Below are 144179 nucleotides of genomic sequence, written 5' to 3'. Positions count from 1 at the left end.
GCTACAACGACCTATTTGGAGCAGCGAAACCCTAGAATCCAAAGCTCTAAAACCAAATGTTATGAAACCAGCTCACAAACAAATAGAAAAGATAGATCAACGCCTTAGAAATAAGCCTCTTCGAGGGGCAACCTCCTTTACATTACACAAATGAACAATTCTTAGATGATTCAAATGACAAAATCTCCTTTCTATATATAGGAGTCTAGGGGGTCACAATATAACCAAAGCCAACCTAACAATAATAATATAAAGACACAAAAATAACAATAGTGGGATTCTGTGGGGCACAATAATAACAATATGGGGACAATAGGGGCACAACAATAACAATAAGGGATACAATGACAATAGTAATGGGGGAATCACTAGTATTATATGGATCTAACAATATATAACACTGGTTAATTTATGTTGTGTTAATATCTCATTTCGTTGGGACAAGAGATGAGGATTTCCTCTTCAAGTTTTTGCATTAGAATACTTGCATTTTTTAAACTTTACAATGTTGAGAAGATCTTCAACATATTCTCCCTCTTTCCTAAGGATATTTTTGGCTTGTGCTATGATTAACAATGTAAACTTTGAAACGGGAACTGATATTGTTACCCGTTTTGTAGAGGTGGCAAAAAATGACCCGATTTTCAAAAGTGTTGATGCAGAATACACATGTTTTTTTAAGAACATGTTTTTTGGAACTTTAATTTTTTTTCATGTGCACTAAGTGGGTGAGGCTCGGTGAATGGTAGTGATTTTCATCCTGATTTTAAAAAGTGTGTATTCTGCATCACACCCTTTTTTTAAAAGACCTATTTTTTGACTTTAAATTTTCTAGTGTGTGAAATGTAAAAAATTATTTTCTAAATTTGATAGTTTTTGAAGTCGTCATTGTATTCATATTTTCTTGTTCTCTATCTTAATTTTTTTTTTTTTTAGTGGGATTTTTATTGTTTTGTTTTTTTAAATTATAAAGTCGATAGTTTGAATTTTAGATAATCTACATATTTAGACATCTTTTCAACCCCCTTAATTAATTTTTCAATCCACATGAAATAATTGTTTCTAAAAAACAACATTTTTTAACAATGGACATAAAAAATAACCATTTTTAACATAAATATAACAAAAAAACTAAACGTTTTGATAATTTTTTGCTAGAATTAACATGTCAAAATCACAATTTTTATACAAAAATATTAACTAAAAATGGTCAAATAATATTTTTTTTTATGAATTTCATGTCAAAAGATAATAATAACTACTTTTTTTTCAAAAAAAAATGATTAACTTAAAAATCAATGCAAAAATCACATATTACCAATATTGAACGTATAACAACCCTAATTGAGTGTTTATTCTTCTCATAAAATGTCAAAGTCAAAACATTGCAAAGCTTTGAGTTACAAGCATAACTTAAATTTAATCAAGAATGTCACGTAATCCAAACTCTTCGTCCTCTAGAGTTTCATCATTGTCCTCTTCCACAATATTTTCTGTTTCATTTTGCTCATTTTCCTCTTCTAATGGGTCTTTCATGTCTGCAAATCCCCCAATATGTGTCTTTCCATACATTCCATGTAATGGTGGTTGGGGTTCCTTTGCCTTTTTTGCCACACGTGATTCACTAAAGTCCCTTTCTTCAACCCAATTTCTTGCATTGCATCTGGAAGAAATTGAAGAGCATTAATTCTTTGCTGAATGAAATTGCATTGTAATGGATCTTTCTCAATTGCAATGCAATTTCTTCCTTTGAAGGCAGCATGCTAGTGTTGTACCTAATTATCAAGCACAAAAAAATAATGAAGTAAATTAGTACAATGACATATTAATTAAAAAAAAGAACATATTGAAATTCAATTCCATGTGCAAAACGTACCTGAGCCAGAAAATAAATCCAGAACCCAATCTCCTTCATTTGAACATATGTCTATAAGATAGTTAATCAATAATTGTGGTTTCTGATAAATGTTAACTATCTCTCCTTTCATTTCTTTGTCTTCATATGTTAGTTTTCTCACAACAGCATCATAAGTCAGTATTTGGCTATGACTCTTTTTGTCCACCCGATTAAAAATCATAGACATATGGCTATCATCTTTTGCCCAACTATCAATATGAATGAACTCACAGTCATTTATAATTTGTTGATCTTCATTGTCAAGAGATTTGACTTTTGCCTGTAACATAAAATAGTAAAAGTTCAATTAACTTGTACATAAATTAATTTTTCAACATTAATCAAATATACCTTTAAACATCTTACCATGTAAGCTGCATCCTTGAATTTGTTTTCCCCTTGAAGCTTGACAATAACATTGCCAACTGTGTGTCTGAATGAAATGTCACAAATCTCCATAATGGTGATGACGTCACTTCCTTAGATCCCGCCACCACTTTATTAAAAGCTTGATAAGTATAAGGTTCATTATCATAGCAAATGTTTGGAATATTGAAACCATGGGGAATATCTGCAATAACGAGGGCATAATCCCTTTTTGGTATGAGTTTCGCAATGTCTTCACAGTCGTCTTGTATTACTTGATATTGAATAGTGTCTAGCCCATTCCAAATGAAATGATTAAGAGTTGGATCAAGTTCAACATTCTTAATACGTTGCTTTCTCAGTCTTTCAATCTTTATTTTTTCAATAAAAGTCTTGAAACTGTCTGGTGCTCCATTATCTTCTTTCTTCATCTTTTACCAAACAAACAAATGTATGTGTAAGTTTTAATTTAAATTAAAAATAGTACACAAATGATTAAAACTGAATGTAAATCAAGTTACCTTTTTAAATGCAAGATAAAAAGCTTTCAATGTTGATGTAGAACTTGAATCTGGATAGTTGCGTACAACATCATCCCAACTATCTTCATTCAACAATTTAACCATTTGTTCCTGAATTTTCATGTAAACTTTGTGACTGCATAGATAAAGTAAGAAAAAGTTAATATACTGATATGTATAAACAAATACTACCAATAACAACATGTTTTAGTTAAAAGATAACTATAATCCTGGAAATAAGTAAAAATAATTCAGCAAACTTACTTTTGAAATTCTTCAGACATTTCTTCCAATGATTTTCCCCCGACTTCACACGAGATAATATTGTTTTGACAATTTTTTCATCTTTCACTCCTTGCATCGCCCTCCAAGGCGTGATGGTCATATCGTCTGGAAGTTGCTTCAGTTCAGGCGCTGATTTATTGTTGCTACATATCAATGGCTTAGACTTTCTGACCTTCTGGTTTTTAATGCCAATGTCTCCCCACATGCTAAAAATGTCATCAATCAAATTCCAAATATCTCCAGTTCTAAATGCCAATTGGAAAATGTTATCAACACCTCTGAATAAATCGCTAGATCTGTTGTCTTTTCCATTTTTTGAATTGCCTTTATCTTCAATTTGATAGCATATTTCCATACAACATTCCTTTCGGAAATCTGTAGTAATATTGATCTTATCCCCACCACATTTTTCTAGGAATTCACTATGAATAAATCTAACCTTTTGGACCAAAGTCATAGACATCCTATATTCATTATCTGAATTATGATCCCATGCCACTAGCTTTGCTTCTGTTTCATTTAAACCAGCATAAATGATACATTCATCGTTTCAAAACGTGGGTTATTAGGATATTCCTCCATCAATTGTCTTTGAGCTTCAACAGAATGGTTCCCCCAAGCACATAATAATTGTATTCAAACATTTTGACTTATCAAATGCTTCTTTGTTGGGAACTTGAAGTGGATCAACAAGAAGCACATAACTAACCACATGAGCATATGGATTGTACCTCATCAATGTCTTCAAGTTGTGAACATGCAGATGATGCGGCTTTTGACTTGATATTGGCATTGTCCTTCACTTGCCTTATAGGTTTGTGTCACATTTAACTGAAATGTACGACCACCATCAACTAAGTTTCTCTTTGTCAAATTCTGTCGAATGGCATTTTGTTTTGTTTTGATAATGCCATCACCTAAATCAGCTCCTGGTGTAATGATTTCTCTGCTTTCTTTTGAAGTTTCACTAGGTTCTTGACTGCTGGTAATGACTACTTCAAGATCTTCAACTCTACTTTTTTTCGTCTTAACATTCTGAAGAGATCTATTCTTGGCCATTGTTACTTTTGGTCTTTTACGACCTTCCACAATTTCAATGTCATCTTCAGTAATGGCAACATATGCTTCATTGTCAACTTCATCGTCCTCAAAAGTAACTTGTTTACCCTTGCTAGATTTATCCACCAGAGGCCTTTTTTTCTGATTCTTTGGATGTAGTTTTGTAGCATCATCAATTACTACATTTTCCATGTTTTGCATATCTTCCTCTGACACTGAGTAAAAATGGCTGACAACGTTCATGATATCATTCTCTATGTAATGAATGCCTCCCACCATAATTGAACAGCTTTCAACAAAATTTTGCCAAACAAAATATCATATGTTATATAATCAAAGTTAAAAAATATAGCGAGACATTTTCAAAACGCAAAATAAAAATACAAATAACAATACTTACCGTGTTTTGTGTCATATCATTTACGATTTGTTTACACAACTTTGTAGATACCTCTCTCCTATCATATAATGAATATGATAGTCGGTATTTAATCCTTTCATGTGACTTGGCAGTTTTTGTAAGTACGTAAACAACTTCAGTGTTTGGTACCGAACACATATCTATGACTTTTCCCATCACCTCCAAATTTTCATTATTATTGCGTGTATCAATGTATAGATATATATTCACAGTTGTGCTCTCTCTTTCTTTCACATACCAGGCTCTTGATGGAAATTTCACCTCTTTTGAACTTTTCCAATCTGAGATTAGCTTCTTATCACTTAAAGCAGTTGACATATTTGTAGGTATGAGCTCAGGTGGAGTTCGTTCACCAACGTTTTTGAAGATACACCTTTAAGACTCCTTGCTCCAGAAAGATTCACAGAAATTTTTCTTGATGCCATTTTCCTAAAAAAAAAACACATAAATTAGTAAATAAAAAAATTGTTGGGCGGGGCTGGGCGGGGCGGGCGGGGTGGGCTGGGCTGGGCTGGGCGGGGCGGGCGGGGTGGGCTGGGCGGGTGGGCTGGGCGGGGCGGGCGGGTGGGCTTGGCGGGGTGGGCGGGTGGGCTGGGCGGGCTGGGCTGGGCGGGGCGGGCCGGTGGGCTGGGTGGGGTGGGCGAGTGGGCTGGGCTGGGCGGGCTGGGCGGCTGGGCTGGGCGGGGCGGGCGGGTGGGCCGGGTGGGCTGGGCGGGGCGGGGTGGGCTGGGCGGGGTGGGCTGGGCGGGCTGGGCAGGCTGGGCGGGTGGGCTTGGCGGGACGGGCGGGTGGGCGGGGCGGGCGGGGGGGGGGCGGGTGGGCTGGGCGGGGTGGGCGGGGGGGGTGGGCTGGGCGGGGCGGGCCGGGTGGGCTGGGCGGGGTGGGCTGGGCGGGGCGGGGCGGGCGGGCTGGGCGGGGGGGCGGGGGGGGCGGGGCGGGTTGGGCGGGTGGGCTGGGCGGGGCGGGTGGGCGGGGGTGGGCTGGACGGGGCGGGCCGGGTGGGCTGGGCGGGGTGGGCGGGTGGGTTGGGCGGGGCAGGCGGGGTGGGCGGGTGGGCTGGGCGGGGTGGGGCGGGCGGGGTGGGCCAGCCCAGCCTACCCCGCCCGCCCCGCCCAGCCCACCCGCCCACCCCCCAGCCCACCCGCCCGCCCCGCCCAGCCTTCCCGCCCGCCCCGCCCGCCCAGCCCACCCGCCCACCCCGCCCAGCCCACCCGCCCACCCCGCCCCGCCCAGCCCACCCCGCCCAGCCCACCCCGCCCGCACAGGGCCACCCCCGGGCCGCCCCGCTATATAATACTCTCAGGAGACTCCATTTGTGTCATTCAACATTTTCTATTTGAAAGTGATGGATTGCTCTGATGGTGAAGTTTCGGTTTATACACCATCAACATCTTCATCGCGTAACAACTCTATTCATATTGATGAATATAGTGGGAATCCTTCCACTATGAATAGAAAGTCAATTCTTCCACTTAGTCCCGATTCTAAGGACTACGAGAGCAACATTGATGAAAGAGGGGATGGAGAATTTAAAGAGTCACAGATTCCACTTAGTCCAAATTCTAAGGACTATGAACATGAGGAAGTAAACATTGTTGAACAACAACAATCTCAGGGTATTATTAATTCTTCACAGGCAGAGGAAAGAGAGATGTATATAGGTTCCAGAAGATCTCGTGCACAACGTGAAGCCATGGAAGACCTTTATAGGGGTTCAGTACAGGATATTAAGGAGGGTTGCATGATTGCAGTGCTAGCAGATGGAGATCCCAATGGCTATCCATTTTGGGTTGCTAAAGTTTTAAAGGTCTTTACAGAAAATGAGGATGTTACAGGTGTTGAAGTACATTGGTATGCCACAAATACACACCCATTCAATGGTGTGTATAAGCCAAAGATGGTAGTTGACAAAAAAATGGTGGAAAAGAAAAAGAAAGGGTACAAATATAAATCGCCGCCGCACAGACATATTACAATTGAAGGATGTTGACATACTTGTTTATGACTTCAATTTAACAAAGAGAGGAACTCTTCGCTTCAAGACGACAGAGATTCTGAAAAGGTTGTTACCAGAAGGAACAGTGTTGACATGGGACTCTGCTGAAACCAGTCGTAGATCTAGAAGACTTTTGAAACCTGGAATCTTGGGCATGCATGTGGACTCAGATGGGGCACTAGTTGATGACAGAGAAGAATATGGAACATCTTCGTCAGCATCCAGTCACTCATCTGAAGATGTGAATTCTGATGGTGTGCAAGAAAATATGAGTGATTTTGAATAATTGTTTAAGACAGTTTATATAACTGATGTATGCATCGTATCTTCAAATAAAATGGATGTTTTCCATATTTGTTAAATGAGAAGTTATGAAGCATTTTTATGTTGTTGGATTATGTCTTAAGTATGATAAATCTTATTGTTTAAATATCTACAATGCAATATCAAATTAGAGATATAATGTCTCTTTTATTCAGTGTACAAATAAAGACTTTTGAATTCATTCAGTGAAATAATTTGTTCATAATGTCATGTTTTTTTAGTTTTGTGGTTGAAAACATGTTAAATTTATACTTAAGAAAGAAAAATGATATTCTACCAGAAACATTAATGTGTTTTTTCCTTAAAAGTTAACTTTGTTTGAGACATAAAAAATTGGTTTTATTAGCATTGTTTAAAAAGTATGAAAATTGACCCTAAAAAAAAAAATCATTATTCCAGTATCAACACTTTTTTTCTGAAGCTATATTTTGCAGGAAAATTTCGTAGAAAATTTCGTAGTCGCTGCCATTTTAAAACAACCGCAAATTGACACCTAAAAAAAAAAAACATCGTTCCAGTATACACACTTTTCGTTTTGAGCACTGTTTTTGTGGTTTTTTTGGGGTTTTTGGGCCAGAGTTCTCGTTTTGAGTTTATAGTTCCCGTTTCAAAGTTTACATTGTTGATTGTACAAATAAATAAATAACAAGTTTTTTTACCAACGACATTGAAACATCTTTGATATGTGTTCATGTTTGTTAAAAGCATTCACAATCATCTAATGTTACTGTAATTTCATTTCATTTATATTGCTATTTTCAAACAAAAGCTTAATTTATTTATATTGTTATTACCAACCATCCATGTTTTAAAAAAATTCAAACTTCCTTTCTTCCTAATTTTATATTTCCTCGAAAATATTTGCATTGACATGTGATTATCTAAGTATTTTGTTTAGGAATTATTGTTTTTGTTGTTCATCTACTTTTAACCTTGCACTAATTTCATAGAGAAAAATATAAATTGAATGACTTAAAAATAAACCAATCCATTTCTACTCAATAATCTTATATATTTTATAAATAAACACATCAGGTCAAAGAAAAATATTCTAAATCAATTTTTGTGTTTTCATATTTTCAATTCAACACTCAAGTATTGTTAAACGAATGAACTTTTCTTTACCCTCCCCATCATATATTTTAGATGTTGCAACTTTTGATGTGTAGAATTGAAAGCTTTTATTCACAAGCAAGGGTGATAAATATTAATTAAAAAAAAAAAAAATACTTACTAGTGCATTTAAAAATAAAAATAATGTATATAAAATAAAAATCTATCATTTTTCTCTTTGTATGTAAATTACAACATAATTTAAATTTCATAATAAATTTAAATTTAACATTATAATCTTCACATCTTTTAACCATACAAAAACCCACTAACATTAAATTCTATGGTTGTTTTACATAAAAAATGTGGATATAACCACCATCTGATTAACTATGATTTAAAAAAGAAAACAAACAAACAAACAAACAAAAAACTAAACTAGATTAATTTTCAATCTATAATATTTTCATATTTTGAACTAAATATTCAAATATCGTTGAAACAGTTAACCTCTCCTTAAAATCATTATATATTTTGATGCCTTGAAGTTACACATTACATTGTAGACTTTTCTTTCACAAACAATGTCCCTAAAGCTTATATTTTTCATATAATTACTAATTCGTTTGAGAAATATTAAATGATAATTTTCACCTTCTATTTTAAAAAGAAAAAAATATTTAAAAGACAACTAGATCTTAAGCCCATAAAATTTTATAATAATAAGATTTAATTATGAAATGTTACACTTTTTTTTTCCAATGTAACAACTTACTAGTATTAAATATTATGATTGTTTTAAAATCCATCTGGTAATGTTTTCCAATGATTTTTTGGAACACTCTAACAAACCTACTCCAAGACTTCTACGCATTTTTGAATAGCAATTTGATGTTGGCCATGGATTCGACTTCTAGAAGGGGTCAACCTATACCCTTTAAAGCCTAAGGTGATTGATTTCTATGCCCTAGTCTTTATGATGGGGTAGAATGTGAAACCCCAACCCTCCTGGCTTGTTAAGAATTTGGATAATATTCCAAAATTTCCCCTCCTTGCCTCCTCTTTGAACATATGGTATTAGCTCCAATAGAAGAAGGTTTGATCGGACAATTCACAAGCTTAAGGTCACCATCCAAATCTATGGTGAATAGGGCCCAAATATTTTGGCATGTGTTAATAGAAGGTAAGCCCACCATTATTTGTGTGCAAGAGGTTTATATGCCTTCTTATTTTAAGCCAAAGATGAAAAGATCTCATTTTTAGGAATAGGCCTTACTTTTTCAACACCAAAGGAATGTATCTATACATATGGACACTAGATTTTAACCCTAAACATGATATCCCTTCAACCATCCCAAGTTGGTCTTGTTTACAAAACCTTCCCCAACATTGCAAGAATTAAAATTATGAATAGCATCGACGATACTCTATGTGGGTATTGTGTGGAGGTAGATCTTGAAAAGGTTCTTCCCAAAGTAATATTATCGACTCTAGCTAGATAAAAACATATTCAGCATTTGGATTATGAGCTACTACCTTTCAAATGCAAATTTTCCAACGAATACAAGCATCATGCTAAATATGGACAAAACAACCAAGTTTCATAACCAATTCAAATAGGTACAAAATTCTATCCCAAAAACTAATTCCCTGTCCTAAAATTATAGTTGTTTCTTCTCTTGTTTTAAAGGTTTCACCAACATACCATTTGTGTTGGAAAATTATGAAATTTTGCCTTCCTATGCAAATGAAGGTAATATTTCATACAACAAGAAGATATTGATCATTTTTCATAATCCATGGAACTTTTATGAACCCTAACTCAAAAGAAAAACCAATAGCAACATGATGAAGGTGACAAGGAAGGAGATAATACAAAAAAGGATGGTCAACAAGGCAAATTGATTAACAAAACCCTACTATGTAAAAGAGGGAAGAGATAGCAAATAAGGAGAAACTATTGAGTACCCACCCAACCATAAATGGACCTTTAGGAACAAGGACAAGAAACGTCGAAAATACCGAAGTTATAGCCCCATCCCAAGGTGGGAATCAAAATCATTAGGGAAATAATTATTGATCTTCTATAATTGTAGAGCCATTGGTTTTCAACTTAAAGAAAAAACAATAAGGGACTTAATAAAGTCATAAACACCTTTATATCCCTCTAGGAGAATAAATTAGACACTTTGAATGTAGTAAAATCATGCAAGCTTCAATGGAAAAATTAAGGACTAACGGTCAACTTGAGAGGCGTGTTTGGAGGCATTTGCATGGTCTAGAATAGCCTTCCTTTGCACTCAAAATTTTCATATCAAACAAAACACTCAATTTTGGTGAGCCATGATATCATTGATTGGGGAAAAGGTTGAATATAATCAATGTACACATACCAACAGTGTACAAGGAAGAGAAAGACTATTGAGCATTGCTTAACATTGTAAGACACCAAATATTCTCAAAACAATAGTATTGCAAGTGATTTCAATGTAAGTCAGCCATAGACAAAAAAGGAGGGAACATAGGAAGAGATACTTTTCGAGAAAGGATGGTAGATCTAATATCTAAGAGGGATCTAGTGGATATCAAACAATCAAAGTGAATTTCACTTGGTGCAACAAGAGAATAATTCCTAGTAATATTGCAATGTGCCTTAATCATTTTCTAATGCAAAGTAAATTTATCTTCAATAATTTCTCCATATCCTCTCCATAAATTATTACCTAGTTGACCTATGCTCATAAATTCATCGCCCTTCTATTGTTGCAATCCCTAGATTATGGCCCCATTATGTTATAATTAATCAAGCAATTGTTGGGATAATTTCTCGAGAATGGGGTAAGTGGGTTATTGGCTCCCCATGTTTAAATATGGGAACCAAAAATAAAAGTAGTTAAAATCACCCATAAAGAATAGGATAAAAAATATTATACTTTTCCAAACTGTCAAAAAGAAAAAGAAAAAAAAAATCAAATCTCAATTGGTCTCATTGCATGACAAAATGTAATCTGCAACTATAACAAGTAAGCTTTTAAAAGAAAAAAATTGGTCATTCAAAAGTTTTAGAAAAGCGCTTAAATAAATGGAAGAAATGTGAAAACTAGAATATTGCAACCGATAGCTAAATTCAAGGGATCGAAACACCTCTTTCTTCGACAAGCCAGCAAAAACTGTGATGTTCAAAAGCAATATGAAAGAAACCACCTTGTAAGATGGAATGACCATCATAAACTTAAGGAGATAATAGAGGTTATGAGATCACATTTTGAGGACTTGTATACAAAAAATGGAAGCGTTGATCCAACAATGACAACAAACATGCTATAAAGCATTCTTTCACTCCTCTCATAAGAATGTAGATTTGGTGAAGACAATCTTTGGCCCCTGAAAATTGCATATCACGAGTCAATTTACCCATCAAATACAGCTAAAAACTTCTCAAACCGTCAACTTCATTGAGCTATCAAAATGCGTACCAAAGTTGTAAAAATCAACAAATTTGGCAAACAATTTGGTTTTGAAATTCCTACCCCACGAGCCCCTCATAAAGCTCCCAGACATGATGGATTTATGATCCATTTTTATTGAAAGTGTTAAAATATCATCAATTTAGACCTCAAAAGAATGTTGTAGTATATCCAAAAAACTTGCAAGATAGGAAGCAGTACCAACTTTTCCTTTTTAGCACTTATTCCAAAAGAATCCAATCCCCCCTCCTCTAAGTTCCACCCCATTTCCCTATGTAATGCTTCCTTCAAATTTTTAACAAAGATTCTGACTAAAAGATTTAAAAAATTTATTTCCACAATAATATTCTACAATCAAGGAATGTTCATGATAAAAGGTGGATAATATTATAATGGTCCAAAAATCTATGCATTCTAGCCAAGAAAATAAGGACAAAGGTATGATCATCAAAAATGACAGGGAAACACTTTCAACAGGTACCAACAAATTTTGGTTTATGTCAAGTGGTCATTCAATGGATCTATACCTACATATACAACTCGTGCATTGTTCCATTAGCAAATGGGAGACGCATAACATTTCTTAAAAGTAGCTACTCCATTAGTAAATTTGAACACAATGTTTTTTAAAAGATAGTAGGGGGCTATGTCAACTTTGTCCCAGCCCCATCTTTCTATATATTATCCTAGTTGAATCATTGAGCAAGAGATTAGAGGCAGGGAGATGCTTTGGAAACCTATCAAGTATTAAACTTGTAAGGGAACTAAAAAGAATGAATCATTCTCAATTTGTTTATCGATGCATCTACTATTATGGTTAGGATATTCAAAAAGATTTTGGATCTATTTACAAAGGGCTTTGGTGGTAAAATTAACCTTTATAAAATCCAAACATGGGCAGAATATACATCAATCCATCTCCAAAATCCTTATGTTACCACATCAAGGAGCATGGACCTCTAACAAGTATCTTGGACTCATATAATGGTCGTCTTGACAAAAGTGTTTAGGAAAAATTAAAAACAAGCTTCAACAATGTGGTCCAAAATGGTTGAATCTAATAGAAAGGGTGGTGCTTATAAAATCATGTATCATTCTTATCCATCTTCCAGTGTTTGACCATGCAAGCCTCGATCAATGTAACACAACAAGTGACCTGAGCTAAATGAAAATTTATATGGTAAGGAGGTAAAAATAAATACAAAAAAAAAAAAATCAATTAATTAAAAGTCAATCAAAGCTCCAAAGAAATGTAGTGGCCTTAGAATAAGGGATCCAACCTTAATAAATTTAGCCCTAGCGACCAAGCTAATTTAGAGGATGATCTCAAGATATCTAGACATTGGAGTAAAGTCATTTATAAAAAAAATGCATCAATAGGGATTGTTTGTGTTGTGTTCATAACCCCTTGAAACCAAGAAAGGCTCATCCATTTGGAAACTCATTAAAGCAATAACTGCTGTAATACAATCCAAAAACACTAGATCCAAGGAAACGAAAAATATATCAATCTATAACATGATAGTATCATCTTAGAGTTTGATAGACTATGTCATTGGTGTTGAAGGAAATGTAACTAGGTTTGGTCTTCATAAATGTACTTTTGATATTTGTATTTATTCAAGAAAAGAAATATTATTTTTATAATATATGTCAATGAGTCTCTTGTTCATTGAAGTAGGTCTAGCACATGTTAAAGTGTTATAGGTGAGTCAAAGAGTCAAAAGAATTATATTGAAGACCTTAAGGGAATGTTTCACCATGTATATTTATGTATGAGAGTCAAAGAATACACCTCCAAGAAAAGTCAAGCCTCCTCCTAGTAATGGAACCATTAAATGAAGCAAAGAAGATAAATCGGCCTAAAGGAGGGACAATCCTCTATATATAGAGGTTTTCCATTCCTCCAACGTACCATTCATCTACCTTTGAAATCAGTGAAGTAAAGGAGCCGAGAAAAGGTGATCGAAGGACGAAGAAGGAGCCTCCAAGTGTAGCGAAGAAGATAGAGAGGACAGCGAAGCTTTTTGGGACTATTCTAGGGCCAATACCAGTCACACGTGCAAAGGAAAAAGAGGACTGCCTGCGGTTATGGCAGCAGCAACTTACATTCAAGCATATCTCATTGGTTGGGATTGAATCTAAGCCTACAAGGCCTCCTATCCAAGCGAAGAAGGAGTGTCATCAAGCGAAGGAGAGAGGAATCATATTACATCAAGCAAACCTCCCACACGTGCAAGAATTAGGGTTGTAGAACAATCCTACCAAGTCAACATCTACACCTCAAGGAAGAGCTCATTTGGTCAAGGAGGAGGTGGGGATCATCACAAGGGAAGGGACACATCACAAGTATCTCTTCTAGAGCAAGTGCAACAAGGTATATCAACAATTGAAAGAAGAACAAAGCGTCGTAAGGAGGAGAATGAAGTGTCGAAAAGAGGAAGACGAAGTGCCGGGGAAACCAAGTGCAAAGAGGAGGAAGAACTCGACTTGTGCTTGGAGGATATTATATTCAAGGGTTTAGGGTTTGGCATTCATCAATAAGAAGCTTCAATAAGAGAAAATTTCCTAAGGGTTTTCCTCTAAAGAGAAGAGAGGTTTTGGCCCTGGCAAAGAGCCAACATCTTGTGTTCTTTTTCTTATGTTTTGGTAGTAGTTTGATGAAACACACACACATGCATTAATAAGAAGAAAAATAAGATTAAGCTAACAAGACAAATTATAAAAATACTTCACAAGTTGTTATCAAGTCAAGAAGAATCATACTAAACGTAATTGCCCTAGATTCTTCAACATGGTATCAGAGCTAAGGTGACACATCAAAGGGCATCTCAAGAACACTCATAAGGTGACTCATCAAGGAAGGACATCTACAAAGTTGAAGCATCAAGCCAAGAAGTCTCAATCACTTCAAGGACAAGAAGGCCTACCGTATATCATTCATCAAGTAACACTACAAAGCAAGAAGAAGAGCCTTACATAAAGGCACCTACAAAGAAGAGCAAATCAAATAGGGGCCTACATCATCTACAAGTCATCAAGCAAATCTCACCATCGAGCAAGTCCACTTGGAGAAGGCAACTTAAAAAACATCAAGATCCTAGGAAGGCAAGCCATCAAGTCTTCAAGGAGAAAGCAAATTCACTACATCTAAAAATCTATCAAGTAAGTATATGTTCCCTTCAGAATATACATCAATGTATTTTTGCAAGGAAAGCAACAAATTGGTAGGTACCAATAACTTTCTTGCGTGGAAGATGAGAACTAATTTACTTCTCAAGGAGAATAAACTTATAGAACATATCAAAGGGAATAACGCTATCCCTGCTAAGGAACAAACCCAAGCCTTAGCCAAGTACAATAAGGATGAGACAAGAGCTCAACGGATTCTAATAGAATCTATCAAGGACTCTTGCATTCCTTATGTCTCCAAATTTGAAACATCAAAAGAAAATTATGATAAACTAGTAGAGTTATTCTCGATAACCACGGCTAGAGAAGTGATATCTCTAAGAAATGAATTGTACAAGATGAAGATATCAAAGGAAGGAATATCCCCCTGCTTCATGAAGATCTCTAAGATGAGGGATCAACTTCAAGAGCTAGGGGAAGTCATGTCCGACAAATAAATGGCAATTGTAGTACTTAATGTTCTACCTAAGAATTGGGGAAACTTCACATCAAGCATATATGCCAAGAATGAAGCTACCACACTAAGTGAAATGTGGTCTTTATGCAAGACAGCAGAAACCAGACTCAACGCCAAGGAAGACGTGGGATCAAAGGAGCAAGCATTTGCTACCATGGCCAAGAGAAAGGAAAAAATTAGCAAATTTGGTCCACGAAGAGAAAATAACAAAGATATGTCCAAATTTCAATGCTTTGGATGCCAAGAATATGGACACTACAAAAGGAATTTTCCTAAACTTAAGAAGGACAACAACAACAAAACAAAAATGGAAGAATCTCATGTGACTCAAGAAATTAAAGAAGAAGACAAGAAGTAAAAGAAGGAAGATCCTTCAGATCTCTACTATGACAAAGTCAAACTCTTTACTTAGGTCTTCTTTCAAAGGTTTGAGTAGTATAGGAGCATGAAGAAATAGAATAGGATGCATGGTTAAAAATATATCTTCTAGAATATAGGAGCACAGTAGATATAGCTCAAGATATTCATGTAGAAGAAGCATACCCAGTATAGGACCTCATCCACTATGAAAGAAAAAATGACCATGAGCAAGAATCTTAGAAGGCCTCCATCATCAAAAGGAAGAAACATTTGCAGGGTAATGATGTCCAAGATCCTCTGATGGAATCTTCAAAAGAAGATTTTGTTAGGTCCTTATAATACTAGTGATTCCCCCATTACTATTGTCATTGCAGCCCTTATTGTTATTGTTGTGGCCCTATTATCCCCATACTTATTATTATGCCCCATAAAAACCCATTATTGTTATTGTTGTGCCCTTATATTATTATTGTTATGTCAGCATTAATTATATTGTGACCCCTTAAACTCCTACATATAGAAAAGAGGTTTTTTCATTTGTATCATCCAAGAATTGTTAATTTGTGTAATGTAAAGGAGGTTTCCCCCTCGAAGAGTCTAATTTTGAAGTCGTTGATCTATCTTTTCTTCTATTTTGTGAGTTGGTTGCATAACATTTGGTATCAGAGCTTTGGTTTCTAGGGTTTCGTTGCTCCAAACAAGTCACCGTGGAATTTTCGCTATAATTTTTTTCTATCATGTTTCAAAAGCGGAAAATAAAACCCATTTGAGTTGAAATATCAATGAACCTTGGGTCCGAATTTCAGATGTTTTCTCTCTATATTTTTAAAGATATGATCCAAGGAAGTTGGTTTTTGCAGGCTCTTGAATTACATCCCAAACAAGTGACCTTGGGAAACTTGTCATAACTTTCTATCTGAGCATCGGATTGAAATTTCGTAAGAAGTTACAAAAAGATGACAGACTGTAGTTTTTTGTGTATTGTTTTCATATTCAAAGGTCGAAACACTGACACATGGCAGGTCGTACAAGTTCACTTTACTGAACTAGTCTATAATCAGGTGATCGTAGGAGATTTGGCATAACGCTTTCTTGAAGAATCAAATATTGATCAGACTAGTGGGGTTAGAAAGAAGACTCAGAGGGTTACCACAGAAGACAATTTCATACCTTGGAGATCCTAAATTGCAAAGATACAACAGATTCAATATAGAGCTCCTACAAAGCGAAAAAAATGTGTGTAATTTAAAAAAAAAAAAAAAATTACATAAGTTTGGTTTGAAAAATTAGTTTGAAGTGATTCAAAGGGCATAGTGAGGCATAATTATCATTAATTGATGCCCCGAAAAATGAAAATGGAAACACCTAGTAAGCAACAAGAAAGTCCTACCATGAATCATGAAGAAGAGGAAGAAATGCAACATGATATATCAAAATTACGAGATCAAGTGCAACAATTTTCACTCTCACAAAAACTAACAGAAGCTAAGATGGATGGTTTAAAGAAAGGAAACTTATGATGAGAACAAAACAAATGTTAATCGTGATTTCATAGATTCTAAGGCTGGATTGAAGACCCACCATGTTTCAAAGATCGACATGAAGAACTTTGATGGCAAGGATCCCGTAACATGGATACTACAGATGGAGCAATATTTCGATCTCCATAATGTGCAAAACACACAAAAGGTACGCATTGCAACTTTATATTTGGAACCAAATCAGTTTGTATGGTATCGATGGCTTTGCTCTCGTAAACAAATTGTCACTTAGACAATTTTTACAGAATAAATGATAGCACATTATGAGGATACAAAAAGCAACACATTTTTTAGCCAATTGATAAATCTCAAACAAAAGGGTTCAATGATGGAGCACATTGAGGACTTCCAAAAATTGAATATAAGGGTAAAAGATATTCCAGAGGAGCATAGAATTGATGTGTTCATAGGGACTTTAAAGGATAACATCCAACATGAGGTTCGTCTTTGGGAACCTAATTCATTGTAGAAGGCATTCAGGTTGGCAATAAAAATGGAAAGCGAAATTATGGCAATAAGGAAGTCTACCACTCACAACTATAAAGATCGAAGTGTTATTTCCCCTAGCCTTCCACAACATACAAAGTGTCAACAACAATAGGAAAAAAAAAAGAGCAAAAGGGCTTTGTTAAAGTTGTGATCGCAAATACACTAAAGGTCATAAGTGTGCTGAGAAGAAATTATTTTACATAGATTATGAAGAGAAGGGAGAAAAGGAACAAGAAATGTCAAAAGAAGGTGATATACACCAAGAACAAACCTAAAGAAAGAAGAAATGAATCTTACCATATCTTGTAATGCATTGGTCAGAATTACCACTTCTCAAACTATTAAGATAGAAGGACATATCAAGAAGAAAAAGCTAATAGTTTTGATTGATTCGGGCAGTACCCATAATTTTATTCATTATAAGATAGCCAAGGAATTGAATTGCTTCATATATTCACCACCCGAGTGTGAAGTGATGGTTGCAAGTGGAGGAACCATAAATTTCTCTGGAAAGTGCCATAATATCAAGCTATCCATGGGAGAATATGTATTGAATAGCCCAATGCTTTCCATTCCAATGGGTGGTGATGATGTTGTACTAGGAGTCCAATGGCTACAATCTTTGGGTACGAAAGATTTTAATTTTCAAGAACCTTTTCTTGAAAAAAATTTCGAAATGAAAGGAAGGGAAACCGGGAAAGATAATCAACTCTAACGGAATGACAAAGCTTCTAAAGAAAGAACAACGATGTGTAATTGCACAATTATGTTCGCTAGAGGTTCCCACATCGAAATCATCTGTTTCTCCAGATCTCCAAAAAGTCTTGGACAATCATTCCAAGGTATTTGAGACTCCCAAAGGCGTCCCACCTATTCGTGATCATGATCATGCTATTCATTTGATTCTAGGAAGTGTTCCGCCAAACATCAAGCCTTACAAATATCCCTATGCCCAAAATAGTGAAATTGAACGTTTGGTTGCAAAAATGGTAGAGCCTGGTATAATTCAACATAGGCAAAGTTCTTTCTCTGCTCCAGTAGTATTGGTGCACAAGAAGGATGGATCAGGGCACATGTATCCAAATTATAGGGAACTCAAGAATCTCACTATTAAAGATAAATTTCCCATTCATGTCATTAATGAATTATTAGATGAATTGCATAGATCAATTTACTTCACCAAGTTGGATCTTCGTTCGGGATATCATCAAATCATAATGAAGACTGGAGACATTCTGAAAACAGCATTTAGAACTCATGAGGGTCATTATGAATTTTTGGTCATGCATTTTGGCCTTATCAATGCACCTTCTACATTTCAAAGTTTGATGAATTCCATTTTCAAACCCTTCCTTAGAAAATTTGTGTTAGTGTTTTTTGATGATATACTAATCTACAGCAAGTCTTAGAAGGATCATGTTTGTTGAAATTTGATACCGGAGGACAGGTGGTTCCCTAAGGCTTTGATCGTTGGCCTAGGGAAAAGTGTCCAAAAGAATTTAATTTTTCTCTTAAAGTGACTTTATAATTTTTATAAAGTCAAATTAATTTAAAAGTGACTTTAAGTGATAGAGTTACTAAAGTCTAATTTTAAAGTGACTTTAATAAAATCAATGTAAAATTAGAAAGGAAAAGTGAATTTGGAAATAAATGACTAAATGGGTATTTATTAAAGTGGGCTGAAATAAAAAATAGAAAGTGAGATTTAAATGAGCATTTAATCTCAGCCCTAAATCTCAATCTATTTCAGCCATTGGATTTAGGGATTACCCAAAAGTCACTTAGGGTTGGATTAAGGGAGGAAAATGAGGAAAATGTCATTCATTCTTTCATGAGAATATTGAGAGAGAGAGAGAGCAAGAGAGCAAGGGAGATTTCTAGACAGGGAGGAAAAGGAGGCAACAGCTTGGCACACATTCCAAGGTAGCAGTTTAGCAAATCCGTACCGCTGAGTGAGCACACAGTGAAAGGCAGATATTTGGCACGATTTTCTAGAAATCCATACAACAATTTATTTGTGGAGTCCGTACAGCAGTTGAGCATGATTTTCTAGGAAAACCGTACAGCAAGTTGGGCACGGTTTTCTAGGAAAATCGTACAGCAGTTGGGCACAAAAATCGAGGAGGTCGTACAACAAATTTGGCACGAAAATCGAGGAGGTCGTACAACATTTATTGTTGTTCTGTTTTGCCGTTGTTAGTTTTTCCAGTTGGCTGTAAGGCACAGAAAACGAGATAAGTTGTAAAATTTGCTTGCTGTTTTTTTTGCTGAATATTTCTCACTGTAAAAAGCATTTTCCAGAAATAAGAAAGAGTTCTCGAACTGGTTTTCCCCAAGAGTTGTAGGGGGTTTTTCCAGGGTCACCTTGACCAAAAATCACTGTGTTTAAATGTGTTAAATGGCTGTTTGTACCTGCTGATTTTTTATTTCTGCATTTTCTAACATTCTGTAAAATTTCCAGAATTTGTGTTTTCAGCAAAAATTTATTTTTTCAGTTGTTGAATGTATGGATATGGGAAAGGGCATTTAACTATATGGGAGAAATAAGGTGAAACTGAAAACCGGGGTGGGAAATGAGAAATTTTTACATGGTATCAGAGCTTGAGTGCTAATGGCAGTTTGGGACAGCAAGGAGGAAAATTACAGCGTGCTGATTTTTCACTCAAAAAATTCTAGCAAGCTGATTTTTCACAAACAACAATTTTTTTTTCAATACAGCGATGCTATTTTTCAGTTTTAGGATAGCATGATGTCATTGGGATTGAGGGTGGAGGATAGGTTGGATGGGCATAGCAATTACAGCGTTTGGAAGGAGAGAATGCAGAGTATCTTTGAGGAGGCAGAAGTCTGGGACATCATGGTGCATACCACACAGAACCCTGTTGTTGTGCCTACTGATGCTACTCAGTGGCTGAGTATAATAAAAAGAACAACAAAGGTAAGAAACTAATTCTAGACGGAGTCAAAGACCATTGCATTCCTCATGTGAGAGGAAAGAGAAATGCCCATAAGATGTGGACAGCATTGTCCAATCTCTACCAGAGTAAAAAATAAGAACCGGAAAATGGTCATGAAGGAGAAGCTGAAGACTATTAAGATGAGCAATGATAGTGCAGCTGGATATCTCACAAAGATTACTAATGTGAGAGATGAGTTGGCAGCAGTTGGAAAGGACATTCCATCCACTTAGTTGGTGCGGATTGCAGTGAATGGCCTCCCCCATTCATGGATGAACTTTGCTGATGGGGTTTGTGCATGTGAGACCCTTCCCACATGGGAGAGGTTTTGGGATGATTGCATTCAGACAGAGATCAGAAAAGGTCAGCTTGGGGCAGCCAAGCTAGTTGAGCAGGATGAGGATGTAGCACTGTCGGCAGGAGGCAAGAAAGGCAAAGGGAAAAAGCAGGCTTCCACAAGCAATGGTGGGGGCAAAGGAAAAGGTAAAGGTAAACAGGGTAACACACAGAAGGACTATTCCAAGGTGAAGTGTTGGAATTGTCAAAAGATGGGACATTATGCAGTTGTGTGTCCGGAGAAGAAGAAGAAGAAGGGGAAGAACCAGAGCATGGCAGCTTCAGCAGAGGTTGAGGACTTTGCAGTTCGTTTTGACCGGGAGTTTGGGTTCACTGTGTATGATTCCTCTAGTGCAGGATCACCTGCCACACAGGTTCAGAGGGAGCATGCTTTTCCCTCGATTAGCGGAGCATCTTCGGGTATCTGATATGTGGACAGTGGAGCTTCACGTCACATGACAGGAGTCCGTGAGTACTTCTCAGAGCTTTCAGAGAGTGGCACTGATATAGAGGTAGTACTCGATGATGACAGAGTTGTTAGAGCAGTCGGTGTGGGGACACTGACATTTCAGAGGGAGTCCAAACCTCCCTTGGAGGTGTCAGATGTTCTTTATGTGCCAGGGATGAGGAAGAACCTCATATCTGTCTCAGCTTTGGAGGACAGAGGATATGAGGAACTGTTCAGGGGAGGACAGGTGTTGATGTATCCCAAGGGAACTCCAACTGATTCAACTAGGGTGATAGGTGTACGCCATGCAAAGGTGTACAAGTTTGCATTCCAGTCCCTTTTGGCATTGAGCAGTAGTACCGACAGCAGAGCTAGCAGTTTTGAGCTGTGTGAGATTTGGCACCGCAGGATGGGACATATGTATCATGGAGCCTTGAGGACCTTGCGGGAGATCACTACAGGTGTGCCAGATTTCAGTATTGATCACTTTGATACTTGTGGAGGATGTGCGATGGGCAAGTTTGCCAAATCCCCTTTTCCCAGCAGTGACAGCAGAGCGACTGGGATACTTGATTTGATTCATTCCGATGTAAGCGGTCGGATGTCTCATATTTCCTTGAGTGGATATGAGTACTATGTTTTATTCATTGATGATCACTCCAGGAGGACCTGTATTTATTTCTTGAAGACCAAGAGTGAGGTCTTCAAGCGGTTTCAGGAGTTTAGAGCTCTTATGGAGACACAGACGGGTCGGAAGATCAAGTCCCTGAGGTCGGACAATGGGGGACAGTACACCCTTGGAGAGTTTGTTGACTATTGTGCGGAGGCAGGCATTAGGAGGGAGTTCGCTGTTCCTTACAACCACCAGCAGAACGGGGTTGCGGAGAGGAAGAACATATCCATCGTAGGCGCTGCCAAAGCCATGTTACATGATCAGGGGTTGCCATTGTTCTTGTGGGCAGAAGCCTGCAACACAGTTTTTTATTTGCAGAACAGGAGTCTGCATCGTGCCTTGGGGCACATGACTCCGGAGGAGGCTTTTTCTGGGAATAAGCTTGATATTGGTCATCTTCGTATCTTTGGATGCATTACATACTCCTACATACCCAAGGAGAAGAGGACCAAACTAGAGCCCACCGCAGAGAAAGATATCTTTGTGGGCTACAGTGAGACCTCAAAGGCCTTTCGGATTTACATTCCTGCATAGAGGAAAGTTGTTGTTAGGCGGGATGTGAAGTTCGAGGAAGGCAGGGCCTTTAGGAGGTCACGGAGTATCTGGATCAGCCAGACCCTCAGTAGCAGTTGAGTCAGTCACAGGGATCAGGAAGATCAGGTGGTACATCTATGAGGATGTCAGGTCCGTCAGTGAGCAGTGGCTCTCCGAGCCAGAGGGGTGGTGCTTCGGGCAGCATGCAGAGCAGTTCACTAGGGAGTCCACTGATGGACAGTTCACACGGTACCTCAGCTTCTACAGGTTCAGGTGCAGGCAGGAGGACAGCAGACAGACAGTCAGGAATTCAGGCTCCTGATGATGATGAGGAGGAGGAGTTTCATTCTCCAATGGGAGAAGTGCGCTCAGGTAAGAGGAAGCCCAAGTGGCTTCAAGACACCTTGAGAGATGCCACATCTGTTGTTGATCCTAAGAGGCCGGTCAGAGAGAGTAGACCACCTGAGAGGTTTTGTAGCTATATGGCAATGGCTACCAGCATCCTTGACTCTGAGCCTTATAGGTATGAGGAGGCAGCTAGCCAGCAGGTCTGGAGAGAGGCCATGCAGGAGGAGTATTCTTCTATCATGAAGAATGATGTTTGGGAGGTGGTGCCGAGGCCTGAGGGAAAATTCGTGGTTACTTCCAGATGGCTTTACAAGGTAAAGCATGCTGCAGATGGCAGCATTGAGAAATTCGAAGCGAGGTTTGTGGCTAGAGGGTTCTTCCAGGTAGAGGGAGTTGATTATGAAGAGACCTTCGTTCCCGTGGCTCGATATACTTCGATCCGCTCCATTATATCTATAGCAGCAGAGATGGGTTGGAAGATCCACCAGATGGATGTGAAGACTGCATTTCTCATTGGCTTCATACAGGAGGAGGTGTACATTGAGCAGCCACAGGGCTTTGAGGTGCATGGGAAGGAGTCCCATGTGTGCAGACTGAAGAAGTCTCTTTATGGCCTGAAGCAAGCTCCGAGAGCTTAGTACTCCAGGATAGATACATACTTGCAGGGGATGGGTTTCACAAAGAGTGAGGCAGATCTGAACCTTTACTTTATTGTGATTGGTGAGGAGCCTCTCATTCTGGTGTTGTATGTGGATGACTTGGTCATTACAAGTGCAGAGAGACTCATAGAGCACTGCAAGAGAGATCTTGCGGCGGAGTTTGAGATGAAGGACATCGGCTTGATGCATTAATTTTTGAGTTTGGAGGTGTGGCAGGAGGAGGGGCATTTCTTCCTGGGGCAGGGAAAGTATATTGTGGACATCCTTAGCAGATTCCACATGGAGCACTGTAGACCCATGTCGACACTGATGATCACCAACTAGAAGAAGCTTCATGCTTCGGATTCCGAGTTGGTGGATCCCACATTGTACAGGAAACTGATTGGTTCCTTGATGTATTTGGTCAACACTAGACTAGATATTTGTTTTGCAGTCAACACGATGAGTCAGTTTATGTGTGAGCCTAGGAAGGTTCACTGGGTGGCTGCAAAACACATTTTGTGGTACTTGCAGGGGACAGTGGATTATGGTCTGGACTACAGGCAGGGGGATGGAGTGAGACTGGCAGGTTATACTGATTCTGATTGGGCAAGTTGTGCTTTTGATAGGAAGAGCACTTCAGGGTGTTGTTTTGGGTTGGGTTCAGTAATAGTGTCATGGTTCAGCCGGAAGCAGCAGTCAGTAGCATTGAGTTCAGCGGAAGCAGAGTATATGGCAGCCAGTCTAGCTAGTTGTGAGGCCATCTGGCTTCGCAAGATGTTGTTTGGCTTATCTGGTCAGTCATTGAGACCTTCAGTGATTTACTGTGATAATCAGAGTTGCATTAAACTCACGGAGAATCCAGTATTTCATGACAAGTCAAAGCATATCAGGATCAAATATCATTTCATCAGAGACTGTGTTCAGAGGGGCACTGTGAAGCTTGAGTATATTCCCACTGATGAGCAGGTTGCATATATTCTTACCAAAGCCTTACCACGGGTCAAGCATGACTACTTCAGAGACAAGATGGGTGTGGTGAGGAACACCTTCATCGGTAAGAGGGAGTGTTGAAATTTGGTACCGGAGGACAGGTGGTTCCTAAGGCTTTGATCTTTGGCCTAGGGAAAAGTGTCCAAAAGAATTTAATTTTTCTCCTAAAGTGACTTTAAAATTTTTATAAAGTCAAATCTAATTTAAAAGTGACTTTAAGTGATAAAGTTACTAAAGTCTAATTTTAAAGTGACTTTAATAAAGTCAATGTAAAATTAGAAAGGAAAAGTGACTTTGGAAATAAATGACTAAGTGGGTCTTTATTAAAGTGGGGTGAATTAAAAAATAGAAAGTGAGATTTAAATGAGCATTTAATCTCAGCCCTGGATCTCAATCTATTTCAGCCATTGGACTTAGGGATTACCCAAAAGTCACTTAGGGTTGGATTAAGGGAGGAAAATGAGGAAAAGGTCATTCATTCTTTCACGAGCAGATTAAGAGAGAGAGAGCAAGGGAGATTTCTGGACAGGGAGGAGAAGGAGGCAGCAGTTTGGCACATATTCCAAGGTAGCAGTTTAACAAATCCGTACCGCTGAGTGAGCACACAGTGAAAGGCAGATATTTGGCACGATTTTCTAGAAATTCGTACAACAGTTTATTTGTGGAGTCCGTCCAGCAGTTGGGCATGATTTTCTAGGAAAACCGTACAGCAAGTTGGGCACGATTTTCTAGGAAACCGTATAGCAGTTGGGCACAAAAATCGAGGAGGTCATACAACAAATTTGGCACGAAAATCGAGGAGGTCGTACAGCATTTATTGTTGTTCTGTTTTGCCGTTGCTAGTTTTTCCAGTTGGCTGTGAGGCACAGAAAATGAGATAAGTTGTAAAATTTGCTTGTTGTTTTTTTGCTGAATATTTCTCGCTGTAAAAAGCATTTTCCAGAAATAAGAAAGAGCTCTCGAACTGGTTTTCCCCAAGAGTTGTAGGGGGTTTTTCCAGGGTCACCTTGACCAAAAATCACTGTGTTTAAATGTGTTAAATGGTTGTTGGTACCTACTGATTTTTTATTTCTGCATTTTCCAGCATTCTGTAAAATTTCCAGAATTTGTGTTTTCAGCAAAAATTTATTTTTTCAGTTGTTGAATGTATGGATATGGGAAAGGGCATTTAATTATATGGGAGAAATAAGTTGAAACTGAAAACCAGGGTGGGAAATGAAAAATTTTTACAATGTTCAACATGTTGACAGGGTACTCAAACTATTTGAGGAGAAACAATTATATGCAAAAATCTCCAAATGTTTCTTTGGAGTACAAGAGGTGGAATATTTGGGTCATATTGTATCTCATGAAGGTGTTAAGGTAGACCCCAGCAAAATTAAAGCCATTAAGGAATGGAAAATCATTACATCCATAAAACATCTACGAGAATTTCTTGGGTTGACAGGGTATTATCGCAAGTTTGTTAAGAATTATGGGAGAATATTCAGTAGCACATCTAACAACATTATTGAAGAAAGATGCATTTTCATGGACTCCAGAAGCAACGAAGGCCTTTGAACATCTTAAAGAGGCAATGTGCCAAGAACCGGTCTTAGCAATGCCGAACTTCACAAAAACCTTTATTTTGGAATGTGATGCTTCAGGAAATGGAATTGGTGTTGTTTTAATGCAAGAAGAACGACCCATTGCTTTCGAAAGTCATCGAATCAAAGGAAAGTATTTACAAAAAGGTATTTATGAGAAGGAAATGTTGGCAATACTACATGCACTTAAGAAATGGCAACCCTACCTAATGGGAAGACACTTCAAGGTAAAAACGGATCATGATAGTCTTAAATACTTTTTAAAACAAAGATTATCTTCAGAAGAGTAGCAAAAATGGGTCACAAAGATGTTGGGTTATGACTTTGAAATCATCTACAAAAAAGGGAAGCAAAATGTTGTGGCAAATGCACTATCAAGAAATGATGAGGATGTAAAAGCATTATTTTACGTCATTTCTATTATCCAACTAGATTGGATAAACGAAGCAAGGGATGAATCGAAAAATGACGAAAAAGTGCGGGCACTCATTCAAAAGTTACAACAAGATTTCAGTACATCTGATACATTCAGCTTGAAAAATGATTTGTTATGGTACAAAGATCGCTTATACCTATGTAAGAATTCTCAACTCAAACAAAATATTCTTATTGAATTGCACACCTCTCCCTTAGGAGGGTACTCAGAAATTTTAAAAACTTACCACAGGTTTAAGAAGGAATTTTTTTGGGATGGCCTTAAATCTGATATTCAAAAGTTTGTGGCGGAATTTTTTGTTTGCCAACAAAATAAAGTTGAAACAATTAAGACCCCGGGTCTATTACAACCTTTATCCATTCCAAGTCAAGGTTGGGAGGAGGTTTCAATGGATTTTATCACGAGTTTACCCAAGTCCGAAGGAAAGAGTGTCATCATGGTGGTAGTTGACAGCCTTACCAAGTATGCACACTTTTGTGCATTATCTCATCCATTTAAAGCCAGTAAATTTTCTATTGCATTTATGGAAACAATTCAAAAGCTACATGGAAACTGTTATGAAACCAGCTCAAGAAAAGATAAAAAAAGATAGATCAACGCCTTAGAATTCAGCCTCTTCGAGGGGGCAACCTCCTTTACATTACATAAATGAACAATTCTTTGATTATTCAAATGACAAAACCTCCTTTCTATATATAGGAGTCTAAGGAGTCACAATATAATCCAACCGACCTAACAATAATAATATAAAGCCACAAAAATAACAATAGAAGAATTCTATGGGGCACATTAATAACAAAAAAGTGTTGTCCTCAACGCTTGAGTAGTTCTGGATACTTCTGCATAAAATTCTCATCCTCCCATGTGGAATCTTCAACGGATAAGTTCTTCCATTTGATAAGATACTCTGCAATTGAACGATTTCGTAGCTGTCGAGTTCTTGTTTCTGTGACTGCTTCCGGTTCCAATATAATTTTTCCTTCCTCGTCAAGTTCTGGCAATATTGTTTGAACTGGGAGGTTGTCACCTATAACCTTCTTTAAACATGAAACATGGAAAACTGGGTGCAATCGAGAAGCTGCAGGAAGCTCCAATTTGTATGACATAGTACCAATCTTTTGCAACACCTTGTACGAACCATAATACTTTGGTGATAATTTATTATCCTTCTTAGCTTGCTTGAGGGACATTTGCTTATATGGTTGTAGCCGTAGGAATACCCAATCACCTACATCAAAACTTCTTTCACTGCAATGTTGATCTGCCTGTTATTTCATTCTATTATGTGCCAACACGAGGTTATCTTTTAAGAGTTGGAGGACTTGTTGTTGATGTTCGATGTGATGTTCCACTGCCTGAACCTTAGAATTTTCTCTTAAATATGATGTGATGTATGGTGGTTGATACCCATAAAGTGCCATAAATGGGGTCATTTTTGTTGCTGTATGGAAGGAAGTGTTATACCACCATTCAGCCAGAGGCAACCATTTGACCCATTGTGTCTGTTTATCAGATACAAAGCAACGAAGATATCCTTCCAAACATTTGTTTACTATCTCAGTTTGCCCATCAGATTGAGGATGATAAGATGAGCTATGAGCTAACTGAGTACCAAGAAAAGAAAATAATTCTGTCCAAAAAATTCCAATGAAAATGGGATCTCTGTCACTTACAATAATCTTTGGGTTTCCATGTAGCTTTTGAATTGTTTCCATAAATGCAGTAGAAACTGTACTGGCTTTAAATGGATGTGATAATGCACAAAAGTGTGCATACTTGGTAAGTCTGTCAACTACCACCATGATGACACTCTTTCCCTCAGACTTGGGTAAACCTGTGATAAAATCCATTGAAACCTCCTCCCAACGTTGGCTTGGAATGGATAAAGGAGGTAATTGACCCAGTGTCTTAATTGTTTCAACTTTATTTTGTTGGCAAACCAAACATTCAGCCACAAACTTTTGAATATCTGATTTAAGGTCATCCCAAAAAATTCCTTCTTAACCCTGTGGTAAGTTTTTAAAAATTCTGAGTGTCCTCCTAAGGGAGAAGTGTGCAATTCCATAAGAATATTTTGTTTTAGCTGGGAATTCTTACAGAGGTATAAGCGATCTTTGTATCATAACGAATCATTTTGCCAGCTAAATGTACCAGACGTATTGGAATCTTGTTGTAACTTTCGAATAAGTGCCCACACTTCTTCGTCATTCTTCCATTCCTCCCTTGCTTCGTTTATCCAATCTGATTGGATAATAGAAATGGCGCACAACAATGCTTCCACATCCTCATCCTTTCTTGAGAGTGCATCTGCCACCACATTTTGCTTCCCTTTTTTGTAGATGATTTCAAAGTCATAACCCAACATCTTTGTGACCCACTTTTGTTGCTCTTCTGAGGATAATCTTTGTTGTAAAAAGTATTTAATGTTATCATGATCCGTTTTTACCTTGAAGTGTCTACCCATTAGGTAGGGTCGCCATTTCTTAAGTGCATGGAGTATTGCCAACATTTCCTTCTCATAAATAGCTTTGCTTAAAAACTTTCCCTTGATTGGACGACTTTCAAAAGCAATGGGTCTTTCATCTTGCATTAGAACAGCACCAATTCCATTTCCTGAAGCATCACATTCCACAATAAAGGTTTTTGTGAAGTCCGGTGTAGCTAAGACCGGTGCTTGGCACATTGCCTCTTTAAAATGTTCAAAGGCCTTTGTTGCTTCCGGAGCCCAAGAAAATGCATCTTTCTTCAATAATGTTGTTAGAGGTGTTGTTATTCTCCCATAATTCTTAACAAACTTGCGATAATACCTTGTCAACCCGAGAAATCCTCGCAGATGCTTTATGGATGTGGGGATTTTCCATTCCTTAATGGCTTTAATTTTGCTAGGGTCTACCTTAACTCCTTCATGAGATACAATATGACCCAAATATTCCACCTCCTGGACTCCAAAGAAACATTTGGATCTTTTTACATATAATTGTTTCTCCTTCAATAGTTGTAGCACCTTGTCAACATGTTCAACATGATCCTTCCAAGACTTGTTGTAGATTAGTATATCATCAAAAAATACTAACACAAATTTTCTAAGGAATGGTTTGAAAATTGAATTCATCAAACCTTGAAATGTTGAAGGTGCATTGGTAAGGCCAAAAAGCATGACCAAAAATTCATAATGACCCTCATGAGTTCTAAATGCTGTTTTCGGAATGTCTTCAGTCTTCATTCTGATTTGATGATATCCTAAACGAAGATCCAACTTGGTGAAGTAAATTGATCCATGCAATTCATCCAGTAATTCATCAATGACAGGAATGGGGAACTTATCTTTAATAGTGAGCTCGTTGAGCTCCCTATAGTCCGGACACATGCGCCATGATCCATCCTTCTTGTGCACCAATACTACTGGAGCAGAGAAAGAACTTTGACTCGATTGAATTATACCAGCCTTTATCATTTTTGCAACCATACGTTCAATTTCACTCTTTTGGACATAGCGATATCTGTACGCCCTGATGTTTGGAGGAACACTTCCTGGAATCAGATGAATAGCATGATCATGATCACGCATAGGTGGGAGACCTTTGGGAGTCTCAAATACCTTGGAATGATTGTTCAGGACTTTTTGGAGATCTGGAGAAATAGATGATTCCGATGTGGAAACATCTAGCAAGCATAATTGTGCAATTACACCTCTTTGCTCCTTTTTTAGAAACTTTGTCATACTATTAGAGCTGATTATCTTTCCTGGTTTCCCTGCAATACCCCTTAATTCAACTTCATTTCCTTCCGTAAAAAATTTGATGAAAAGTTCTTGAAAATTAAAAGCTATTGTACCCAGGGATTGTAGCCATTGGACTCCTAGTACAACATCAGCACCTCCCATTGGAATGGAAAGCATTGGGTTAGTCAATACATATTCTCCCATGGATAGCTTGATATTATGGCACTTTCCAGAGCAATTTATTGTTCCTCCATTTGCAATCATCACTTGACACTCTGGTGCTGGATATAGGAATCAATTCAATTCTTTTGCTACCTTACAATGAATAAAATTGTGGGTGCTTCCTGAATCAATCAACACTATTACCTTTTTCTTCTTGATTTGTCCTTCTATCTTGATGGTTTGAGGAGTGGTAATTCCCGCCAATGCATTACAAGATATGGTCGGATTTATTTGTTCTTCATCTAGGCTTAGTTCCTGGAGTATATCCTGTTCTTTTGACCTTTCTTGCTCATTTTCTTCTTCCTCTTCACAATCTATGTAGAATAATTTATTCTCAGCACACTTATGACCTTTAGTGTATTTGCTATCACAACTGTAACAAAGCCCTTTTGCTCTTTTTTCTTCCAATTGTTGTGGTGTCAACCTTATAGGTTGTGGAAGACTAGGGGCAACAACACTTCCGTCTTTATAGTTGTGAATGGTATGCTTCCTGGTTGCCATAATTTTGCTTTCCATTTTTCTTGCTAACCTGAATGTCTTCTCTAATGAATCAGGTTCCCAAAGGCGAACATCATGTTGGATATTATCTTTTAAACACCCTATGAACACATCAATCCTATGCTCCTCTGGAATATCTTTTACCCTTATGTTCAATTTTTGGAACTCCTCAATGTGCTCCATTATTGAACCCTTTTGTTTGAGACTTATCAATTGGCTAAAAAAAGTGTTGCTTTTTGTATCCTCATAATGTGCTATCAATTCTTCCGTAAAAATTGCCCAAGTGATAAATGGTTTACGAGAGCAAAGCCATTGATACCATACAAACTGATTTGGTTCCAAATATAAAGTTGTCATACGTACCTTTTGTGTGTTTTGCACATTATTGAGATCGAAGAATTGCTCCATCTGTAATATCCATGTGGCAGGATCCTTACCATCAAACTTCCTCATATCGATTTTTGGAATATGCCATGAGTCACTGTTTCGACCTTTGGATCTGAAATATGCATACAAGAAGCTATAGTCTGTTCTCTTTCTGTACCTTCTTACGAAATTTCAATCCGATCCCCAGAGATAAAGTTATGACGATTTTCCCCAGGTCACCTGTTTTGAATGTAATTCAGGAGTCTACAAAAAGACCAACTTCCTCGGATCATATCTCCGCAAATATCACGCGAAAAGATCTGAAATTCGAACCCAAGGTTCAGCGCGATTTCTTCTCAAATGGGTTTTTTTTGTGACTTCTGAAACGTCAGAAAAAAAGTTATAGCGAAAATACCACGATGACTTGTTTGGAGCAGCGAAACCCTAGAATCCAAAGCTCTGATACCAAATGTTATGAAACCAGCTCAAGAAAAGATAGATCAACGCCTTAGAATTCAGCCTCTTCGAGGGGGCAACCTCCTTTACATTACATAAATGAACAATTCTTTGATGATTCAAATGACAAAACCTCCTTTCTATATATAGGAGTCTAAGGAGTCACAATATAATCCAGCCGACCTAACAATAATAATATAAAGCCACAAAAATAACAATAGAGGGATTCTATGGGACACAGTAATAACAATATGGGGGCAATAGGGGCACAACAATATTAAAAAGGGGTATAACTACAATAGTAATGGGGTAATCACTAGTATTATAGGGACCCAACAGAAACCCAAAGATTATTGTAAGCGACAAACATCCCATTTTCACTGGAAATTTTTTGACAAAATTATTTTCTTATCTTGTTACTCAGTTAACTCATAGCTCATCTTATCATCCTCAATCTAATGGGCAAACTAAAATAGTAAACAAATGTTTGGAAGGATATCTTCGTTGCTTTGTATCTGATAAACAGACACAATGGGTCAAATGGTTGCCTCTGGTTGAATGGCGGTATAACACTTCCTTATCATACTACAGCAAAAATAACCTCATTTATGGCACTTTATGGATATCATCCACCATCCATCACATCATATTTAAGAGAAAATTCCAAGGTTCAAGCAGTGGAAGATCACATTGAGCATCAACAACAAGTTCTCCAACTCTTAAAGGATGACCTCACTTTGGCACAGAATAAAATGAAACAATAGGCAATTCAACATCGCAGCGAAAGAAGTTATGATGTAGGTGTATTGGCGAGTAAGGTATTGAGAATGAAGTTTGTAACCGATTGTATGTTTGGTAATAAAGAATGGTATCAGAGCCAAGTTGCATTTTGTTTGAGCATATCTCTTTGAGTTTGTTGATATCCTGAATAGGTCTGTAGTCTGTTATGCCGCATGGATGGCGCTTGAAGACGTTGAAAGACTTGGATGTAGAACTTGAACTTTTGTTCTAAGAGGAAGCCGCAAAACCAGCTCTGTTTGCGATCATATTTCCAGCGATAATCGGTATTTACTTTCGAGATTCACAGTACTCTGTTTCACGCAAGTTATTTTTAATCTGCTGCATATATCTATCACTCTATATAAGTTTCATATTATGGATTCTCGTCCTTCTACTAGTTCTCGTCATGAATTTGGTGATAAATCATTTGAAGAAATTTTAAAGGAACACGAAGATGCAGATATTGAAAGACAAAATTCTGTTACACATGCATCTGTTATACAAGAAAAGTCTGTTAATTTATTTTCTGAACCTGTTCCTTCTGGATCTTGGTCTCTTCCAAAGATAGATCTGAAAAATGTTTATAAGAATTTAGGATTACTGGACACTATCCAGTTTTGGAGATATAAGGTGAAAGAGGAAGTCCTGCAAACTACCTCTAACAATAATATCCTTCATTCTTTAAACATTATCAACCAAGCTGAATTTGACGTTGCCCGGAAAGCAGGTTATAATTTCGCCCACTTTGGACATGTCCAAGTGGGAATTCAACCTCTACACAGGAAAGGACAAGATGTGGCCTTCTTTTCCTGTATATTTGATCGACGATGCTCTCATCGGTGGTTGCCAAGGTACTCTTGCCTATGGCCCTGCATCATGGTCATGTGTCCCTGACTTTTCCATATCCCTGTCAGATCCAAATGCAATCAATTCTCTTATGCTCGGATTGCAGACACATGGATATGATGACTTTGATGATGATAGCAAAAATATTGCCATCTAGTGGTCCTCTGTGGTAAAATTTTACAAAAAAACTACTCCTTCAGTAGTTAAATCTGTTTCCTCACAGTCAGAATTCACGACATTAATCACTCATGATTATGGAATGAATCTCATAGCACCACAGATGATTCCCAGAGCCGCCTTAAAACCCCCTGCAGAATGGGTTACAAAATGGGAATCTATTAGAAAACCTACCAGACCATCACCTGTAAATTCCTCCACAATTTTTACTTCTAAAGATGGAAATGTTCATACCATCTTCCCAGAGTCACGAGCTGAGCGTGGTGGACCATCTATATCCATTTCCAACTCTATACATACTCCGCCTCCCATTTACTCAGTAGACCCCGCATTTTTAGAATCAATCAAAAATCTGGTTATGAATCATGTTGCCTCATCTAGCAACCCTTTAGCTGTTGTTTGTGACCATCCTCACTGTTCCAAAACATACTGTCAGTTTTCTTCACAGCCACCTACCCCGCATGGAGATAATCAAGAAGACAGAAATAGGATAAACATGATTACTTTTATACAAGATAAAAGTAAATCTGAAGAGGACTATACCAAAACTCGTCTCTTCAATATTCATGAAGAGATAATCATACAGTCAGTACAACAGAATACTCATAAAGGCCTAGGATTTAATGATGGATCTGAAATCCCATCATACAGGAAAAATCCTATGAATAAAATTCCAAACAGTGTGGAAATTCCTTCAGATAATGAGATCATTGCATTCTTGAAGATCTTTAAAGGAATTAGTCCGTACGATCCAGATGATATGTGGAAGAAGAAAATGTTCAATTGGGACATTTTCACACACAAGTCAGAAAACAGATATGTTGAAGAACTGAAGCTTATTCCCAAAACCGAAAAGAAAAGTTTCAATAAACAAAAGAATGAGGAATGGAGAAATTGGATGAAATCTAATAACCAGTGGATTTCTTTTTATGAATGGTATTACCCTTCCTCGAATCAGATAGAAGAATCCTTAAGAAAACAGTTCAAAAATCAGGCAAAACAAAAAAGGATTCTTGATGTTGATAATTTCATTAAAGGAAAGATGGAATCTAATGCTGTCATAATTCCATCTCCTTTAGTAAGTCCTGACTTTTCTCCAAAAATACAGAAAATGTTGTCTAAACCAAACCTGCCCAAAAATCTGCAGGTCATAAGGATAAAAGGAGAAAAATTGGTGAAAGAAATTTGCAGCAGTCTGCAAATAAACATGATTAGATCTGGTTCCCCTCCAAAACACAAATGGGAACTTTTTGATGGACAGATCTATCAAACAGAAAATGATTTTCCACCATGGAAAAACTTTGTTATCAGACAACAGGATGGAAAAATTTATAAACTGTCTCCAGTTCAAACAGAAGATTCAACCAAAGAATCTGTCTTAGCTACAAACTGGACGAACCTTGCTCTTTCCAGTTTGGAAAAATTTCTAAGAACACAGCATAAGTCTATTGAGGACATGAATAATATTCTAAAAGAAATGATGATTAGAATGCTTCAGAAACAAGACTATGCTACTGTATGTTTAAATGAGAATGTCAAGACTCTTGCAGAAAATGATAAACATATAGCTGAAAGCCTGGATAACCTCAAGTTATTTCAACATCAACACTTCTCATTTTCAGGATGTTTTTTGCACAATTTTTGCACAAAAAATTAGTTTTCTTTGTCATTTTTAAAACATGTTGAAAATTTACTTTAAAAAAAAAATGTTATTCCAGCATCAACACTTTTCTATTTCGAATTGATTTTTCATGTTTTTGGGGGATTTTTTTTACTAGCATTCCCATTTTGAATTTATATTTCTCATTTCAAAGTTTACATTGTTCACTCCATGTTAGTATGCTACAGGATGTTAGTATGTTCCACGTTATTTCAACATCAACACTTCTCATTTTCAGGATGTTTTTTGCACAAAAAAAATAGTTTTCATTGTCATTTTTAATAAATGTTGAAAATTTACCTAAAGAAGCGAACAAAAAAAAAGGTGTTATTCCAGCATCAACACTTTTCTATTTCGAATTGATTTTTCATGTTTTTGGGGGATTTTTTTTACTAGCATTCCCATTTTGAGTTTATATTTCTCGTTTCAAAGTTTACATTGTTCACTACATGTTAGTATGCTACAGGACCTATCTGGCTGATGATATTGGACCCATAAATTCTACAAGAAGAATCATTGGCGGGTTTGAAGGATCTTTAGATTCTTGGCTAAAAGCAGAAACGATCAAAGATCCTCTATTGCTGACTAATTGGGAAAATTCACAGGTAAAGAATGCCGACGGAAGTACTTACATGGATCCGTTTACCTCACTTCCAGTAAACAATATGATTGGTTGTTTACTTTATGGCATTACTGTTAACTTTATTGGCTTCCCACAGATAAATAATGATCTGACTGCTATTACTCTTGTTGCTATGAAACTTCATAATATGAAGCATTTTGATGAATACTTTAATGAGTTCTTGCATAGATTGCATACTTTGTCACCAGAACTCATTCTTGAACCCAAATGGAAGGAAATATTTGTTTCATCATTACCATTATGGGTGTCAACAGCAATAGTCAGCAAATTGCCAGGAAGCATTGGTGACTACAAATTTGGAGTAATTAGGCAGGCAGTCAAAGCCATAATTGTTGAACTTTGCTCCCAAATGAAGATAGCCAGAGCAGCCACGAATCCAAAGAAGCCGCATGGTTACCAGCAACTGTGCAAGCAATGGCACCTTTCTGCTCCAAAAAATTCAGAGGGGAGAGATGTGCGTGCTTACAAGAAAAAGAAGCATGCAACAAAGAATTTTTCAGGCAAAAAGATCATCCACCAAAAGAAGCCGAAAGATTACAAACAGACACAGCTATTTACAAGAAAAAAGGAAGTTCAATGTTACCACTGCAACAAAAAAGGACACATTTCTCCAAACTATCCAGAGTTGGGGAAAGAAAAAAAGAAACCAGAGAAAGGTAAGAAGAAAGTATTTTACAGAAATAAATCTGGTAAAGTAAATTGTTTAAATCTTCCTGATAGCTGTGAGGAAATAACAAGTGAAGAAGAATCAGATTACATCAATAAATTTAATTCTGATTCTAATACTTCTGACTCGGAAGAAGAATATTGCAATGATCCACATTGTGCAGAATGTTTCAAAGATAATTGTGAATGCAGTGACCCAGATGTCTGCCAGTGTCATTCCTTGAATATGATGAAGAATGGCGAATCTGATGAACAGGCTAGAAATCTTTTCACGCAAATGACGGCAGCAACAGACCCACAATTAAAAGATATGTATAAAGAGTTGTTAATCAATCACTTAAATTCTAAGACAGCCAAGCAAAGCAATCCTAACAGAGGATATGTTCCTCCAGCTTCTCTTTTCTCAGTAGAAGCCTTGACCAGGCAATTCAGGCAGGAAGATTTTGGAGAAGATCTTCCCCAGACTTTGCCCAGTATCCACCAGGCAATAAAAGATCTAAGGAAGACAGTAAAAGAAAATAGAAGGCTTTGTATTGAAAGTCACCAAGATTGCCAACTCAGGAAAATGAAAGCAGAACAGCCTTCAACTTCTGCACAGACACAGAATTGGACATTCCATCAGAAACCCTTTCCAGGTATACAGATTCAAGAACCCAACATTGATGATGAGAATGATGATGAAAGGGTAGGATTAGGTTGCAATCAGATTAATGGAGATGTAATGTATTGCATCAAATTAAAAGTCAGAATTGGTTCCAAAGTGGAATACTGGAAAGTCCTTATGGATACTGGTTCAAGATTAAATATTGTAAATAATACAGTAGTTGATACTCATCTCAGAAGGCCAACTACTTGTCCAAAGGTTACAACAGCCAGTGGAGATATCATCACTACTTCAGAGGTTCCAGTTGATATTTTCCTAACTGATTCTATTGGAATAAATGTGGTTTGCCCAATTGTTACAGGGATGGATTGCGCAATGTACTTAGGAACACCTTTCTTCCAGAATTTCCAAAAGCATGGAGCGAAATTTGATCAGCAAACAAGGAGATATGGTTATTTTCTTGAACTGGAAGGTAAAGAGCTATTTTTTCCTTTTATAAATTCCAGCTCACCCAATAGAATCAGAAGGATTGAACGGCTAGAAACCTTACTGTCAAAAATGGAAAAGAAGGAGATTTTAAAAATTGATGAAAACATTGAACAAGGAAAGTTTGACAGGGAGATAGCCAATCTGAAAAATAAATTTCTGGAATGTTGCTCTGAAGACCCAAATGCCTTTTGGCATGTGCATAAGCATGAAGTTGAGTTACCATTGAAAAATGACTTCAGTGGTAAATTAAGAAGATCGAAAGTTGTTCCGATGAACCAAGAATAGATGGTTCACTGTAAAGAAGAGATCAAGAGTCTTTTACAGAAAGGCCTGATCAGAAAAAGCAAAAGTCCAATAGCCTGCTTTGCTTTTTATGTAAACAAACATGCAGAGATTGCCAGAGGAAAACCAAGGTTGGTGGTAAACTACAAACCACTGAATAATCTATTGGATTATGATGCTTATCCCCTTCCAAAGCCCTCCACAATCCTAACACAAATCTCAAAATCAAAGATTTTCTCAAAATTTGATTTGAAATCAGGATTTTGGCAGGTAGGCATCAAGGAATCTGATAAATGGAAAACAACTTTTTCTGTTCCTGAAGGTCATTTTGAGTGGAACATAATGCCATTCGGACTCATCAATGCTCCATCAGCCTTCCAGTGCATAATGGATGAGACATTTGAAGGTATGGAGGAATTTATAAAAAAATACATTGATGATATTCTTGTACATTCTGATGATATACCATCTCATATTAAGCATCTGAAACTATTTCTCCAGAGGATAAAAGAAAAAGGGATAGTCCTCTCTGAAACTAAGATGAAATTGTTCAAAACTATGATAGATTTTCTTGGATATAATATCCAGTATGGTTCATATCAAGTAATCCAAAGAAGTCTAGATTTCATAGATAATTTTCCTGATGAAATTTTGGACAAAACACAGTTGCAAAGATTCTTAGGGAGCTTAAATTATGTCTCCAAATTTCTTCATCATTGTGCACAAGAAAGGAAATTACTGAATAAGAGATTACAGAAAGATCCCATTCCCTGGAATGAAGATTGCACAAATGCAGTCAAGAAAATCAAGGATAGGATTCGCAGAATTCAGCCTCTGTGTCCGATCCAAGAACAATGGAAGAAAGTAATTATGACAGATGCCAGTAATATTGGATGGGGAGTTGTTCTTTGTCAAGAAGATCCAGAAAAGAAAAACTCACTGGAAATTTGTCAATATGCTTCTGGACTATGGTCGACATCTCAAGCAAATTGGGCCAGCCTCAAGAAAGAACTCAGAGCAGTTTGTTTGGGAATAGAAAAGTTTAAAGACTTTGTTATTTACACTAAGTTCCTGGTTAAGACAGATTGCCAAGCTTTAAAGTTTGTTATTCACAAGTGTGAATTTGAAGATGTTGCTATGGTAAGATGGGTAATGACTCTCAGTCAGTATGATTTTGAAATTGAATTCATTCCTGGACATAAAAATTCTTTTGCTGACATGTTGTCAAGGGAATTTTTAGAGAAAAATTCTATTCACTCTTTATCATGCAATTTTATCAGAAGATCTGAAGAACATGTTGAAATAGAAGGCAGACAGGGATGGGTAAGATATGATATGAGAGAAAGCATTTTAGACCATGATGAAACATGGTATCCAGTATCTGAAATTCGTTGGAGAGAAGGAGTTCCCAATCTTTGGACCTGGCATGACCAAGAAATTGAAAATGATCTGGCAATCAGTGAGCTAGATTATCTGGTCCATATAGGCAACATTTCCTATGAACTCTTTTATGAAGAAGATGACAGAATTGGAAATTGCAGGATTACTATCAGGCAGTTCAATAATCCTCTGCAGAGGACTGATTTTGATCTAGAAAGGCAGGAGACTGCTTTTTTCCAATGCATGAATTTAGAAAATATTTCCTCTAACTTCTTTTATCATCTACAATTTGATTTCAGGTATGAAGATTGGCCAACTTCCCGAATGAATCATGAAGATCCTTTTCCGGCCTGGTTTATCAGGTGGTGGAAAATCTATGGACTCAATGCTCTCTTGATAAAGCCATATACCTTATGTCGACTAAAGATTGATGGGTTCTCAGAACCACATGCACACCTGACAGGAATCTTGTACAAGCATGTCGAAGACATTGTCAGAATTGAAGATGTTGATTTTATCAATGCACTAAGAAGGTGTGGACATACTCATTGGTTCGTCACTCATGAATTCACTGCACGAATGCTGACACCCAATAGAGATGGGACTCAAATGGAATACAATGAATTCCACCTACAATCAGATCCAGAACAAAATCCTTTCATATCTATTAACTTTTTACAACCACCCGGAAATCACGAAAATGAGATTTGGGAATCCAAAAAAGAAGTGCATGTGCAGTACTTCACAAATTATCTTCTGGAAAGATTCCGACATCAGCACTATACTCATCCTCAGATTACTCATTTCGTACTCTAAATGTATCATGTCTTTTCTTACCGACAGTGGTGTAAGGACGTTTGTTTGTATATTTCTTCGTAAAATGAAATATGTGTCTGTATATTTCTCTTTTCTCGTAGGCTTTTGAGTAAAAGTATCTACTTTGTAAGATCGAGTCGTCCTTGATTCGATCCCAATATCTACTTTGTAAGATTGAGTCGTCCTTGATTCGATCCCAATATCTACTTTGTAAGATCGATAAGATTGAGTCGTCCTGGATTCGGTCCCCATATGCCAGATGGCTTTCCGAAAGGAAAAGGGACGAGATAATGTGAATTTGTCCATTCACATCCGAATCTGGACAATCTTTTTAGGACAGTTGTTTTACTTTTGAGTCATCAAGCCCTCTGGTCTATAAAAGAAAGAGGAGCTCATTTTGGAGGGGGGCTGGTATTGGCGAGTAAGGTATTGAGAGTAAAGAAGTTTGTAACCGATTGTATGTTCGGTAATAAAGCACTGGGTATTTCTACGGCTACAACCATATAAACAAATGTCCCTCAAACAAACTAAGAAGGATAATAAATTATCACCAAAGTATTATGGTCCGTACAGGGTGTTGCAAAAGATTGGTACTATGGCATACAAATTGGAGCTTCCTGCAGCTTCCTAAGTGCACCTAGTTCCCCATGTTTCATGTTTAAAGAAAGTTATAGGTGATAAGCTCTCAGTTCAAACAATATTGCTAGAACTTTACGAGGAAGGAAAAATCATATTGGACTCTGAAACAGTCACAAAAACAAGAACTCGACAGCTACGAAATCGATCAATTTCGGAGTATCTCATTAAGTGGAAGAACTTACCCGCTAAAGATTCCACATGGGAAGATGAGAATTTTATACAGAAGCGTCCAGAACTACTCAAGTGTTGAGGACAACACTTTTTTTTAGGAGAGGGGCATGTTAGGTCCCTATAATACTAGTGATTCCCCCACTACTATTGTCATTGTAGCCCTTATTGTTATTGTTGTGCCCCTATTGTCTCTATATTGTTATTATTGTGCCCCATAGAAGCCCACTATTGTTATTGTTGTGCCCTTATATTATTATTGTTATGTTGGTTTTGATTATATTGTGACCTCTTATACTCCTATATATAGAAAAGAAGTTTTGTCATTTATATCATCCAAGAATTGTTCATTTGTGTAATGTAAAGGAGGTTGCCCCCTCGAAGAGACTAATTTTGAAGTCGTTGATCTATCTTTTCTTCTATTTTGCGAGTTGGTTGCATAACAAATTCATGAATAAGAAGCAGATGTCTCATTAGGAGTCTCATTCATGGGATTAAAGAAAAGAATGATATGCAGGAAAGCTAAGATGAAGCAAGAAGGGCCACACCATAGACAATCAAATGAAGCCAAGATGATCGAAGGAGAATCGTGATGAGGTATGTATGCATCAAAGTTTAGTCATGTTATCATATGTGCATTATTGAGTCATGGGAATAGTTCTATGACATGATCAAGTATGAAAGAATCTCTTTCACCAATAACATGCTCGAAGGCATGTACTACAATGCAATGAAGATCAAAAAAGGAAATACTCACATAAGGAGTATAAGATTGCTTACTAGGAAGCAAGAAGGAATGCTAACTAGTCTTAGAAACTAGCAAAGAAGAAGTGCTCCCTCTAGAAGTAGAAGGTAGTTGACCAATATATCCAAGAAGAAGCAAATGAAAAAAGAGATCAAGCATGTGAAGAACACCATGGTCACAAGAATCACTATCTGACAAAGATCCATTGAAAATATCTCCCGAAAAAAAGCAGGACAACTCTGACAAAGGAAGGAAAGACCCTTGACACCTATGAGGACCTTGAAGATACAAAAGGTGCAAATAATTGGTTCTACTCTACAAAGATGTCATGATGAAGAATTCATCTAGCAAAACTTAATGTTGAAGCAATAACAGGATGAAGTCATGAAGGGCTACTCGACTAAAGCATGGGAACAAGCAAGTTCAATGAAACATCCATGAGAAGAGTATTCTGAAGCACGGACAAAATGACAAAGGAGTAGCCAGATGACGAGATCCTGATATATGACAAGAAGACCACTTTCCACAATGGAAGCAATGACATGACAAACCAGGAAGGAAAGTGATCAATGGATGGTGCCCCACCAAAAGGGGGTTTGAACCAAGACTTCATGACATCGAAGGAAACAAGAAGATCAAGCCGCCGAAGGACCCATGAAGAAGATGTTGTTGATGAATGGACAAGTCACTAGCTAAAAGGGAGTTCTGACAAGTTCCCAAAGGAACTTGGGCAAGTTACCTGTCAAAGGAAACTTGGCAAATCTTCCTCATTCTAGAGGAAGGGATAGACACAACATTCTTGTCTTCACTTGTGAAAAAAGAATGGGAGGATTGGGAAATCCTCTGGCATCCGATACTCTTTGAGGATGTGTAGGGCATCCAAGATAAGAACAAACCTAGAAAGTCATACTCAATGAACACCCGAGTGGGTATGTACCTTGAAAGACAATGGTTGTGGGGTGTATAAGTCATTAATCTCACCAACATTATGCTTTGATATATTGAGAGATAGAGTTGTCAGCCAAGGCCTTGTCGTGGATACAATATTGGTTACTATGATGCTATAACAGATGGATTGTCCATCTAGTTTCTCTTATGTGAATTCTTCAAGATTGATAATAGTCAAACATCTTGTAATGTTGTATGAATACCACCCTAGTTAAGAGGGAGTGTTGAAGGAAATGTAACTAGGTTTGGTCTTCATAAATGGACTTTTGATATTTGTATTTATTCAAGAAAAGAAATATTATTTTTATAATATATGTCAATGAGTTTCTTGCTCATTGAAGTAGGTCTAACACAAGTTAAAGTGTTATAGGTGAGTCAAAGAGTCAAAAGAATTATGTTGAAGACCTTAAGGGAATGTTACACCATGTATATTTATGCATGAGAGTCCATGAATACACCTCCAATAAAAGTCAAGCCTCCTCCTAGTAATGGCACAATTAAATGAAGCAAAGAAGACAAGTCGGCCTAAAGGAGGGACGATCCTCTATATATAGAGGTTGTCCACTCCTCCAACGTCCCATTCATCTACCTTTGAAATCAGCGAAGTAAAGGAGCCGAGAAAACCTGAGCGAAGGACGAAGGAGCCTCCAAATGCAACGAAGAAGATAGAAGGGACAACGAAGGTTTTTGGGACTATTCTAGGGCCAATACTAGTCACACGTGCGAAGGAAAAAGAGGATTGTCTACAGTTATGACAACAGCAACTTACAGTGAAGCATATCTCATTGTTTGCGCTTGAATCTAGGCCTACAAGGCCTCCTATCCAAGTGAAGGAGGGTCCTCAAGCGAAGGAGAGAGGAACCATATTACATCAAGCAAGCCTCCCACATGTGCAAGAATTAGGGTTGCAGAACAATCCTACCAAGTCTACATCTACACCTCAAGGAAGAGCTCATTTGGTTAAGGAGGAGGTAAGGATCATCACAAGAGAAGGGAGTCATGACAAGTATCTCTTCTAGAGCAAGTGCAACAAGGTACGTCAACCATTGAAGGAAGAACGAAGTGTCGGAAAGAGGAGGTCAAAGTGTCAGAAGGAGGACAAAGTGCAAAGAGGAGGAAGAACTTGACTTGTGCTTAGAGGATATTCTAGTCAAGGGTCTAGGGTTTGGCATTGATTAATAAGAAACTTCAATAAGAGAAAACTTATCGAAAGGTTTTCCTCTCAAGAGAAGAGAGGTTTTGGCCCTAACAAAGAGCCAACATCTTGTGTTCTTGTTCTTATGTTTTGGTAGCAGTTTGATGAAGCACACACAAACATGCATTAATAAGAAGAATAAGAAGATTAAGCTAACAAGACAAATTGTAAAAAGACTTCACAAATTATTATCAAGTCAAGAAGAATCATACTAAACCTAATTGCCCTAAATTCCTCAACAATTGGTTAGGGAGAAGCATCAATTATACACCACCTTCGAACACTTCAATCCTTGATCAAAAAAGGATGGATATCATTGGATTACAAAGTTAAAAGTGGACATTTACATCACCTCCAATCATTATCTCTTCTTCAATAGCCGACAATTTAGAGTAATGTAGCATTCCCATGTAATTCCTAATGTTCATGGGAAGATAGACAGTGGAAAATTTTGCAAAAAAGTGGGTTCCAAGGATTCTTTGATTGGTCTAGTTCTCTCGAACATTACAGCACACATAAAGGTTAATATGGGGGCAAGACAACTTCTCTTTTGGATTTTGGATTTTAGATTGTATTCAACTTCACTTTCATATCCTTGTCATTGCATCATCTTAATGGATTATAGAGTTGCAAAACCAAAGATATATTCTTTGGAACCATTAAGAGTCAATCCAATGCAATAAGGCATCCATCTTTTTAGTCTATATAAAGGTTCATGATAATGCATCAAGTCAATTCTCAAATTGCATCACTTATAAGTGCTTTGTTCCAACATAGACAACAAATAGGAATGCAACCTGCTAAGAAATATGATTTTAAATTTGAGGAAGATAGCTTGGTCATGGGCCTCCAATCAAAGAAAGGCAACAAATTTTACCTGATGGGAGTTAAAGGAAGGGGGCAACATGTATTTGTTGGCTAAAGTTATTGAAATGGTGAAGCAAGACTCTGACCCATCAAGTGTGGGCTAAAAACTCGTTATCAATCACCGTATTTTCCACTATACTTCATGTTTATTGACATTTTTAGAATCCTAGAGGTTTATTTTAGACTTTAACTACAAGAAATGTTTTTTACCCGATGATATATGTAAGAATTGTATTAAGCATGTAGTTGGCATCTTATTTTGCTTAAATTTTTTGGATTGAAGTTTGATGTAATCTCATTTTTACTTCATCTACAAAATCATATCAAAATAAATTTTGCCCTTTCAATTAAAAAAAACATGATTGTTTTGCTCAACTAGCTATGAATATAACTCCAATGAAGAAATATATAACCTAACAAATCATTGGAAAGAAAAAGAAAAAACATTTTTAATAAGACTACAAGAAATAACTTTAATATCCCCACCCTAATATCTCCTATTAACCAGTGCTCCACTACTCAAATATAGTGATGATAGTCAATCCCTTCTCGATCAGCGAAAAGTTCCCCTATTTTCATGGTCTTGCTCTGGTCAACCCTTCAAGGAACATTCAATAGAACAATGAATTAAAAGTTGGCTCTATGGAGGTAGCACTAGCAGCTAACCCTTTAAGCACGCACTTGATCAGATAATGGAACTTAATTCGAACAAAAAAAAGATTATTCATCTTAAGGCTCGATATCCCCTCAAAAGTATTCCTTCTATTGTTATGTTATACATGTTTTACAAAGAAAGAGCTAATGGGCAACCTATTAATTGCTATAAATGTTCAAAAAAGAAAGAGCTATGAATACAACCAATTGAACCACCTGTTGCTATTAGTTTCCAGTATAGCAATCCTTACCCTACGAGCTACTATAATATATGTTCTCAACTTGATATCTATAAAGATAGATGGATCATCCATATCCAATTTGTTGTCCGCCCACCGAGATAGAGGTAAACGCAAGAGAGATCTTCGTCGTTTGTGGATTACTCGGATCAATGCAGCAGCTCGTGCCAATGGGGTTTCTTATAATAGATTCATCCAATATTTGTACAAGAGGCAGTTGCTTCCAAATCGTAAAACACTTGCACAAATAGCTGTATTAAAGATGTTATGGTCATTTTAGAAACAGGAAGATAGGGATATAGCACTGCTAGAAACGAGCTAGTGATATAACCTATTGCTCTATGGATGGTTTTTCACAGGTAGCATTACATCTAAAATACAATGTATCTTATTTTTCATATTTATAGAACTTAACAGTTATGTCAATTCACTATCTGCAAAAGCCTTGCATTGAACTAAATGTTTCTCTATCTTCCATGGAAGGAAATTGGGTTTCTTCCAAGTCATGTAACATTCTAGATTTTTTATGATTTTTATCTAATTTGATTGTTGATCTTTAATAAGTCAATTAGATGGATACTACTGAAAATGGCATATATTAATTAGAGCTCATGTAAAACGCATTGAAAACTAGTTATACATTACATGTGCATCAATACCTAAGTATTGTAGTTTCCAATGCTTCTTCAATAAAAAGTATTCAATTTTTCTGATTATATATATATCCAACTCATTAATGGCTAAACCACACGAACGATGTGAAGTAATAGCTTACACAGACAAAAATCATTTACTCATATTACCATAGATCATTTAGGTTTAGGTAATTCATAGATCATTTACTCATATTACCTATTATAGTCTCTTACTCCCAAATGTTAAGACTTCCTAATGAAATGTGAAGATAAAAACCATAAAGTTGCTTCTGCTAATAAAATGAGAAAACATTTATAAATACTCGTTTAAAAATAGTTGATTTATTTTTTAAATATTTATTTAAAAATTGAAAAGTTAAAATTATTTGATTTGTTTTTAAATATTTATTTAAAATTATTTGATTTGTTTTTAAATTATTTATTTATTTTAAATTATGATTTATTTTTAATTATTTATTTATTTAAAATTAGATCTCTTACTCCCAAATGTTAAGACTTAGACTTACTTCCTAATGAAATGTGAAGATAAAAACCATAAATTTGCTTCTGCTAATAAAATGTGAAAACATTTATAAATACTTATTTAAAAATATTTGATTTAAATCAAATATTTATTTAATAAGTGAAAGGTTAAAATTATTTGATTTGTTTTTAAATATTTATTTAAAATTATGATTTACTTTTAAATATTCATTTTAAATTATTTATTTATTTAAAACTATGATTTATTTTTAAATATTTATTTTAAATTATTTATTTATTTAAAATTAGGGTAGCGTGCCGCCCACGAGGTGTAGAATAGACGGTGATGAGGTGCACTATTAAGGCACTCTGTGATATGAAAGTCACTCGTTTAAAACTCCGTGGGCAAAATTTCAGCCATAGCTATTGTGACCCAAGCCGAGTGCGATCCCCGGCTGATTTTGATGGCTTAGATAGTTGTGGTTTCTCAATCCAAAAGTTACGCATATAGTCACATATTAGAACTCTCACAAACTTAGCAACAACACAAAAATTATGGTAGCATGTCTCTATTTCTCTCTTCACAATTATTTGCTTTAGCTTAACATTTATTTTAAATCATTATTTAAGATTATGGCTAATGACTTGAAGAGTCCCAAACTCAGTAAAGATATCTAAACCGTGATTTAGAGAACAATAAATACCAACAAACCTATGGAACCACAGAATGATTCAAACTCCATTAAAGATCTCCCAAACGCGGGTAACAGCACTGGGAACTTATAGTGCTAACCCTTATGAGAAGCAACCTTAACCAACTACATCAAACAACCAGATGACATCATCAGATAGGACTCCATAATCTACAATCACAGCACTGGGAACTTATAGTGTTAACCCTTATGAGAAGCAACCTTAACCAACTACATCAAACAACCAGATGACATCATCAGACAGGACTCCATAATCTACAATCTTTGAAGGATAATGCAAAATAATCATCGAAGTTAATATTTTCTTCCAAACAATTGCAACAAATGGGACTCAAAAATTCTCATAGATGTTACTAGATATATTAAATGGTTGCCTAATTCCCATTTACAATTAGACTAACGAGGAAGATTTCGACAAAACAAGCTTTCTGTAGACCTAGAATGTAATTTACATCATCAACAAACTTTAACCAAGAGATATTTTCTTCCAAGCTCTACCGAATTTATTGAAATATTCACCTAAATTAAATAAGTTTCAGCGAAAAATAAAGTGCTCAAGTGATACATCGCCGCCTAATTTGAATCCATCCTTCCTATAAAAGATCCAGATTTCCTCCTTACAAATAAAATATAGCAACGAGGAAATTTACAGAAGAGGCTTTCAAGAGAATTGAAAGTGTTATTTTGACTTGAGAGATCCACCTATTCTTTAGATTCCACCAGGATACCCCCATTGTAATTATTCAGACGTTGAGTCCCAATAAAATTGATAAATTTCTTACCGTGCCAAAGCAGAACAGCATTGATTTTTGCCAGGGGGTTTAAATTCGAGCAAAGGTTCCACTTCATCTTAGAACAACTTGATCTATATAACCATGAGCATGGAGAACAAACCACCACTTAAATTAAAATCCGTCGTTAAACCAGTGAGAGAGACTAAGCAGATGTCCCGACTCCCAATAGAGAAAAGGTTACAAAACTAGGCAGTGTAAAAGAGAGATCAAAATCAGAGAAACTGGACACCCAAAACTACTTGGAGAACAACTTGATCTATAACCAAAACTGCAAGGCAAAGAAACCAAAACTACAATTAAAACATGCTGATTAACCACTGCATCCTGCAACATTAACAGAAACTGCACAGATATACCGCAGACAAACACTTACAGAAATGGGCAAACAAAATGGGAGGCTGTACCTCTATTTTTAAACCTTCGAAATTAAAATCAACTAGCCACCGACAACCTTCTAAAAGGTGGCTAAGGGAACTGAAAAGTTAAAAACCCAATACTGACCCTTATAAGTACCTATGTGCGCAACTACAAACCCCAACAGGAGAGGACAGTAAAACCACCACTATGGCAGGCGTAAACCAAATGAAATTACCCATGTGTTAGGTATTAAGAAACCTAATCCAAACCCTTAACAGACCAAAATGTAGTCTACACTTCTATTAAATATTAGGTATGTCTACTGTTATGTAATTTGCTTTGAAGTTATAGTGAAGATGTTGTTCTAAAGAAGGATTTAGAATTCAATCGCATCATATCGATTTTGCTACATTCGATAGTCTAACTTTTGCTCTTGGCGTGGAAAATAGGAAATTTTATGCACACAAGAATTCTATTGTATGGTGGCGAATGTATGGGCACAAAGCACCAGAGATGCCAGCTTTCTATACATTTACTGTCTCAGGTTGTGAGTTCTAAAGTTGTTGAAAGGAACTGGCCCATTTACAATGCCATCCATTCAGTAAGAGGAATAGGCTTACCTAGGAAAACACAGAAATTTATTTATCTGCCTAGCGATATTCGCCTTCATTTCAGAAAGGCACCTGAGTATTTAGAGGTGCCTGCAGCACCCATAAACATAGGTATTGAGAATATTTCACGGATTGCTGACAATTGGGTACTTCATTATTGCATACGGTTCGGTTGGATTTGCCATTAGAAGACATTGAACCTTGCTACCTAGATTGAAATAAACATCAAAGTACCAACAGAATCCTAGGAACCTGGTCAAGGGGTGAGGATGGGTTCCCATGCAACATAGCTTTAATTAATGGAAGAAGAAAACTTAACCATCAAGAAGGAAAAGGTTGTTAAGAATGCAAATATTGATACATACGTCCTAACAATTGATGCTGGAATCAACAATGCCTTTTGAATTCCTCGTACAAAACATATATCTAATGCTCCTTGTATTATTCAGTAAGGAAGACAATTTATAAAGCAGTTGGGAAGATGAATTTAATCTTAATTAGACAACGGCTGTAGTCACACTGACAAACCCATCCAACAAGAGATGCTGATCCTGTTGTGCCACCTTATATAGATATTTCTTCCAATATAAAAGATAAATAGATAAATAAATATAGATGCAACACACATATAATGAGACTCTTAAAAAAGAGTCACAGATTCCTTCCATAATTGACTTTAAATACCAAATGAGAATTTCAGTTTTCGAAGCCTTTTATTCAGAAAATAATGTGTAATGCGTAGATATCTTACTCTCGATAAGCAAATTACAGAACAAAATGTACAACATTGACAACCATATACCAAATGTTGTGGACTTCAATCCCTAGGTTCTGTTCTCCAAAGGATCTTACGAGCACACAAGTGCACAGAACGGCATAAATTTAAATTCTAATACCAAGAAATTTCTGGAAGTGAAAAACTGAGAGTTGCAAGGGAAGAATTCAAATATCAAGAAGCCAAACTTCGAAGTAGTGGACACTAATAATACATATGTCCTAAAAGTTTACACCGAATCAATACCTTCTTCCACCTGCTGTAGAGAGAAGAACCTTGGTAGCTTTCTTGCCCTTTTTCCCAGAATTTTGAGACTTGGATATCTGCCTACTACATTCTTGCCCGCTGGGTTTTGGGGCTGCTATAATATCTGCAAATGACATAGAGGACGAACTGCTTGTACCTACAGATTCATGAAGGCCAAGAGTAATTAGACTTCTGCCCAAGTAACATATGTGTCGAAAACACTTCAGCCCTGGTAAAATATTATAGCTAAAATGTCAATCCTGGTATTTTCACTACTACAAGGAACCAAGGGAATACCCCCTAAAATGATTTCTCAAGACATAGAAGGCAAGAAGTCATAATGAATATACATTTTGCCAAAGAAATAGTTCATACTATGCAGTGTACCATAAAAATAAATATGTAACCGTATGGCAAGTTGTATATCTGAGTTTGTCATGCCTACAAAATCTGTTTGTTCCTATCTAATTCAATTGACATGGGGACACGACTGTCCAACACAAGGCATTTAGACCCAGAAAAGGGAGAGACACACACATACACATTAAAATTACAAGATGGCAGAACCACAACGAATCAAAAACGCACAAAATACACCACAAATCATACATATAGAACTATGAACTGTACTTTCCTCATTTGAGGTCATAGAAATGTATTTTAAATAGATAAGATGATAGATAGGAATTCCCAGTGTGGGGAGTGCAGTCTCAAAAAGGGGGCATCTGGGAAAATTTGGCAAAATAATCAACCCCTACTCGCGACATATTAGCCAAAGGCTTGCTTTCAGAAGCCCACATGCATATGTTGACCTAAAACATCCACCAAAAAAAATGCATCGTATCACTAACAAATAAAGAATTGACATGAGAACCTAATTCTCTCCTATAATGTCCTAACTACAAATATGTTATGGTGGCTTCTACGAATTGAAGTATAAAATTACTCATAACACTGATAGTAACATAACAAAGAAAACATAATATATACATATATATATATAAAGCATAATAGCCCCAAGGGTTAGCTCAATCGGTCAAGCCAGGGCCTCGCCAGTGGAAGGTCATAGGGTCGAAACCCGAAAGCTCTTGGGGTCAGGTCAGTCAATAGGCCGAGGGGTGTGACCCCCTTCGGGAGGGGTCCACCCTAGCGTTGTTCGATCCTGGACGTAGCGGACCCACTGACCATGGGTATCCGTGAACCAGTAGTGAAAAAAAAAAGCATAATCATAATAGTTGTGTAAAAAAATATAGACGCCAACTCTAGGACATATCTACTCCACCTAACCCCATTTGTAATGTTCCAAGAAAATTAATTGCCTAAGGGGACGAATCAGCCTACCAATCCCCGTAGGCTATAGTCCTCCACAAAGGGGAAAAAACCCCAAAATTCCCACCCTTGGGCGAGCCTGTCACGAGATAGGAAGATCTCTGTAGAAATGTGAAGGGCCTGAACAGTGAGTAGGACAGAACTGAAGCATTAGGCAAGGTAGGGTATTGGAATTCTGGAATAATTAGGTCAAATTATTGTTGCGCCAGTGATTTCAGTAGATGCCGAGTGGGTTACATTGACTGCACTCTCTGTTGAAGGATTTATATTGAACTAGTTTGATCTATCTGAACAATGCACTCAGTGAATACTACATGTATTGATTGAACCATAATATTGTGTTACATTGTTGACTGCATATTTGAATTAGAATTGTTATCTTATGAGTTAAGGAAATTGGAACATTGATGTTCGCACTTGTTTCTTGTGTGTATGGACTTGTCCATGAACACAAGAAACAAGTGCGAACATCAATGTTCCACCAAGACTCCAGGATGGGGAGACGCGGGTTAGGGGAGACGCACAAGGGGGACGTGTGGGAGTATGCTGGCAAACGAGCAAATTGCAACAAATGCATGTCATCATAGTCACACAAGTTAATCAAATTTAGATTTCTTTACTTCACCCAGCCTAAAAACAGCAAGTGAACAAGATTCTTAGACTAGATTAAAATAAGAAATCAAAGATAGAAGGATCTTAGAAGTTCCTGTAGCCCAACATTCTTCTATACTGTGATCCAGTGTTACATTTATAGGCTATTTATCGTTGTTATCGCAATATACCAGCATAGATCCATCTTAACTACGGATCTAACATGAGCCGAGAGGGATCAAATTTCTTCACGTGCAAACTTTTTTAGAGTGCAAAATACAATGTGTAATTTTTCATTGTTTAAATTGTATTTTTGAATGCTATATAGAGTATATATAGGACCAAATAAATATTTTAACCATAAAAACCTATTTTTTCATGATATATACATAAAAAAATTAAACTACATAATATTAATATATACATAATTGACATTAAAATATTTTACATAACATGTACAAAGAGACATTTAATCAAGACACATTAGTTAACATAAATCTTAAATAATTTATTTAAATGTCCTATTGAAATATTTTTGAAAAATATAAGGTTTAAACATCTTGCTCACATTTTTTTACTGCTAATTACTTAACAACATATTCATTTTTTTTATTACAGACGACATTATTTTTCTATTTAGAGCACGTGTCAACTCCATAGACGGACGGACAAACTTACACATCCCCTCATACTGGGCTGTAGATTGAGCCTCTCGGTTCAATCACAGAAAAATCCTAGTGATAATCTCACCATAAATTATCAAAATATTTTTTGTTTTCTAAATTATCACAATAATTTCAGTAATTATCACGATAATATGGAAATTATCACCCGGTCTACGTCAATATCACCTTATAACCAGATTCTTGGTCTTTTAACTCTCATTTTGCAAAAGTGAGTTAGGGGATTGAGCTCTGAGGGCACTATGACCATTTTCCATCTGCTGTTTTTATTGACATAATTTATCTCATGAGATACATTTATTTTTCTTTTGATGTGATTTTGTATCATCCCATCAAGAATTGACTCAAGAGAGACATTTATTTTTGGTTTGAGGTGACTTTGTATCATCCTTTCAGGACTTATGAGTCACGACTCAGGAGAGATATCATATTTCAGTGTCAATGTGTGATGTACCACTGGACATCATATATATCAGTTTTATTTTCATATTTATGTAGCAATATGCTTATTTGGTGTTGTTGTTGGTTTAGATGTTTGAAAGATTCATTTATTTTTGTTTTGATGTGACTTGTATCAACGTAGCCATACTTGACTCGGGAGAGACATTTATTTTTGGTTTGATGTGACTTCGTTCATATCATCCTGTCAGGACTTATGACTCAGGACACTATCATATTTCAGGGTCAACGTGTGATGCACCATTTGAACTTATATATCAGTTTTATTTCACATTTATGTAGCAATGTGCCTGTTTGGTGTTTTTGCTCTAGATGTTTACAAATAGGAAAAAAAAAATACTATTTTTGTAATTTTTAGTTTCCGAATAATTTCTGATTTTTCCCCGATAGTGCCAATAAGTTATATTCTGGACGCTCAGTGATAAATTCACCGAGACGATAAATAAAATAATGCTCCGACCATTTCCATCAACAACTACTTTCCATGTAAAAATCTGTTATGCAGTGTTGAGATGAAAGGTTAATATATGAAGGATGCTAACAACATCAAAAATTAAATGGACAGCTACTTGGTGACAAATTGCATTATTTTTTGACCTATTTTAATAAGCGCCTATATAAAATACTTTAAATGGTTTCGCTCACATACCACCATCTGCAGAAACACCTGCTCTTCCCATATTAATGCCATTTGAAGCAGCATCCATTGAATCCGGGGTCAACTCTTCAGATGGGCCTTCCTTAAGAGCTGGAGAATCATACCCAGCAGCAAATCCAAGTCGTGTGACATGTGAAAACAGCTTCCGCTCATTCAATACTGGAGAACTCACAGATGCATTTTTTGGTTCCCCTAAAGCTTCATTTTACATGCAAGATACATTAATCAAATAAAATACAAATTTGTGGTCAATAAGCAATCTCTCAGAAGAAAGCATTTTTACCAAAAGTATCCATATACTATCCTCTTTATTCAAATCAGTTTCTTCTTATCCTACTTAACATCAAGCATACTTCAAAATTGTTCTCTTTAGGAATGGAAATCCGAAATACAAATACCTTCAAAATCAGCGCTTGATGGCGGCTTGTCATCATTACTGACATAAGTGGACTCTGGTAGAACAGGTCTTGCTTGGACTGCCACTGCTGAATCCAGCCTCTTAGCTCTAGCTTCCTATTTCCAATTAAAATAAGTGTGTATTAAGGACACTAGAAATTAGAGAAGTTGAACACAGGTAACCTTTTCACTTGCAAATCACATATCCAAATAAAAATTGCTCTTTTGATGAGAAGTGGATCCTCATCATTCAAAAAAATCAAAGAAGATTCAAATATTTAAAGCTTCTAAACTTTTACAACTACAAAGCAGTTTCTTTTCCCATAACCTGCAATTAAAATTTTCAGCAGTGATGCGAAACTTGCGATAAAATCGTGATTTTATTTTTTTATCGCAATTTTTTCAAAACAACAATAAAATCGTCCGATTTTTACGCGTATTTTTTTTGCCAATTTTTTTCCGAAAAATAGAGATAATTTCGTTTTTATCGTGATTTGATGTGTTTTTATCATCAGGCTGGCGGACAGAGGGTTATAAACACCAAAAAAACAAAAAACAAAAAAAATTATTCATTTCATCAGACAGCAGCAGCGGTGGATTGGGAGTGATATTGGAGAAAAATCTTGGTCGATTGGGTGCTGATTGGAGGAGAAAACGACTCAAAACCCCCGGTGGATTGAAAGCTGAGGAGGAGAGGATCAATTTTCTCTGGCAAACAGGTATGAGCACCAAATTTATGTGTTTTGTTTTGGGTTTTTTTTGTTTTTGATTGGGTTTGGATAACAGATTGGTTTATCAAATATTTTTGAGTTGATTTGATGGTGTTTTTTATTGTTAAATTGTCAAAAATTCAATGTGTATTGTCATGTTACTCATGTATGTAATTTTTTTTAATTTTTGTAACTTGAAATCCTTATTTTGCCACAGGTTCGCCATTCAACTTCAAAGTTCAAACTTCATCTTACAAATTTAAAACTCAAGAGTCAAGAGTTCAACCAAGTTACAAACATGCCAAGGAAATTGAACCCTCTATGGGAATTTGGTGAACTTTATGAAGGGTTTGATAGAATAAACTTGTCTTGCAAGTTGTGTGGGCAGCATATGTCAGGAGAGGTTTATAGATTGAAGTATCACCTTGCACATTTCCCTGAATTTGATGTAGGGCCTTGCTCAAATACAAATCCAGAAATCATCTGAAGAGCCATGAGATCATTGGAAAATTTAGAGCAGAATAGAGAAGCCAAAGCAGAAATGAAGAAGCAACTAGCAAAGACGGTATTAGGCTCAGGTGAACAAGGAAGTGGCACTGGTTCTACTTCAGCATCAATATCTACAACCAACCCGGTAGCTGCCTCATCATTTTTTGTTCCTAGAACCACATCTAGTTCACAACCATCTATCACTTCAATGCTTAAAAAAACTGAGAAATAACAAGCTGACAAGTTGTTGGCCAAACTTTTCCTTTGGAGTGATATTCCTTTCAGCGTTGCAATGAATAATCCATTTTTCCAGCCTACTATTGATGCTATTGCAACTGTTGGCCTAAGGTACAAAATCCCTTCTTATGATGACTTTAGAAACCGGAATCTTCAAAATGAAAAGGTTGACTGCACCAAAAGATTGGAGGAGTTCAGGGCATCATGGGCACAAATAGGATGCACTGTGATGTCAGATGGATGGACCGACCAAAAGGGGAGAACCCTTATAAACTTCTTGGTTAGTTGTCTCAAGGGGGCAATGTTTATGAAATCTATTGATGCATCTTCACATATCAAAGATGCAAAAACTTTATGTGATTTGTTGGATGTGTTTATTTTGGAGGTGGGTGCAGAACATGTTGTCCAAGTCATAATGGACAATGCTGCAAATTATGTTGTTGTTGGCAGGATGCTTATGGAGAGGCATCCTACTTTATTTTGGACACCTTGTGCTGCACATTGTATTGATTTGATGTTGGAGGGCATAGGGAAAATTTTATTTGTCAAAGATATTCTAAGTCATCAAAAAGCATTACAAAATTTATATATAATCATACATCTGTGCTTAGATTGATGAGAAAATTCACCAACAACAAAGAGTTGGTATGCCCCGCCATTACATGGTTTGCCACCAGTTTCATATCTCTTCAATCCCTCTTGAATTCTATGTAGGATGTGAAAAGAATGTTTCTTTCAAAGGAGTGGTGTGCTTTGACAATGAGCCGCAAACCAAAGACAGATGCCATATGCAAATTAGTTTCATACCAGGAAGACTTCTGGGTGGGAGTGCAGGAGGTGTGCACTGTTACCGAACCTTTAGTAAAGGTTCTTCAATTAGTTGATGGTGAGAAGCCCTACCCGGGCTACTCCTGCCACCAGTAGAGGACGTGGTCTACCTCCTATAGCTCCTAGTTCTTCAGCTTCTAGAGCACAACAGAATCCACTGCCAACTCCACCGGCATCTACATCTAGAGGAAAAGGGAAAGCCATTGCATTTTGTCGCAAGAGGGGCAGAGTAAATCAATGGTATTAGACTTTAGTTATTTGGTTCATTTCATTGTATATGACATTATGACTCATGATATGAGATACACTATTATATTTTTTGTTGATATTTTGAGGCTGAGTTGGGACTCAAGAGTTAGGGCTTACTATTCAGGACATGATTCACTGTTATGTGTGATGTAGCACTAGAAATGATATTACACATCTTATATATTAGTTATTTTATCATATTTATGTGTCAATGTATTTATTTTATGTTGTAGATGCTTTAGATATTAAAAAAATTGAAAAGAAATAGAATATTTTTGTATTTTACGATTTTTTCCCTTGCCGATAATATCCCAATAAGGATAACTGCAACATTGATTTTCATACATGTCATAAAGAAATAGAAAACAGACTTCTGTATTTCCATGGCACCAGAAGCAAATTAAACACCCCGTGATAAGATAGACAAAGGTTCCAACAATCAGAAGACCAGAAAATAATGCTAGAACAGCTCCAGCCTTCAATGCATAACTGACCTTTGGGAAAGTTACCATCTAATGTCTGACTGTGGAGGATGGCACTGTATATCAGAATTAAATGTGCAGATTTGACAAATAAACAACCCTAGTTGCCGCCTCATAGTCTTTAATGATATCTGAAAGGCAAGTTATCAAATTTCCAATTCGTTGGGGTGCTAGCAAAAACCTTCGTGGATGACACCCTGTTTTTCTAGTTGGAGTACAAAGTTCAAACACCCCTGTATAGCATTTGCTACAGAAAAACAGAGAGCAACTGCAGCCCTAATTTTAGTATTGTTTCATCAGCTAAGATTGGAAAAAGTGTTCTGTCAGGCTAAAGATTTGGTGGTTATGGAGTTGCCACAGAATGGATATGCCAAACATGGCAGAAAATGCACCCTAAGCCACTAGGCCAATAGGGAATACCTGTCCAACTCACTAAGCAGATTTTCTAGATAGAGTTTGACAGCAAGTTATGTTAAATATAATGGTCAGAAATTAGAGTTGGACCTAGGCAAAATTTATACATGTAATAAAGTGATAATAAATAGCATAATTATGGTTTAATAAAGTCCTGTAATCATGACTTAACAAATATTGAGTTATTAGATGCTTTGGTACTTAGGATTTGCATAGTGTTTTAAAACCCAAACCAAGTTGACTTGGACTCTATCATCTCAGCCGAGTAGACCCTGGAACACATCAACTGAGCCAATAGTTCGGTTCAAGAAGATGGTTAACTACCGAACTGGTCAAGTCAAAGCATGACTGTTGATTTGGCACCAAAATGCCCTACTCGATCCATACTGTACCTACTCAGCAGAGTCGGTCCTAGACCCAACTGCTGCAGACTGTGCACAACAAATTCAATTTTTTTTAATTACCTAAAACCTAATTTCTAGCAACCTAAACCCTAGCCAAAAATATTATACCCACTCTATCTCCTCTCATCGAACATTTTTGAGCATTTGTAGTTTTGGAGTAGCAATAAAAAGCAGTGATTTAGAGTAGGCTTGAAGCTGGTTTGGCAATTATCTTGGCCTTTTTGCGGTAAATTTGGCATCTAAGTGAGGCAGCTACAGCCCATCTTCAAGCTTGGACAAAATGTGAACCAGATTCCTGTGCCCAATACCCATTCTTCTCATTCCCAGGTATGTTAACAGTTAAATGATAAATCTGTCCCTGCGTTTATTTCATTAAATTGCAGATATGAAATATGTCTTTACAGTTTTGTGCTTTCAGCCTTCTACTACTTTGAAGTTTGAAACAAGTACTTTGCATATTCAGATAGGGTTTACAATGTTGCATACTTGCATTTGCAGAGTTATTTCCTTTTGAATATCATGTCCCCAAGAGTCAAAAGACCCTGCATGGATCCATTTTGATCCTATTGATCAGCAAATGTATTGCAAGGCACATAACAAGGGGGGGATTGGACAGGTTAGACTCTAGAGGGGAACTGCAATATCAGTTTTGAGAAATTTAAAGAAGATAAGGCTAGGAAAAGGGAGATAAATGATGAAATAGGGAGGAAGAGGCAACTTGCTGCAATGAGAGCAAATGCTAGTGTTGAATCTGACCCTCCCTTCAACCAATGTTATGGACTCCTTCCACCTTCCCCCAACTCTGCTAGTACCTCTCAACCAAATCAAACTCAGCCCACCTTAGATAACCACTGAAAGGTGCAATATAGATATGCTGCTTTTGAATACATGGCTAGATGGTAATATGATGCAGATATCCCATTCAATGCTGCCTGCTCACCATACTACCAACCCAATTGGGAATCTGTTATTGCTGTGGAAAAGGGCTTCAAAGGCCCTAATATGCATGACTTGAGAGGGTTTTAAAGATTCATGGAACAACAGGTTGTACCCTCATGTCAGATGGATGAACTAAAGAAATAACCATAAAATCATAAATTCTTTGTCTCTTTCCCTCACGGAACCATGTTTTTGAAATCAGTTGATGCATCTGATAAAATGAAAGATGCAAACCTCTTATTTCACCTTTTGAATGATATTAGTATGTCAACAAGGGAGCCAAATATTGTTCAAAACTTCAAATCATTGTAGATAATGCCAATATGTTCTTGTTGGTAAGATGTCAGATTCCAAATACAAGACCATATTTTGGACCCCATGTGTTGCACATTGCTTAGATATCATGCATGAAAACATAGGGAGCCAGGATTGAATCAAGAACATCATAAAGCATGCCAAGTGTCACAAAATACATCTACAACTACTCATGGGTATTGAATTTAATGAGAAAATACATCAAGGGCAAGGACCTTGTTAGGCTGACATCACAAGTTTTGCAACTCACGCAATATCTCCTTCCTCAAGCAAAAAACTTGAAGATAAATGTTTTCCTGTGATGAATGGAATGGATCTCAATGGACTCACAAACAAGTTGGAAAAGACACCAAAAAGAAAGTTTTTTAGAACATTTTTTGGAAAAATGCAATAAAGGTTGTGAAAATTGGTAATCCCCTTGCAGTTGGTGGATTGGGAAAACTGGCCATGGGTTACACCTATGAAGAGATCACTAGTAACAAATGAAACAATCAACTCCATCACCAAGTACATGCAACTAAGTATTTATTGGAACCAAACATAACATTATGGAGCTCAATTAGGAAAAGATCAAACTAGGAGGTCAACGATGGATTTTATGAATGCTTGGAGTGCATGGTCCCTAATAAGATAGAGCAACTAGAAGTAAAACAAATAATCATTTCATTCACTAGAGCCAAAAGTACCATAATTGAGATTGTCCTATTCATACTTTCGGCTACTCCGTTATGTTGGGGATTATAAGACACGATTGTTTGATGTTTGATCCCATGTTGGCGAAGATAGTTTTCAAATTCATTTTAAGTATATTATTTTCCATTATCAGTACAAATAGAGCCAATATGAGATTGTGTATCATTTTCAATCCATGCATGAAAGTTCTTGAATGTTTCAAAAGCTTCAAATTTGTTCTTCAATAGATATACCCAACACATTCTGGTGTAGTCATCAATAAATGTCATCATGTATTTATTACCATTTGCAGAAGGAACAAGCATTGGGCCACATAAATCAAAATGAATAAGTTCAATCTTTCTATGTGCTCTGGAATGAGAATCATGAAAACATTGTTTGTTGTGCTTTCCTAAGATACAAGCATCACATTGCTTAAGTTTCCTAGGAATTGTAGGCAAACCAGTAACACCATTTTTCTTCAACTGATGAAGGTTGTCACAGTACATATGTCCAAAACTAGCATGCCATAAAAGACTTGATGGAAGTGTACCTTCATCATAATGAGAACTGTATGAAAAAAATTGTACACGGGTAGAGGTTCATTGCAGCTTCAATAGTCTTTCGTCTTCTATCACAGTCATGACAAGTGAGTTGTCTGATGCTTTTCTGACCTCAACCTTGCCATCGAATATGTGAATGGAGTGAATGGAGTTTCTCCTCAACTCTGGGAGATCGAGAACATCATGTAGAAGAAAGTCTGGAAGACCAGGCAGGTTAAGCCTAGTGGTGCCAAGCCCTGATGGCTTGAGTTTTGACTTATCTACAAAGTAGACTACTCCATCAACATTGTCAGTGAATTCTTCAAAGAAATCTCTTCTAAAAGTCATGTGGCAAGTTGCTCCTGAATCAAGCAACCGAGCATCTTTCCATGAAGCAAGTGAAGCATTAAATAAGTCTTCAATTACTCCAATGTTGCAATGTGCCACAACATAATGAGCGGACTCCAGTGCTTTTCCTTTCCCTTTATCTGATAATTTCCCTTTTTCTTCATTTCTTTCTTGTCTAGTCTTGTCCCATGAGAGCTTACATGTAGAAGCATCATGCCCATTTTTATTACACCTTATGTAATGAAGATCAGACATTTCTCCTTGGAAATCTCTGCCCCCACCCTCCCGCCCCGCCTCTAAAATTATTCCTTCCTCATCCTATTTGGCCACCTCTTCCTCTAAATGAATCTTGTTTCTTTCTTGTCTAGTCTTGTCCCATGAGAGCTTACATGTAGAAGCATCATGCCCATTTTTATTACACCTTATGTAATGAAGATCAGACATTTCTCCTTGGAAATCTCTGCCCCCACCCTCCCGCCCCGCCTCTAAAATTATTCCTTCCTCATCCTATTTGGCCACCTCTTCCTCTAAATGAATCTTGTCCCTAATTCTTCTCTTTTTGTGCAAGGCATGCAGCTCTAGGAGATCGAGAACATCATGTAGAAGAAAGTTTGGAAGACGAGGCAGGTTGAGCCTGGTGGTGCCAAGCCCTGATGGCTTGAGTTTTGACTTATCTACAAAGTAGACTACTCCATCAACATTGTCAGTGAATTCTTCAAAGAAATCTCTTCTAACAGTCATGTGGCAAGTTGCCCCCGAATCAAGCAACCGTGCATCTTTCCATGAAGCAAGTGAAGCATTAAATAAGTCTTCAATTACTCCAATGTTGCAATGTGCCACAACATAATGAGCGGACTCCAATGCTTTTCCTTTCCCTTTAGCTGATAATTTCCCTTTTTATTCATTTCTTTCTTGTCTAGTCTTGTCCCATGAGAGCTTACATGTAAAAGCATCATGCCCATTTTTATTACACCGTATGTAATGAAGATCAGAGATTCCTCCTTGGAAATGTCTGCCCCCACCTTCCCGCCCCGCCTCTAAAATTATTCCTTCCTCATCCTATTTTCTTTTTGTGCAAGGCATGCAGCTTCTTCAAGAGACTGAACAGTTGTCTTCTTCTTCCCAAAAGCTCTAGATGAATCTTGTACCTGATTCTTCTCTTTTTGTGCAAGGCATACAACTTCTTCAAGAGACTGAGCAGTTGTCTTCTTTTTCCCAAAAGCTTTTCTCTTTCAGCAAACTTGTCCACAAGAGAGTCAAAAGAAATCTCTGAAAGTTTGCCACTTGCTTGTAATGACTCAAGATAATGGGAATAAGTAGGATATAATGCCTTGACAAAAGAAATGAGAGGAACATCCATTTTAACACCAGTGGATTCTATATCATGCATAATGGCTCTTATTTCAGAGGCTAAGGCAAGGGGATCATCATCCTTCAATTCTAAATTAAACAGTTTGATCATCAATTGAACAACTTCTAGCTCAGAGTGTGAGTCATATAATTCTTTCAGCTTCTTTAAAGCACCAAAAGCATCTGTAAAAGGAGTAATATGACGACTCACCTCTTCATTGATTGATGCTGCAATCAAGGCATAGGCCTTGTTGTTCTTGTTCTCCCATATGGAAAGCTCCTTGTCAGAAGTGGGCTTCTGAGGAGGATTGCCTCCTTCTCCTTCACAAACTCCTTTCCACAACTCATTGAAAATCAAGGTGTGCTTTATCTTCCTGGACCACTCATGGTAGTTCTCTTTGCCAGTAATAACTACTCCCACTATGGAGATGAGTGAATGCATCATATAATTCTAAATTGGCCTCAAAATAATTACAATATTTGCAACAAAATTTGATTTCCTTGCAATAAAAATAATTGGCTATGTCTTCAAAAAAATCTTCAACTCCTAATGTAAACTCTCCATTAAAATCATATACCTCCATACACCATGCAATTTCATAAAGGACAACGCATAAACAAATATATAATCGATGCTCCAAATAATATATATGATAAATTTCATACCATACATGCACTTTTGTAATGTTCCCTAGAGATTAATTGTCTTATAGACGAAGTAACCTATAGTTAGTGATAAAGAGGGAAAAGCCCAAAATACCCAATGTCTGGGCAAATTTTGGGGCAACCGGGCAAAAAAACCCAAAGTTGAGGTTTGGAGTGAATTTTACTCAATTAATTAAGAAGAGAATCCCCTCAAAGAAATCTATAAATACAAAAGGGTTGAGTTCATTTGATCATCATGGAGTTGGATCATTGAGCTTTGTCTTTTGAGCCTGAGGCTCTAAGGGTTTTAAGACCCCTTTTTCCTTGTCAATTTCAATGGTGAAAAATTCCACCCTAGTTGACATTCTTTAATTTCTCTCTCTGTGTTTTTGGCACAGGAACACATCTGGACAAAGGCAATGAATTCTATTGGTCCTTTGATCTTGTTTGGTATGGGAGATATCACCTGGAATATAACATAGTTCCTTTGTTAGATTGGTTTATCGAATTTGCACATAAACACAGCTAACATGTGTAGGTTTTAACCCTATACCAACATTACCTGCAAAAGAATTCTTCAAACAGAAAAATAAACAATGGCGAGAACAGAAAACAAAATATACACAAAGATTTTCCCCTGGATCCCAAAACTGTGGACTACTAGATTGACTTTTCATTATATTCCTTTTAATGTTACAATACATATATATACATGTTGGATCATTCAGAAACCCCAATCCATTAACTATGGATTAGAAGATAATCATAGTTCCCTTGACCGAATCTACAAAATACCATGAGCAGAAAACCATCATGCCCAAAACCATATGGAAAACCCATGCACAAAACCATGGGTAGGTCCGCCCACCATCTTTGGGTCTACCCCCATCCTTGGGTCCGCCCAACTATTATTGGGTCTGCATAAAAAAAATGGGGACCACTTGTTTTTCTTTCCACACAAGGGGTCACAAGAGAGTTTTGTCATTGGTCTAGGCTTGCAACCCCCATTGTTTCTCCACACCAAGAAAACTTCTCAATGCTCACAAACTTCATCAATGCATTTGCAACATTCTTCAAAGTGCCCACCTTTACCAGCAACATCTTTTTGTCCTCAACCATATCCCTCACAAAGTGATACTAAACATCAATGTGCTTTGTCTTTGAATGATAAGCAGGGTTCTTAGCCAAGAAAATTGCACTTTGGTTGTGATAGTCTATTCTTATAGCTCATTGTACCAACCCCATACTTGAACACAATCTTTGCAACCAAACTGCTTTCTTGCCTGCATAAGTGGTTGCCATGTATTCAGCCTTTATAGTTGAAAGTGCCACTACAGACTGTCTCTTACTCATCCAACTGACTGCTCCTCCAAATAGGTTAAGCACATACCCACTTGTAGATCTTCTTTGATCCAGATCTCCAGCCCAGTCTGCATCAACAAACCCAAGGATGTCCAAAACTTTGTCCAATCCTGGTCTTCCTTGGTAGCACAAACCATAATCACTAGTGCCACACAAATACTTGAAAATCTAAGTCACCTGACATGGGGATTCCAGATTCGTAGGACACAGGGATTCGAGAGTCGGATTCAAACACGATGAGATCCATGTTGGCCAATGCCAACTCAACACTGTTGTCTAGACCCATATCATCAGGAAAGACATCCCACATCTTTGTCTTTCCCCTCAACCACTCTTCCCTCTGCCTGTAAATAAGACGAAAGTCGGTGTGCACATACACCATTGTCTCTGCCCTGGACTACTCAAGCCTACTCTTCTTCACACTATACAAATTCCCATATGTGCTCCAATTCCTCTCGCAACAAGAGGATGAAGTCACCTGAGAGAGGAGCCTCATGGCTAACTACTGAAGAGGAGGGCTTGTTGCCCCATGATTTGCCTACCAAGAATAGGGCTTCTTAGCTCCCCTGTCTCTAATCACATCATATCCTGCAAATCGACCAATGCCAGTGGAAAACTCTGCAAAGGCATCCTCCACCTTATCAAGGGATGCTCTATCCTAGAAAACCCGCCTGAATGCATCTTTCCTCCCCTGTAATATTTCACCATCCATGTGAGGAGGGAATCTACGAGAAGGTCCACCATTCAGCCACTCATGGTTGTAGTATTTTGGGTTCAATGAGTGAGAAAAACAATGTAAAGGTGTGCAATTCTTGTCCCATCTGCTGACAAGAATATCCTGTATAGTACCACAGAAGGCCTATGGTGATGTCTTATACTCGGGGCACTCACTCTGTAGAATAATGCTCCTCACAGACTCAATCATGGAATCCCATCCCTCATAAACCTCTCTTAGGATGGGTTTGTCTGTATCTGCAAATCAAAGCAAAGAAACAATAGGGTCCATGCTCTGAATAATTAGATCTACCCTCTCCCACCAAGCATCATCTAGCACTGTGTTCTTCACTCTTTTAGAGGCTACTTGATTTGTCTTTCTCCAAAAAGACCAAAACTCAGAAATAACCATGGCCCCAAGAGCGGTCTTGACCTCCCTCAACCTCTTCAACATCATGAATGAAGAGGCAAACCGTGTATCAGCAATCTTCAACAATGATAGATTGTTGTACTCCTTGTAGATAGTGATGGCATTTGTATGATTTTGCACAAAGTCACAGATAGGTCGTGCATCCTCAATAATGTTACCAATACAAAACACATCAGAAGCAATGGATTTCAGTGCTAAGTTTAATGAATGGACAATGCAAGGTGTCCAAAACACTTGTGGATATTTAACTTCCACAATCATGCCAGCAATCTTGCAAACAGGTGCATTATCTGTAATGATTTTCACACAAGAATCAACACCTACATCTTCAATAACTTTAATAAATAAATCACTCATAAATTGTGCATCCTTGTAATCTCCAAGTGTATCCACTGCTTTCAAGAAAACTGGACAATTCAAGGAAGACACCATGAAGTTGATGATTGGGTGTCGTGCTTGATCCGTCCATCCATCAGAAACAATGCTAACCCCAGATGTTGGCCATGATGCTTTAATAGGCTCAAGCATTTTTTGCACCTCTTTTTTGCCTTCGTCAACAATGTGGTTCTAAGCTTCTCTGAACCAAGAGGCACATACCATGATGGAGACCCATGAGTTAGAGCTCGACACATTTCAATAAATAGAGGTGAGTGTGCAACATTAAATGATATAAAGTTTTGATAAAAAAAAAAGGCAATGGTGAGATCAAACTCTTCTCGTTTCTATTTTTGAAAGATCTTGTCCACTGGACCAAGTGAAATTGCTCTTCTTTTTGCTACTTGTCCCCCAACAGAACTCTCAAATGAAAATTTGGTGGTGCCTTTCCTCAAAAATGTAAGGGGGTCTTCATTCTTGGTTTTTCTTGATTTTGCAGCCACATTTGCCATACCAACAGTGAACTCCTTTTCCATTTCTTTCCTCTTTTGTAAAGGAACGGCTTTACAGGCTTCAATTCCACAACCTGATAAAGCCAACAAATGGCCTTTCACACGATAATATGTGCTTTTGAAATAAAAGTGGCAAAAGTTGCATCTCCATTGCACATTGCCTCCTCCCTTCCCCTTGGTGTTTGTCCCATCCTCTCTTATGACATATTTCCACAAGGGATATTTCTCAATGTTGTCTTTAGGTCTTCCTCTTCCCTCAACATTACTTGCAACAGACTCTGATGATATTGGGGGAGGAGAGGCATCTCCAATGGAGACATTCTTCCCCTTCCTTTGCCCCCTAACTGCTGCCCTTGATTGAGCCATGAATACTGTAAAAAAAATAAACAAAACATGCACAAATTTGTAAAAAAAAATCATATACAAACTGTTGTAATAGAAATGCAAAAAAATAGAGATGAAATGCACTTACCTGGTGCTTGAATCTCCTTGTCGAACGCTCCACACCCTTAGCTCCTTGCCCACAACTCAATGTATGCAAAACTGAAAGAGATAAATGGTAAATGAATGAAGGAACAACGCCTTTTTATGCCCGTGGGTTTCCCTTTTTTGGGATTCGAATCCCAAAATCGAGACACATACGGGATCCGAGCATGTCCTGTTAGGACACGACGTGTCCCATTCTGATATTCGAATCTCCAACGAATCGTGTCCAATTCGTGGGATTCGGGCACGTAGCCTTCTTTGAGTGAATCCGATTTCTTAGCTGAAAACCCACTTCACTGTTGTCAAATGCTCCTTCCCTGGTTTCGACATAAACCTGCTCAATACTCCCACTGCATGTGCAATCTCTGGTGTCATGTCCCTTCCTAAATTATTAAGATTAATTTTTGTATTATGGGGCCAATTTTGGAGCTAGTGGACCCCATTCGATTTTATTAGGAGATTAGACTTAGGAAAAGTCATGTGTTGTAGTTAAGTTACACATGGAGGCCACCCTCACTAGGGAAAAACACACCCCTAGATTGATCGGCATGGAGGTGGTTAAGTTTTGCATGATGTTGGTTAAATGAGGGCCCACGATGGAGGACGAATTGTAGGGAAAAGTGCTCCATGAAATCTATATAAGAAAAGCAGTTCTCCTCATCTCATTCATCTTTTTGGGTATATCGATTTCTCATGGTTGCTCGAGTTGTTTAGCCGAGTCACTCGTTGTTTAGCACGAGTTCTTCAAGCGAAGGGCTCACTCTTTCTTCGGGGGACTTCAACTACCACCCTAGGAAGGTTTTATGCATTTCTTCAGGAGGAGGATCTCATTGTGATTTTTAGCAGTGGCATTCACTTCCAAGTGGTGTGTATTACTAGTGGGGATGCAATCGAGAGGAGGTCGAGTTTGTAGGAGGTCGAGTTTGTTGTTGGTGTCTTGCAGCGAAGTTCAGGCGTGAGATTTTCCAAAGAAGAGGCTAGGGAGGATTATCGACATTTGGGAGAGTTTGGGAACTGGTTGAACTTGTTGCTTGGCAGTGTGACTTTTGCACTACCTGGGCCAGCGCAAAGGCAGTACTAGGAGTTCACTTGGTGGGTAGAGTAGCATCCCTTGAGGCTGAGCTTTCTCGTGAAAGTTAGAGGGGATACTTGGAGTGGTGTTTGCTTCCCTTTCAAAGCTTGGAGGAGGATTGCGTGGTCATTTGTTGCAGGCCGTATTCTTGGAGCAATTTGGAGGGCGTAGGCCATACAGGAGGCTGAATTTTGGAGGTTGGGTTTAGGCCAAACCCTTTCTGGGTTTTTGTGGGTTTAGTACAGGAGACGAGATTTCTTGCAGTTCCTTTCCAACCAGCAGTGCAGTTACTGGGAGACAATGCAGAGCATTAGAGGAGCAGTTATCTTTCCAACATTGTGATTATTGTTGAAACTTGAAACATGGGTTCTGTCAAGCTTGCCCTTGAGGCAAGCCCGGGTTCATTTCCATACTATTGTACATGCTCCATTCCATTAATAAAAAGGCTCAGCTAATTCTCATTTCTGATGTGTATTGAGTATTTGTTGATCGTTTTTATCTTTTTGTGTATGAATCGTATTTTCTTTTGCATATCATTGTTTGTTTAAGTTTGGAACATTACATCTGGTCTGGTGCAAATGATTGCGTACATCATGCTACCAACTGCACTGGCATATGGAATATGAGACATGTCCTCTTCCTCTTCTTGTCTCTTAGGACATTGTTTAGTAGATAACTTTACACCTCTACAGGAATACGAACCTTCATTAGTTTACTATCCTGCATATTAAACCTCTACAATATTGTCTTAACTTTCGACATATTTCCTCTAGTTTAACCAGAGCTTCCTATTTGCCCGATCTCATTTAATTTCCATGCCCAAAATATAGTTTGCAGCACTGAGATTCTTCATGTCAAATTTGGAGGACAATTGAGTCTTCAAATCTTGGATAATTTCTTTGTCATTTCCAATCAACAACATACCATCTACATACAAGACCAAATAAATAACATGGTCACCAATTAATTTAAAATACACACAGTGACCCGCTTTGCTTCTGGTGAAGCCAAGTCCCCGTATATATGTATCAAATTTCTAATACCACATGTTTGGTGATTGTTTTAATCCATACAAAGACTTTTTTAACTTGCATACCAGTTTTTTCTTACCCTTCACAGCAAAGCCTTCAAGTTGCTTCATGTAGATCCCTTCTTCCGAATCCCCGTGAATAAATGTAGTCTTCACATCCATCTGTTCTACCTCAAAATCAAAAGCAACAGCAACAGATAAAAGTAATCTAATAGAAGCTAACTTGGCAACAAGAGAAAAAATATCACCAAAATCAATTCTTGGCACCTGGGAATAACCTTTTGCAACCAACCGAGCTTTGTATTTCTCCACCTTGCCTTTTGCGTTCATCTTCTTCTTAAACACCCATTTGCTTCCAATGGGTTTCCTTCTAGCTAGCAACTCCACCAGATCCCAAGCCTCATTTTTGTCCAAAGATGCCATTTCATCAACCATGGCCTCTTTCCCGAGTTTGTCATCCTCTGAACCTCCTACCTCTCTGACAGTTCTCGAATCATCATTAGTAATTGATAAAGAAAATTTGAACAGAAAGCTGATGGACTATACCTTTATGGTTGCCTTGAACTGATATTCTCAAAACTGGATTTTGTGGCTCTTCCTCTTTTGATTCTTGTTCTCCCGTAGATTATGATTCTTCCTCCTTTAAGCTCAAACTGTATCTTCTCAAGTTCCATTGGTAGGACTTCATGTTTAATAACATTTTTCACCTCTCTAAACAACACATCTTGGTTGTACACAACCTTCCTTGTTTCTGGGTTCCAAAGCTTATAACCTTTTAAACCATCCTTATACCCAGTAAAGATGCACGTTTCAAATTTACTATCCAACTTGGTTCTTTTCTCCTTTGGAACATGAACATATGCATCACAGCGAAATACCCTCAAATGTGAAAGGGAGGGTTTCTTACCTATCCATACCTCATGTGAAGTATTATCCTCTAACACTGATAAAAGTGATATGTTAAATAGGTAACATGCAGTCTCCACTACCTCTGCCCAGAATTTATGCCCTAATCCAGCGCCACTGAGCATGCTTCTTGCCTTTTCCATCAACAACATGTTCATTCTTTCTGCAACACCATTTTGTTGAGGTGTGTATGGAATAGTCTTCTACCATGCTATACCACACTTCTTACAGAACTCTTCAACTTCCTTCTTGCAAAACTCTCCACTGTTATCTGTTCTCAACACCTTAATCTTCTCTATCTAATTTTCCACTAGAGCTTTAAATTCTTTAAACCTGTACACAGAGACTTACCCAGTGATGGAACCGACACAAGTCCAAACACATCATTGTGCACAAGCTCTAATATCCCTTTCGCCCTCTTAGCACCCGAGGGAAAACTCACCCGATTCCGTTTCCCCTATACACAATGTTCACAGAAATGGAAATCTAAAGAGCAATTAGACATACCTGTGAAAATTTCTAGATAGAAATCCAACTACAGTGGCTGATATTATTTCTTCTACTTGTTAATTTAGAAATAAGTTATTCACAGTGTTTCTACAGCAAACATCGAAATAAATTCTACTACAGCCTTCACAATTAAAATACGTTGGAAAGTAAATGCAAGGAAAAATAATAGCACAAGTATAAGCACAATGACACAGTTATTTTTGAAAAATTGTCGCTAGAAAAACCCAATGCGGAAAAACCAGTGCAATAGATGAGGGTTTCCTTATTAATCTTCAGCAAAAAATCTCATGTACAAGATACAACCAGCAGAATAGAAGAGGAATCTCTGTGAGAAATTTACTAACAGTTCTCTCACACTTCCCGGCGAGATTCTGATCCAGGAGAGGACCTGATGCCCCCTCAGTGTCTCACAAGGTCAGCGTCTGCATGAAGACTACGCAATCCTAGCATCAGCCTCTGTGTTGTCCCTTTCTGTTGTCCCTTCTCTACTCTGTGTTTTCTGCTCTTGCACTCAGCATTAATGCTACTACCCTCTCTCTCCTCCTCACCTGCAACTCTCCCTCTGAATCAATTTCCTCTTGCCGAACTTCGATTAGTGAGAAAATTGATTTTACTAGGGTAATTGAGTATTTGCCTAGTGTGTTTTCCAAAAGCCCATCGAAGTCCTTATAATCCTCTAGTTAAGAACCAACAGCCCAAATTAGATTCTAATCAATGGCTCAGATCATTTGGACTCGATCTTCGTCTTCTTCTAGACGTTTCACCCACAATTAGATTAATACCCTTTAATTATTTTGATTTCTTAAGTTTAGACTTATGGTCTCATTAAAAATAATTAATTATATTAATAAACTGTCTCTAGGTGGAATTTCCCAAAATGATTTCTGTGTATTGTGGAGTACATGTGTCCAAGCCTCCCTGCAAATTTTGAGACTTGGAGCACATACGATGCTACCAGAAATCAACAATACCTTCTATCATACCATTACCATGCAATATTTGAAGGCCCTTCTCTCCAATATGCCCAAGCCTTTGATGCCATAGCATGGTCTCTTCTCCAGAGACCACTAGATTTTTTGCTCCACTTTCAGGAACCACAAAACTGTTGCACCCATCAATAATAATGCTACCCAAAAGCTTGTACAAAGTTCCAATCTGAACTCCCCACATCAATACCAGTGCTCCCCGAACCATCATGCAGGTATCTTTCTCGAACACTGTTTTCACACCTGCATCACCCATCTTGCTTACAAAAATCAAATTTTTGGCCAATATAAGAGTATGCAGAACACCAAGAAGTGTTCTAATCCTTCCACCTTGAAACTTCAACTTGACTTTTCCATGTCCGATGATTTTGGCCTTCCTGTCATCCTCTAATAAAACATCACCACCGTCATATTTTTCATACTTGTAGAATCACTCCCTATGGGGAGTGAAGTGAAAGCATGCACCTGAGTCAATCAACCATGCCTCATGATCTACATGTGTACTTGAAGAAACTAAGTACACATCCCCACCTTTATCTGAGGTGGTTTTCGCCTCTGCAAAAGAAGCATCATCAGATCCCTTTCCTTTCTCAAGAGTTTTAAATTTACAACCTTTTTGTAGTGCCCTTCTTTTTCACGTTTCCAACACACCTTTACATGTTTTCTTGGAGATTTAAATCTCCCTCTAGATTTAGATCTCCCACTCGAGAACTTATTTTTGTTTATGTTCTAGGCCCATCCTTGTACAGAGAAAGCATCTCCATTCTGGCTCTCCATATTTTTCCGTCTCATCTCCTCTAACAGCATGGATGAGACTATTTCATCAAATTTCAAGGTAGTTGTATTGCTACCTATATTGCAACAACCAAACTATCCCATGAATCTGATAGAAAACATAACAAACTGATGAAATTATTTTTGTTTATGTTCTAGGCCCATCATTGTACAGAGAAAGCATCTCCATTTTGGCTCTCCATATTTTTCCGTCTCATCTCCTCTGACAGCATGGATGAGACTATTTCATCACATTTCAAGGTAGTTGTATTGCTAGCTATATTGCAACAACCAAACTATCCCATGAATCTGATAGAGAACATAACAAACTGATGCACTTATCTTCGTTTGAAACTTTTATATTGACAGCTAACAACTGGCTTACCACAATATTATGGACGTTCAAATGCTCTCCATCCTTCATCCTCAGGTTATACAGTTTTTTCCATAGGAATAGTTTATTCACCAAAGACTTGGATTGGTACAAAGTCCCTAACTTGACCCACAAATCCTTCATCGTAGCTTCCCTTGATACATTCAACAATACTGAATCTGAGAGACACAAACGTATTGTTCTCTTCGCTTTCCGATCTAACTTCTCCCAGTGTTCTGCAAACATTTCTATCAGTGTCATGCCTAGATCTAAAGCAATCCACTAACCTCGGACTACCAACAGATCCTCCATCTTGAGCTTCCACAACTCAAAACTCTAACCATTAAATTTCTCGATCTCTATCCTTCCACTATTCACCATCTTCTTTCACCGCAAGAATCGATCCCGCAAATCTCCCACTGAACAGGGTCTACCATAGGCCCAAGCAAAACCCCCCAACAACAAAGGCGTCCCCTTGAAGTTGAATCAAATCTAATACCAAATGTACATTTTACCCTGTACAGAAATTACCTGCAAACGAATTCTTCAAACAGAAAAAATAAACAATGGCGAGAATAGAAAACAAATATACACAGAGATTTCCCATGGATCCCAAAACTGGGACTACCAAATTGATTCCCTTGATCGGATCCCTTGACACTATTATTTCGTTGATCTTGTAATATCACACATTCAAGTTTAGGTACGTTCTATGCTTAGAGCAATTTATTTCAATTTTCACAGTTAACTCAATATCTTTTCCAGAGTAGCAATCACATCAGCATAACAGTAAACTACAGATAGAACATAAACATAAATCGAAGAAGACAAGCCAAGACAAGAGGACACAAGATGTGGCACTAGCCAGGGACAAACCCCAATGTGGGGAAACCCTTGATCAATTCTTCTCAGCAAAGAGAGAGAGAGAGAGAGATAGTACATATACAACAAAAGTCAACATTTTGACTTATCTAAATAAGAGCATAGATCATCTCTAAGTAAATGATACATGAGGTAGTTGAACCAGTTGAAGACATGCTAATTCAACTGATTCTCCCAGGTGACTCCATCACATGCTGCACCTATCATTGTGCTACTACTCATCATCATGTTGGAACTCATCGTGTTGCACCCATCATCACTGTCTTGCATCTCATCATGCTTCACTGATCATGACTGTACCCATCATTTTACTATTGTACTATGCATTGTTGCTCCATGTACTCGCTGCACCAAGTACCATTGTTGCACTATGGTTGATGCACCATGTACTTGTTGTACCATGTATCCACCATGAACCATTGTTGCACCATGTACTTGTTGTCCCATGCCTCCACCATGAACCATTGCTGCTATGTACATCTACCAATTTGGCTCCCATAGACTGCCCAACAATCTGATCCAAACTGACCCAAAGAATGGATCCAACACATATCACAATTGTTGCTCCAAGACTGTTGTACACCATTGTTTGCACTGTTGTGCCTGCACTTCTGGTTAGGGCTTGTACCACTGCCCTTAACCCAACACACAGTCAGCAAGACTAGCCCTCAAGGGCTGCAGCCTGCCTGGGAGAGGCTCCTCCCATGCCACGTTGGCCTAGCTTGCTGTAGCTTTTCGGCCTCCTCCAAAACATGCCCAAACAATCACCCAAATACCAGTGTTTGCTCCTCTCCTCGGCCTAGCAGCTTGCGCTGAACAACCCTTGAACAACCTTAATAAATTGTGGCCTGGGTTAGGAGGGACTCATACTAATCCCAAATCAATTCCAAGAGAGAGTGAGCTATATCACTCTCACTGACCCGAAGTGAGTTCCAATTAATCCCAAACCAATGTAGGTCATCCTAGCATAGGGAGTACGGTAGATACACACTGCATCCATCAGTACTACTATGGTCCCTAACCCCATTTCCCTGCTAATTGGCTAATGAGAGGTACTTCCCATGAGTGCCAGACTACATGGGTAGGATGCCTTGACAGGAGAACCACTCATCCTGTCCATAAGTCGCCATGGGGTATCATAGGGGAAGGCTGAACCATTCATCCTGTACACAACGCACCACTAGGGTAGGGTGAGTTGCCCTATCGTCACTTGTTGCTCCAAGAAGTACCCCAAGCCCCCCGGAGCTCAAAGCATGCATCATACAGGACCCTCATAAGAGGGTCTCTCAAAGACTCCAAGTCATTCTGGAAAATCACAAATTTGACCTTTCCCCGGGGCTTCAACAAAATGTCTGCGACCTGCACATTAGTTCCAATGCGATGGAGCCTTCTTGCTCATCGATGTAGCATATCCCAGATAAAGTGGTACCTGATGTCTATATATTGGAGCAAGCATAGAATACGAGATTCCTCAATAATCGAATCCCCCTTTGGTTGACAAATAAAGATCACAGTGGTATCCATCATGTGTACAAACAATTCACTGAAGAGCTTCCACAACCAGGCAGCTTCACACGAGATCATACTCGTAGGAATGTATTCAGTCTCAATGGTGCTCAAAGCAACTGTCTTTTGCTTCCTGCTCATCCAGTTTAACGAGCAGAACCCAAAGAGAACCAGCATCCAAAAGTGCTTTTGCAATCCTCCACACTGCCTGCCTAATCAGCATCAGAATAATCATGCAACGTCACATTTCCGACAATGTATCTCAATCCATGAGAGACTGTGCCTTGAAGATATCTCAAATGATTCTTGGCATCAATCCAATGGAGCTCAACCAAATATGAGCTCAACATGCTAACTGCAAAACATATATCCAAACGAGAGTTCACTAAGAACATCAATGCTAGAAAGAGTTTATGAAACTCAGAGGCATTTCCCAAATCAGGTCCAACATCCCTACCACATAACTTCTGAAAGTTAAGCTCCATCGAGGTAGTCACGGGCTTGTAGTTCACCATTCAAAATCTGAAATCCAACTCCCTCTTACTTTTGCAAATGAGAGGGTCAGCACCTGTCAGAAGAGGTCGTCCTCAAAAGGTGCCAGTATGATAGGTCTATCATCCACAACCTTCAAGCAATGGTTTGGATCGGCTTCACTAATAGTGAATCTCAACTTCATCAGACAGCTATCATTCCTCTCATATTAAGCCCGGGGTGTTTTGCTTCAAGCCATAAAGGGCTTTCTTCCATTCTTGGCATCAATCCAATGGGGCTCAACCAAATATGAGCTCAACATGCTAACTGCAAAACATATATCCAAACGAGAGTTCACTAAGAACATCAATGCTAGAAAGAGTTTATGAAACTCAGAGGCATTTCCCAAATCAGGTCCAGCATCCCTACCACATAACTTCTGAAAGTTAAGCTCCATCGAGGTAGTCACAGGTTGCAGTTCACCATTCAAAATCTGAAATCCAACTCCCTCTTACTTTTGCAAATGAGAGGGTCAGCACTTGTCAGAAGAGGTCGTCCTCAGAAGGTGCCAGTATGATAGGTCTATCATCCACAACCTTCAAGCAATGGTTTGGATCGGCTTCACTAATAGTGAATCTCAATTTCATCAGACAGCTATCATTCCTCTCATAGTAAGCCCGGGGTGTTTTGCTTCAAGCCATAGAGGGCTTTCTTCCAACTACATACATGAGATTCCCGATCATGAATCTCAAACTCCTCGGGTTGTTCCAAACCTGTGGACCTGCTACATGAAGGGAATGGTCACCTTGTAAGATTTTCCTTCGACACATCTCAGACATGTACCTTCATGCTCTTCATGAATTCAGGCATACCTGTCACCATCTGACTCACAACGGGTAGGGCCCCATAAGAAGCAGACCTCTAGTACTATAGATGAGATGTGTCAACTGACATGGTCCCTAATGGACTTCCAGCAACTTGATACAAATTGCCAACTGTGAACCTATGAGTAAAAGCATCTTTGAAAATTCTATTTTCAAACACATACCTTTCCATCGATGAATGCCACCCTGAAACCTTTGATTTCCATTGCCGAAATGGACACCAGGTCCTTCTTGTGATCAATACATAAAAGGAGATTCTTGTAAATGAATAGAGTTACCCTCATTCAATTGAGGGGTAACATTCCCTACACCCTTTCCATGATAGGTGGCATTGACTCCAAGTATAATCCCATGATTGTTTCCCTCTCTACCAAATTAGAGAGAGCAGCGTTCTATCCGAGGAAGTGCCTTGAAGCACTACGATCAATAAGCTAGATTCCCAAAGAGTCTGGAGGAGAAGGCCAATATAAGATAATGCTTATTTATCTTATCAGAAACATCAGTTGATTCTTCATACCTGGGGTTCCTTGCTTTTTTTGAAGAGTCAGTTATTTCCTTGATGACCTGCATTACCTATCATTCCTCCAATCATTGAAGATGTCCCTGGAATGATTGTTATCATCACCAAGTGATGTATCCCTTCCATTTGGGCACTCCTTCGCATTATGGCCAAACTTATTACAAACAAGGCATCTGCCTTTCCTTCCACCCTTAGATCCAAACTTCCCATTGAAGTGATCTTTAGGTAGGCCATCAAAAGCTTCTGCTGCGCCATTCTAATAATATTCTCTACTTCGACTTCACCCTTAGTGAATTTGAAGAGGGATGAGGAATCCATTGATCCTTTTGTCCTTTCCAACCTGTCTTCGATGATTGCTCTTTCACTCTTGCTTGGGCTTTGTCTTCACCTCAGCTCTGATACCATGTTAAGTTTAGGTATGTTCTATGCTTAGAGAAATTTATTTCAATTTTCACAGTTAGCTCAACATCTTTTCCAGTTTAGCAATCACATCAGCGTAATAGTAAATTGCAGATAGAACATAAACATAAATTGCAGAAGACAAGCCAAGACAAGAGGACACAAGATGTGGCGTTAGCCAAGGACAAACCCCAATATGGGGAAACCCTTGATCAATTCTTCTTATATGTTCTTCAATAGTTCAGCAAAGAGAGAGAGAGAGAGATATTACATATACAACCAATGTTTTTAAAACCGGAACCGGTGACTGGACCGGTCCACCTAATGAACCGGTTTACCGACCGGAACCGGTCTAACCGGGACTTGTTTGGTCTAAACGAACCGATTTTAAAAAAATACATTAAATAATTAATTTTTAATGAAACAAAACTATTTTTAAGATGTAAAACCATGATTCCAAGCCAATAGAGACAAAATATGCAAGTTTGCTCATTTATATACCATGCAAAGGTGAATATATCAAAATGGCACCGAGTGCAATACATATCATCGAAAAAACAGCAAAATACATAAGAAATGAGGCTCTAAATGGCCTATAAAGTCCAAAAACAATGTTGCAAGCTATGAGGCCATTGGCCTACTACAAGTCTACAGTGTACACATGATCAATCATCAAGTCCATCACCACTACTAGACACAGGATCATCATCAGGAGCTACATAGACATCATCTGGTTCAGAGTCTGAGGATGCCTCAGCCTGATCTGCAACATCAGTATCAATGCCACCAATGACAATAGAAGTGGACCTAATGGAAGCACGAGTTTGTCGACCTGCACGACTAGTGCCTTCCATTGGTTCCTTGCCTTTCCTTGATGCCGCTACTGATCCTGGTTCTGATGCCGCCACATAATCTGCCTCATCCCCCGCTAAAGCCATGTCGATATCAAAATCAGCCTCAAACACAGGATCTTCAGTCTCCTCCACCCATTCTGATGTTGGATCAATATCGTCCAACATAATGGGATCTAGATCAGGTGATTTGCTCATCATTTGGTTCCTGCTCAGTCGAAGGTTGTATTGCAGATCATTTAACCGTTTTTGTTCCAAACGGTTTCTCTTCTTCGTGTGTATGCGCTCAAAAACAGACCAATTGCGCTCACAACCTGAAGCACTGCAAGTTTGACTGAGGACTCTAATTGCAAACCTTTGCAATTGAGGACACTGGCCACCAAATGACTCCCACCAATGTGCTGCAAAGAAAAAGACAATAATTAGTAACTTAGTTTATAATTTGAATTGTAAAGAACGTAAACAATTTTAACTTGAAATGAAAAACAAAATGGAAATTGGAATTGCTTACCTGGTTGGTCCACATCTCTTGCCATCTTTGCCAAGTTTTTGCCAAAAGTACCACTTGCCATATTGAAAATAGTAAGCTGTCTATGTATTTCCAACTGGTCTACATTGTTAGGGACCATGCGCTCCAAGCAATCAATCAATCCAGCTCTGACCTCCCCATCATGCTGATCTCCTAGCCGATTTTTATAGTGATACCTTGGTTTCAAAAAATACCCGGCTACATGTATAGGACGATGGAGTTGATTGTTCCATCTGTTATCAATGATCTCCCATATACGGCCATATTTAGCTAACTTGTCCTTGTAAGTTGCCCGTATCTGCTCCTTTGCCTGATCCATAGCTTCATAAATGTAGCCCATGGCCAATCTTTCCCCATCCACCAACCTTAGCACCTTAACAAGGGGCTCGGTAATTTTCACAAGCTCTACAGACCTTTTCCAAAAATAAGTGTCTAACACTTTCTTTTTGGTGTCTTTTCCATCTGGTCTACGAGCCCACCGAGATTCAGACCATTCTTCAGAGGAAAACATTTTCTACAAGTTTTTATGTTGACCATTGAGATATTGCAACGTGAGGAAGTGAGTTGCAAATCTCGTAATTGCAGGCCTAACAAGCTCTTTGCCTCCAGTGTGTTTCCTCATTAGGTTCAATACCCATGAGTGGTTGTAAATGTATTTTGTAATGCACTTGGCATGCTCTACAGTGTTTTATACCCACTCCACTTTGCCTATATCCTCAAGCATGAGGTCTATGCAATGTGCAGCACATGGAGTCCAAAATATGGTCTTATATTTGGCCTCAAGCATCTTTCCAGCAAGAACATAGTTTGAGGCATTATCAGTGATGACCTGCACAACATGTTGCTCCCCAACTTCCTGAATAACGTTATCCAAAAGCTCAAATAGAAGGATTGCATCCTTTACCTTATCAGATGCATCAACTGATTTCAAAAACATGGTTCCTTGAGGGCAAGAAACAAGGAAATTAATGATAGTGCGGTTCTTTCCATCGGTCCATCCATCTGACATAATGGAACAACCTGTTTTGAGCCATGACTCTTTAAACTCAACCAAATACTCATCAATGGAAGATATCTCTTTTTGCAAAAGAGCTCCCCTCAAGTCATGCATACTAGGGCCTTTGAAGCCCTTTCCTGCAGCTATAACAGAGTCCCACATAGCTTGGTAATAAGGTGAGCGAGCAGCATTAAATGGGATATCTGAATCATACCACCATCTAGCAATGTATTGGTGAGAAGTTTCTTTGCATTGTTTTTTCCAATGTTGATCCAAAGTGGGTTGAGAACTTGGCTGGGAGGAAGTGGGATTAGATTTAGAAGAGGCAATGTTGGCAGAAGATGAGAAATAACTTTGGATGTTTGCTCTTTTTGTTCCTTTTGATGGTTGGCCAACTCCAACAGAAGGATGAACATAGTGAAAGGGGTCATTGGTGGAAGGGATAGAAGTGGAGTCTTGAATCTCATAATCATCATACCCACTCTCTTTCATGGCTTCTATTAATTCCCTCTTCCTTGCAATTTCATCTTGGATGGCCTTCTCCCTAGCCTTATTCTCATAAAAATTTTCAAGCTTGGCAATGTATTCTGCCCTAATAGGACCTAACAGTTCTTTTGGTGCATCACATGGCTTTACTTGGCCTCTTACCCCAGCCAAGTGTTGTTTCAACCTAAGAATACCCCCACCTCCAATAGATTTATGGCATAATTTGCATATCATTTTTCCATTAATTACATCACAATGAACCCATGCACTGTCCTTTCCTTTTGGAGCCATGTTTGCTTGAAATAATAACAATTTGCAAAGAAATCTGCCATTTTAAAAAAAATTGCAGCTAAGAAAAATGGAAAACCAAAGATAAATGTAGAAAAACAAATGCACATGCAAGGCTCAAGCTACAAAATTTGATAGCATAGAGCTAGAGAGTTTATAGCATACATGATAGTTCATAGAAGTGAGAAGTTTATAAGTATAACACATTAAAAAAAAATTCATGGACAGCAGACTCAAATGAGGAATTATCAAGTGCAAATCCTTACCTGGAAATGCAAACTAACTCCCTTAGCCTCCTCTTGAAGATGGCAACTCCACTAATAGCTACACACTATCTCCAAAATAGCTCCAACTCCAACTCCAAGATGACTACTTCAGCAAAAACTCCACACTCTCCAAGCTCATAAACAAACTCACAAACACTCGCAAACACTCCAAATCAATTGTGTGAGACAAATGAGAGTGAGAGGGGTCTCTTATAGCTTGGAGAGGGTGTTTTTGGAGGGAAAATACCTTTACCTCCCCCCCAAAACCCCTAAACCACAAAACAACTGCGCTTTTTTTTCATTAAACGGTGGGCTTGCCATAAACCGGCCACCGGCCGGTTTGATACAAACCAGTCGGTTCCGTCCTAAACCGGCCGGTTTTTACCGGTTAGGGCCAAAATTCGGGCAAACAAGGGAGCTGACCGGGTTTTTAGGCCGGTTCGGACCGGCCAAGTATCTAACCGGCCGGTTTGACCAGTTACCGGTTTTTCTGAGCGGTTTTTAAAACTATGTATACAACAGAAGTCAACATTTTGACTTATCTAAATAAGAGCATAGATCATCTCTACGTAGATGATACATGAGGTAGCTGAACTCAATTGAAGACATACTACTTCAACTCATTCTCCCCGGTGCTTCATCACCATGTTGCACCTATCATTGTGTTTCTCCTCATCATCATGATGCACCTCACCGTTCTGCACCCATCATCATTGTCTTGCATCTCATCATGCTTCACTAATCATGACGGTACCCATCATTGTACTACGCTGAGCTATGCTATGCATTGTTGCTCCATGTACTCGCTGCACCAAGTAGCATTGTTGTCCCAAGTACCATTGCTGCACTACGACTGCTGCACCACGTACTTGTTATCCCATGTATCCACCATGAATCATTGTTGCACCATGTACTTGTTGTCCCATGTCTCCACCATAAACCATCGCTGCTATGTACAGCTACTAATTTGGCCCCCATAGACTGCCCAACAATCTGATCCAATTGACCCAAAGAATGGATCCAACACATATCACAATTGTTGCTCCAAGACTGTTGTACACCACTATTTGCACTATTGTGCCTACACTTCTAGTAAGGGCTTGTACGATTGCCCTTAACCCAACACATAGACAGCAAGACTAGCCCTCAAGGGTTGCGGCCTACCTTGGAGAGGCTCCTCCCATGCCACGTTGTCCTCTAAAGGGGTTGTCCACCTCAACGCAACCCTAGAACTCCAACAGCTTGCTATGGCTTGCCGCCTAGCTTGTTATAGCTTTTCGGCCTCCTCCAAAAGGTGCCCAAACAGTGAACCAAATACTACCATTTGCTCCTCCTCTACTTCGCCTAGCAGCGTGCCCTAAACAACCCTTAAACAACCTCAATAAACTGTGGCCTGGGCTAGGAGGGACACTCTTCCTCCACACTGAGGGTAAGGGCTAAAACCAGCCCTCAAAACAACCCACGCAATCCTTTGTTGTTGTGGTATGGCCTACGGCCTACCACACAACACTCTTGTTGCAATACGACATCCCTCAAACACTACTCCAGCCTATCTGCAAGCCTCCAAACAAACTTATGAAGAGGCTCTTCAACTCGTCCTAGCCCAACGTATATCACAGCTCCCTTCCAACATTTTCGGACACCTGTTTACCATGACAGGTCAAAGCATATTGAGATCAAGTATCATGACAGGTCAAAGCATATTGAGATCAAGTATCACTTCATTAGAGACTATGTCCAAAAGGGAGCTGTCAAGCTTGAGTACATTTCCACAAATGAGCAGGTAGTGGACATTTTCACCAAAGCCTTACCACGCAGCAAGCATGTATACTTCAGAGACAAGATGGGAGTGGTGAGGAACACTTTCCTCGGTAAATGGGAGTGTTAAAATTTGGGTACGAGAGGACAAGTGGTTCCCTAAGGCTTTGAACTTTGGCCTAGGGAAAGTGTCCAAATTTATTTTTTACTTTTCTCCTAGAGTGACTTTATAAGTGGTAAAGTCAATTTAATTTAAAAGTGACTTTATAAGTGGTAAAGTTACATTCTAATTTAAAAGTGACTTTATAAGTGATAAAGTTACATTCTAATTTAAAGGTGACTTTATTAAAGTGAATGAAGAATTAGAAAGTGAAAAAATCACTATGGAAATAAAAGGCTAAGTGGTTCTTTATTTAAGTGGGTGAGTTAAAAAATAGAAAGTGAGAATTAAATGCACATTTATTCTCATCCCTAGATCTAAATGAATCTCGGCCATTAGATCTTAGGGTAACCCAAAAGGTCATTTAGAGAATAAAAGGAGAAGAGAAGAGGAAAAGATCATTCATTCTTTCATGAGCATTTGAGAGAAAGAAAAGAGAGAGCAAGGAGAAAATTTCTAAGCAGTGAGGAAGTGAAGGAGAGCAGCAAGAAGACATTTCAGTGAATCTGGGCAGCAGCATTTATTGGCACGCATCCCAACGAAAAACCATATAGCAGGAGAAAGGCACAGAAATCGAGGAAGAGGGGCAACAAGTTTTGGGCACATTTTTCGAGGTTGGCCATATAGCATTTAATGTTGTTTTATTGCTGTAAAAATTTCTGTTTTGGTTGTTTGTTGATTGGCACGATTTTCGAGGTGGAGTTCAAGCACAGAAATCGAGATAAGTTGTAATTTGTGGTTGCTGGAATTTTTACTGTGTATTTTAGTTTCTCTATAAAAGCATTTTCAGAAATAAATAAGAAATCTCAAATTGGTTTTCCCCAAGAGTTGTAGGGGGTTTTCCAGGGTCACATTGACCAAAAATCACTGTGTTATTTTCTGTATGTGGCTGTCATAATGTTGCTGTGTTTTATTTCTCCAATTCCAGCAATTGCGAAATCTCTAAATTTGTATTTTCAAAAAAATATTATCATTTCCAGATTTTAGAATTTTTATCATGCTTAGATTTAAAACTAAATGCATGGAGTAATAAGGAAAACTGATAACTGGAGTGGGGGTTGAAATTTCTTCATGGTATCAGAGCTTGGTTGGCTGAAAAGTGCAGTTTGGGACATCAAAGTGAAAATTACAGCGAGCTGATTTTTACACAAAAAACAGAAACCTTTACCATAGATTTGAAAATTTCAGTTTGATATAACAGTGAAACATGTCTTTGGGTTTGAGAGTTGAAGACAGGTTGGTTGGGCAGAACAACTATAGTGCATGGAAGGAGAGAATCTAGAGCATCTTTGAAAAAGCAGAAGTCTAGGGCATTATGGTAAATACCACACAGAACCCAGTAGCAGTACCTGTTGACCCTGTACAGTTGGCAGAGTTTAACAAAAAAAATGCTAAGGAAAAAAAATTGATTCTGGAAGGAATCAAAGACCATGTCATTCCTCATGTGAGAAGAAAGACTTATGCACATGAGATGTGGACAGCCTTGACCAATCTTTACCAGAGCTCAAATAAAAACAGAAAAATGGTCCTAAAGTAGAAACTGAAGGCCATTAAAATGGCTAAGACTGACAGTGCTACAGCATACCTCACAAAGATCACTTCAGTGAGAGATGAGTTGGCAACCATAGGTGAGAACATTGCACCCACTGAGTTGGTGAGAATTGCTTTGAATGGTCTTCCCAAGACTTGGGAAAATTTTGTGGATGGCATTGTTGCACGGGAAAACCTTCCCAATTGGAAGAGGTTGTGGGATGATTCCATTCAAAATGAGATAAGAAAGAACCATCTTGGGGCAGCCAAACAAGTGGAAGAGGATGACAATGTGGCATTGTTAGCAAGAGGCAAGAAGGGCAGAGCAAAGAAGCAAGCTTCCAACAGTGGAGGCAAAAGCAAAGGTAAAGGCAAGCAATAGAACAAGGAGGACTATTCCAAAGTCAAATGTTGGAATTGTCAAAAGTTAGGACACTGTTGTTGTGTGTCCGGAGAAGAACAAGAAAGGGAAAGACAAACCCATGGCAGCTTCTGTAGAGATAGAGAGCTTCTCAGAGAGATTTGATCGGGAGTTTGGGTTCATAGCTTGTGAGGCCACTAGTGCAGGATCACCTACCATACAAGTTCAGAGGGAGTGTGCCTTCCCCGCTACTCGCAGAGCATCTTCTAGCGTTTGGTATGTCGACAGTGACGCTTCCCACCACATGACAGGAGTCAGAGAGTACTTCTCAGAGCTTTCACAGGGTGATCTCGATATGGAGGTAGTACTTGGTGATGACAGCATTGTTAGAGCAGTCGGTGTGGGGACATTGACATTTGATAGGGGACCCAAACCTCCCTTGAAAGTGTCAGATGTTCTATATGTGCCTAGAATGAAGAAAAATTTGATATCCGTCTCAGCACCTGAAGATAAAGGGTATGATGTGTTGTTCAAGAGAGGGCAGGTGCTTATATATCCTAGGGGAACTCCAGCTTCTTCAGCTAGAGAGATTGGTGTGCACCATGCCAAGGTGTACAAGTTCTCATTCTAGCCCCTGATGGCATTGAGTAGCAACACCCGAGACAGGACCGACAACAGATCTAGCAGTTCAAAGTTGTGTCAGATTTGGCACCGCATGATGGGGCATATGTATCATGGGGCCTTAAGTACATTGCGGGAGATCACCATTGGTGTGCCAGATTTCAATTCTGATCACCTTGATGTATGCAGAGGATGTGCTATGGGGAAGTTTTCCAGATCCCCTTTTCCCAACAGTGACAGCAGAGCGATCGAGATCCTTGACTTGATTCATACCGATGTGAGTGGTCGAATGTCTCATGTATCCTTGAGTGGCTATGAGTACTATGTTTTAGTTTTATTAATAAGTGAAGACCACTCCAGAAAGCACCTGGATTTATTTCTGTGAAGACCATAGAGCTTGAGGTCTTCAAGCAGGTTTCAAGAGTTTTTTCAAGCTTCTTGTGGAGACCCAGACAGGTAGAGAGGGTATGGGGACGCAGGGAGGATTACCCTTGGTGTAGTTTGTTGATTTTTGTGCTGAGGCAGGGATTAGGAGGGAGTTCACAATTCCTTACTACCCCCAGCAGAATGGGGTTGCAGAGAGGAAGAACAGATCCATTGCAGGGGCTACTAAAGCCTTGCTTCACGATTAGGGGTTACCTTTATTTTTGTGGGCAGAAGCCTGCAACACTGTTGTGTACTTGTAGAACAGGAGTCCACATCGTGCCTTGGGGAATGTGACTCCAGAGGAGGCTTTTTCTAGGAAGAAGCCTGATGTTGGGCACTTTCGTATCTTTGGGTGCCTTAAATATTCTGTCCCCAAGGAGAACAAGACCAAGCTAGAGCCCACTGCGGACAAGGGCATCTTTGTGGGTTATAGTGAGACCTCGAAAGCTTATCGGATTTATATTCCTGCGCAGAAGAAAGTGGTTGTTAAGCGGGATGTGAAGTTCGAGGAGGAGAGAGCTTTCAGGAGGTCACGGGAGTTAGAGCATCCAAAGTCACCTAACCCTCAGGAGCAGTTGAGTCAGTCACAGGGATCCAGTGGTCAGGGATCAGGGGGTTCATCAATTACAGTGTCAGGTCCATCAGTGAGCAGTGGCTCTCAGAGTCAGTGGGTGGTTCTTCGGGCAGCATGCAGGGCAGTCCACAGAATAGTTCACAGGGTAGTCCACTAATGGACAGTTCGCACGGTACTTCAGCATCTACAGGCACAGGTTTAGACATGAGGTCAGTTGACAGGCCTTCAGGAGTTCAAGCTTCTAATGATGATGAGGATTCTTTCACTCCGGTGGGAGAAGTATGCTCAGGGAAGAGGAAGCCCAAGTGGCTTCAAGATACCTTGCGCGAGGCCACATCAGTTGCTGGGCCAAAGAGACAGGTTAGAGAGAGTAAACCACTTGAGCGGTTCTGTAGTTACATGGCATTGGTAACAAGCATTGTTGACTCCGAGCCTTCTAGTTACGAGGAGGCAGCCAGCCAGCAGGTCTGGAGAGAGGCCATGATGGAGGAGTATTCTTCTATTATAAACAACAATGTTTGGGAGGTAGTGCTGAGGCCTAAAGGTAAATCGGTTGTTACTTCCAGATGGCTCTACAAGATAAAGCATGCTGCAGATGATAGCATCGAGAAGTTTAAGGCTCAATTTGTGGCGAGAGGGTTCTCACAGGTAGAGGGAGTTGACTATGAAGAGACCTTCGCTCCCATAGCTCGGTACACATCTATTTGCTCCATTATATCGATTGCAGCAGAGATGGGTTGGAAGATCCACCAGCTGGATGTGAAGACTGCATTTCTCAATGGCTTCATTCAAGAGGAGGTTTATATTGAGCAACCGCAGGGCTTTGAGGTGCATTGGAAGGAGTCCCACGTATGCAGATTGAAAAAGGCACTCTATGGCCTGAAGCAAGCTCCTAGAGCTTCGTACTCGAGGATTGATACATACTTGCAACAGTTGGGTTTCACAAAGAGTGAGGCTGATCCGAACCTATACTTTATTGTGGTGGGTGAGGAGCCTCTCATTCTGGTGTTGTATGTTGATGACTTGATCATCAGTGGTGCAGAGAGACTCATTGAGGGCTGCAAGAGAAAACTTGCTTCAGAGTTTGAGATGAAGGATATCGTCTTGATGCATTATTTTCTGGGATTGGAAGTGTGGCAGGAGGAGGGGCATTTCTTCCTAGGACAAGAGAAGTACATTGTGGATATTCTTAGCAGATTTCACATGGAGGACTGCAAACCCATGTCTACACCTATGATCACTAATTGGATGAAGCTTCACGCTTCTGATTCCGAGTTGGTGGATCCTACTCTATACAGACAGTTGATTGGTTGTTTGATGTATTTGGTCAACACTCAACCAGATATATGTTTTGCAGTTAACAGTATGAGTCAGTTCATGTGTGAGCCCAGGAAAGTGCACTAAGTAGCTGCAAAACACATTCTTCGTTACTTGCAGGGGACAGTGGATTTTGGTCTGGATTATAGACAACGTGATGGAGTGAGACTGGCAGGGTACACGGATTCAGATTGGGTAGGTTGTGCTTCAAATAGGAAGAGTACTTCCAAGTGTTGTTTTGGGTTGGGTTCAACAGTTGTGTCGTGGATCAGTCAGTTACATTGAGTTCAGCTGAGGTAGAGTATATGGCTGCTAGTTTGGCTAGTTGTGAGGCCATATGGCTTCGCAAAATGTTGTTTGCTCTTTGGTCAGGGATTGAGACATTCAGTAATTTACTGTGATAAGCAGAGTTACATAAAAATCATAGAGAATCAAGTTTTTCATGACAAGTCAAAGCATAGAGTTCAAGTATCACTTCATTAAAGACTATGTCCAAAAGGGAGTTGTCAAGCTTGAGTACATTTCCACAAATGAGCAGGTAGCGGACATTTTCACCAAATCCTTACCACGCAGCAAGCATGTATACTTCAGAGACAAGATGGCAGTGGTGAGGAACACTTTCCTCGATAAGTAGGAGTGTTAAAATTTGGGTACCAGAGGACAAGTGGTTCCCTAAGGCTTTGATCTTTGGCCTAGGGAAAGTGTCCAAATTTATTTTTTACTTTTTTCCTAAAGTGACTTTATAAGTGGTAAAGTCAATTTAATTTAAAAGTAACTTTATAAGTGGTAAAGTTACATTCTAATTTAAAAGTGACTTTATAAGTGGTAAAGTTACATTCTAATTTAAAGGTGACTTTATTAAAATGAATGAAGAATTAGAAAGTGAAAAAGTCACTATGGAAATAAAAAGCTAAGTGGGTCTTTATTTAAGTAGGTGAGTTAAAAATAGAAAGTGAGAATTAAATGCACATTTATTCTCATCCCTAGATCTAAATGAATCTCAGCCATTAGATCTTAGGGTAACCCAAAAGGTCATTTAGAGAATAAAAAGAAGAGAAGAGGAAAAGATCATTCATTCTTTCATGAGCATTTGAGAGAAAAAGAAGAGAGAGCAAGGAGAAAATTTCTGAGCAATGAGGAAGTGAAGGAGAGCAGCAAGAAGACATTTCAGCGAATCTGGGCAGCAGCGTTTATTAGCACGCATCCCAAGGAAAAACCGTGCAGCAGAAGAAAAGCACAAAAATCAAGCAAGAGGGACAGCAAGTTCTGGGCACATTTTTCGAGGCTAGACGTACAGCATTTAATGCTGTTTTATTGATGTAAAAATTTATGTTTTGGCTATTTGTTGATTGGCACGATTTTCGAGGTGGAGTTCATGCACGGAAATCCAGATAAGTTGTAATTTGTGATTGCTGAAATTTTTACTGTGTATTTTAATTTCTCTGTAAAAGCATTTTCAGAAATAAAGAAGAGCTCTCAAACTGGCTTTCCACAAAAGTTGTAGGGGGGTTTTTCCAGGGTCACATTGACCAAAAATCACTGTGTTATTTTATGTGTGGGCTGTCATAATTTTGCTGTGTTTTATTTCTGCAATTTCAACAGTTGTGAAATCTCTAAAATAAAATATTGAAAATCTATATTTTGTATTTTTCAATGCATTTGTGTCATTGTCGGGTTGCCTCCTAAGTTTTAGCAGAATTCAGAGTCCAATACGTCTTGTACAGAGTAGAGCAGGTGAATTTGGAATTTTACAAGATTTTCACAATATGGATAAGTAAAGCTACAACAGATTTATACACAATCTGGAACCAGTGACCTGTAAAATAAATGCATTAACTTATTGGTACTGCTTAGAGAAAGGCCTGTAACCGCAATCTGTTAAAAACGTAAAGATAGATTAAGTAGTCATTTGTAGTATAATTATTGCCACACACCCCTTTCTATAGAATAGAGAGGGCTGATGGTTAACCTTCCACACAGTTATTCTGTTGAATCTGTTCATTCCAATATCTTGACACAACTAAAATTTGACAAAGAAATCCAAATGTGATGGATCAGGAAGAATTAAATGAATGCAATTCACATAACAGAAGCCTAAACTCAAAAACAAAGAAAATTGTCTAATGCTAACCGCACAGTTGTAGATATTATTTGGAATATTCAAAACATGAAATCAATTATCCCCATTTCCAATGGTCGCTGTTTTGTAAATTTTATGTGTATATTCAAACAAGTGTATTTCAACACTACCTGCTTTTGACGACGACGACGTTCAGCTTTCCGTTTCTCAATCTCATCAGTAAATGGAACAAATGCACTAGGAGGTAAAAGGTCACTTAGATCAATCTCACACAACTGCGTGGATCAAAGGGAGTACACAACGAGACAGAATTCAGTTAGGGTGAGTGCAACAACAGCTTTGAGGTACAATGAATGAACAGGATACTATACATTACTGACATTCCATGCATAACAAAACTCTAAACACACGTAGTGTATTACCTGAAATGTTGTAGTCAAAGGGAAATGGCTCAAATATCGATAGCGCTTTCTAATGGCTTCTGTTTGTGCAAGTGAATCTAGTTGTAAAATTTTGCCACCAATTCTGCGCAAATGAAAAACAATCATAAGCCAGCTGCAACATAAAATAAACCATATTAAACATTTTAAGCAATGCAAAATAAATATTTATCACTGACAAATCCTCAAATCATCTAACAAGAAACCACACATCATTGTTCAACAAATTTTCCTCATCCATGAATGCAAGTACCTAAGACAACCCTTCCATTTTATAATTGCAACTTAGCTGCAAAGCTTGGGGCAAAGGTATACATACTGCTCATTATAGGATTTAGGATGCAGATTGTGTGATTAGGGAAAACAGTGGTTGCGCAAAATAGAATGCATGGCATTAGCCTGATTTAGAAATCTAACTCCTCTGTAAAACTTAGGGATCATCATTTGTGCGTAATTTATAAATTCCATTGCTGTTAAAATGTGGAACATTGTGTTTCTTTGTCATAATAATTAAATAAGTAATGAAGTAGAGTCACAGGTGTGAGTGTTCATGAGGGCATTGCACAAGTACATGAATTATATGGGAATTACCAAGACTTGAGGGCCAAAGTGGCACATATGAGTGTCGTCTGGGTAAGATAATGTAAGAGGGTGTAAGAGTATTTATGGTTGCAGTAATAATTTAGTTATTAGATAATTTTAAGTGAAATTAAGTTATATGATGAATTCATGTATAATTATATCTCTATCTGAATTAAAGATTACGTCCTTTTTGTGTGTGACTTGTTTGTCAGCGTTGAATGGAAGGATTCCAGGGCCTCCCACAACTAAGCACTCCCAGGAATGCAGACATGTGTGTATGTGAGTGGGGGGGGGGGCAACTGGTGAAGAGATAAACACGCTGTTTCCATTGATATAATGCACTTCAGAAGTTCAGACATCTACTGCTGAGGATTGTCAGTTATGGCATGAGAACTTTGCTCATTTGAAGTTAAACATAGAGCTTGATATTGCTTAGAAAAAAGGGTGGTTAGGACTTCCAATCATACAAGAGAATGCAGATCAATGCAAGGTTGCATGTATGGAAAAACATGAGAGGGAATCATTTCCTTGTGAGGAAGTTTGGAGAGCTAAGAAGCCAGTAAAATAGATTCACATTGATATCTGTAGTCCCAGGTCAATTGGTTCATTTGCCGGAGCCAAATATTTCCTCACTTTTATAGATGACTGCAGAAAAATAATTTGGGTATAGTTTCCAAATAAAACAGAAGCATCTCAAAATTTTCTGCATTTCAAAGCTATCATGGAGAAGCAAAATGATGGAAACAAAAAAAATGGAGGTGAATATAACTCAAATGGATTCATGAATCTATTAAAAATGTATTAGATCAGGAGAGCATTCACTAAGTGTATACTCCACAGCAGAATGGAGTTTCAGAACACAATAACCAGACTATTGTAGAAGAGGAACGACATATGTTAACAGCAATAATGTAGGAAATAAATTGTAGACAAAAGTTGTACATATAGCAGAGTACAGAAACACCCCTCATAGTGCAGCAGCTTAGCAAAGGGGCAGCTGTAAGCACTATTTCCCAAAATACACATTCATAAACAGTATTGTGGAAGAAGTAATATACATCGACTAGCCACAAGGATTTGCATAAAAAGGAACAGAACTTGTATGCATATTAAAGGCGACGCTGCATGCACTAGAACCTGCACCCAGATTGATAGACAGTTTTAAAAGAAAGGTTTGTAAAGAAGTAATCAAGATGATGGAGTCAGAATCCAGATATCTTTGTTGTAGCAATTTAAACTTTTTATATGGATGATCTGATTATTTCTATGATCAACCCAAATTATAAAATGAACTCAAGGCTGAACTGAGTAAAGAATTTGAAATGAAAGACTTGGGGGCCCTGTTACCCACCAAAAGTGGGTGACCCCTAGGAGAAACTTTTCTCCTATTCATCTCTTCTAGCCGGCAGCCGGAAGCACCTGAGAGCCATTGATAGCCAATGTAATGTGCCATCCATATCTCTGCCACCTGCATCAGTTATATGTTTCCTCGCCCATTTGACAAAAGCACAAGTTGGAAGGTGGGCTTCTGATCAAAAGGTACTTTATTCATTTTGCAATCAAGTGGTTATGCTTGTTTGGATTTGGGCATCTTGACATGGATTATGGGGTAACTTGGAAGAAAGAAAGTTCTTGGCCATGATCTTGTTCCCTCACCTCAAATGGGGGTTAATTTTCAATTATAATCTAGTGGGACCACCCCCTAATCTAGTGGGACCACCCCCTAGGATGGGCACTACTTGAGAAGCCATGATGAATGAGACAGCATAGCCCCATCTCTCCCTATACTATAGTTACCACTTCCATCTTTACATTATGAGCCCCTATACCACCTACCTTCTTCGAGTTCAACTGAACATTGGTTCATAAGGGATTGGCACCCACACATCTTCATAACAGGGTAGGGCCTGGAAATGCACCTTGGGAGGTTGATGCGGCTAAAAGAAAAAGAAAGAGCATATAATGGTCACAAGTAAAAAAAAAAGAAAAATCAAAGTGCAAAAAATGGCCAGGGCTTACAAATTAGCACGAGGGCAAAACCCATGCATGAGTTCTACCTCCATCATATGGCAATCACCCGGTTCCTAGGCCAATGTTGCCTTATCTCATAGAAGTCAAGGAACCCTTGCATGTCACAACCCCTGATGGGCAATGAATTGCCCCATCCTAAGGGGGGTAATAATTGTTATACATCATACAAAGCAAGCTCTCATTCCTCGAGCTACAAGTAGCAATACAAGGAAAAATCAAGAAAACCCGCTTTCTTTGTTGTGGTATTTTATTGATTATTCTTGAGCAGTTGGATCTATTACAAAGCAATTTGTCTCTAAGAAAGTGTTTTGCTTCTTCTCACTAATCTCAATTGATACAATTGATCTCAGCCCTCTAGCACGCAATTTTTCCCCTGCTAAAGGCTTGACTCGCCCTGCCTCTTGCCTAATCCCAACTCCTACTTCCTTGCGCACTAGAGACCCTATTTCCTTGTGCACTTCTCCTATTTCCTAAGCGCACAACGAAGCTCCTATTTCCTAGCGCACAAGTCCCTATTTCCGCACAATTGTGGCTCCTATTCTTTAACACAATTCAGCTCCTAAACTCGTGCGCACTTGCTCCTCAAATCTACGCACACACACAATCTCCTAAATCCTTGCACATTATTGATGCTCAATTTTGCACTCTCTGTAATCAAAGATGATCTCAAAAACTTGTGTCAATTATGTGTCTTCATCCTTCTCTTTATAGACCCAATTCAAGCATGCAAGGAAGGCCCAATTCAATTTCAGAAGTCCAATTCTAATAGCAAAGTTAACAAAGAACAATACTCTTTCTCTCTCGAATCAACACTTGAGTCTAAACTCGCTCTTCCATCAATCAAGACTGAAGACTAACTCGCTTTAATTGAACTTGTAACCGCCACCTCATTCTGTAGTCAAACTAATGAAGACTCCACTTAACTAAAGCTCCAATTCTATGTGTGCTATCTTGATGATCATTCCAATAAACCAGAAATAAACTCATCCTAACTGAAGTATAACTCATGAGCTCGTGCCATGCTAGAGAAAGACAAACTGAGGTCTTCACTGGCTAAGGCACAAACCAAAAGACCTTTACTCGCTACATTTTCAACATTCATAGCCACGGGCAACTTCAACACCCACAATGTTCCTGCATTTGCTTTATTATTCATGGGATCATGCACCTGGACTAGCATGCCCCCAGTCGGCTTATCAGTGATCACGTGGTTTGGCAGTTGATTAGGGGCCATAAACATCAAGAGGATAGCATTTGTGTTAATTTTAGGCAACAATGGTATGTTCTATGCTTTAGAGCAATTTTACTTCAATTTCTTTATTAGCCCAGTGTCAATATTCAAATTAGAAATCACATCAACATGATAGTGAAATGTAGATAGAACATAAACAGTAGAAGACAAGCCAAGACAAAAGGACACAAGATGTGGCACCAGCCAAGGACAAACCCCAATGTGGGGAAACCCTTGATCAAATATTCTTTTAGTCTTCAATAGTTTAGCAAAGGGAGATAGTACAATTTACAAATCTGATACTTTATAACAGCAGCAAAAGAGCCCTAACCAGAAAAATCAATGCTGGTCAACAGGGCAGATTTGACCCTCAGCAAATCGGACAACTTCAGTCAACTTCAGCCTCCAAACAGCAAGATAAAACAGCCCTCAAAACAGTCAAAGTCAGCCCAGTCAATGTCTGGTCAAACAACATGTGTGATCAACCCTAGCTGCAGTCAACGCTGATCAAACTGTCCAAAAATTTGGTCTCCTGAAATTTCGGACATGTGGAGAGAGAGAGAGAAGTGTGAAGATGAGAGTGTCCAAATGAGGCTAAGTCAACTTCTATTTATATGCAACGTTGAGGATGAATAGACATGACTGTTGGGATTCTGAACCTACATAAGTTTGTTGGCCAACCTTGACAATTTGACCATAATCAAAATAAATTCATAACTTCATTTGTAAGTCAGAATTGGATGATCTTTAGATCAATCCCACACCTCTCGAAGAGATGAATCCAAGAAAATAATCAGTTGTCATAAATAAGATGACCCATGTGGAGTTTGGCCCTAGTTGCCAATTTTAACAATTTGCCACTAAATATATCATTTTGGTGGGGCATCCACTTGAATTTCATCCATTAAATTTCCTTGCCCTAGTTGCTTTCCCAAGGAAGAAACACTACAATACCTATTATAGTGATCTCTTTCCAACTAGGACTCCTCCCATCGGTGAAAGTCCATAAAGACTAGGGGGTTTGGCTGTGGTGATAGTGTGTCAGTACCTCATTGTTGCTTTTTGGTCTAGTTTATACCTTGTAGAGTTTTCCTCTCCAAGGCCTACTAGATTTTCTGGCAACAGGACCTACATTACTTTCTTGATATTAATATTGATAATCCAATTTTAAGGTCATGGCCAAGCCAAACACAAAATTGGTGCATGAGACCCCCTTGCTTGTGGGACAAGGGACCCACCTCACGCAACAATTTTACTACTAAAGTCTATGAAGGCATACATACTCTACCTACCCCCCTAGATATGAACATGTGACCTCTTAGGAGGAAACACATGCTCCTAACTATTAGGCACACTCAAGCTATAGCCTACACAGAAAATGAGGAATTCATCTATCTTATGGTCTATTCAACACTATAATACTAACCTATACAACCTACACAGTAAAACCTTTGTAAAGTTCTGTTGCACAAAATTTCTCACTTAGCTGGCAGCTTGATCCCTAGCAAAACCCCACCATAATAACAACAGAACAGTAACATACAACTCAATGGTAACATAGAAGCTCAACCTAGACCTGAACCTAGGGTACACCACTAAATGGCAATAACATGATAATACCTCAACAAGCCTTAGAAATTTAAAATTTTTATAGTGGTCATCTTCCTCAAGAAAAAAACATTGAAGATTGTCCTCTCAATGTTTAACATTTAAATATGTACTGTCAATATTTTTCCCAAACTCTATGTTTCCAAGGTATAACTTGTTTTCACATAGAAGAAATTTAGTACAAGGATGTCTTCACCAACCTGAATAGTTATTAGGAAGTCTTTCTCTATGACATGATTAGGTTGTCCGCATCACTCCATGAGATCATTGGAACATTTATATCAATGGCCAGATCAATGAGGGAAAGCATTATGACATGCATGATGATATTATATGAGATGAAGACATGCATAACAACACAGTATAGCATTAAGATGCCCATAACAATATAAAATGCCATAAGAATCCCTGTAACAATACGAGATGTGATTAAGATGGTCATAATAATTTAAGATGTCATTAGGACACCTGTATCAAAATTCGATATCATTAGGATGCCTATACCAATATGGAATGCATCAAGGCACCCATTCAATTATTAAGTGCCACTAAAATATTAATATCAATATGAAATATCATTAGGATGCCTAGGCCCCATGCCACTTTCTAAAGCCATTGCAGCAAGATGATTTTGATATCATTAGAATGTCCACACCACTTCCTAATGCCATTAGAGCATCAACACCAACAACTATGACACAATGTGGCATTATTTCAACAATATACAAATATTTAGGATGTGCATGCCGATATGGTATGATATGACAACATGCCAACCGATACGATACATCATTAAGATGCCCATGATAATTTAGGATGCCACTAATATCCACATAACAATATGGGATGTGCTTGAAATAGTCATATTGATATGGGATGTCATTAGGACACTTATCAAAATTGGACATCCTTAAGATTCTCATACCATTATGAAACACCCACCATTAGGACACCCATACCACTATCGTGCGACATGTACCACTAGGATGTTGGTGCCAATACAAGACATCATTAGGATGCTCAAGCTCCATAACACTTTCTAAAGCCATTGCAGCAAATGCATTTACTATCATTAGGATGTCCACACCACTTTGTGATGTCAATAGGGAATCAATACCAACAACCATACGATGATGTGACATCACACTATACCAGGATTTGCACCACATTCTAACACTAGCATGACATTTAGACAAGAGGAGATCAACCTTAGGATGCTCAAGCTCCATAACATTTTCTAAAGCCATTGCAGCAAATGCCTTTACTATCATTAGGATGTCCACACCACTTTGTGATGTCAATAGGGCATCAATACCAACAACCATACGACGATGTGACATCACACTATACAGGGATTTGCACCACATTCTAACACTAGCATGACATTTAGACAAGAGGACATCAACCTTCTATAAGTAGTACCAACATTGACAATGATGGCATAGATGATTGTGTGTGTGTAACAGCAAACCCACCTTTACTGTGATGTATTTTACTCTTATTGAGATTAAATTGAAAAAGAAAGCGTCCTCAAGTAATCTTAACAGTTGACTACAACGAAATGCTGAGGTGCATAAAATCAATGTTGCGAAAATCGTTATTTGGATAACATCGGCGAGGGAAAAAATCGGGAAAAAATCGTAAAATACAAAAATATTCATTTTTTCAATTTTTTTAATATCTAAAGCATCTACAACATAAAATAAATACATTGACACATAAATATGATAAAAGAACTAATGTAAGATGTGTAACATCATTTCTAGTGCTACATCACACATAACAGTGAATTGTGTCCTGAATAGTAAGTCCTGACTCCTGATTCCCAACTCAGCCTCAAAATATCAACAAAAAATATAATAATGTATCTTCAAAATGAAAATATATTAAAAATATATATATAGATATATATATCATTTTTTGCCTTATAAAACCTGCTGTCCATCACCCCCATGAAAATATCAGATCGAATCGTGATTATTACAAACTTATCGCGATAATTTGAAGTTAGCGCGATAATTTCGCGACTTTTTGAGAAGAAAAAAAAAATCATAGTAATCGGACGATAATATCGGCATTTTCAAAAACTCACGATTTTCTTTGTTATCGCGATTTTCACAACACTGCATAAAATATCTAAAGATAAGAACAGATCAAAGTTATGGAAGAAATGGATAAAGGTCACTACCTGGATGGTAGCAAATTATGGCTCCCATAATGGTGAAGGAGGCATTTCATATTTAAGGGATGAAGGATGAGAAATTGTCCATCAGCTGACTGCACATAAAATTACATCATGTCAGTTTCAGAATTACAATACAAAAATGATAATCAAATGGCAATATGTTTCACATGTTTCATGTTATCCACTATGGATAACGTAATCAGCTTAGTATCGTTTAATGACAACTAAAAAGTAAGTCATTCTAATTCAGAGTAGCATGAGACCACACCAACCATTGAGGACCCAGCCAGCTAAATTATAAATGTGTTTGAACACAAATATTCTCTTAAAAAATAAAAGGCCACCACAAAATCAATCTTCCAACCTTTCAAAAGGACGATCTTTGACCTAGGAAAGGTATAACCTCAATCTTCTTAGAAATTGGTTTAAGAAGCAAAATTTCAATCCCCCACTAATCATCATTGTGGAGGTCAAGGCACTATTTTACACGGAAAAGCCTTAACATTTTTTAATTTGATCTTGGCCCCTGGGTTCAGAAATCACAACCAAAAATAACCATGGTGCTTTCCATGATTTAACACTCATTTTCAAACACTTAAATGTTGTCTTTTATCATTTGACGTGGGTCTCACAACAAACCCTTCCCCCTACCACCAAATAAAAGAAAAAGACAAAAGATACCTCAATTCTAAGAACAGAAGTCAAAGACACTAAATATACTGGAAAAAAAATGTCGGTAAACCCTTCAAAAGGAGATGTGCAGGTGGGGAAGAATTGTTTAGGGTAAGAAGGGTTGCTTGGTTTAAAATGTTTTGCATTACGTAGACCTTCTGGGTATCCATACATGCTGGGAAAAGAAACATTTAAATACCTGATAGAAAGAATATGACTCCTCATCCACAGGCTCTGTGTTTTCATTTTGATGTTTGAACTCCATATCTTCCAAATTTTTAATTTCTTTAAGCTTATCTGATGCTTTATCCAATTCCCTTTTATCGTCACACTTAGAAAGGTGTCCCTGAACACCTTGTGGTTCTGACGGATCATCCTCCTTTACTGAATCAAAACTGTCAATCTTAAGTTTACTGGACCCTGCTTTAGCATCAGCCATAAGCTGTTGTTTCAGTGGGGGACTACCACTGAGATATTCTGAGGCACGACGTTCAGTCCATGCCTTTTTCCTTTCTTCTAACTGATCTATCGCTGCATACACATAAGGGAGTGACTCCAGATCTTCACCCCCTTCAGACTGTACTTTCTCAATCCATCTAGTAAGCTCGAGTGCTGCCTTGCTTGCAGATAACTCTGGATCATATGTTAGAGTAAACCTTGAAAAGGCATTACACTGACCATCTATACTGTGAGGCAAAGCACCCAGAGAATACTGATTCTTTTCAAAAGGAATGACAGAATTTTTTGCCCTAGTTAAAAGTGTGAAGTCGATATGTTTCCCAACATCATAGTGTTTTACATTACCAATGCAAACGGTATGAAGATCCTTACATGAAATCATAACAGAGCAGAGGGGGCACTTCTCCCAATTTTCACCTTTGTGATCCCCTTCTCCCATCATCAAATACCGTAGAATACAAGGAAAACAAAAGATGTGACCACAGGTTGTTATTTGAGGACACAATGGAGGGCTGTCCAAACAAATAGGACACTGTACATGGTTAGGAGTGGAAAAATTTACAGCAGCAACATCTTCCCATTGTAACATTTTATCTGGATTGCTTGAATTCAACATATAGTCCCCCATACCAGACACCAGAAATCTGAAGTTTGCCTGCAAAAATAGATCCTTATTATAGGGTTTTATTCGCTGTTGTCTCCTAGGTGGCAGATTTCTCGGCGGACCACGAGGAGCACGAGGAATTGGATCAGAATAAAAATTTAGCAAGTGATTACCATTCAACGTCTGACCTTTCCTTCCTCTTCTTATTGCATTTGTAGCCAGTGAAGCACTGGTACCTGTATTTTGTTGATCAACATATCTTCGTACCTCTGCAGCTGGTGAGCTCCCATTAAGTGACTCGGCCATTCTGAATGTTGTGGACAAACCACCCGAGCATGCAGGATGACTTCTAGAAGATTGATGGTCAAGGTCATTTTGTTCCCTTGTATTTCCATCTCTTGCCACAAACTCCTGGCACCATTCCAAAACAAAGTTAGATCCAAATTAAAGTAAATGGAACAATTAACTAGACAAGCAACCCAGGTAAAACATGACAAGTGCCATTTTGCCAGAACACTAGCCATACTAGGTTTTTCTTGACATTTGGATAGTTATTCCATTCTACTTAAAGGATCTGATGGTACTTTTCATATTTTGTACTAGCCCTGGCCTGACACACTGGTTGTTCATGTGTTTATTGCTTTCTGTTTTGACCATTATGGCAGTTTATGACATTTTAATTTTTGTGGCCCTGCCTGGCAAGTTTTGATTGGTTCAGGGTTTTTCCTTGAGGGTATAGCTTGTGGCTGCCTCATGGCCCTTTTTTTGTAAAATATACATATGTCTTCTGTCTATTAATTAAAATACAAAGCATTTTATCAAGAAAAAAATCAGAAGTCATAATTTAACAAGAAAACAATCCAATTCCAGCTGTAGTTGCAGTATAAAATGCTACTCAATACCAATCATGTACAATAGGAGGAATATTTTGCAATGATTATGACATTACACAGCAAGTTGATCAAACCAATCATAACAAAAAAATCAAATAAATATCACTCAAGCCTGACAGGACAAGAGGACATATACCAACATAGAAAACTTTAATAACATTAACAGAAACTGTATTATACTAGTACAAACCTTAGGAAACTCTCCATGTTGCCTGGACAAGTGCTGGAAATCTTCGAAGACTGCAGTCATAGATTCTGCCAACATAGAAAACATACAAGCATGACTCTTCACTATTTAGAGGTTTAAGCACAATAAGATCTAAAGTGAAAAGATAAACAAGATATTCAATGATGAAACACCATATACAATATTTTGTGCTAGGGCACACCACTTTAAGAACAAGAAGAAGCACACAAATATAGGAGTTATAACCAAAAAAACTGCAAGAGAACATTGCAAGTGTAAACCTGAATCAAGGATTTAATGACATTAAAAAAAAAATTGTAACATTCTACAAATTGGTCTTGGAAGTTATCTTCAAATTCTTGCAATTCTTAGTTCAGTTTTCCATCTTCCCTGTAATTAATCCCAGTGATGAACACTGAACACAAGCTGAATTTACCAAGTTGCCTCAAATGCAAACTGGGCCCCATTCAAGCCCACCTAAAGTAGTCTAAGGTTCCCTATATAAAAACGGAGCCTACTTACATTGCATTCTATGCATAACACTAGAGCTGTTGGAAGTAATTTACAGTAAGGTTGTGTGGCTTTCTTGCATGCAGTATTTGTGGGAAGTGATTTTCCACCCACATTGGCACTCTTCTTTTCCCAAGGAAAATTTTGCAGGAAAACTCCCAGGCACTTCCCTGCATTTGCAGATGGTACCCACTGCAAACAAAATGGAGCTGATTACGATGCCCGACTTGGCAGGGACATTGAGTGAGGTAAAAAATGAAGGAACCAAGCCCGGGGAATCAATCCCAGGCAATTCCTGTGTAAGTGCCAAGCACTCAACCACTTGAGCCCACCTAGCTCTCACATCAGCATTCTTACTATGCAGGAAAACTAATTTTTCAATTGATTTGTAGTTTGGCAGTGATTTTCCGCAATTTGCATAGTGCCAATCAATAATGGATCCATTCAAAAGTGAAGACTTAGGTTTAGGGGTTTTACATTAATACAGTTTCTCCATATCTAGGCACTAAATCTAGCCCTAAGTTGATGAAGTTGATGGGTAAACAAATCGGTGTTCTTAAAGATACTACTTTGACTCCCTATGTAGAGTCTTCTTCAAGAATGCCGCCTCCTAGTTCTAGTACTCCATCAAACAAGGAAGTTGTTCCTTCCATTATATCATTCTTTTCAAATACGCATAGGAATAAAATAGATCATGCAATTGCATATTTTTATCCATGTGAAATAGAGTTTAATGTAGAATGCTCCTCCTCCTACTAAATAACAATGCGTACCATAACGGAGAGGTCAAGGAGATAGCAACCTCCAATATATGTAGAAGTTTGTGCCACTTTCCTGTTGATTTTGGGTAGCATTGGATGTGTTCTAACTCCAAAATTTTGTGGAGGGGCTAGAACATATGAGATCTCCAAGACCCAGAAATCGTTTGGAAAAATTCTACCCGTATGAGGAGTTATTAATATTTTTTTTTTTTTGGTTCCTAAGTCTAAACTTAGGAAAATAAAAATATTAATGGGTATTAATAAAGATATAGATGAGAAGCTTCTAAGAGACGAGGATCAAGTCTGTTTTAATCTTAGCCGTTGATTAGAGACCTAATCTCAGCCATTGATTCATCAACAGGAAAAGTATAAGAGAAGACTTGAGAGTCATTTGGAGACACACCGGTCAGATACTCAGTATCTAGAGAGAAATCGATTCTCAAAGAGAAGGAGATCGATTTCAGAGGGAGAGTTGCAGGGTGGAGGAAGAGGAGGGCATCAGCAGCAGTCAGATATATTTGTCACTATTTAGAGGTTTAAGCACAATAAGATCTAAAGTGAAAGGTAATAAACAAGATATTCAATAATGAAACACCATATACAATATTTTGTGCTAGGGCACACCACTTTAAGAACAAGAAGAAGCACACAAATATAGGAGTTATAACCAAAAAAACTGCAAGAGAACATTGCAAGTGTAAACCTGAATCAAGGATTTAATGACATTAAAAAAGAAATTGTAACATTCTACAAATTGGTCTTGGAAGTTATCTTCAAATTCTTACAACTAGACCTTATGTCTTGATACTAACTGCAGCAATTCTTAGTTCAGTTTTCCATCTTCCGTGTAATTAATCCCAGTGATGAACACTGAACACAAGCTGCATTTACCAAGTTGCCTCAAATGCAAACTGGGCCCCATTCAAGCCCACCTAAAGTAGTCTAAGGTTCCCTATATAAAAACGGAGCCTACATACATTGCATTCTATGCATAACGCTAGAGCTGTTAGAAGTAATTTACAGTAGGCTTTGGTGGCTTTCTTGCATGCAGTATTTGTGGTAAGTTATTTTTCTTTTCCCAAGGAAAATCTTGCGGGAAAACTCCCAGGCACTTCCCTGCATTTGCAGATGGTACCCACTGCAAACAAAATGGAGCTGATTACGACACCCAACTTGGCAGAAACATTGGGTGAGGCAAAAAAACGAAGGCACCAAGCCTGGGGAATCAACCCCAGGCACTTCCTGTGTGAAGCTCCAAGCACTCAACCACTTGAGCCCACCGAGCTCTCACATCAGCATTCTTAGTATGCAGGACAGCTAATTTTTCAATTGATTTGCAGTTTCGCAGTGATTTTCAGGAATCTGCATAGTGCCAATCAAGAATGGATCCATTCAAAAGTGAAGACTTAGGTTTTGGGGTTTTATATTAATATCGTTTCTCCATATCTAGGCACTAAATCTAGCCCTAAGTTGATGAAGTTGATGGGTAAACAAATCGGTGTTCTTAAAGATACTACTTTGACTCCCTATGTAGAGTCTTCTTCAAGAATGCCGCCTCCTAGTTCTAGTACTCCATCAAACAAGGAGGTTGTTCCCTCCATTATATCATTCTTTTCAAATACACATAGGAATAAAATAGATCATGCAATTGCATATTTTTATCCATGTGAAATAGAGTTTAATGTAGAATGCTCCTCCTCCTACTAAATAACAATGCGTACCATAACGGAGAGGTCAAGGAGATAGCAACCTCCAAGATATGTGGAAGTTTGTGCCACTTTCCTGTTGATTTTGGGTAGCATCGGATGTGCTCTAGCTCCAAAATTTTGTGGAGGAGCTAGAACATATGAGATATCCAAGACCCAGAAATTGTTTGAAGAAATTCTACCCAGATGAGGAGTTATTAAAATAATTAATATTTTTAATGGGTTCCTAAGTCTAAACTTAGGAAAATAAAAATATTAATGGGTATTAATAAAGATATGGATGAGAAGCTTCTAAGAGACGAGGATCGAGTCTGTTTTAATCTTAGCCGTTGATTAGAGACCTAATCTCAGTGGTTGATTCATCAACAGGAAAAGTATAAGAGAAGACTTGAGAGTCATTTGGAGACACACCGGGCAGATACTCAGTATCCAAAGAGAAATCGATTCTCAAAGAGAAGGAGATCGATTTCAGAGGGAGAATTGCAGGGTGGAGGAAGAGGAGGGCATCAGCAGCAGTCAGTGACTGAGGAGGAGGTGACGCATGGCTATCGAGAGACAGTGCAGAGGGAAGAGCAGGCTGACGCAGAGGTGGGTAAAGGGTCTCCAGGGTGTCAGACGTTCTCTAGGGAACTTTGTCTTAGGTGTTTTCTCTCAAAAGTGTCTCAGTTGCAGGGTGGAGGAAGAGGAGGGCATCAGCAGCAGTCAGTGACTAAGGAGGAGGTGATGCATGGCTATCGAGAGACAGTGCAGAGGGAAGAGCAGGCTGACGCAGAGGTGGGTAAAGGGTCTCCAGGGTGTCAGACGTTCTCCAGGGAACTTTGTCTTAGGTGTTTTCTCTCAAAAGTGTCTCAGTTTCTCTGAAAAATCATTCCTTGTAAAGCAATTGTTGCTGAAGATTAATAAAACCCTCATCTGCTGCACCAGTTTTCCCACATTGGGTTTTCCCAGAGACGATTGTCCAAAAACAACTATGTTGATGTGATTGATTATTGTGCTTGTATATCACTGTGATTTTCTCTATGTAATTATGTGATAACTGCAGTAGAATTTATTTTAATGTTTGTTGAAGGAATTTCGTTAATAACTTATTGTGAGAAATAAGTAGGTGAAATAAATCAGTTACTGCAGTAGAATTTCGGCTTAAAAATTTTCACATTTCCTAAAAGAGAAATCAGAAGTTAATGAGGCTCTAAAACCAAATCAGATATGGGTGGTAAAATAAGAATTGTTTCATTATTATGGATGGATGGATAGATGGAACAATCATCAAAACAGACCCTGGTTAGACAATATTGTTTCTTGCACTTCAAAGGTATGTTTTTGACATACATGTGATCATGGCAGGTAATAATTGGTACATCTAAGGAAGACAAGCTCTTAGCCAATCAGAAGCAGTTTTATCCTTTAACTCATACGGATGGCATCCACAAGAAACCCAGTATCCCATGTTGTCATCACTGACACTACACCAGAAAGGTCATGTGGTTTCAGTAATCATTAATCACCTTGCCTTAGTCTCATCCATGAGACAGGAATCCAGATGTTAACCCCCATTGCAGTTTAACCTCTTGCCCAGGAGGATGTCCAGACTGGATATATGTACGTACATACAACATTTTGTTTTTTATATGTATTTGGTTTAATATATAAAGTTTAAACAAATCATAACATTCATTTTTGGGCATTACACGAAGTTCTCCATGGCCGATTAAATTCACCATTGCTCAAGTTTCAACAAAATTCAAGTTATTTTGAAAAAAAATTACCATGCACAGTGACAAATGTTGTATTTACTAATCTTCTTATTCTGAGCGTGAAATTTTAGAGTTTATGATTTAAAATTTATAGTTTTATTTCAAATTTGAAATCACCCCTCTTTACCACCGAATTTAGACACACATACACATATTGATTGCCATACACCCCTCACACATAGCTTGTTGTTGGGGGAGTGTACAAGGTACCTTGTATTTGTAAAGATGTACTCAACATACCCCTCACCCTGACATACCAACATATTCATGTAACCTTGATTCACAAGGTAATTGATACTTGATGCTGAAATCCAAGTCTCAGAGGGTATTTAGTTGGAGAATTTTTCTCTGGGAACTGCATTAGCACTGAGACTGAAACAAAACTCAAATCAGCCCAATTAAAACAAAATTCAATCAGCCCAAACTAACCTGCCAGTGGTTGATGAATTAATTCTGCCACCAAATTCCTCTAGTATGACATAAAGAACCAACATTTTCGCAATAGGCATATGTAATGTCCTCTTCCAATTAATTGCCCAAGGAGGGAAACTTGTACTCAAAGTTAAATTTGGGGCAAATGGAGGGAAACTTGCTAGTCAATCAAAATTGAATTTAGGAACGAAAGCACAAAAAAAATCTATAAAAGTGAGAAGAGTCATTATGATCATCACGGGCTGTTATTCTTCTTGAATTTGGGCTGAGGTGCTTGGAGGGTTTAAGGCCCCTTTTCTGATTGGGTTCGGTTGTGAGAAATTCCACCCTAGCCAATCCCTCTATCTTTCCTGCTACAGGACTGAATTCTGCCTGAAGGAGTATCTTTCTGAGGTAGCAAACCATTTTTCTGAGGCAGCATGGGCTGGATTAATCCTTCTGAGGCAGCAAACCAGATCTCTGGCGCAAGCAATGGCTGGGATATCAGTTTCTGGGGCAGCAAGGCCTGGAAATAACCATACTGAGGCAGTGGATCATCTTTCTAAGGCAACGAAAGCTGGAAACAATCCTACGAAGGCAGCAGTGTCATCTTTCTAAGGCCAGCAAGGGCTGGAAATAATCCTACTGAGGCAGTGGATCATCTTTCTAAGGCAAGCAAGGGTTGGAGCCTAGGCAGCAAGGGCTGGAAAAAGAACAGTGGTTGGTTGTCTGTGGTAGCTCAGGGTTAGCAGGCCACCTGAAGTTGAATACAAACCTACAGCGAGCTGGCATAGGGTTGGATTCAAGGCAGCAAGCAGCCTATGGGGGCCCAGTCAAGGCTGCAGCTGGTTGACAGTGTGGAGCTAAGGAGGAATCAGGGGCTGAATAACAGTGTAGGTTGCAGCAAGGTCTGCTGGTGTGATAGCTACAGTTTGTACGTCTAGAAACTACATCTGTGTTATTAGAAAGACCATGAATATTGTAAATCTAATAATTGCTTGTTGAATTGGCTCTACTTATAGTGTTGTTGGTGAAATCAATTGTTTGTGCATACAATGATCATCACTGTTTTATAGATTGATAAAGTACTGCAATACTTATAAAATATAATCCCATTATATCCTTATTAAAACCCTAATCCAGAATTTCATCCCGAGGGTAATTTCTTAAGAGGGATATTACAGTAGTATCAGAGCTGTGCACCCTGCCAGCTTGCGAGCATATGATTTCTGGATGATCCCAGAGGATAGAGAAAACATGAAAGTCAGGAAAAGAAGGGTGCCAAGTTCCAACAATTCAGCCATGGTAGACAGGGAGAGCAGCCACCAGAAATTACCCCCCTTGGCATCTTGGGGGAGCTAACAAGAGGGCAGGCAGCAGATGGCTCAACAGATGGCACAAGGACAGCAACAGATGGCTCAACTAATTGCACAATGGCAGCAGCAGATGACCCAATTTTTTACCCAGATTTTCACAAATCTGAATAATGCAGGTAACAATGCTACTAATGGATCTAATGGAGGCAAAAGGAGTCTGGCAGAAGGAAGCAACAACTGTAATCTTAGCACAAACTCACACAAAGGCAACCAATTGGAGGACCCCTGGACCTCTACTACCTCGGTTTGTAGATGGTCAAGGAGTAGTAAACCAAGGACCTACCGAACAGAACAGAGATCTTTCAGAATATTTCTGCGAGTATGCATCAGGAGAGGATGTTCGAACAGCCATGACCTTTCCAGAGTTCAGTAACATTAAGAATAGAAATAGGCCCAGCGATCATAATAGGGGCACGCACCACAACTATGACCTATTGCGCAAGGTTGCGACACTGTCCATCCCCTCTTTAAATGGGTCATCAAAATACTCGGCGAGGTCTTGGGTACAAAAGTTAGACACTTACAACTATGACCTATTGCGCAAGGTTGCGACACTGTCCATCCCCTCTTTAAATGGGTCATCAAAATACTCGGCGAGGTCTTGGGTACAAAAGTTAGACACTTACTTCCAACTTATAACCCAATGTTGGAAGCAGAGGCCAAATTCACCACCCTGCATTTGAAAGGAGAAGCTCATGAATGATGGCACCACGGACTGATCAACTTGGGACATTCCAGCATTACTTCTTAGGTGGACTTCACACAAAGGTTGATAGATCTTTTTGACACGAAGGATCCAGAGATACACTTCACGGAGCTAGCACAGTTCAAGCAGACCAGAACTTCAGATGCCTACATTTCAGAATTTCAGCAAGGAGCTGTTATGGTGACAAATATATCTGAACAGAGGATGATCATGTCCTTCAAAAAAGGTTTAGCCAAACCCCTATGTGATTGGGCCAAGGTCTTCAAGCCCGCCACTTTACATGATGCCATCACTAGGACGCAAAACATGTAAGATGCAATACCTAAAGCTAAATTTCCATCCAAACCACTCATCCCTCAGAATAACAGAGATAAAAGGCCATTTCAAAGAGAATGGGTTGGCAAGGATAGACTAGATGACAAGACTCCGAGCAAGCAAAGAAGGAAAAAACTCTACTTCACTTGCAAGAAACCATGGGAACCAGGGCACAGATGCTTGGGCAAAGGAAAGTTCCACTATATTGAGGTGATGTCAGACAGAGACAATGAAGAAGATATAATGCCAGCACCAAGCAGTGAGCCTAGCAGTTTAGAGGGGGAGCAGCCATGAGAAAGCTAAAGGGAACTAGAGGTCTTGTACGGGAGTTAAAGGTGGTACTATAACCACTCTTTAGCCATGAGGATGCTAAAGGGGATGAGAGGTCTTGTACGGGCGTTAAAGGTGATACTATTGCCACCTAAGTTCCATGAAACGCCAAAAAGTTTTGGAGTTTCCGAAACGGGTACGTTTAGAAACGTCACCTCCCAAAAATGGAAACGTCAACTGAAACGTCATATATGTATCTATAAAAAAATATATATATATATATATATATATAAATAAGTAAATAACACATTATCTTGCAAGAAAAAAGGGAATAATTCCCATAGATGACAATTTAAAAGGAAAAACAAGTCTATATTAACTCTAATAGATGATTACATGATATGGTCGAGTTTCGGAGTTTCGGGTACGGGTATGGCCCGAAACGTCGGGTTCTTTGAAGTTTCATGCAACATAGATCGCCACTCTTTCTAGAATTCCTAGATACTACACTTTTAGGAAGGAGTCAGAGAGTACTTCTGAGAGCTTTCAAAGGGTGATACTAATATGGAGGTAGTACTTGGTGATGACAGCATTGTTAGAGTGGTCGGTGTGGGGACATTGACATTTGATAGGGGACCCAAACCTCCCTTGAAAGTGTTAGATGTTTTGTATGTGCGTGGAATGAAAAAGAACTTGATATCTGTCTCAACACTTGAAGACAGAGGGTATGATGTGTTGTTCATAAAAGGGCAGGTGCTTATATATCCTAGGGGAAATCCAGCGTCTTCCACTAGAGAGATTGGTGTGCGCCATGCCAAGGTGTACAAGTTCTCATTCCAGCCCCTGATGGCATTCAGTAGCAGCACCCGAGACAAGATCGACAGCAGATCTAGCAGTTCCGAGTTGTGTGAGATTTGGCACCGCAGGATGGGGCACATGTATCATGGGGCCTTGAGTACATTGCGGGAGATCAACACTAGTGTGCCAGATTTCAGTTCTGATCACCTTGATGTATGCAAAGGATGTGCTATGGGGAAGTTTGCCAAATCCCCTTTTCCCAGCAATGACAGCAGAGCGACTGGGATCCTTAACTTGATTCATACCGATGTGAGTGGTCGGATGCCTCATGTATCCTTGAGTGGCTATGAGTACTATGTTTTATTCATTGATGACCACTCCAAGAAGACCTAGATTTATTTCTTGAAGACCAAGAGTGAGGCTTCAAGCGGTTTCAGGAGTTCAAAGCTCTTGTGGAGACCCAGACAAGTAGGAAGATCAAGGTCCTCGGGTGGGACAATGGAGGGGAGTATACCCTTGGTGAGTTTGTTGATTTTTGTGCTGAGGCAGGCATTAGAAGGGAGTTCACAGTTCCTTACTACCCCCAGCAAAATGGGGTTGCAAAGAGGAAGAACAGATCCATTGCAATGGCTGCCAAAGCCATGCTTCATGATCAGGGGTTACCTTTGTTTTTGTGGGCAGATCCCTGCAACACTATTTTGTACTTGTAGAACAGGAGTCCACATCGTGCCTTAGGGAATGTGACTCCAGAGGAGGCTTTTTCAGGAAGAAGCCTGATGTTGAGCACTTTTGTATCATTGGGTGCCTTAAATATTCCTATGTCCCCAAGGAGAACAGGACCAAGCTAGAGCCCACTGCAGACAAGGGCATCTTTGTGGGTTATAACAAGACCTCGAAAGGTTATCGGATTTATGTTCCTGCGCAGAGGAAAGTGGTTGTCAGGCGCGATGTGAAGTTCGAGGAGGAGGAGCTTTCAGGAGGTCAGGGGAGTTAAATTATCCAGAGTCACCAGACCCTTAGGAGCAGCTGAGTCAATCACAAGGATCCAATGGTCAGGGATCAAGAGGTTCATCGATTACAGTGTCAGGTCCATCAGTGAGCAGTGGCTCTCAGAGTCAAGTGGGTGGTTCTTCGAGCAGCATGCAGCATAGTCCGCAGAGCAGTTCACAGGGTAGTCCACTAATGGACAGTTCACACGGTACTTCAGCATCTACAGGCACAGATTCAGGCATGAGGTCAGTTGGTAGGCCTTGATGATGATGAGGATTCTTTCACTCCAGTGGGAGAAGTATGCTCAGGGAAGAGGAAGCCCAAGTGGCTTCAAGATACCTTGCGCGAGACCACATCAGTTGTTGGGCCAAAGAGACAGGTTAGAGAGAGTAAACCACCTGAGCAGTTATGTAGTTACATGGCATTGGTAACAAGCATTGTTGACTCTGAGCCTTCTAGTTATGAGGAGACAGTCAGCCAGCAGGTCTGGAGAGAGGCCATGATGGAGGAGTATTTTTCTATTATGAAAAATGATGTTTGGGAGGTAGTGTCGGTTGTTACTTCCAGATGGCTCTACAAGATAAAGCATGCTACAGATGGTAGCATCGAGAAGTTCAAAAGCTCGATTTGTGGCGAGAGGGTTCTCACAGATAAAGGGAGTTGACTATGAGGAGACCTTCGCTCCCGTAGCTCAGTATACATCTACTCACTCCATTATATCGATTCCAACAAAGATGGGTTGGAAGATCCACCGGATCGATGTGATAACCGCATTTCTCAATGGCTTCATTTAGGAGGAGGTTTATATTGAGCAGCCGCAAGGGTTTAAGATGCATGGGATCCTACTCTATACAAACAACTGATTGATTGTTTGATGTATTTGGTCAACACTAGACCAGATATATGTTTTGCAGTTAACACTATGAGTCAGTTCATGTGTGAGCCCAAGAGAGTGCACTGGGTGGCAACAAAACACATTCTTCGTTACTTGCAAGGGACTATGGATTTTGGTATGGATTATAGACAGGTTGATGGCGTGAGACTGGCAAGGTACACGAATTCAAATTGGGCAGGTCGTGCTTCAGATAGGAAGAATACTTCTGTGTGTTGTTTTGGGTTGGGTTCGGCAGCTGTGTCGTGGATCAGCCCGAAACAACAATAAGTTGTATTGAGCATCAGCTGAGGCAGAGCATATCGCTTCTAGTTTGGCTAGTTGTGAGGCCATATGGCTTCGCAAGATGTTGTTTGGTCTATTTGGTCAGGCATCGAGACCTTCAGTAATTTACTGTGATAATCAGAGTTGCATAAAACTCACAAGAATCCAGTTTTTCATGATAGGTTAAAGCATATTGAGATCAAGTATCACTTCATTAGAGACTATGTCCAAAAGGAAGTTGTCAAGCTTGAGTACATTTCCACAAATGAGCAAGTAGCGAACATTTTCACCAAAGCCTTACCACAGGGCAAGCATGTCTACTTCAGAGACAAGATGGGAGTGGCGAGGAACACTTTCCTCGATAAGAGGGAGTGTTAAAATTTGGGTACCAGAGGACAAGTATTTCCCTAAGGCTTTGATCTTTGGCCTAGGGAAAAGTGTCCAAATTTATTTTTTACTTTTCTCCTAAAGTGACTTTATAAGTGGTAAAATCAATTTAATTTAAAAGTGACTTTATAAGTGGAAAGTTACATTCTAATTTAAAAGTGACTTTATAAGTGGTAAATTTACATTCTAATTTAAAAGTGACTTTATTAAAGTCAATGAAGAATTAGAAAGTGAAAAAGTGACTATGGAAATAAAAAGGTTAAGTGGGTCTTTATTTAAGTGGGTGAATTAAAAAATAGATTATTAGAATTAAATGCACATTTATTTTCATCCCTAGATCTAAATGAATCTCAGCGATTAGATCTTAGGGTAACCCAAGAGGTCATTTAGAGAGTAAAAGGAGAAGAGAAGAGGAAAAGATCATTCATTCTTTCATGAGCATTTGAGAGAAAGAGAAGAGAGAGCAAGGAGAAAATTTCTGAGCAGTGAGGAAGTGAAGGAGAGCAAGAAGACATTTCAGCGAATCTGAGCAGCAACATTTATTGGCACGCATCCCAAAGCAAAACAGTACAACAAGAAAAAGGCATAGATATCGAAAAAGAGAGACAGCACAAAAATCGAGGAAGAGAGGCAGTAGCAAGGGCATGAATTTCGAGGCAATCATATTGCTGAAATCTGTAAAGTTCGTACAGCTAGTTCTGGGCACATTTTTCGAGGCTGACCGTGCAGCATTTAATGTTGTTTTATTGCTGGAAAATTTTTGTTCTGACTGTTTGATGATTGGCACAATTTTTGAGGCCGAGTGCAAGCACGGAAATCAAGATAAGTTGTAATTTGTGGTTGCTGGAATTTTTACTATGTATTTCAGTTTCTCTATAAAAGCATTTTCAGGAATAAAGAAGAGCTCTCAAACTAGTTTTCCCCAAGAGTTGTAGGGGGTTTTTCCAGGGTCACATTGACCAAAAATCACTGTGTTATTTTCTGTGGGTGGTTGTCGTAATTTTATTGTGTTTTATTTCTGCAATTTCAGCAGTTGTGAAATCTCTAAATTTTTGTTTTCAGAAAATATTGTCATTTCTAAATTTTAGAATTTTTATCATGCTTGGATTTAAAACTAAATGCATGGAATGATAAGGAAAACTGATAACCGGAGTGGGGGTTGAAATTTCTTCAACAAGGAGGTCATACAGATGTTACAGCCTATTTTTCCCTCCTTGTATCAATAAGAGTGACCTCTAATCATTGCTTGTCTTGTTGACCTTAATGCACACCTTTTCCTCTCTGATTTGCCCTTTAGCAGGATAGTTATGGTTGATGGATACAGCATGACATGCACACAGAGGACTCCACACTTGAATGTGATATTGGGTATTTACACATTTCTTTACGACTTCTATCTAGTAGATCTTGCAAACACCAATGTTCAGGGAGATCCAACAGTCGTCACCAGCTTGCAAGGGTTCAGGTACACAATCTTTTGCCTCTCTAGTTGAAAGTCTTTATATGTGTTTGATTTACATCTAGGGAATTCTCACAAATTTCTCCATACACCGTCTAACGGATTCTGGGTAAGATTCGTGGAGTAACAATTCCTTGTGTCAAGACATTTCTTGGTACAACAACAAGGACAACAAGTCAACTTCTGTCAACGGCGAGGCAACTCACAACTTCATCAATGCAACCCTGGTGGCAAAGAGAGGTATACCCATAGACGAATTTGAGGGTTGTGACATTGTCATGGCTGATGGATACAGCATGACATGCATGCAGAGGATTCCACACTTGAATGTGACAATGGGTAATTACACATTTTTTTATGACTTCCATGTAGTAGATCTTGTAGACACCAATGTTGTATTGTGGGTACAATGGTTGAACTCGTTGGTTTTTTGGTGCTTATGTGTAGCAATTTTGATCAGAGTGGCTAGTTGCAGGATTTTCATGTAGAAGCAGCTTCTCCAACATCAACTTCAGATCCAATAGTCATCTCCAGCTTGTGAGGGTTCAAGTACACAATATTTTGGCTCTCTAGTTGAAAGTCTTTATATGTGTTTGATTTGCATCTAGGGAATTCTCACAAATTTCTCCATACACCGTCTAACGGATTCTGGGCAAGATTCGTGGAGTAACAGTTCCTTGTGTCAAGACATTTCTTGGTACAACAACAGGGACAACAAGTCACATCTTTGGTCAATGGCGAGGCAAATCACAACTTAATTGATGCAGCCCTGGTGGCAATGAGAGGTATACCCATAGACGAGTTTTAGGGTTGTGACACTGTCGTGGCTGATGGATACAGCATGACATGCATGCAGAGGGTTCCACACTTGAATGTGACAATGGGTAATTACACATTTTTTTACAACTTCCATGTAGTAGATCTTGTAGACACCAATGTTGTATCGTGGCTACAATGGTTGTACTCGTTGGGGAAGCTCTCAATGAACTACCAGTAATGGAGATAGAATTCAGGGCCTCCAATGGCAATAAGATAGTGTTGAGGGGTATGTCCAATGATGCTACTTGAATTGTATCAGCTAAGATAATGGAGGCTATATCCGGCATGGAGATGTAACTTGCACAGCAGAATGTCTAATTACAACACAGAAGTCATCAATTAGCAGTCACCAGTATCAGACAGATACTCAGTTATTATTGAATGAGCATGACCAAGTTTTTGGAAAGATTCCCCTAGGGTGTAATGTCCCCAAGGGATTGATTGGCCCAAGGGAAAAAGTAGCCTATTGATCCCCGTAGGCTATAGTCCTCAACAAAGGGAAAACCCCAAAATACCCAATGTTTGGGCAGTAGAGGGCATGTTTTGGGGCAGCTAGGACAAAAAGGCCCAAAGTTGGGGTTTTATGTGAACCTCACTCAATTAATTAAGGAAAAAAATCCCCTCAAAGAAATATATAAATATTAAATACAAGAGGGTTGGATTCATTGGAGGCGTAAATGGATTTGGATTATTTGTCTCTGTTTTGTTTGAACCTAAGGCTCTGAGGGTTTGAGACCCATTTTTCTCCTTGGACTAGTTTTTGTGGAGATGATCCCACCCTACCTAGTCACTTTTTTCTGTTCTGGCCACAGAGAATTAACTATCTGAAGAAGCAGCGGTGAATTTGTGGATATTTTGAGGGAAGTCGTCAAAATTATAGAAGATTTGCGAGCCTGTCTGAGAAAATAGGAACGAATTCACTAATCTCCTGAGACAAACCAAAACATTCGTGAGATTGGGACGAGGGTTTCTGCAATTTGAGGTTGGGGCATGCGAATTTGTTCTGGGGAATAGCAGAGGCAACTTTTTCAAGTAAAACGAAGAGTCTGAAGTTAAATAATTCTATTTTCTCCTTGAAATTCCTACAGGACGACTCTTCTAAGGAAGGTTGAAATACTACTGAGGTTTAACAAGGGTTTTTGAAGACAATTCAGAGGATTAATCATAGCCTGTTACAGATCCATGGCCATATAAATATCAGACCAAGTACTGTGGAAGATACAATTGGGTTTCTAAGTTCTCGCAGAGGATAAAATACCTCTCTAGCAGACCCAAGCTTTAGAGAGAAGTCATGCTCCGGAAGTAGAGTTCAGAGGGGATCCAAACCTGATCGAAAGGGATTTGAAGGCATTCAAAGTCAGATTTTTTGCCTAAACAGCCCAACAACCACATCGAAGCATCAGCTCAACTTATAGGGCAAGTAGGAAACATTGTTTATTGCATGAAACTCTGTTAGATCTCGTTCATGTTACTGGAACTGTGGCTGAATTGCTATATGGTATTGAGTGCAAAGTCATCTTGCTAATCATTGAGACACAAGGATCTCTTCCTGTGTTTTTCCATAACTTCAGGGAACAACTACAATTGCAATAGAAGCGTAGCAGAATTTATCAACTTTGTTTGTCTAGTCTGCGGATCAATTCAGGGAACTGGGATCATTGTTGTTGGTAATTTGCTTAAGTGATAGATTTATTGTTGAATACAATTCTGCCCTTGGGGTTTCTTGTTGATTTAAAGACTATAATTATTCATTCATTATTGTTGAAAGCATTATTTATCTCATTATTGGATGAATGAAGGAACTCTGTTTAAGAAACCCTAGTTTCCTAAGAAACCCTGAGTGCAAAAATTGTATGCTTCCAACAGAAACAAGCATCGTTACCATAAGGAGGAAAATGCAAGGAGAACAAGACCCTGGTATCTTACTAAATGCCATACTCCAGGGGCAGCAACAAATGACTGGCATATTAATGCAAAGACAATACCAAGGACAACGGTTGACTCAACAGCAACAAGAAATAGCCCATGTATTAGCTCAAGCACAGAAGCAATTCGCTCAGCTAATGGCTCAACTCATAAGAAACCCAACCGTTGTTGGCAACAACAAAACCACCATTGAAGGTAGCAGTAACCATAAACTTGGTCCTACTATTCGCACTAACACTAGGGCAGCTAGTGGAGGGAACCTCAGAACCTTACTCCCTCATTTTTTTAAACCAACAGCATATAGCGACCTAAGAGGCAGCAGAGCAGAATAGACTCTTTGATGAATACTTTCGGGAGTATGCAGCACTAGAAGAAAACACTTGAATATATATCAGAATCATATATCAAAATAGACCCGAAGAACAATGAAATCTGTATTTGATGCGCAAGGTAGGAAAGTTGGCCATCCCCCCTTTTGATGGGTCATCAAAATGCTCAGCGAGGGCTTGGGTACAAAAGTTGGACACTTATTTCCAACTTCATCCCATCCAGAAAACAGATGTTATTGAACTCACCACACTACACCTAGAAGGAGAAGCACGTGATTGGTGGTATCATGGACTGGTTACGTTGGGTCATGCAAACATCACTTCTTAAGTAGGTTTTATGCAGAGATTGTTAGATAGATTTGATTGGAAGAACCCACATATACACTTTAGAGAGTTGGCACAACTCAAGCAAACCGAATCGCATGAAGAGTATATCGCAAAATTCAAACGAACTACAATCATGGTTACAAACATAGCCAAAGAAAGACTTATCATGTTCTTCACAAAAGGATTAGTCGAACCTCTATAAGGTTGGGGTAAGGCATTCAATCCCACAACCCTACAGGACACCATCAAGAAGACTCGAGATATGGGAAGTGCAGCACCAAAAGTGAAGGCTTCACCCATGCCACTGATCCTTCCAAAAGACAAGGGCAAGAAGATATCTCTGGACAATGAAACTAAAAAGGATTGGTTAGATGAAGAGACCCGAACAAGCTTAAAAGAAAGATGCTTTATGTCACTTGCAAAGAGCCATAGGAACCAAGTCACCGATTTTGGGAAAAGGTAAGATTAACTACATTGAAGTATTGCCCAATAGCGGCAATGAGAGTGATACAAAGGTAAGATTCACTACATTGAACTATTTCCCAATAGCGGCAATGAGAGTGATACAAAGGTAAGATTCACTACATTGAAGTATTGCCCAATAGCGACAATGAGAGTGATACAACGCAGCCACCAAGCAAGGAGCTTAGCATCTATGAAGAAGCACCACCCCTAAAAGTAGCAAGGAAGCCACTTCCGAGAATTGAAGGAGGTACTATCGCCACTCTCTCAGGAGTTCCTAAATATCACACATTCAAAATCAAGGGCGCTATACAAGGGCAACGTGTCATAGCATTGATAGATGGTGGAGCAACATACAACTTTATTGATGCAGTCATAGTGGTAAGGAGAGGCATCCTCGTCCAAGAATTTGAGGGCTTTGAAGTGAGGGCAGTTGATGGGTATCATATGACATGCACCCAGGTAGTTCCACAATTGAGCATCACTCTTGGTAAGTATATGCTTACTGATGATTTTTATGTGATAGAATTGGCAGATACTAATATGGTGTTAGGAGTTCAGTGGTTGTACTCGCTAGGAAGAATTGTGATGAACTACCAAACGATGGAAATGGAATTCCGAGACCCAAAGGGCAACAAGGTAGTTCTGAGAGGCATGACCAATGGTGGTCCTCACATTGTAAACCACCAAGAAAATGGAGGTCATACCCAAACAAGGAGAAGTCACGTGCATGTCAGCTTGTAGAACTACACATACAACTTAGAATCTAATAAGGTCAAGCATGTGGAACACGACGCATTCTTGAGAGATTGGATAGCCCATCTTTGTATTGGTGTGAAACTTGACGATACAATGCAGAATTCAGTGCGTTCAATATCAACAAGTTTCTCACCTACAAACATGTCATTGCATCAGATTTCACATAGATTACTCCTTGGTGTCATAAGGAACATATATATGGTCTCCCCATATCCTGCATTGTCCACATGCATGGGGTTGAAAATAATGGTTGATATCTATATTCAAGATCATTGTTCCTTTTTTCATCCTAGACCACTTTGGGAGATGGTTAGGCGGAAACATCATGGAAATTATGTTAGAAGATTTTCTTGGAAAATCGTGGAGCATGGTAGAAGTCTAAGCGAAGACATAATGGGTAATTTCACTGATCTTAGTATAGATCAGGGAATTTCACTGATGCAGTCTACACATTATTGAAATCTCGGATGGAAAAATTAATTGGATTGTAAAATGGCAACATCAATTTCACAGATTAGAACCGGTGAAGTTTGTGCCTCATGGGAGTACAAAATTTGAAGCGCATAAGGATCCCCATTTTCAAGTTTTGAAGCGCATAAGGATCCCCACTTTCTAGTACCTAATGAAGATATGGGCGTAGGCAGTAGAATGCAACAACAAAATGATATCTCGAAGTGTTGGTATGTTCGAAATGGCAACTATGCCCATGAGTCGGGAAGGGGGGACTCTAATGTCCACGAGGGATTAATTGGCCCAAGGGACAAAGTAACATATCGATCCCTGTAGGATATAGTCCTCGATAAAGGGGGGAAATTGTTTTGGCAGCAGAGGTCAAGGTTTCGGGCAACTAGGGCAAAAAAGTCTAAAGTTGGAGTTTTATGTGAACCTCAATTAATTAAGGAGAAAAATCCCCTCAAGGAAATATATAAATACAAGAGGGTTGATTCATTCAAGGAATGATTGGATTTGGATTATTTGCCTTTGTTTTGTTGGACCCTGAGGCTCAAAGGCTTTAAGACCCCATTTTTCTCCTTGGCCTAGTTCGAGTGGGAGGTGATCCCCCCTACCTAGTCACTTTTCTTTGTTCTAGCCACAGGGAATTAACTATCTGAAGAAGCATTGACTACCAAGCCTTGAACAAGAAGAACGTCAAAAATAGGTATTCCATCCCCAAGGTTAATGACTTGTTGAATGAGTTGCATGGAGCAATGTATTTCTCAAAGATAGGTCTTCAATCAAGATATCATAAGATTCGAGTTCAAGAGCAAGATGTGCATAAAATAGCCTTCAGGTGCCTTGTGGGCATTTTGAATTCTTGGTCACGCCATTTGGGTTGACCAATGCATCGACCACCTCTCAGTCCTGCATGAATCACATCTTCAAAACACAAGTTGATGACATTCTTATTGGTGTTCTTTGATGACCACCTTATATATAGAAAAACATGGGAGGAGCATTTGGGACATTTGGATGGGATTATGGGTATTATGAAGGAGCAGTCACTTTATGCCAAGGCATCAAGGTGTGATTTTAAGATTATAAAAATTCTTTACTTGCGCTACGAGATCAATGCGCAAAAGGGGTACAAGTACATTAGGAGAAGATACGGGCCATACTAGATTGGCCCACATCCAGGAAACTTATCGAGTTGTGGGGATTCTTCGGGATTTGCAACTATTACGAGCAATTCATAAGTGATTCTCTCAATTAGGCACACCATTGACAAACTAAATGAAGAAAGGGGCATTCAGGTGGACAGAAAAGTTAGAGCATTTAACAAGCTCAAAGAGGTGATGAGCTCATGTTGGTTTTGGCAATTCCTAGCTTCAACCAAGCCTTCGTGTTGGAGTGTGATGCTTTGGGTGGGGGATAGGAGCTATGATAATGCAAAATAAACACTCAATAGTCTTTGAAAGCCAGAAACTCAAAGATCCAGAGAAGCTCTATTCCATCTAGGACAAAGAGATGTTCGCCATTAGTATGTTTTGACGAAGTTCAAGCAATACTTGGTAGTGTAAGTTTTAACCCTGTACAGAAATTAACTGCATATGAATTCTAAACACACCGAAAATAAACAATAGTGAGAGCATAAAACATAATACAAATATACACAGAGATTTTCCCCTGGATCCCAAAACCAGGACTACCAGCTTGATTTTTCATTAGTTCCTTTCAATGTTACAATACGTATATATACATGCCAAAGCATCCAATACCATGGGATCTCAATACTCCCACGGCATGTGCAATGTCTGGTCTAGTATAGACCATCACACACAACAGGCTACCAACTGCACTTGCATATGGAACACGGGACATGTCCTCTTCCTCTTCTTGTGTCTTGGGACACTGTTCAGCAGATAACTTTACACCTACAGGAATAAGAACCTTCACCAGTTTACTATAGTGTTCCACGGGGACACGTCCCCCAAGGTTGGGTGCGCGCACCCCTCGCACCCCACGCACCCGGGACAGAGGGTCGTCTGGGGAAACATTTCCCCACGTCCCCCTTTTGGGGAGACGTGGGGAGACGCGGGGAGACGTGGGGAAACCTAGTATTTGACCATATTGCGCTATTAATGTTATGCATTTCATGGTCATGTTAAATTCTTAAAGTAAAAGTGACATTCTCCTTTATCTTTCATTTTCATCCTTTTACTTAAATTTTTAACATTACCATGAAATGACTCGGGATGTTTGAGAGTGGTTTCGACCTCATTGGATTTCATATGGAGAAAGTAATATTTTAGATCTCACTCAAAATATAGCAGACTTAACAGTTTTTCAGGAATTCAGGATTCAATGCATTGCAATGTTTTCATTGCATTTTGTCATGTACAAGGGTATGGATTTAGTACTTAATCAAGAGCACCAAGCCCTCTATGTACTTTAGAGTGACTTTTAGACTCATCACTCCACTGTTTTTGAGTTTTAGTTATATCAATTTACTATTCCAGCGTTAAGATTTCAATATCTATTATAGCCTATTTTGCTTAGTGCTAATTAGATTCTATAATGATGAATGATGAATTTTAATTTTAAATCAATTTAGAATCTAGAATGATGAATGATGAATTTAATTTTTAAATCAATGTAGATTCTAGAATGTTGAATATGGATCAGAATATTTCATTATTGAATCTCGTGGTCTATGGATGAATCATGTATGTATTAGTAAGGATGATGAGTATGGATCAATGTATTTCATTATTTAATTCAATTATGTATGTATCATTGTATTTATGCTTTCATTATTGAATATGAATTTGAAATAAATAAATAAATATATATATATATATTAAAAAAGAAAAAATATATATACCTTGACGTCCCCCCATACCCCCTAAATTTCCCTAAAATTGAGGGTAATCCCACAAGTCCCCCTTGTGCGTCTCCCCGCACCCGCGTCTCCCCGTCTCGGAGTCTTGGTGGAACATTGGTTTATTATCCTGCATATTAAACCTCTGCAGTATTGTCTCGACATACTTCCTCTGGTTTAACCAGTGCTTCTCTTTGCCCGATCTCTTTTAATTTCCATGCCCAAAATATAGTTTGCAGCACCAAGATCTTTCATGTCGAATTTGGAGGACAAGTGGGTCTTCAAATCCTGAATAATTTCTTTGTCATTTCCAACCAGCAACATATCATCCACATACAAGACCAAATAAATAACAGGGTCACCAATTAATTTGAAATACACAGAGTGCTCTGCTTTGCTTCTGGTGAAGCCAAGTCCCCGTATAAATGTATAAAATTTCTGATACCACATCCTTGGTGACTGTTTTAACCCATACAGAGACTTTTTTAGCTTGCATACCAGTTCTTTCTTACCCTTCACCGCAAAGCCTTCAGGTTGCTTCATTTAGATCTCCTCTTCCAGATCCCCGTGAAGAAATGTTGTCTTCACATCCCTCTGTTCTACCTCAAAATCAAAAGCAACGACAACAAATACAAGTAATCTAATAGAAGCTACCTTGGCAATAGGAGAAAAAATATTACCAAAATCAATTCCCGACACCTAGGAATAACCTTTTGCTACCAACCGAGCTTTGTTTTTCTCCACCTTTCCTTCTGCATTTGTCTTCTTCTTGAACACCCATTTGCTGCCAATGGGTTTCCTTCCAGTCGGCAACTCCACTAAGTCCCAAGTCTCATTTTTGTGCAAAGATGCCATTTCTTCAACCATGGCCTCTTTCCAGAGTTTGCCATCCTCTGAATCTACTGCTTCCTTCACAGTTCTAGGATCATCATCAATAATAGATAAAGCAAAATTTGAACAGAAATCAAATGGACTATACCTTTCTGGTTGCCTTCTTTCTCGAACTAATCTTCTCACAACCGGAGTTTGTGGCTCTTCATCTTCTGATTCCTCTTCTGTTGTAGAGTCTGATTCTTCCTCCTTAAGCTCAAACTCTATCTTCTTAGGTTCCTTTGGTTGGACTTCATGTTTAATAACATCTTTCACCTCTCTGAACACCACATCTTGATTGTACACAACCTTCTTTGTTACTGGGTTCCAAAGCTTATAACCCTTTAAACCATCCTTATACCCAATAAAGATGCACTTCTCAGATTTACTATCCAACTTTGTTCTTTTCTCCTTTGGAACATGTACATATGCATCACATCCAAATACCCTCAGATGTGAAAGAAAGGGTTTCTTACCAGTGCATAACTCTTGTGGAGTCTTATCCTCCAATGCTAATGAAGGTGGTATGTTGACCAGGTAACACGTTGTCTCCACCGCCTCTGCCCAGAATTCCTGTCCTAACCCGACACCACTAAGCATGCTTCTTACCCTTTCCATCAACGTCTTATTCATTATTTTTGCAACTCCATTCTGCTCAGGTGTGTATGGAGTAGTCTTCTGCCGTGCTATACCACACTTCTTACAGAATTCTTCAAATTCCTTCTTGCAAAATTCCCTAGGGCACTACCCCGACCCTGTAGAGGGGGGCTAACCGCCTCCCCACTGCACAACAAAGGGGGAGCTCCACCCCCCCTCTAACCCCCGGTTAACTAGGGGAGCTAATCGTGGAAAGAATATAACACAACCCAACAGGTAGGGGGCAAGTTTGTGGTCAAAACATATTATAACAGCTTATGGGACTTCTTGAAGCAAAAGAACATAAATGAAAGACAGCAAAAATGGGTAAGTAAGATTCTAGCCTATGATTGTCATATTGAGTATGTGAAGGGCAAAAAGAACGTTGTGGCTAATGCACTTTCTAGGAAACCAACCACATGTTCACTCATGGAGATCACAGGAAATTGGAAAGCACATCTCTTAGTAGAAATGCCAAAAACAAGTTTGCTTGTGATTTAATAAATGTTCTCATCCAAGATGAGAGGTACAAAATAATAGATGAGGTCATTTTCTATAAAGATAGGTTATATTTGGTCCCTGAATCCACACTCAAGGAGAAGATCTTGAAGGCCGCACATAACACATCACTAGCAGGACACCAAGGGTTCTTCAAAACTTATAGGTAGACCAAGGAAAGGTTTTCTTGGAAAGACCTCAAGGATGATGTGTTGAGGCACATAAGGGAGTGATGCGTTGAGGCACATAAAAAAGGGCATGACTTGTCAGCAGAAGAAGCCCAAGCATATGCCTCCTACAGGATTGCTACAACCCTTGCCAATTATGGAGCAAACATGGGAGAGTGTATCAATGAACTTTATCACAGGTCTACCCAAGGCACAGGGCAAGGATTGCATCTACATGATAGTTGATAGGTTGACCATGTTCGCACACTTCTTTGTGATTTCAGCAAATTAGAAGGGAACACAAGTGGCAAAATTGTTCTTCAAGGAGGTGTTTGGTTGCCTAAAAATATAGTTAGCGATCAAGATAACAAGTTTATTCATGCATTTTGGCAGGAGTTGTTTAGATTGGTGGGCACAAATTTAACCCTAGTACCAATTACCACCCTCAAACAAACGACTAGATAGAGATTGTGGATAAATGGATCGAGGAGTATCTACGTAACTATGTGACAGGACAGCAAAAGCATGAATCAAGTGGTTACATCTCAAGGAGCACTAGTACAACACCACTTATCATCTATCTATTTGAATGACCCCATTCATACATACTACATTTTCCCTTATGACTTAATTATAACACCCCAAATCCACCACAAAAGTTATTGAAGTGTACTCTTAGGCCTAGAGTACCAAAGACCATAGGAAACACTTCCTTGGTACCCTCAATTTTTCAACACTTCCTCTTACCGAGAAAGTCGTTTCTCACCACTTCCATCTTGTCTCTAAAGTATGCACACTTTCCCCTTGGCAATAACTTGGTGAGAATGTTTGTTCCCTGTTCATCAGTGGATATATACTCAAGCTTTGCAGCTCCCCTGTGAACCCAGCGTCTGATGAAGTGGTATATGATCTCTATATGCTTTGACCGGTCATGAAATACTGTATTTTCAAAGTTTAATACAACTTTGATTATCACAGTATATCTTAGTTGGTCTCGTCCTCTTACAAAATAAACCAAATAGCATCTTGCAAAGCCACAATGACTCGCAACCTTCCTGACTAGATGCCATATACTCTGCCTCTACGTTGCACAATGCCATTGACCTCTGTTTCCTACTGAACCATGACACAACTGCTAAGCCCAACGAGAAACAACACTCAGAAGTACTCTTCTTGTCACTAGCACTGCCAACCCAATCTGAGTCTGCGTCTCTGTGCAACCAATCTATCTGACTCCATCACAGCTAACATAGTCCAAACCATAATCCATTATGCCCTGTAGGTATCGCAACACATGTTTCGCAGCCACCCAGTGCACTCTCTTGGGCTCCATCATAAACTGACTCAACATGTTGACTGCAAAACAGATATTTGGTCTAGTATTGACCAAATACACTAATGAACCGATCAACTGACAATACAAGGTGGGGTTCACCAACTCGGAATCTGAAGCATGCAACTTCTTCCAGTTGGTGATCATAGAAATATCGTAGGCTTGCAACCCTCCATACAGAATCTCCTCAAATTATTACCTGTATACCTACCCTGACCAATGAAGATATGTCCATCCTCCTGCCAAACCTCCAACCCCAGAAGTAATGCATCAACCCCATATCGGTCATATCAAACTCTAAAGCAAGATCTCTCTTGCAGTGTCAGATGAGTTTGTCCTCTCCTGTAATAAACAAATCATCCACATATAGAACCAGAATGAGTGGATCATCACCAACCATAATCAGTATAGGTTCGGATCAGCATCACTCTTTTGAAAACCCATCAGCTACAAGTAGGCATCTATCCTCTCGTACCATGCCCCCAGCGCTTGCTTCAATCCATATAAGGTTTTCTTAAGCCTACACACATGAAACTCCCTCCCATGCACCTGAAATCCCCATGGTTGTTGTTGGGAAAATTAGTGGGGGGGGGGGGGGGGTATGAATCTGTATTTTAAAACTCACTTAAACTTTTATTTTCTTATTCAGATTTTTGTACGCGACTATACTAAAGTAAACATACGTATGAACGCCATTGTTATGCAGACAACTAGCGTATATCCAGTTAACTTACTTTTAAGTTAATTCATCACCTGTTTAACTTGAACCAGTGTATCAGTATTTCAATAAGCATTAATTAAACAGTAACCATGTGTAGTAAGAACAAAATAAACAATCACACATAAGCAACACATCAACACCAAGATTTTTAGGTGGAAACCCAATGTAGGAGAAAATCGACGTTGTCGTTGTCTTTGTCTTATTTTTATTATAAAGAAATACTTCTTACAATCTTGTATTGACCCGAGTGTGTTGAAATGACTTAAAGGCCACCTCTATTTATACTAAAATGTTGAGTACAAATGGGGTTTATTTGGTTGCTGGCCGACCTTGACAAATTGTCTTATAACGTAAATAAATTCATAACTCCATGAATTCTTATCGGAATCGAATGATCTTTAGATCAATCCTACACCTCTCGATGAGAGGGATCCAAGAAAAATATCAGTTGCCATAAATAAGATGACCCACATGGAGTTTGGCCCTAGTTGCTAATTTTAACACTCCCTCTCAGCTAGGGAGAACTCCATACGTTGATCCATATGTCCGACTGTACTATCTCTGCCATCAGTGCACTGCTCTGCTCTGCTTTGATCTGCTGAGCTTTGCTCTACTCTAATCTGTTGAGCTTTGCTTTGCTCTGCTCTGCTGAACCATGAAGAAGAAGAATTGATCGAGAATGTCTCATACCATTCTCTACTGACCTGAAGTCAGTTTCATCTAAAGAGTGTGTCACATCACTCTTACTGACCCGAAGTCAATTTTATTAATCCTAGATCAATATCACAAGAGTGTCTCAAACCACTCATACTGATCCCATATCAGTTTCATTGATCCTCAATCAATGGAGGTCATCCTAGCATAGGAAGTACAGTAGATACAGCGATGCATCCATCGATAGTACTACTATGGTCCCCATCCTCATTTCTCTGCTCATTGATCAGATGAGAGGTACTTCCCATGAGTCCCAGACTGCATGGGTACCAGAATGCATGGGTAGGATGCCTTGACAGGAGAACTAATCATCTTGTCCACAGGAGAACGAATCATCCTATCAGTGGATGCCACGGAGAACTAATCATCCTGGCCCACAAGAGAACTAACGATCTTGTTCCACAATCGCCACGGAGAACAAATCATCCTGGCCCACAAGAGAACTAATCATCCTGTTCCATAGTCGCCACGGAGAACAAATCATCTTGGCCCACAGGTGAACTAATCATCCTGTTCCACAGTTGCCACGGGAGAACTAATCATCCCGACCCATAGGAGAACTAATGATCATGTTCCACAGTTGCCACAGGAGAACTAATCATCCCGGCCCATAGAAGAACTAATCATCTTGTTCATAGCGCACCACCAAGGAGGGTGAGTCGCCCTGTGGTCTTATGTTGCTCCAGTAAGTACCCCAAGCCCCCCAGAGCTCAATGCATGCAACATGTAGGACCCTTATAAAAAGGTCTCTCAACGACTCCAAGTCGTTCAAGAAAGTCACAGATTTGACCTTCCCCTGGGGCTTTGACAAAACGTCTACGACCTGTACATCACTGTCAATGCGATGGAGCCTCCTGGCTCATCGACTTACCATATCGCAAATAAGGCAGTATCTGATGTCTATCTACTGGAGCAATCGTCGAATACGGGATTCCTCAATAATCGAATCCCCCCTCTGGTTGTCACAGAGAATCACAGTGGTATTCATTATGTGTACAAACAGCTCACTTAAGAGCTTCTACAACCATGCAGCTTCACACGAGATCATACTCGTAGCTATGTATTCAGTCTTCGCGGTGCTTATAGCAACCGACTTCTGCTTCCTACTCATCCATGATATCGAAGCAGAATCCAAAGAGAACCAGCATTGAGAAGTGCTCTAGTGATCCTCCACACTGCCTACCCAGTTAGCATTCGAATAATCATGCAGTTTCATATTTCCGGCAGTGTATCTCAATCCATGAGAGATTGTGCCCTGAAGATATCTCAGAAGATTCTTGGCACCAATCCGATGAGGCTCAACCAAATATGAGCTCTCCATGCTAACTGCAAAACATATGTCCAGACGGAAGTTCACCAAGAACATCAACGTGAATGGGTTTATGAAACTCAAAGGCATTTCCCAAATCTGGTCCGACATCACTACCATATAACTTTCGAAAGTTCAGATCCTCGAGGTAGTCACAAGCTTGCAGTTTATCATTCCACATCCGGAATCCAACTCCCTCTTACTTCTGCAAATGAGAGGGTCTGCACCTGTCAAAAATAGGTCGTCCTCATAAGGTGTCGATATGAGAGGTCTATCATCCACAACCTTTGGGTAATGGTTTGGATCGATTCCAATCCTCTCAGACTACGCCCGGGGTGTTTTGCTTCAAGCCATAGAGAGCTTTCTTCCACCTGTATACATGAGATTCTCGATCATGAATCTCAAACTCCTTGGGTTGTTCCAAACCTGTGGACCTGCTACATGAGGGGAATGGTCCCCTTATAAGATTTTCCTTTGGTACATCTCAGACATGTACCTTCATGCTCTACTTGAATTCAGACATCCCTATCACCATTTGACTCACATCAGGTAGGGCCCCATCGGTAGACCTCCGGTGTTATAGATGCGATATGTCAATTGACATGATCCCCAATGGACCATCCTACAACCTGATACAAATTGCCAACCCTGAACCCATGAGAAAAAGCATCTTTGAAAATTATATTTTTTAACACGTACCTTTCCATCGATGAATGCCACCCTGAAACATTTGACTTCCATTTCCGAGATGGACACCAGGTTCTTCCTGCGATCAGGTACATAAAAGAGATTCTGAAAATGAATCGAGTTACCCTTTTTTAATTGAGAGTTAACATTCCCTACACCCTTTCTGAGATAGGTGGCATCGGCTCCAAGTATAATCCCACGATTGTTTCCATCTCTACCAAATTAGAGAGTGCACCCATCTATCTGATGAAGTGCCTTGAAGCACTACAATCTATAAGCCAGATTCCCAAAGAATCTGAAGGAGAGGGCCAATACAAGATAATGCTTCTTTATCTTATCAAAAACAACATTTGATTCTTCATACTTGGGGTTCCTTGCTTTCTATGAAGAGTCGGCCATTTCCTTGATGACCTGCATTACCTGTCATTCCTTTGATCATTGAAGATGTCCCTGGAATGATTGTTATCATCATCAAGTGATGTGTCCCTGCCATTCGGACACTCTTTCGCATAATGGCCGAACTAGTTATCTGCCTTTCCTTCCACCTTGAGATTCGGTCTTCCAATGAAGTGATCTTTAGGTAGGACATATTTCGTTCCACCATTCTGATAATATTCTCTTTCACTCTTGCTTGGGCATTGTCTTCACCTCAACTCCGATACCATGTTAATTTTAGGTATGTTCTATGCTTAGTGCAATTTATTTCAATTTTCACAGTTAGCTCAATATCTTTTCCAGATTAGCAATCACATCAGCATTAAAGTAAACTGCAGATAGAACATAAACATAAATCGCAGAAGACAAGCCAAGACAAGAGGACACAAGATGTGGCGCTAGCCAGGGACAAACCCCAATGTGAGGAAACCCTTGATCAATTCTTCTTATATGTTCTTCAATAGTTCAGCAAAGAGAGATAGAGAGAGTACGTTTACAAAAGAAGTCAACACTTTGACTTATCTAGATAAGAGCATAGATCATCTCTAAGAAGATGATACATGATATCAGTTGAAGACATCCTGCTTCAACTGATTCTCCACGGTGACTCCTTCACCTATCGTTGTGCTGCATTTCGTGATCATGTTGCACCTCACCGCGCTGCACCATGCTGCACCCATCATCACCATGTTGCATCTCATCATGCTTCATTAATCATGACTGTACCCATCATTGTACTGCATTATGTGCCATTGTTGCACCATGTTGCCATCCTAACTCGTGTTGGCTGCACCTTGCTTGCTTGTTGTCCCTAGCATGCTTGTTGTCCTTAGCATGCTTGTTGTTGCATGCTAGCTGTAAGTTGTAACTTTGCATGCTTGGTGTATTTGCTGCTAAGTACCATACAATTGTCCCGATGTTAGTTAGTTATCCCTTGCATGCTGCTCTCCTTCGGAGACAGATGCTCCGACTGTTTTGGCAATTCCCGGCAATTCTGGCAGTTCCCGACAGTTCCGGTTGTTCCCGACAGTCCTGACAACTCCGGTTTTTCCAGCAGTTCCGGCCTTTCCGACAGTTCCAGCTTTTCCAACTTTTCTAGCAATTCCGACTTTTTCGGCAATTTCGACTTTTCCGGTAGTTCCAGCTTTCTGTCCTCTGGATCAGGCCAACGTTATTCCTTAGGATCTCTCCTCCTATTAAAGCCCAAAGACAAGTAGAGAGAGCAAGAGATCCCAAGTGTGTTGAAATGACTTGAAGACCACCTCTATTTATACTAAAACATTGAGCACAAGTGGGGTTTATTTGGTTGTTGGCCAACCATGACGAATTGTCTTATAACGTAAATAAATTCATAACTCCATGAATACTTATCGGAATCGATGAGCTTTAGATCAATCCTACACCTCTCGATGAGAGGGATCTAAGAAAAATATCAGTTGCCATAAATAAGATGACCCACTTGGAGTTTGGCCCTAGTTGCCAATTTTAACATATGAGAAAATTCTCAACTGGTGCCTCACCTCCTGATGAGGAAGGCTCTGCGCTATAACCAATGGAGATCTTGGACTCTGAGATCATACACTTGGCGATCCTGCATTACGTGATCCTACGCTCGGTGATAGAGTCTGAGACCCTGTCACAACTGAAGTAGATGATCCTCCTAATCCTGATGGACCACCTAATGCTCCTGAAACCTGTGGTGTGGCCCCTACTAAGGAGACTGTTGCTCTACTTGATCAACCTCTCGAGAGCTCAAATCTCACATCGCGCCTCTGAACAACTTTCCTCTATACAGGAATATATATATATATATATATACATACATGGTAGGCTTTGTTGGTCTCACTGTAACCCACTAGGATACCCTTCTCTGCAATGGGTTCCAACTTCGTCCTCTTCTCCTCAAGGCTGTGTGAATATGTAAGGCACCCAAAAATCCTGATGTGCCCAACTTCTAGCTTCTTGTTGGTAAACACCTACTCAGGGGTCTTGCTCCCCAAGAATATATGTGGGTTCATGTTTTGCAAATATACTGCAGCGTTACACACCTCAGCCCACGAAAAGAAAGGTAAACTTTGATCATGCAACATTGCTCTAACTACACCCACTATGGCCTTGTTCTTCCTCTCTACCACCCCATTTTGTTGGGGGAAACCTTTGATCAATTCTTCTTATATGTTCTTCAATAGTTCAGCAAAGAGAGATAGAGAGATAGTACATTTACCACAAAAGTCAACACTTTGACTTATCTAGATAAGTGCATAGATCATCTCTAAGAAAATGATACATGATATCAGTTGAAGACATGTTGCTTCAACTGATTCTCCAAGGTGACTCCTTCACCTATTGTTTTGCTGCATTTCGTCATCATACTGCACCTCACCGCACTGCACCCATCATCACTATGTTGCATCTCATCACGCTTCATTAATCATGATTGTACCCATCATTGTACTGCATTATGTGCCATTGTTGCACCATGTTGCCATCTTGACATGTGTTGTCTACACCTTGCTTGCTTGTTGTCCCTTGCTTGCTTGTTGTCCCTAGCATGCTTATTGTTGCATGCTAGTTGTCCCTTGCATGCTAGCTGTAAGTTGTAACTTTGCATGCTTGGTGTATTTGCTGCTAAGTACCATACAACTGTCCCAATGTTAGTTATCCCTTGCATGCTGCTCTCCTTCGGAGACAGATGCTCCCACTGTTTCGGCAGTCTCGACAACTCCGACTTTTCCAACAATCCCGGCAACTCTGACTTTTCCAACAGTCTCAGCAACTCCGGCAGTTCCGACAATTCCGGCTTTTCCGGCAGTTCCAACTTTTCCAGATTTTCCGGCAGTAACGGCTTTCTATCCTCTGGATCAGGGCTACGTTATTCCTTAGGATCTCTCCTCCTATTAAAACCCAAAGACAAGTAGAGAGAGGAAGAGATCCCAAGTGTGTTGAAATGACTTGAAGGCCACCTCTATTTATACTAAAAAGTTGAGCACAAGTGGGGTTTATTTGGTTATTGGCCGACCTTGACGAATTGTCTTATAACATAAATAAATTCATAACTCCATGAATACTTATCGGAATCGGATGATCTTTAGATCAATCCTACACCTCTCAATGAGAGGGATCTAAGAAAAATATCAGCTGCCATAAATAAGATGACCACATGGAGTTTGGCCCTAGTTGCCAATTTTAACATATGGGAAAATTCTCAACTGGTGCCTCACCTCCTGATGAGGAAGGCTCTGCGCTATAACCAATGGAGATCTTAGACTCTGAGATCATACACCTGGCGATCATGCACTAGGTGATCCTACGCTCGGTGATAATAGAGTCTAAGATCCTGTCACAACTGAAGTAGATGATCCTCCTGATCCTGATGGACCACCTAATGCTCCTGAAACCAGTGGTGTGGCCCCTACTAAGGAGTCTATTGCTCTACTTGATCAACCTCCCGAGACCTCAAATCTCACATCTAAACAACTTTCCTCTATATAGGAATATATATATATATATATATATATAAGGTAGGATTTGTTGATCTCACTGTAACCTACTAGGATACCCTTCTCTGCAATGAGTTCCAACTTCGTCCTCTTCTACTCAGGGCCGTGTGAATATGTAAGGCACCCAAAAATCCTGATGTGCCCAACTTCTAGCTTCTTGTTGGTAAACACTTACTCGGGAGTCTTGCTCCCCAAGAATATATGTGGGCTCTTGTTTTGCAAATATACTGTAGTGTTACACACCTCAGCCCACAAGAAGAAAGGTAAACTTTGATCATGCAACATCGCTCTAACTACACCCACTATGGCCTTGTTCTTCCTCTCTACCACCCCACTAGGCACTATGTAATCCCTCTTGATACCAACACTCCTACAAAACTGCATCTCCATTAAGGTATACTCACCCCCCTTATCTAATCTCAACACCTTGAACTTCCTCCCTGTTTGGTTCTCTACAAGAGCTTTAAAATCTTGGAACCTCTTGAAGACCTCATCCTTCTAGGTCTTCCTGGAGTGGTCATCAATTAAGGTCACATGGTATTAAGATTCAGTCAATGATACATGAGAACTAGGACCACAAACATCAATGTACCAAGTCAAAGATACCTACAACTATGTTGTCACTGCTCACAAAAGGTGACTTGGTGTACTTTCCCAAAGCACACCCCCTACATGCATCATGATGCTCCATGCGAAAGTCAGGCAAACCTATAACCATCTCCCGCAACTTCCTAAAATCCCCATCATGCAAATGGGCCATCCTCCTATGCCATAGCTCACATAACTCACTATTGTTGGTTTGCGCCACCAAGGCTCTAATAAGAAGCCTATATAGCCTCCCGCTATGAGCTCCAATCACACGAGCACACTCGATACTAGATCCATTGAGATATATCAACACTTATCCATATCAAAACAACACCTCATACCCCATTTCCTCCAAGCTAGAGATTGATATCGAGCTCTTCTTCAACCCCAAAACATAAAGAACATGTGTCACCTTTAGAGGAGGCAATGACTCCCTCTGAAATGATATTGTCTCCACTCCTGCTACTCTTGACCTTGGAGTTATCTCCAAGTCAATATCATCCTTTGAGAGACTCGTATATGGCAAGATGCTCCACTGTCAATGAACCATGCGTAGGAAGATGTAACAAGAGGGGCTAAACTCAACACCAAGGCAAACTCATCCACCTTTGTTGATAAGGCAAACTCAGTGTCAAATCTAGAAGCGAAATCTTCCACCTCTGCTAAAGCTCCAACTCCCTGCTTCTTATTCTTCTTGTTGGAACATTGAATAACAAAGTGACCCATCTTCCCACGAGTAATGCATTTCACTTTGCTCATTTCTTTCTCCTTCGCCTTTTGCTTCCCTTTCTCCTACTTTGCTCCACTAGAAGACCCCTTCTTGGCCTTCTGCTTGCCCTTAGCTGCAAGGGCGACATTCTCCTCACTTCCCCAGCATACTCCCTATTGGCATGTTAATCATTGTATTATGAATGTTGCGAAATTCATTTCTATGGTAGAACAAAAAGGATGACAAAGAACAGAGCTCAATGGAGCCTTGAAAAGAGCACTACGACTGAATTGTAAGGTAGGGCTGGCTGTGTGATAGGCTAATTCTATTTTTGGAAGATGCTTCCTTTAAACACAAGAGAATCATTGCAAATGACCCAAAGAAGACGGGCACCACAGGACACAGACTGCCCGGTTGGGTGGGCGAGACGGCCCTCGAGTGGATGGCTAATGACAGCAAGCAATTCTTACCAGCAATGCTGAACACGATAGGGGCGCTATTCAATGAATTTCATCCGGGACTTGCACTTGACCCCAGCCGCTTATTTGTGTCTCCAGGGAATTAAACCTTGGTGGGTCTTTAATCATGTCTCCGGAGAATTAAATCTCGGATGCAGCCCACTGCACAGGCCAGACGGCCTCGAGCGGCGAACTAGTGATGCCAAGCAGTTATGATTAAACTTCGGTGGGTGTTTGATTGTGTATAGGGAAAGTCTCGCACCCGCCGAACCACAACCCCATTAACAAGAGACTTAATTTAAACTATAACCTAAGCTAAGTTTGATTTCTTTGCAAACATCGCATCTGATCCTGCAATTTTCCCGTCTAGGGTTTGAAGCCATTCTACCATCTGCCATTAGAACTTACTTACAAACAGACAAAAACAATTGTTAACATACCTGCTACTGCGGTCGTTGAAGTCGGTAGGAATTCGCGGGGGATGTCCGAGACCTCGTCCACCGTTGCCGTGTAAGCCGGTTCCGGGGCACTGTCGGGTCCGACTCCGGCCCGTAGGCTGTGTAGGTTGCGTCCATGGCCGATGGGGGTTGAAGTGGAATTATGATCTTCAGAGCGAGCAGTGGATCGTACAGCGCTTGAGGGCCTGATGGACATGAAAATAAATATTCAGGAGTGGGATATTACGGGAAGGAAAGCGAAGACGGCCGATGAAACTCGCATAATTCCTCTTTCAAGCCCAATGTCGAATATATATCCTTGCCCTCCTCATTTTTCCCGATGTCCTTGGCGGCAATCCAATGAATTGCCCTTGCAACAATAATTATTAATTATAATAAATGTTTCAAGAGCTTGCGAGTTCACTAAATGGTGGGGTGATGTTATTTGTTCCTAATGGGACAATAGAGTGTTATTTCTTCCATCTTGGTGGGAGATTTTCTCAATGTTATGAATTAAAATAATAGATTTTAACAAAGTTATTTGAGATTTTCTCAATGCTATGAATTAAAATAATAGATTTTAACAAAGTTATTATGTGAAGGTTGTTGTTTAAGTCGATTTATTATGATTATCAGATTTGATACACATAACACAATGGTAATTCTTCTTTTTATCTTTTACCAAGTAATGAATAATGGGTAATCAAAAATATTTAAACTATATTTAAAATTAATAATTAACTCTATAAATTTATATAAATAAATAATTTTATAATGGAAATTATGTTTTTTATATTAAAAAGTTACAATTTTATATGAATGGGTCTAATAGTTAAGAGCATGTGTTTTCTCCTAAGAGGTCATAGGTTCAAAACCAGAGGGGTAGAGTATGTATGCCTTTGTAGACTTAGTAGTCAAATGGCTGCGTGGAGGTGGGTCCCTTGTCCCACAAACAAGGGGGTCTCATACACCAATTTGGTGTCTGGCTTCGCTGTGACCTTAAAAATGGATATTATTATTATTATTATGATTATGTAAAAAAAAGATAATTGTGTTATGATAAATTCAATAATCAAATCAATGTAATGATATGTGTTTTGAAGAGGTTATTAGGATATTATAAGATAATATAATATTAAAATAATAATAAAGTTATTTTAATTAAAAATAATAATAATAAAAATATAAAGCTGGTTTATGTGTATATATTAATTTAATTATTTAATAAAGTATGATTATGTGATTAAAGATTTTTTTATATTTAGTGAAAGAAAAAGCTTTCAAATCAAGCTTGAAGACTATTGAATTGATATCATTAAATGGGAAGTTGTTGAGTGCGAATGAATGAAATATATCTATATATGAGTGTTGAAATACTCTAACTATTTCAAGCATGTATTTTTTGTTCTTCTTTCTTTTGTATTGAATTTAGAGGAATCGGTAATTGATCAAAGCAATTTCAAGTATGTATCTTTTTTTCTTCTTTCTTTTTTATTGAATCCAAAGGAATCAGTAATTGATCAAAGTTACCTGGGTGAGGCACAGGTTCAAATTTGACTACCACTATAACCATTAAGCTAGTGCCAACAACCAAAAAACCAACACCTGGTGGGAAACTTGTGACTTGACAAGAGCTTAGGCATCCCACCTGGGCCTTTTACCCTTCTAGATATATCACAATGGGCCAACTTGTCACTCTACGAGAATAGAACCTAAGTGGAAAGGATCACAGATTGTTTTCCTAACCACTTCAGCTAAATCCACGTGACACTTTCGAGTATGTGTCTCACATATATATACATTAGCTCGCTTCAAGTTTCTTTCCATGTTATGAATTGGCGTTTTCTCTCTGGGAAAGTGGTTGAATAACCATGTCCCTCCAAGTACCTATCTTAGATCTACAATACATATGTTAATATTTTTAGTGTTTATTTCCAACTTATGCATTGTGGGGTGGGGGGAATTCAAATATTAAGAAAACTAATGATGCTAGAATATCAATAGATATCATTCTTAGGGCAACCTTTCTACCGTAAACAATTAGCCACACAAAATACAACAATGAAAAGGTTGAATTTTTATTATTACCATGAAAATACAAAAAAAATGTGTCTTCAAGAATGTATTTGCCATCACCATGGAATTTGAGGTTAAGTACATAAAAATGAAAAGTTAAAATCACTTGTGGGCATTCTATTTACTACAACTAAAATGAAATACCTCAAGAGATTTTATCCATGTCAATGCTTGATAAATCTCGAGTTAAAATTGATCTATGTTGATTATATAAAAGAGGTTTCTTATGCATAAACAAAGATATATCATACATCAATTTTATGTCTACACTTAAAAGTATGCCAACTCGGGATAATACCCGCCCTCACACGCGGCAGTCATGAAAGCTCGAGGTGGCAAGTATGCACGGCATGATGGCCTGCAGCTGAAGCTTCACAAATTTATGTATATGGGTTATTTTTTCCTAACACTACTAGTGGTGAGCAGAAGAATTAACTTGGAGATGAAGTTGTGGTGTTTGAATGGCATTACCTGCTTGGTTCAGTTGGGAGGTCTCTCTAGAGGGCCAAACGGGGGTTTTGACTGGTGGAGGAAACCAATCGCGTCCACATTCTAGATACATGAAGCGGTTATGCATGTAATTAAGGACCAAATCGTTATCTATGACCCTAGGTCTATCAGTGAATGAAGGTTGGTTTTTTTATGGGCGTCTGGTGTTGGGATATGAGTTGGGAAGCATGAGGTTTCCTTCATGACCCAGGCATAGAGTTGTGGTATTCGTTAGTGAGGGGTACAAAGTTGATGTCCAATATACTAAAACACAATACAAGATCTACTTCTACAACACTTTGTGAAAGCTTAATCAATTGAGCACGATCAATGAGAACACATATAACTGAGAATGAGAAATCAATCACACATAACACAAAAGAAATAACCCAGGGAAAGCCTCAACCTAAAACCCTAATCTATGTATTATCATACAAATGGAAATCTTGTTCAAGTTACAAAAAGAATCAGCTCTCAAGCTATCCTACTCTCTCTGCAATCAAAACAATACAGCTCACAAACTGAATAGACATTGTATATGTCCTCCTCAAGCCCTCCAAGCCTCCTATTTCCTTGCGTGGTTTTTCTTGGGGTCTAGTGAAGCCACATGTGTGAATTGGCCTCATCACACTTGCAAAACCTGAAGAAGTAACTGCACAATCCTCAAGGAAAGAATTCCTTTTGCATGCAAGGAATATTCACAATGGAATATTCTAGCAACTGATAGTACACTACCCCTCCATCTGATCTCAACTGGGTCTCTGTTTGAGCTAACATGCATGAGTTATTTATGGGAGAATATTCAGTTCTCTGAAGTGCAGTAGTTACATGCATGCATGCATTAACTAACTGAACTTACATTAATTCAGCAAACTGTTTGAATTAATCTAACTAGACTTGACTCAGTTAACTAAGTCAACTAATTACAACTCAATATTACAACTCATCCTTATCTCTTTAACTGATGGATAAATTCCTCAATTAATGGAGAAATTGTTGCATGTCTCCACATAGACTTCATGTTTGATTTCCTTAACTAATTAACTCAAGATGAATTAATTAATTATTTTACAAACAGCTGCTAAGATTAAATTCGAAATTTACTTCTCTATTTTAGTTCAGGGACTAACTAAAATAGAAAGGTATCCCGAAATGTTGTTTATAGCAGTACTAAATTTAGCACTTCTATATTTACCATTTCTTGTTGTTATTTTCAACACTCCCTCTCAACAAGAAAGGGATTATCAGTAACCCCAATCCTGTCTCTGTGGAACTCGAACTTGCATTTTGACAATTCCTTAGTCAAAATATCTGCATCCTGTTCCTCGGTCGAAACATACAGCAACGACATGATCCTCTTGACCACACAGTCTCGAAGATGGTGATACCGGATATCTATGTGCTTGGACCTGTCATGAAAAATTGGATTCTCAGAGAGTTTGATACAACTCTAGTTATCGCAATAGATCATTGTAGGATCCATCCTCTGACCAAACAATCCCACTAGAATCTTCCGCATCCAAATGGCATCACATGTAACCTGACTAGCAGCCATGTATTCAACCTCTACTAAGCTAAGTGCAACTGATCTTTGTTTCCTGCTGTACCAGGAAACTGCAGCTGAACCAAGGTTGAAGATTCCTCTAGAAGTGCTCTTCTGGTCTGATGGACTCCCTGCCCAATCCGCATCTGTGAAGCCCTAAAGCTTCACTCCCTCAACCCGTCTGTACCACAATCTGAACTGTGATGTGCCTCTAAGGTATCTCAGCACATGCTTCGCTGCCTTCCAAAACAGCTTGGTAGGCTGAACCATAGCTTGACTCAGCTGGTTCACCACAAAGCATAAGTTGGGTCGTGTGTTCACCAGATACATAAGTGAACCCACCAGATGTCGATAAACAATAGTAGCTACTACCTCACCCGAAGTAGCATCCTCCTTCCTCCAGTTCCCAGCTAGAGGAGTTTGCATGGGCTTGCACTTCTCCATGTGAAAGCACCTGAGTATCTCATTGGCATACTTGCCTTGAGACACAAATACTTCACCATCTTTCTGCCACACCTCCATGCCTAGAAAGTAGTGCATAAGACCCATGTATTTCATTTCGAACTCTCTTGCAAGGTCCTCCTTGCAAGACTGTATCAGCTGATCATCACCTGTCAAAATCAGATCATCAACATAAAGAACAATGATCAATGGTTTACCTTCTACCATGATGTGGTAAAGGTTCGCATCTACTTCACTCTTAGTGAAGCCCAACCCAGTGAAATAGTTGTCAATCCTGGTGTACCAAGCACGGGGTGTTTGCTTCAACCCATACAAAGCCCTCTTGAGTCGACACACATGTGACTCACGATCAAAGGTCTCGAAACCCTCTGGCTGCTCAATGTACACCTCCTCCTCAATCTTCCCATTGAGGAATGTTGTCTTCACATCCATCTGGTGGATCTTCCACACCATCTGAGTTGATAGTGCCAACATCGATCTAATCGATGAGTACCTTGCTACGGGAGCAAAAGTCTCATCGTAGTCGATCCCCTCAACCTGTGAGAAACCCCGAGCAACAAACCTTGCCTTATGTTTCTCAACACTGCCATCAGATGCCTGCTTTACCTTGTAAAGCCATCTGGAACTCACCATTGACTTACCCTGAGGTCTTGGGACAACATCCCACACACTGTTCTGAATGATAGAGTCGTACTCCTCTACCATTGCATCAACCAAACTGGTTGTTGCACTACCTCCTCGAATGAAGAAGGTTTGGTATCTACACACTCCCCAACTAGAGCCATGTACCCAGTGTACCGCTCAGGCGACCTCCTCTGTCTGCGCTAAGAAGATGGATGTCCCACATTCTCCCGCGCATCCAACATCAACCTGTCAGCTTCCCTTGAGCGTTTCCACCCATCTCTGGAAGTATCAGCATGAGTGGATGTCTCCACTCCCGGATCCTCTGCATGCGACTGCTCCACATCAATCTGAGGCTCCTCCTCCTTAGGAACTGAAATTTCCTCCTCTACATTCAACTTGAGCTCCCTTTCAAGTGACACTTGCATGGCTTTCTGCTCGTCGAACTTCAGATCCCTGCGTTCCACAGTCCTCTAAGTGGAAGACAGGTACACCCGAGAGTTGTGGGGTGTATCCGTGTACCCCACAAGTATTCCCAACTCAGTTGTTGGGTCTAGCTTCTTCCTGGCATCTCTGGTCACATGACAGTAAACTGATGATCCAAAGATTTGAAAGTGACTTACATCAGGTCGCTTCCCAGAATAGGCCTCCATATGTGTCTTCATTCCTAGTATATGATGTGGGCTTCTGTTCTGCAAGTATATTGTTGTATTGCATGCCTCATCCCACAAATGCAGTGGTAGGCTTTGGTCATGCAACATCGCTCGAGTTGCTCCCACAATCGATCTGTTCTTCCTTTCGGCCACCCCATTCTGCTGTGGGTTATGGGGTGCCGGAAATTCTTTAAACTGTTGGGAGACATACTCTCCACCATTGTCGCTACACAAGGCTTTTATTTTCTTGCCAGATTCTTTCTCTGCCAAGGCTTTAAACGCACAAAACCTCAAGAAGGTCTGATCCTTCTTTTGTATAAAGTAGATCCAGCATCTATGAGAAAAATCATCAATAAAAATAGCATAGTACCTTTGTTTAGCGGTGGAGGTTGTAGAGAAGGGTCCACAAACATCTGAGTGAACTCGCTCCAGGATTTCTCCAGCTCTACTGTCTCGATCCGAAAGGAAGATTTCGCATACTTACCCAAGGTACAACCTTTTCATGTAGCTGTCTGCTCAAGTTTTCCCTTGGGTAATCCGGTAGAAATCTGTTGCATGATCTTCAGGGCTCCATGGTGCAAGTGGCCCAGTCTTCTATGCCATAGCTCACCAACATCTTGGCTCTACACCATCTTAGCTTTGGAACTCAATGCAACACAGTCGTCTACCTCCATCTTGTAGAGATTCTTTACTCGAATCCCAATTCACTTTGTCTGTCCAATATCGATATGCCTCATGAATACCTTTCCTTTACTAAAGACTACATCATAGCCTTTATCTTCTAGCATAGCGACAGACACAAGATTCTTCTTCAGACCTGGTACATACTTTACATCAGTCAGGGTGAGGGGAGCTCCATGCTCCCTTTGAAACACAACCATACCTTCACCTGAAACACAGTACTTTCCATCATTGCCCATCTCGATCCGCATCTGGAGATCCTTCTCCTCCAAGGTACTGAAAAGATTCTTGTCACCTGACATGTGGAATGAAGCTCCACTGTCCAGGTACCACACACATCCCACCATGGATGAAACCATGCATGTGATAAGTGAGAAATCTAGCTCAAACTGTGAGGCCAGTGCCCCACCATCAGATCCCTTCGAGGAACCCTTCTTGGATTTCTTCTATGGAAAATTCGTAGCATAATGGCCCACTTCATGACAATGAAAGCATCACACTTTCGATTTGTCAATCTTCTTCCCACCATGGGAAGAACCGGATTTGGGATGGGACGCCTTCCCTTTCCCTTTCCTCGCCTTACTCGCTAAGGCTAGATTTTCCTCATCATCTTGCTTCGATGAGGATCCATCTCTAGTGCTTCTTCTTATTTCCTCCTGCATCAGATCCGACCAAAGTCGTTCCCAATGTGGCAGTTTTTCTCTTCCATTAACTGAGTCCTGGTAGTTATGTCAGCTCTTAGGAAGACCGAGGAGTGCAAGACTCACCATGTCATCATCAACGGTCATGATCCTTACACTTTCAAGCTCATCCCTGGAGGTGGTGAGCTTGTTCAGATATGTAGAGATCGTGTCGCCCTTTTCACACTTGATCTTATGAAGCTTTTCTTTCAGCGCTAGCTTCCTCTGATTGTTGTTGTTCTGATATAGATCTTTCATTTTTTTCCACATCGAAAATGGTGTCTCCTTCCCATGGAAGCTCAAGACAATGTGGTCTCGAACTCCCTCCAGGAGGATTCTCCTTGCTCTAGCCACACATTTCTTCCATTCCGCCAGTTGAGTAGCATCAGTTGGCTTGGGGACTTCTTTATCAATGAAGTCCTTTAGACCGTTATCCTCTAATACTACTTCCATGTGATCCTTCCAGGTTATATAATTCGAGCTGCCATTAATGGAATATTCGAGTCTTAAACCACTGAACGCCATTGGTGAAATTGAGATGTGATAAGAACTCGATTTCTATATTCAGGAACCACAAACTTCGAACTTCTCCTTCTTGTATATTGTTCTTTGCCTTTATCACCTTTACTCTGATGCCATGTAGAAATTCCCATTGTAGATCAACAGATTATGCAATATACTAAAACACAATAGAAGATCTACTTCTACAACACTTTGCGGAAGCTTAATCAATTGAGCACGATCAATGAGAACACATATAACTGATAAAAATGGCAATGTTTGTATTAATAAAACCCACTGGTCAACTCTACGAAAGAGAGTCTGAACCAGGAGAGTATGGCTCTACAGAACTCTCTGCATTGTTCAAGCATTACACATTAGATAGAAAACATGGTTTTAGGGAAGTTAGAACAACATCCTAAGAAATAGAAACTAATTCCTATCTTGAGGTTACGTGAACCAACTCTACATATTCTAGGATATTCTCCATTATCTTCAACACTCCCCCTTAATGGAGAATGGGTTCACAAATATGCCTAACGTCTCCCTAAACATTTGAAACTTAATTTTCCAAGAGGCTTAGTGAAAGCCTCTGCAACATTATCACATGTATTACAATATTCCAAATGGATTTCTTTAGATTGCACTTTCTCCTTGACAAAATGGAATTGAGTATCAATATGTTTAGTGTTTTTGTGAAACACTAGATTGTTGGTCAGCTTGATTGAACTTTGATTGTCGCATCTGATTGTTGTTGTGACTGTTTCTTCTTCCCCAACATCCTGGAGAAGTCTTCACAACCAAACCGCCTCACACGTTGCTGCACACATGGCTTGATACTCTGCTTCTGCTGAAGACAAGGAGACTGTGTTTTGCTTCTTGATGCTCCATGTGATCACCCCAGATCCAAGATTGAATGCATAACCTGTTATAGATCTGCGATCATCTACATTTCCTACCCAATCTGAATCTACAAATCCTGCCAATCTAACATTAGAAGAGTCAATGTAAATAATTCCATAATCTACAATACCTTGTAGATACCTCAAAGCACTCTTCATTGCATTCCAATGGCTTTCAAGTGGTTTAGACATAAATTGGCTTAGCACACTGACTGCATAAGCCAAATCAAGTCTAGTGGTGGTTAAGTAGATTAAATTCCCGACCAGTTGTCTGTAAAGTGTTGCATCTGTCGTTTTTGAGCCATCTTCACACTGCAATTTGATGTTCTGTTAAAATGGTACTGATGTAGGCTTACACTGATCTATTCTAAACTTTTCTAACAGTCCTTTGACATAATTTGCTTGAGATAGAAATGTTTGACCTGAATCTCTCCAGATCTCAAGACCTAAACAATATCTAAGTTCACCGAGGTGCTTCATTTCAAACACTTGTGACATCTATTGCTTGATTTCATCAATTATATATGTAGCATCGCCTATAATTATCAAATCATCTACATATAATGAAATCAACACTGCGCACCCTTGTTCATCGTTCATGGTGTAAAGATTAGGATCATTCTTACTTCTATTATAGCCAGCTTGTAGAAAAAATGAATCAATTTTCTCATACCACGACCTGGGAGCTTGTTTTAGTCCATAAAGTGCTTTCTTCAATCTATAGACTAAATGTTCTTTTCCTTTCTGGACAAACCCTTCTGGTTGCTCTAGATAAACCTCTTATTTTAGTTCTCCATTCAAAAATGCAGACTTTACATCTAGTTGGTGCATCATCCAATGTTTCTTAGTAGCTAAAGCAATTAACATTCTGATAGTGTTCAATTTAGCTACAGGGGCAAAGGTTTCTTCATAGTCTATCCCTTCTTTTTGTGAGTACCCCTTTGCTACCAACCTAGCTTTTAGTTTTTCTATGGTTCCATCTGCATTAATCTTCGGTTTATATAACCATTTACAACCTATGGTCTATTTTCCTCTAGGAAGTTCAACCAATTCCCAAGTGTTATTTCTGATTATTGAATCATATTCCTGTTCCATGGTTGTTTTCCATTCACTACATTCATTTGCTTCTTTATAACTAGATGGTTCAACCACATTCATCATACTAGTTATAAAAGCATTTTCCCTATATCTTGCAGGCATTTGAGCTTTCCTACTTGATCTCCTGAGTGGTGGGGTGGTGGTTTCAAACCTTATTTGATCATCATTTACTTTTTCTTCCTGCTGCTGCTGCTGTTGTTGTTGTTGTTGCTGTTGTTGTTGCTGTTGTTGTTGTTCATCCTCTGCCTTTGTCTGCTCCTGACCCTGATTGTTCTCTGCTTATTCTTCCTCAAAGTACGGAATGTCCCATCCATCATAGTACACATTAGGTTCTTCATTATCCTGCTCATGGAATTTAACATCTCTACAAACAAAGATCTTGTGAGTAGAGGGATTAAATAATCTGTATGCTTTATATGACGAACAATACCCTATAAAAGTACATCTGATGGCTTTTGAGTCTAATTTTCTTCTATCTTCCTTTGGAATGTGGGCAAATGCTTTACATCTAAATATTCTTAAGTGTTTTACTGCAGACTTATATCCATGCAATGCTTCAAAAGGAGTTTTAGACTCAAGACTTTTTGTAGGACTCGTATTTTTCAAATAAACCGCAGTATTCACTACTTCAGCCCAAAAACCATTCGAAAGATTCTTACCTTTCAACATACTTCTAGCACATTCCACCAGTGTTATATTCTTTCTTTCTGTTACTCCATTCCGATATGGAGTATGGGGTACTGTGAACTGC

The 144179-nt window shown here is 39.0% G+C and overlaps 1 protein-coding gene across 1 annotated transcript; it reads right to left on the bottom strand.

The window, feature by feature from the left end:
- Positions 1 to 49712: 49712 nt before the first annotated feature.
- On the bottom strand, positions 49713 to 134044 carry LOC149203549 (RING/U-box superfamily protein). The gene is made up of 9 exons (XM_089403497.1): positions 133726 to 134044; positions 100124 to 100188; positions 98177 to 99451; positions 97309 to 97397; positions 89651 to 89753; positions 89399 to 89503; positions 54171 to 54285; positions 53764 to 53970; positions 49713 to 50209 (listed from the first exon to the last, which is right to left on the bottom strand). The coding sequence occupies exons 1-9, from the start codon at positions 133937 to 133939 to the stop codon at positions 50046 to 50048; spliced, it is 2337 nt and encodes a 778-aa protein (XP_089259623.1). The 5' UTR covers positions 133940 to 134044; the 3' UTR covers positions 49713 to 50045.
- Between the last annotated feature and the right edge of the window lie 10135 nt (positions 134045 to 144179).

The sequence above is a fragment of the Pinus tabuliformis genome, chromosome 2_1 (assembly GCF_031772625.1).
Source record: "Pinus tabuliformis cultivar Carrire ecotype Pingquan chromosome 2_1, CPIR1, whole genome shotgun sequence".
Lineage (NCBI taxonomy): Eukaryota > Viridiplantae > Streptophyta > Pinopsida > Pinales > Pinaceae > Pinus > Pinus tabuliformis.
The sequence above is the reverse complement of the archived record's forward strand: the minus strand, read 5'-3'. Positions and strand labels throughout refer to the sequence as shown.

Excerpts from the sequence above, each read along its gene's own strand:
- LOC149203549 (XM_089403497.1), bottom strand. The coding sequence starts at position 133,939 with ATGTCCATCAGGCCCTCAAGCGCTGTACGATCCACTGCTCGCTCTGAA. Across the intron at positions 99,452-100,123 it reads AACATGGAGAGTTTCCTAAG|GAGTTTGTGGCAAGAGATGG; the intron begins GTTTGTACTAGT and ends GAATGGTGCCAG. Across the intron at positions 89,754-97,308 it reads CATAATTTGCTACCATCCAG|AATTGGTGGCAAAATTTTAC; the intron begins GTAGTGACCTTT and ends TCATTTGCGCAG.